We start from the raw sequence: 144,179 nt of genomic DNA on the forward strand, positions 1-144,179 counted from the left end.
GTTTCCGGTGAACTCGGCACCAAACACCTCTGTTTGCTGCTCAGATGAGGTGTCAGAAAACATTGCGAGTCACTGCTGGGGTTTCTCCAAGGCTTGGCCCTCTGAAGTGCTCAGGACTCAGGAGGACAAGGGCTTGCATCTTGCTTCCTTGTAACCCAGCAGCTTGAAGGCTGGGGTTTATCGAATCCATCGGCTCGTGGCTTTTTCATTATTATCAACAGGAAAGTGCCTTCTGCTTAGTATCTTAATTTAGCTGGTCAGTTTGAGCAAAACCGAAAACCGTTCCTCCCTTTAGCTGACTCCCTTCCGAGCAGGCCCTGCCGAGTCCAGGCTGACTGTGTTCCAGGCTGGCCGCCCGGTCTCGGACCCACGGGCCAGTCACCTGGGCCTCCCCAGAGGCCCAAGCTGGGGTCATAGCTGATGGCTGTAGCCACGGTCACCCCTCCCACGCACGCTGCCCAAGTCCTACACTGAAAAATAAAAGTCATAAAGCCTCATTATCTTCATTCGTTTCTCAGCTCCACCCAACAGCAGCAGAGTAAAGGGTTTGCAACGAACTTTCCCAGATCAACTGATTTCTCAGCAGCAAGGGAGGGCCCCATGACGAAGCCATTTGAAATCCCAGAAGCGATTTTCTACCTACGACCTCACTTTCTGTTGCGTTCTCTCCCTGCCCCTGCACGATGCCTTCTCTTGTGGAAAGTGATTCTCTCAGAGCGGCCTTCAGACCCACCCCCAGCCTGTGCACCTCCTGGGCCGACGCTGCTGTGCGGTCACCGGTGACGCAAGGCCAGCATTAAATACAGCAGCTCACGTCAGTTCCGCTCGCTGCATCGCTCGGACAAGCTAGCAAGCCCGTGGCGAGGGCAATTCCTGAAAGCTAGCCCGCCGTGGAGGCCCCTGCAGGCCAGAGGGTCCATGTGCCCCACTGAGCCCAGGGCCCCGGGCCAGAAGGAGTCCCAGGGACACCGCATTAGAAAGGCAATTTCTTATTTAGTGTCTCCTCTTTCTGTTCATCTGTTTTCCCACATGTTCTGTAATGAGCATATATTCATTTCCCACTGGGGGACAAAGACAAATTTAAGCAAAAAAAAAATGAAAATGAAACAACATGAGATTGGGGACTGGTCCATGAACGTCCGGAAGGGGCCAGCAGCACTCGCAGGACAGGCTAGCCAGGAGCCCGAGTTCGGTTCTAAGCGCCCTCTGGGAGCTGGCTGTCTCAGGGGCAGAGCTGGGCACCGGCAGGGGTCCGGGACACAGGAGGTCCAGCACCACTCCTCCCAAGGGCCAAGCCGGTCCTGTGTTGCCAAAGATAGAGGAAGACACACCGTTCTTGGGGGGTCCTCACCCAGCCCCAGTCTGCCAGCCTGGAGGGAAGGGGGTAAGATGGGAAAGAGTGGGCCGCCAGTCCAGCTCTGAGGCTGCAGTGACGGATGCCCCAGGGACGGATGGAGAGGTCCTGCACACTCCTCAGCCAGCTTCCGTCTCTCAGGAGAAGGACCTTCCACCTGCTTCTCAAAGAAAAGAGAAGCCAGCAGCCTAAGGAGCTACTTCAGCTCCACTCAGAGAAGCCAGAGTCCACAGCTGTACCTACCTTGGCCCCCTTCTCCCTGCCTTGTTCGCTCCCTCTGAGAGGTCCTCTTTGCATCTGTACTCAGGATCCCATTCTCCCTGCCCTTGCCAGGGGATCCAAACAAGTCCCAGCTGTGCCCCTAACTTCCCTCATGGTTACTCAGGCCAAGTCTTGGCTGCCCTCTCTGTGAAATGGAGCTCCATTCATTCATTCATTCATAAGTACCCATTGAGGCCTTTACCAGGTGTTCTAGGCACTGAGGATCCATGATGAACAAAACTAAGGTTACTTCTGGTGGGGGGACAGACTCCGCAAACAAGGGAACACAGACAGTGCAGGCAGTGGTGAGGGCTTTGGAGGGCACTGAGGCAGTGGTGTCAGGGGGCTGGGTACTGTGAGGGGAGGTCAGAGAAGTCCTCCCTGATGAGGTCAGGCAGAACAGAGATATGGATGGAGTGAGGGAGGGAAAAAGCCATTAACTGAGGAAGACGTCCAGGGAGAGGGGACAGCTAGCACTGAAGTCTTGAGTGAGCATCAGGACGAGGAGAGCAGAGGCCAAGGACAGGGGCAAGAGGGACAGGTGGTCAGGGCTCTGAGGGCAGGAAGACTTTGCTCTGGTGGGATGGGGTAACACAATCTGGCTTCCATTTAACAGAAGCACTCGGGCTGCTGTGTGAACAACAGAACGTGGGGACAAGGGATGGGAGCGGGACGACCAGTGAGGACACTCTTGTGGAAACCCAGGTGGGATAGGACAGGGGAAGAGTGGATGTGATCAGGTTCTGGAGATGTGTTATCTACATGACATACACTTATACATCATTTACATAAACACGTATGACATCTGAGATCATAAATAAGTGTATATTATATAATATATAAATGTTAAATATAGAACTTTTCTACCCATATAAGTCTTAAAACGCCTTTATCAGGGGAAATTTCAAATGTATACAAAGTAACTCCCCAGTATCCACAGCCCAACTTTAAGTTAGCAACTCATGGCCAATCCAGTTCTGTCTCTATCCCCTCTGCCCCCTGCCCCCATCCATACGTCCAAGCCAGCATACCCTTCAGTGTGGATACAGTTCCAAGGCAGAGGCTTTGGTGCTGGACTGGATGTGGGCCCGGGAGGCATTTACCATGGTGTGAGCACCCTGAAGGATGGGGCTGCCATTTATTGAGCCAGGGAAGCCTGGGCTCAAGTGTGTCCCTGCTGACAAAGTACTGATCCCACAGGACCCCCCCTCACCCCCTCACAGCACACACCCCAGCAGAGTCTGCCATCCCATCGGGTGCCCCCCCCACACCGCACTCCAGAAGCTATCTCAGTGATGTCGCTGATTATCTCCTGTCACTAAACCCAGTGGAAACACTTCTGCCCTATCTCATCCGCCCCTGAAGAACATCTGATGCCAGTGACCACTCGCTTCTCCTCCAAGACTTTCTCGTGCCTGGGCTCCCTCCCAGCCCCCCTAGCTGCCTGCCTCCTCTCCCTCCTTCTCTCCCAGCAGCGCAGGAGTGCCGTGGTCATTTCTTGTCCCCTCTCTTCCAGAGGCCCTGGGCTGGTACCCTCCTTCCTCTGGGCTTCCTCACCATCTGTCTCTACAACCCTCAGCTCATGGTCCCTCTGTCTTCCCTTGGAAACTGCAGCTCCCAAGCCAGAAACCTGGGGCCTTCTGGGTCTGCTCGCTCTTTCTCACCGCCATATTCAGCACATCCCAAGTGAGATGATGATGGTGATGGTGATGGTGCTGGTTGGCATTCACCAGGCAACACACCAGACAGACACTGTATTTACTGCCTCAGATAATCTTCCCACACCCCTATTATTAGCCCAGTTTGACAGAGAAGCCTGGGCAGGGAAACTTCCCCAAAGTCACCCCAAGACTGAGTGGCAGAGCTGGGACTCATAGGTAACAGGGCACGTGGCCTTCAGGGACACTGCCCTGCTGGGAGTCACTCTCAGACCCGCTGCTCCAAGTGCCCCACGAAATCCGAGATCCGTGGTCCACACCCCGCCATCCCTGCCAGCTCCCAGTTCTGAGCTTGAGCTCGTACTGATGGTGACTGCAGTCTCCAGAAGGTTCCCCTCCCAGGCCTGGGGCTCGCTCAGTTTCTCCAGGCCCCAGAGAAGCCCTTCTGGCCTTCCACGAACTGTCCCCCTGCCCCCCCGGCTAAGGCCTACTTATTCCAATCTCTACGAAATATCCCTCCGTTGGAGGAGCCTTACTTTCTGTCATGAATAAGCCTGGGAGGAGCTGGGAAGGGCTCTTCTGTGTGTTGTCCCACTCAGCTGATGGAAGAGGAGGGAAGAGGACAAGTGTAGGGCGCAGGGCAGGATGGGGCCACGGGGACGGCTGGTGCGGCAAGACTCCGCAGCCAGGGCCAGGAACCTGGGCTGCTCTGCTCAACCCCCACCGGTCCCTGTTCTCCAGGGAGCTGTGGACGGTGGGAGGAGGCGGACGCCCCCTTCCTGTGCCCTTGGGCTTGGGGGGGGGGGCTGGGGTGTCCTCCTGGAGCACTGCTGGGGGTGTCTGGACACGGCTGGAGCAGGAGCTCTGAGACCCCTGGGCTGCAGTCTCAGCTGTGTGCTCTGGAACTCCAGATCAGCAGTGGGGGCCCCAGGGTCAGCGGCCCTTCCTGTGGGTTCTTTCTTTGGGTCCTGGGCCCAGCCTGCTCCTCCACCCTCCCAACATTTTCATAAACACCTGCTTTTCTGCACGGAGTGCTCTCTGCATAAGGTGCCCAGGGCTATCTATGTCCTGCGGTGACTCCAGAGACCTAAGTATGAGGGCCGCCGGGCAGCAACTAACGGTGACTCTTCCAAACAAGGATAAGGCCTCAACGACTAAGGAGACACATCCAGGAGGGACATGTGTGGGGTAGTGTCCCAGGGGCAAAACCTCCACTGGCCCTGTCCAGACTCGGCTTGGCCTAACAGATTGAGTATCACAGTCACGTGACCAAGCAAAGTTATGATTAATAACAATGACAGTAATAATAACAACAATGCTGTCACTGACAGAGCACTCACTACGTGCCAGGCACTATTCTGACAACTTAGAAACACCAACTTATTTGTTCCTCACAACAACCACATGAAGCAGGTTGCCGCCATTGCCCCCACTTTACGGAGGAGGCTGAGAAAGGCGAGGAGCCAGCCCCGTCGGGAGGCCCGGCCTGCCGTGCGCTGAGGCAGCCTCCAGCAGTAGCCACACAGAACCTCTCACGCACTTCTCGCAGGAATCTTAGGAGGGGCAGCCACATTATTCCCATGGCACAGCTGAGGAGACTGAGACCCAGAGAGAGTTAGTGAGCTGCTCATGGTCATAGAGTTGACAAGTGGTTTGTTTGCTGGACCCCAAAACCCAGCGTTCAAAACTGTTACGTTCTAGGGTCTGAAGGGAAAGCTCTGAGGCCACACAGGAGTCGGGGCTGGTGCTTGGCGCTCATGCAGGCCGAAGGGAAAGGAGTCTATGGCTGACACAGCCAGAACCCCGCAGAGCGGTCACCTTCTCCCTGGGCTTTGGTGCCTGCCCGCCTGCCTTGTGTAATCACTACGCGCAAGTCCTGAAGGCTGGGAGAGGCGAGTGGTGGCTGTCCTCCTCCCGGATGAGCAGGCCCCATTTCCCGGGCCTCTGTCGAGCCAGCCACAGGCGCAGCTGCCATGGGCCACATTGCAGGGACAATGGGTCCTTTCCTCCTACCCCATAAGGGGGCCTTCTGGTCACTCCTTGATGTTCTGGGAAGTTTACCCTTCTTTCCCTGGCCTTATCTAACCATTGAAACAAAACAAAACAAAGCAGCTTTATTCTGTTTCTGAGCTACTGCCTCTTGTATTACATACTTCTTCGGATTTACATCTGTGCCCCCACAGCCTTAAACCTGGGTGTAGCCCTCAGTGAAGGCATGCACTCACAAAAGCAACTGCTGAATACACGGACAGCTTTGAATCCTGCTGACCTCCCCTCCTGTCCAGCTCTCCCTCAACCCCAAAGCTCTAAGACATGTGCTCTGCACACTGGACTTCCCTCTGGGATGTCTGCACTTCAAGGTTTTAAATTCCTCGAAAACTTGGACCTTCCCTCAGAAAGAGAGTATGCACCATTTACTTCAAATAATAGTTAATCTGGATTTGAAGTCTGTACCTATTCTGGAAGGAACTCTGTCTCCCCATCTCTGTAGTGAAGACCTCACTTACCCTAGCAAAGAAACAAATAACCCAATTAAAAAATGAGCAAAGGACCTAAATAGCCATTTTTTCAAAGAAGATATGTGAACGGCCAATAGATGCATGAAAAGATGCTCATCATCATTAATCATCAGGGAAATGCAAATCAAAACCACAATGAGATACCCCTTCACCCCTGTTAGAATGATTATTATCAAAAAGGCAAGAAGCAACAAGTGTTGATGAAGACGTGGAGAAAAAGGAACCCTCATGCACTGTTGGTGGGAATGCAAACTGGTGCAGCCACTGTGGAAAACAGCATGAAAAATCCTCAAAAAATTAAAAATACAAGTGCCACATGATCCAATAATTCTACTTCTGGAAATACAGCCAAAGGATATGAAAACACTCCATCGAAGATATATATGAACTCCTATGTTCATAGCAGGTTTATTTACAATAGGTCAAGACATGGAAAGATCCTAAGTGTCCACGGATGGATGAATGGACAACTTGTACACACACACACACACACAGGCACACACACACACACACAGCAATATTATTTGGCCATAAAAAGAAGGAAATCTTGCCATGTGTGAAAACATGAATAAGTCTTGAAGGCATTATGCTAAGTAAAATGTTAGAGAAAGACAATACTGTATGATCTCACTTATATGTGGAATCTATAACACACACACACAAAAAACCAAACTCATAGAAAAAGAGATGATTTGTGGTCACCATAGGGGGTAGAGGAAGGGGGGATTGGCTGACAGTGGTCAAAAGGTACAAACTTCCAGTTATAAGATGAGTAAGTACAGGGGATGTAATACACAACATGATAACTGTAACTAACACTGCTGTATGGCATATTTGAAAATTGTTAGAGTAAGTCCTAAGACTTCTCATCACAAGGGAAAAAGCATTTTTTGTTGTTGTTGTATATAAATGAGATGATGGATGTTAACTAAACTTATTATGGTAATCATTCCATGATCTATGTAAGTTAAATCATTATGCCATATACCTTAGACCCATACAGTGCTTATTGTCAATAATATCTCAATAAAACTGGGGTGCCTGGGTGGCTCAGTTGGTTAAGCGACTGCCTTCGGTTCAGGTCATGATCCTGGAGTCCCGGGATCGAGTCCCGCATCGGGCTCCCTGCTCAGCGGGGAGTCTGCTTCTCCCTCTGACCTCCCCCCTCTCATGTGCTCTCTCTCATTCTCTCTCAAATAAATAAATAAAATCTTTAAAAAAAAAAATCTCAATAAAACTGAGGGGAAAAAAAGAAATACCTATTCACAAATTAAAAAAAAAACAACAACAACACTGGGGTGCCTGGGTGGCTCAGTCGGTTAAATGTCTGCCTTCAGCTCAGGTCATAATCCCAGGGTCCTGGAATTGAGCCTCGCATCGGGCTCCCGGCTCGGCAAGAAGTCTGCTTCTCCCTCTCCCTCTGCATCTCTCCCTGCTCGTGTTCTCCCTCTCTCCCTCTCTTACCGCCTCAAATGAATAAATAAATCAATCTTAAAAAAAAAAAAAAATCTTGGGCGCCTGGGTGGCTCAGTTGGTTAAGCGACTGCCTTCGGCTCAGGTCATGATCCTGGAGTCCCGGGATCGAGTCCTGCATCGGGCTCCCTCCTCAGCAGGGAGTCTGCTTCTCCCTCTGACCCTCCCCCTTCTCACGTGCTCTCTCTCATTCTCTCTCTCAAATAAATAAATAAAATCTTTAAAAAAAAAAAAAAATCTTACGGGCACCTGGGTGGCTCAGTTGGTTAAGTGTCCAACTCTTGATCTCAGGGTCATGAGATCGAGCTCTCCTTGGGCTCTGCACTGGGTATGGAGCCTGCTTAAGATTCTCTCTCTCCCTGTGTCTATCCCTCCTTCCACCACATGCTCTAATAAAACAAAACAAAACAAAACAAAAAACTTACCCAGAGAGATCTGGCCTTTGTCCCAGCTCTTGGGAGGTAACTTCTAAAACCCTAGAATAAAGAATTTGGTTGGCCTTTGTTGCCAGTTCCTGGGAAGGAGCCCAAAATCCTTGGGACTTCCCAAGTCATAAGAGTGTCCAGGCCCTGAGAGTTTATGCTAATTAGGTAACTCAGGGTGGGGACCAGGAGCCCATAGTGGTAATCAAGCGCGGGGCCAATGATCCATCAATTGCACCTACAGAACAACACGCCAGTGAAACTCTGGACACCGAAGTTCAGGTGAGCTGCCCTGCTTGGGAGTCCCCTGCGCATTGTCACACATCGAGGTGCTGGGGAGGCAGCACGTTCTGACTCGATGGGGAGAAAACAGAGGAAGCTTCACGTTTGGGACCCTCCTAGCCCTCACCCGCTGTCTGTTCTGTTGGCTTGGTGGTACTGGTATCCTTTTGCTGTAACACAGCTATGACCTTATGTATAGTGCTTTCCTGAGTTCTGTGGGTCACTCTGGCGAACTACAGAATCTGAGAAGGTAGTGTGAACTTTAGACTTTATAGCCAATTGGCCAAAAGTGAGGGCAGACTGGGAATCCTCGAAATTTGCAGCCAGTGTCTTAAGTGAGGGCAGTCTCGTGGAGGCCATGCCCTTAACCTGGGAAGTATAGCGTAACTCCGCAGAGTCTGTGTCAGAAGTCATTGCTCTGAGTTTGGCAAACTCGTGCCACGGTCCAGCAAAGGATCCAAAATATGATTGCAGGGCCTTCCTCATACACTTATCTGGATCCTGTCCTTCACAGAGCGCAAGGCACTGTAAAAAGATCCAAGGCGCAGGAACAACTTAGCAGTACTCTTTTCTACGTGACCTGAGAAAATCAGTAGGGAGAGGAAGGTCAGAGAGCAGGGGAAGGGAGTGGGTGGGATAGAGAAGCCAAGTCTCGGGAGGAAAAAGCCGAGCGGTGCTGGGGCACAGGAATCCTGCTCCACCTGCGTGAGCAGTGGGGCTGTGAGGACCACACCGGGACCCGGGAATTAGACTAAGGCAGCAGGGCAGGTTGGGGGGCATTGACAAAGACAACTGGTTTGTAAACCAGGAAGATTATAGTTCTTTTTCCTCCTTAGCTGAGGATGTATTCAAGTTCCATTTACAAAGTGGTCATTCCTGAAACCTCGAGATAGACAGGGTTTGCCGAGGGCCCCTGCATTGCTAAGGACGTGTGGACCTGATGTGACCCAGACCAAGCCCCACCTGGTGACACCAGTCTTTTGCCCAAGTCCTAAACCTGAAGGAATGTGGCATGCCTGAGGGCTGGGACAGGAGAGGGTCTGTGCCCATTACTTTCCTTCTACCTAAAGAAAGAGCCCCAGATCAGCTTTTCCACAAGAGGAGAGTTTCCAAGATGCCACCCATACTTGGAAGACGCCAGGCTGAAACACTATTCAAGTCAAACTTTCTTGTTATTACTCTATCTTTCCCCAGGAGGACTGCACTAAAACAAATTCGGACACCTGTGGCCTCTTCCTTCTGTGCAAACAAAAAGCCAGCAGCAACCCCAAGCTGATAAGATTAATCTAAAGAGCAAATTATGGTGTAATTTCCTATGCTGATACTTTGTAGTTAATTTTAAAAAAAGGTTTCATTTTCCTATTGGTATGATTTCACAGGAACATTTTACCTGTTTCTGTGAGGTATTTTTTCTCCTGGAAGAGAGGTGCTGATTGGCCCCAAATAACTGACAACCTGGTGTAACGAAAATTTCCAATTTCCCTCATTTTCCCTCAGTTTCAGCAATTTTAAAATCTATATATAGAGTTATCTTTGTCAGAATTGCATTGTGAGCCTCTCCTAGTAAACTGATTTGTCTCATATTGTCACTGCAAAGAGAGATCTATTAATGGGTCTCACCTCCCAACTGATTCCGACTCTGGTCTGCTTACTAGCACTCACCAGCACCTTCGTCCACGGACATAACTTCAGTATTGCCATTAAAGAGATCATCAGAACGTTGAACATCCTCACAGCGAGAAACGTGAGTAAGCTATCAGGCACCATCTCTCCAGATGTTCTGGAGATGCCGTGGGTACTTCTTAGACTATGAGAAGAACATCACAACTTCCAGAGAAGTTGGTGGTTGGTGGTTGGTGACAGACAGGGGAGCAGAGCAGAGATTTCTCTGCAGGAGCTTTTTTGTCCTGAGGGCAGTTTGCTTGGTTGGAGGGAGCGACAGCTGCCCGGCAAGGGCCCCCCTGTACAGTTGGAAGTGACTCTGTCTCTTGCCCTCTCGTTCTGGGCCAGGACTCGTGCATGGAGCTGACCGTCACAGACGTCTTCGCTGCCCCAAAGGTAAGAACTGTCCCGGGGTCTGCTTTGGCACATGAGTGACTTGGGAGAGGAAAGCCATCCACAGGTGTTTGAACAAGAAACATTTTTTTTAACAGAAAGTGAACAGACCCAAATTAACTACAAGGTGTTAGATGTTTTTAAGAATGAAAATTCTGATCTTTACTCTCAAGCATGTTTTAGTGTTTCTGGTTTCACTTGATTTAGAAGATGTATAATGGAAAGCTTGGATTTTTGTGATCCTAATTCCAAATGCTGGTCAAGGAACAGTTCCTTCTTTTCCTCCTATATCCCAGCCTAGTACCTGGAATACAGGAGGCGCTCAATAAATGCTTGTTGAAGGAGAGTTTTTCTAGCCCGCACATTTCTGAAAAACCAAATAGTGTCACAAAAAGAGATATGGAGATTACAGGTCGAGGGAGCTTTCATTTTGTCTAAGAGACTTCCTATAGCAACAGAAAAGGTATCGCCAGAGCCCCTCCTTTTCCGCAGCCTGGTCACCTAACAGCCCACTGGCTCCGGGGGTGGCTCTCCAGAGACCTTCCGCTGCAATGTCCTGCCAAGCCCCTTCCAGCCCAGTCCGGAACTGCCCTGCCACACGGGGGTCCCACACATCCCTGGCCCTGGTTGCTTGGGCATCTCGCCTTTCTGCCTCCAGCACCGTTTCACCCCCGCCCCTCTATCTTTAGTGGGAGGAGACAGATTTGACAGCTGATAGTGCATTTTCTCTGACAAACATACGACTACAGCCATGTCAATAGGTTTGGGCACATCAGTTCCTGTTTTCATGGAAACACAAGACTGAGAATGAAAAACCCAAAGCTTCAATTTGCCAATGGTCTCCTAACCGCCTGCTTTCCACGCGGCCTAGAGGGGACGGGGTGGCCGGGAGGGTAGCTGCGCAGGTTAGCACAGCGACACCCCAAAGGCCGGGCCACAGAACACCCCCGTCCTGCTTTGTGAGGAAAACTGCTCCTCGGGCTTTGTCTGGACCATCTCATCTCATTACACATTAGTTCAGGAATCTGATAGACAATACTACATAATATCGTAACATAATCAATATATATGATGTAATATTAATGCATAATGTATCATATTCTTTAATACTATATATCACGTAATTTTGTCCTTTAGAATCTCATCCTGTTTCAGACTCTGTCCATCAGGAGGCTGGAAGGACTTGGAGATCTTATATACACATAGAAGTATATAATATATAAATATCATCTATTAACATTTTATATACATAAGAAACAGCCAGGAGTCCCACCTGGGCTGTGCCCTGGGTTCCCCAGATGGCGCCACGCTGCCGAGAGGGTTCCATCAAAGCCAAGGGCTGGGCCCCAAAGTGCCGAGCGTCTCGAAGTGACACAGCCTGTAGCATTAGCCACGGTTTTACCGTTAACTAGCGATGTGGCCTTTGGCCACTGTCCATATCTCCTTGTGCCTCGGTTTCCACATGTGAAGATATGAAAGTGATTTTGAAAGTTGGTTGGAATCCAATTCTTGACTTAGTGGAAAGTGTTACTGTAAAATGATATAACTCTTGGTTAAAGGCAAAAACTGGTTACAGAGGAGCAGTAATTCTAAGAAGGAGGGGCCGGTAGCTGGAAAAGATCCAACTCTCTGTGATTCCAGTCTGGGCCAGCTCTAGATGACCAGGCCAGTCTCATCCTTGCCGAGGCGCAGGCCGGGTCGCACCACCTTTCTGCTGTTCGTGGCCATTCTCTTCATCAGTTATCACACGGCCCCTCACCTGGGTAGACGTCTGCTGAAGCGAGTCCCCACCATCTTCCCTCACTCCTGCCTGTCTCACAGGCCTTCCTCCAACTGCTTCTATTCCTCCTGGATTACACCAATCTCCTTCTTCCATTTTTTCTTTTCCTCCAAGATATTACAGATATTACAGAATAAGCAAAGATATTACAGAATAAGGAATATTACAGATATTACAGGATAAGGAAAGGCTGTTATTTTAAAAACCCACCAAGGTGGTATGTGGCAGGAAAAGTTACTTCTTTGTGTCCCCAAAGAAGGACACCTTTCCAAAATCCAAGACTTTGGTTATCAATTTTCTTTCTTTGGGGGATCAAGAATTCTATTATCTCCAAGTCGGGTGGGATCCTGTTCTTGGCGGTTGCTGGAAGGACAGTGCGGATCTGAGTCCTGGACTTCACAGGCAATGCCTGCCCAGTATCTCTGAAACTAAGGTGGTCTGAGAAAGAGCAAAGTGGAAAACAAGCAAGCTGGCTGGTCCGTGATGGATTTCTTGGGTAGACCATTAGTGGGAAGTATTTCCTCCTTTCCAAAGAGAGCTCAAGTCCATGATTCCTCAGAGTTCTACACCAACTCTCAAATCCTTTTTTTTTTTTTTTAAGTAGAACTAAAAGACTTTCTCATGTATAGCACTGGCTCACTAAATTTGGGCCGAGTTGGGGATAATGAGTACAAGACAACGAGGACTAGATGTTTAGGGCCCAATATGAAGCTAGTCAAGAACCATGTTAGAAATCGAACAGCGTCTCCGCCACAGAAGCAGCCCTAGATGGTGTTCCACCCTTTGCCGATGTTCCCATGAGTGCTGGGCTTCTTTCTAGCATAGGCCTAAGCTCCCCTTTTCAGTCTCTTTTCCTGAGCAGTCCTAAACTGCAAGGTCCACTAGGCTGTCGGAGTGTGCCCCCTGAGCTACGCACGACACCCTCACGCGGCAAAACCTGGACAAGCAGACGCCAGCCGTCGGTACGGGGTAGGATCCTGTAGCTGCAATTCCAATAGAACTAAAACTTTAAGGTCTTCATGAAAACTGCCTCGAGAATTAGTTCTTTTGAAGTTTCTCCATTTGATTCAAACTCTTTTCAATTCCTATTTTATCCTAACTGCCTTTAGAAAACGCTTTCAAGAATCTATCTAGAGGGTGTTTTCCTGTATTACAAGCCATATACTCAAAACTGAGGCGGTTTAATTTCTAGGCTCCAAGCTAAAGTTTTAGAAAAGTCTCACGAGATTGTGATGAAAAAAGATAAGCGAAGGGGCTCTTCTCTTTTTGGTCTTCTTGAACCTCACTGTTCTCTCCCCAGCGGCACAGCTGTCTGCCTAGATGTACACACACAGCTAACGTGTGCCTTCCCCTTGGCTTCCCCGCCTCTGCTTCCCCACTAAGCCTCCAGAGATACGGAGACTGATGGGGGTTTCTTGACTCTCACAGCCCAGAGATACTGGTGTTGCTCTCAAATTTCCAACTACAGTCAGAGCCCAGGAGGGCTCTTGGCCGGTTCATTAAGTGCATGTCCTTCCAAAGAAAGGCCTTGCCAACGGGCCATCAAGGCCCACAGGGCAACGGGGAAGCTTTTGTAGCCTAGGGTTCTAGTACCTGAGTCTGGGTCTAGATCTTCCTGGAAAAACCCTAAAATATGAAATGCACTTTTAGAATTCAGCCTAAAGAAATAAGAGATGAACACAAAGATTTACACAGATGACTCAATGCCACTTTATTTTACAGAAGCAAAAAACTGCAATGGTAGGGTATTACCCGATTATGGTACAAATATGCTGTAGGCTTCCATGCAGCTCTCAACCCCATGTTCTTATATACTACTGAATGACTTAACGCTTGTACTATGTATTGTGTAAAAAGGCTACAAAACAGTATCAACAGTTGGTCCCCATTTTTTAAAAAGTATTTTTAAAAATGGGAAGATATTTATCAAGATATCCACAGTTATCTCTGGCTGGTGGGATTGAGTGAATGCATTTTTGCTGAATATATATTACCTTTACAGTAAACATGTATTACCTTAATAATCAGAAAAAATATGCAAGAACTTTAAAAACTGCCCTGACAGTACTTCTCATCTAAATCCCCTGGTGGTTTACATTAATGTACATTGTGATTCAGGATTTCTGGGGGCAGGCATGCGGTTCTGCATTTCTAACAAGCTCCCAGGTGATGTCCATGCTGCTGCTTCCTGGACCACACTTTGGGTGGCAAGGGACTAACGCATGTCCTCGCAAAGGCTGGAGACAGCTTGATCTGAGCTGGATCAGGCTCAAGCTAAGACTGCTCTCCACACTCCATGCTTTCATTCTTCACTGCAAAGTGAGAAGACATACCAGGCCTGATTCAGACAGAGTCACGATCCCTCTGCCAGGTTCCCAAAAAGAGCTATTTTCCCACCTGTGCATTCCCTCATCTAAGGCCCACACGTCCCCAGGAAGAGCCATGTGGCCAGACCCGCATTTGGGCTGCAGCATTCCCCGGAGATTCTGGCGCTTCACCTCCTAGGCCAACGGCCTCTTCCAGAAGCTGTGTCCACAGCCCAGCTCAATTGCACCCTCTCCCAGAAGCTCCCTCTGATCTCTCGCCTAGCGGTGATCTTGGCACACCTCTCCAGCTACATGGGCAGATGTCTCATCTCCTCACATGGACCCTGAGCTTTGCACACACTGCCATCTCTCAGGGGGTGGGCTAAATGGAGAGTGCGGCCCAAAGCACCAGTGTCCCGGCCACAGGATAGGCAGTCATTTATTCAACAAGCTTGTAGGATTTCCAGGGAAACCTGGACTTTAAAATCTTACAGCAATGAGACAGAGCACAATCTGACGACAAGCTCATGTAGGCTTGCATGGTGGAGAGAAACGGACATAGATCACGGGTAGAGACAGATGGCTCTAGACTCAAATCCCCACTCTGTCATTTACTTAGCTGAGTGTCTTTACTCAGGTAGCCTTTCAGCAAAATTATCCAAGGGAAAAGAGAAGTTTGCTGCATTTGTAGGTAATTGGCAGAGGTTGTTTATTGGGACCAGCAGCCTTCATTCACATGAAAGGAATATCTGAATACCTGATCCAGAGTTGAGCAAACTCACTTTCTCCACTTGTCCTCCTGAAAAGAAGCAATCACAAGGAAAACTGTCTCTCCCATGTTCAAAACAGAGGTAGCGCATGGCTAACTGTGGCATTTCTCTTTCTAGAACACAACTGAAAAAGAAATCTGCAGAGCCACAACTGTGCTTCAGCAGCTCTCTACGCACAATTGCTCCAACAGACTCCTCAGAGGACTTCACAGGAACCTCAGGAAAATGGCAAACATGGTAAGCTGGATCATGCCGACCACTTGGCTCCTGACGGATAGCAACCTGACTCCTAACCATTCCTCCTTAAGAGTCGTAATACCCTTGATTAATCAACCCATTCATTCACTTAGCAAATATTTGTTGAGGCTCTATGAGTGCAAGGTGCTGTTCTAGGCACTGGGGATACAGTGCCTGCTCTCACAGAATGCTCTAGTGGGGGAGTCAGAAAAGCAAACAAACATGTAATATTATGTCCAGTAGTGATAAGTGCTATGAAGAAAAATAAAGGAATAAAGAATATAGGGGTCATGAGGGAAAGGGCTGATAGTTGGTGACATCATCTGAGCAAATATTTGAATTAAGTGAAGGAGCAGGCTATATGACTAACTGGGGAAAGAACATTCCAGGCAGAGGAAATAGCTGTGCAAAGGCCCTGAGGTAGAAATGAGGTTCACGTGTTCAAAGATCAGTAGGAAAGCCAGGGTGGCTGGATCAGATTGAGCAAAGGGGATTTTTAGTAGATCACACATGGTCTCTGGATTCTACCCCAAGTATGGCAGGATTCACCCACAGGGTTTTGAGCGGAACAGAGACTACATGATTTAAAATGATCACTCTGGCTGCTGTGTGGTAAATAAACTGACGAGGGCTAAGCAGGGAAACAAGCTGCCCTACTGGGAGGCCATCACAGTAATCCAGGTTGGAGGTAATAGTGGTTTCAACAGACTGGGAGCAATAGAGGTTGTTAGATTTGGGATATAACTAAAAATAGAGCCAGAAGACCCACTGTGAGGGATGAGGGAATGAGTAAAAGATGGCCTCTTGGTTCCTAGCCTGAGTCTTTTGGGAGATGGTTGGTGCCTAGAAAACTGGGCACAAAGCAAGGCTGGAGGTTGAGCACATGATTAAGAGTTCCATTTATCAATACTAAATTTGAGGTACCTCTTGGATAGCCAAGTGGAGATGCTGAAATTGTAGGAAAAGTCTGAGGCTTTGCAAAGGGAGAGGTCAGAACTCGTGATATAAAATGAAGAGTCCTCAGAAAGATGTTATTGAAAGTCCTAGATCTGAATGACATAGAGAGATCCAAGGACTGAGCCCAGAAGCACTCTCACAGAGGTCAGGAAAAGAGGTCCAGCAAAAGAGACTGAGAAGTAGCCAGTGAAGTAGGAGGAAACCAAAGAATGTGTGGTGCCCCAGATAGCAAGTGAAGAAACTCTTAATAAGGAGAGATCCAATGTGTCAAACGTACCGGAAGGTCAAGTCAGATGAAGATGAGAATGGCCACTGGATCTGGAATGAGAGCCTGACTGGAGTGGGTTCCACAGAGAATGCCGGAGGGCAGTGAGTACAGGAAACTCTTTTGAGGTGTTTTGCTATTAGACTGCAGAGAAATGGAACAAGAGACGAAGGGTACAAGTGAGTAAGGGAAGTTCTTTTGAGGTGGGGCATATATCCAGTATGTTAATACACCAGCAGGAATGATCCAGCGGAGAGGGGAGAATTGATAGTGTGGGAAAGAGGAAGAGCCCAGAATAGATGTTATCTAGTGTCAAGTGGAGGAACTGGGGACAGTCATCCCCTTGCTGGGCATGTCACCTGATTTTTAAGGGAAGGTAAAGGAATAAGGGAGCTGACACTACACTTGTTCTCTGTTTTAATCCTTTTAATTATCCTATAAAGCAGGCACAATTGTCCCCATTTATCAAGGGAGGAAACTGTAGCTTTTATAAATGAAGCAGTTTGTCCTAAGCAATGTAATTAATAAGTTGACAGAGCTGAGGTCCAGACTGAAGCAGTGACCTGGGGTAGGTACCTGAAATTCTTTCCACCCGAGGTGCTGTCAAGCTGGGGGGTTGCTGTTTGTGGGCAGGGGGTGAATGGAACGAACCTCTCTCTCCGCAGTCCAGGTGGCCACGCAGAAGGCCCAGTATGGCAGCAGGCAGGTCTGAGCCTCCCCCGCATGTTACACCCCTAAGCGGCACCTAGCTATGGCACACCTCTCCAGAGTCTGCGGCTCCCCCCGGAGGTACACAGTTAGTAACCATTTCTAGGAGTTTATTAGCATGCACAGAAGACCAGCAAACCGTGCTGGCCTCGTGGCAGAGACAGACTCCCAATCAGACTAGACCGGAGGCCCTGTTTGGAAAGAACTGTTCAGGTGGCGTGTGCCAGAGGAGGCCTGACTCAAGTGGGCAGGCATGAAAGACAGACTCAGTGACTCAGCAATGCAAGCTAATGAAATATGTCTTTTGCAGACCTGTTCGGTGAATGAAGTCAAGAAGAGTACACTGAAAGACTTCTTGGAAAGGCTAAAAGCGATCATGCAAAGGAAATACTACAGGCATTGAAGCTGAATATTTTAATTTATGAGTTTTTAATAGCTTTATTTTAAAAATATTTATATATTTATAACATTATAAAATAAAGTATATGCAGAATCTAACAGCATGGTGTCACTTCAATAGCACTGGCTATATTTACTGGACAACTTTTAGGGAAACCAATTTAATTTACTAAGAGACTAAAATTGGTACAGAAGTAAAAGAAGAAAAACGGTTCCCCTCTCAAGGAGGTCCCTTCCAGAGGGGGATGTAAGGCACAAAATGATTAAAGAATACAAGGCCCACGCAAGATGTACATGATAGGAGAGCGTGCAGAGTGGGTCCATGAGTACTACTAACCACCAACTAATCCTGAATAAAAAAAGGTGTTAACTGGATGCTTAGACAATCCTCCCCCTGGCCCACAGCTGTCACACTGAGTCGGGTAGGGGGCGCCGGGGGGGGGGGTTGGAACTCCAGCACACTACATGGCTCTGCCCTGAACAATATTTAAAGTCCTGATAATGTAAATTCCCTTGATGTTCAAGTCTTAGAACCAACCAACCAACAAAGCACGCACGACTTAGTTGTAATTAGAGAACAGACTGTGAGTGCTACCAACCTGACGATACAAAAGGTAGAGCTGCCTCTTCCGGGGACGGGGCCCGTAAGCGTCCAGAACGGTCCAGCGTTTGACAGGCCAGCCTCGGCTGTCCCGCAGTACAGCCTCTACCAAAACTAGGCTGTCCCGAACCCCTGGTAATTGAATCGTTTACCTTTATACCAAGAAGGTTGGGAAAGCACCAACATCCGCATGCGGTGTGGGCCCAGGCCAACTTTGAGGAGCTTGAGCGGTGAGACCTAAAGTCCCCATGAGATTGTCTGAAATGAAATAAGCACGTCAGCAGGGCCTATGGTGGTTCCATGGGTGTTGATCAAGTGTGCTTTACTTATCGAGGAGCAGAAAATCGTTGTCAAAGTGAGGAAGGCACAAGCACAGAGTCAGAAAGCTAAATTAAAACAATAAAGCGGGATGCCTGGGTGGCTCAGTCGGTTAAGCGGCTGCCTTCGGCCCAGGTCATGATCCCAGGGTCCTGGGATCAAGTCCCACATCGGGCTCCCTGCTCAGCAGGGAGTCTGCTTCTCCCTCTCTCCCCGTCTGCTTGTGCTCTCTCTGTCAAATAAATAAAATCTTTTAAAAATAAATAAATAAATAAAGCTTTTTTGGGTAATAAAAAAAAATCAAAAGGCTTAAAAAAAAAAAAGTACAGCTGAAAATGGTTGAGAGATAAAAGCAGAAGGGAAGAAAGGTAGGGCACTAATACCCCCAGCTCACTTGGGGAAGGGATTAGTTGACTAATACTGTCTAAGGATGATGGAATAAGAACGAGAGATTTAAGTATTCAAAACTACACAGGTAATACAAGGCCTACAAATAATTTACTATAAAAAAATTTGGAAGGGGTAGGATAAATGAGGTAAACCCTCACTTTTCAATAGGGAAATTAACACATACTATCCAACGCTGGAGAATCAAAAACTAGTTGGCAAGAGTGGTCATTAGATGATGCTGTAGCTGGGGATGGGAACATGGGAGCTAACTGTCCTACTCTGCTTTTATGCACGTTTTTAAGTTTTCATTTAAAAAGTGGGGGGAAAGGGCGCCTGGGTGGCTCAGATGGTTAAGCGTCTGCCTTCAGCTCAGGTCATGATCCCAGGGTCCTGGGATCGAGTCCCACACCGGGCTCCCGGCTCAGCGGGGAGCCTGCTTCTCCCTCTGACCCTCTCCCCTCTCATGCTGTTTCTCTCTCGCTTGCTCTCTAAAAAATAAATAAAATCTTTAAAAAAAATTAAAATTAAAAAAAATTAAAAAGTGGGGGGAAAAACCCATAGTGAGTGAATTGAGAAATCTTTTTTTTTTTTAAAAGATTTTTATTTATTTATTCATGAGAGACAGAGAGAGAGGCAGAGGGAGAAGCAGGCTCCCAAGGAGCAGGGAGCCCGATGTGGGACTCGATCCCAGGACCCTGGGATCATGACCTGAGCCGAAGGCAGACGCTTAACCATCTGAGCCACCCAGGCGCCCGTGAATTGAGAAATCTTTGTTTTGGAATTATGCTAGTAGCCACCATAAAAACTAGAAACAAAAAAGGGAAGGTGGTTTGTTGGGAATAGGACTTGGAATAAGGACCGGTGAAAGCAAGACAGAAGACTGTTGGCTTTCCATGTTAAGTCTGTGACCATGTGCATAAATGAGAAAATGTTTTTAAAAACTAAAGAACTAAAGTTAAAAAGACAGACAATAACAAATATTGGCAAAGATGTGGAAAAATTGGAACTCTCATATATCGCCAGTGTGATAGGGAAATGGTACAACCACTTCAGAAAACAGTGGGACAGTTTCTCAAAAGGTTAAACACAGTTACTATACGACCCAGCAATTTTAATCCTAGGTATCTACCCAAGAAAACTGAAACATGTCCACACAAAAATCTCTACACCAACGCTCATCACAGCATTATCCATAATAGCAAAAAAGTAGAAACAACCCAAATGTCAATCAACTGATCAAAGAATAAACAAACTACGGTATTCCTGTGCAACAAAATACTACTTGGCAGTAAAAAGAAAGGAAGTACTGATATACACTACAGTATGGATGAATCTTGCAAACACTAGGCTAAGTGAAAGAAGTCAGACACAGAAGACTATATACGGGGGCGCCTGGGTGGCTCAGTCATTACGCGTCTGCCTTCAGCTCAGGTCATGATCCCGGGGTCCTGGGATCGAGCCCCACATCGGGTTCCCTGCTCAGCAGGAAGCCTGCTTCTCCCTCTCCCACTCCCCCTGCTTGTGTTCCCTCTCTCGCTGTGTCTGTCAATTAAATAAACAAATATTTTTTTAAAAAGGCTATATATGGTATGATTCCATTTATATGAAATGTCCAGAAGAGGTAAATCAACAGAGGGCAAAAGTGGATCGACAGTAGCCAAGCTATGGGAAAAGCCCAGTTTCCATCGACTGATGAATGGATAAAGATGGTGTGTGTGTGTGTGTGTGTGTGTGTAATGGAATATTACTCAGCCATCAAAAAGAATGAAATCTTGCCATTTGCAATGATGTGGTTGGAGCTAGAGTGTATTATGCTAAGCAAAGTAAGTCAGTCAGAGAAAGAAAAATACCATACGATTTTACTCATATGTGGAATTTAGGAAACAAAACAGATGAACATAAGGGAAGGGAAAAAAAGAGGGAAGCAACTCATAAGAGACTCTTAACTACAGAGAACAAACTGAGGGTTGATGGAGGGGCTGGGAGTGGGGAGTGGACCAGATGGGTGATGGGCATTGAGGAGGGCACTCGTTGTGATGAGCACCGCGTGCTGTAAGTGATGAATCACTAAGCTGTACTCCTGGAACCATATTACACTATATGCTAACTGTAATTTAAATAAAAATTTGGAGGAAAAACAACACAGGTAAAAAGTAGAATACTGGTTGCCAGGGGCTGGGGGGCTGGAGCAATAGGGAGCGACTCCTAATGAACACAGGGCTTCTTTTAGGAGAGAGGAAAATGTTCTCATAGTAGACAGTGGTAACAGCTGTGTAACTCTGTGCATATACTAAAAACTACTGAATTGTATACTTGAGAAAGATGAATTTGATAGTATATGAATATACTTACAGTATGTATCTTAATAAAGCTGTTATTTTTTTCAATTAAAAGGGTAAACAAAAACAGTGGCAAGTTGTTGAAACTTGCCTTTTGAAGCCATGCTCTCTGCAAGAATATGGATCTAGTAACAGTGAATGAGCACTCGCGTTTCATCCTCGCTTACACGTATGTGACAAAAATTAATACTAGTACTAAAATTATACCAAAACATGTAACATCTTTTTAACCCTTTCAAAATAAGGGAACAAATCAAAAGCTTAAAGTCTCACCCTGACCACAGCCAGTTTCACCCTGCCCACATAAAATACCAGCATGCCAAGGGCAGCAAGTAACTAAGAGAGTCATGGAGCCTTCTAAGGCCGTGCTGAAAACTTTAGTTTCCTTTCTTCTTTGATTGAGACTCATTTGCATTCAATGGCTAATGTGAGCTGTAGTCTGCCACAGGATATGAGTTGTGGGTTTTATTTGTGTACGAGGCCAGGATGGTAAGAGGAAAGATTGTTGGGAAGAAAGATTTAGAAGGGGCCATCGGAAGGACAGGTGGGCTCCAGGCAGGCCTGTCATAAACTTAGTTTCGATGGTTAAGATGCAACTAACATTTCTATTTACTTCCGGATGGGTGGTTCTGGGCTCTGCATGGAAACACCCAATAATGAGCCCTTGAGTTTACCCTGAGAGCGAGAGCATATGAGCTGAGGACACACATAAAAAGAATAAGTGAAGAAACGGGGATTAAGTGAAAGGTGAGACAGTTGTCATTTAAACTCATTCACTTAGGAAAGTGAGCAGCAGCCAACGCTTCAGGGGGAAGGGGACAGACGTGCCTCTGCCTGACCCGAGCGACACACGACAGAGTCTCAACCGCTCCCTCCCGGCCATCAGCCATCTACACCCTTTTGCCGATGAATGTATTGTTATCTCCGGCATTAGTAGCTAAGAAAACACTTACTGAATAAATGAACGAAAGAAAACATGTTTCACTCAAATCTATGGTTGAATGTCTTTTATTGAAGCATGGGGGGAGGGGCTCCTGTTGCTACTGGCTGGTCCACGCCAGTGACCCGCCCCCACATGTCATCTCGGTGGGCCTGTCGGGGTGCCCAAGTCACCTGAGAGTGGGCCACTGCAGCGCAGAGGGCAGCACGCACCACTCTCCCGCAGCGCAGCGCACCCCGGCCTAACAGCGCGCAGGCGGGGCCCCTCAGCTCCTACCGGCTTCCACGGAGAGCAAGGCACGCACGTGCTCTGCTCCTGGAGCTGATTCCTTGGTTCAATTCCTCAGCTCCAGCTGGAGTTCCAGGGCGCTGGGCTCCTGTGGCTCAGGACCGAGCGAGCCTCCGGGGCCCAGGTGTGCACGCCACCTGTTGTCCCAGCCCCCGGCTAGCTAGCCCTTCACCACCTTTCCACAGGTGCTTTCTCTGAAACACAAACGACGTGAGGGACCCACTTAAAATCCCTCTGTGGCTTCCCACTCCCTACTGGCCTATCGCTTTCCTTTTCAGGCTCATCGGTGCAGATGGCCTTCTGCCCTACGTCCAGCATCCTACCCGTGCCCCCGGCAGCCAGATCCGTATTACTCCTGCTGCCGGGGACGCTTTACCCGACTTGTTGTGACATCTTCAAAAGCACTTTCCCTGGGAAGAAGCCTCTTCTGACCTTGTGGTCAGGTAGGTATGTGCTAGATACCATCTCAGCTGCTCGGGAAGAACACCAGGACTGGCCGCTCACCATTTCCACTCCTGAATGACAGCCCTCGACATGCTGAGCTGCCATTCTCATTTCCAGGGTCACCTCTCCCTCCTGGGGGAGGCTGGAGCATCGCAAAGACCTTCCACACAGTACCGCGTGGGCACACAGTAAATACAGAAGACACCAGTGACGGAGTGGCACAGTTCGTGATGGAGTAGAAATCAAGGCCAACATAATATTTCTGTAATGACTCTGGTACTTTTAGGTTGGGTTAGGCAATATCCTCTCACTAAGATTAGCATCAACTCCGAGAAATATTTTATGCAATTGTAAAGTCCCAGTTAAATTCCTCTGTACCACTGGAGAAATAAAGCCTTTGATTAAAAACTAAAATTTCCCCAGCCCTCTGAAAAGGGGTGGGGGAGGGGAGCAGGTGTGGAAGAACGTGTGATCTGTCATATTCTTTAGTCAGAGCCATAAACGTGTTTGGGTAAGACAAAAAGTGATGTTCTGATAACGTTGATAAAAGTAACTTGAAGATTGGGTCACAGGAAGCCCAAGATAAATGCTGAGAGGAAACAGGTTCTTTTTGAAGTAGCCTCTTCATAATCATTTTCCCACACATTTGTTCAACTTCCGAAGGAGGACTGAAGACCTAATTTGTTTTGCAAATGAAACAGCCTAAGAATGAGACATTCAGCTACTGTTGTAACAAATGTGTTTAGAGGCTCCTCCAACTCACTTGAAGTTTAGGCTGTGGCTTCAGGACTGCTCTGGCAAGCCCTGGCTAACTGTGGTCCCCTAGGCTGGTCCTTGGCTATGTTTTTTGCTTTGTTTTGTTTTTGTACTTGGCTTTTTAAAAGAGATTTCTGGAGGGTCTTCCTTAGGACAGACAATGTCCTCAGCAGCATCCTGACAACATGGGCGGGCGGTAGCAGGTGCATCTTAGTGGTATGGCTTTGGTGAAAGCGTCGCAGCTCCAAAACTCAACTGGGGAAGATGGGCAGAGGATGCAAAGGCAGCACTATTCATTCTCTTGCTTAGACCATGGCAGGTCTTTCATCTTGTTTTAGTGTTCCACACACTGTAGGAGTGTGACCTAAGTTAGCAGTTGGGAAAAGGAAGAGAGCGAGCCCAGCAAGGGCCAGAGGAGTCTCCTTTGCACAAAGCACGTTTAAGTCCTCTGAGACTTGCTGACGAATCAAAACTTCTCATTGCCTGCCGTGACTTACGTAAGGCCACCCAGTGCAAAGCCTGCTAATTAATAAACGTCTGTTACAAGAACACATGATTAACAAGAATTCAAGCAATGTTTTGTCTTGCAGATTAAGCTCATTAAAAATTTTTTAAAGAGATCATGGTACCTTAGCACTAAGAAATGTCTTTTACCTTTTAGTCAGATACATTTTACATATGCACCTCTTGAAGATTCTGTTCTCAAATACCAAGTGAAAAAGGATAACAAAATTTGGATAAAAGTATTTTTGGTAAAAACAAGTTTGTTTGTTTGTTTTTAAGAGAGAAAGAGTGCAGGGTGGGGGGCGGGGCAGAGGAGAAGGAAAGAGAATTTTAAGCAGGCTTCACGCCCAGCACAGAGCCCAACAGGGCTCAATCTCACGACCTTGAGATTATGACCTGAGCCAAAATCAAGAGTGGGACACTTAATTGAATGAGCTACCCAGGAGCCCCCCCCCCAAATGTTATCAATTAGAAGCGCATTTTACCTTTTTATTTTTTAAAGATTTTATTTGTTTGAGAGACAGAGCCCTAGAGAGAGACAGAGAGAGAGAGAGCAAGCATGAGTGGAGGGCAGAGGGAGAGGGAGAAGCAGATTCCCCACTGATCCAGGACCCCAGGATCACGACCTGAGCTGAAGGCAGACGCTTAACCAACTGACCCACCCAGGTGCCCAGAATTTTATTTTATTTTATTTTATTTCATTTTTTTTTTTTTAAGATTTTATTTATTTTTCAACAGAGAGAGAGAGACAGCGAGAGAGGGAACACAAGCAGGGGGACTGGGAGAGGGAGAAGCAGGCTTCCTGCCGAGCAGGGAGCCCGATGGGGGGCTCAATCCCAGCACCCTGGGATCATGACCTGAGCCAAAGGCAGACGCTTAACGACTGAGCCACCCAGGCGCCCCAGAAGCACATTTTAAAACCTTTCTCCCAGGTTTATGTTTCATGATGATTTCTGTTTCAAGACTCACAACATGAAATATTTTGGGTGTAAAATGACACTGGGCTCTCTCAACTATACAAAATTGAGATGCCAAGCACAAAGACCATACCTACTAATATCAGGATGGACGTAAACACAAGACAGTTCGGGAAAGAAGCAGACCACCACTACAGGTATTAGGTAAAGATTTTTATTTCTAACTTAACCATGCTGCATGTATACATACAATATCAATATATACAACTTGAACAAATACAATTTATACATAAAATACAATGAAGGTGTGGCTTTTGAAATTAATGCAACAAACTCATTATAAGATTTGCAATTTTGGCCAGTATACAGTATTGTAGTAATCCTACTGAAGTTATTAATGATTTAAATTAATCAAACTACAGTATAAGTTCAAAGGCACTAGGAAGATCTATGTTTTCTTCTAGCATTTTAAGAACAAAGAATCACTAAAAAGGAAAACAAATGTATACATTAAGAAATTGGGCAGACACTAGCGTGCTTAAATGTAAACTCTACCCATTCCTTAATTCAGAGCCCTGTAGGAAAGAGGGACTTCCCTTAATATAAGAGTTAAGGGGAAAGATATTTTTAAAAGACTGAAAACAACAACCCAAAATCCATAATCATAACTTTTAAAAAAACATGTTACAGATGAAGTAGTACTGACCCCCTCCCCCAAAGTAACCTTAAATTTCTTGCTGCAAAAAAGGTCCCCTTCCCCCAGAAAAAAAGAGGACATACCTTGTCAAATGGACTCTACTTGCCAGATAAACACAAAGATGCAAGCCACCCCCCTATACCTTGGTTAAGCTTATATTTTACAAGAATCTAAACAAAAATGGGGGGGTACTACTATATTTTAATATCTTAATTATTAGTATATATAATTGAGATTTTAAAACAGGGTTTATTAAAGAACATACATTCTACCAAAGTATCTTTTAATAAATAAACACTTTTTTAAATTAAAGAGAAAATACTCGACAACCTATTTATATGTGACACTCATTTTAAGATTTTTTTTTTTTTTTTTAATTTGACATAGAGAGACACAGCAAGAGAGGGAACACAAGCAGGCGGAGTGGGAGAGAGAGAAGCAGGCTTCCTGCTGAGCAGGGAGCCCGATGTGGGGCTCGATCCCAGGACCCTGGGATCATGACCTGAGCCAAAGGCAGACGCTTAACAACTGAGCCACCCAGGCGCCCCTGTGACACTCATTTTAAATTTGCCTATTTATTTCAAATAATGAGGTTTCTTCATCTATATCCTTTCACGAAATTAACACTGAAGTTACAAAATATTTCATTTTATGGACAAAGACACAGTACACGTGAAGAAACCACAGAATTGCTATGATTAAAGCTAAATGAATAACTCTAAAGTCAGTATCCATGTTTTCATATGGATATTCAAGCCTGGCTTGAATATCTTATTTTGCTATTTCATAAAATGAATATCTAATGTACATCTGGTATAATCAGTTCTAATGTAAATGCTTTAAAAAAAATAATAACTACTAAAGTGGCCTGTTTTGTAAATTCCTCAATGTTTTGACTTTTTACAGATTTCTTTTTGTTACTGCAGCGAAAGTGGAATAGAAAAATAAATCTAACATACTGGCTTAAATGTCCTATGTTTTAAATAAGCTTAATGCTAAAGTTATTCCTTTCCCACAGCAAAGGGAATACAGTCAACGATATTTTAAGAGTGCTGCCTGGTGACAGATGGGGAGCTACACTTGTGGTGAGCACAGCGTAACAGAGCAGGTGAATCATGTTGTCCACCTGAAACTTATGGAACACGCACGGTGTCAACTCAAAAATAAAATAAAATAAATAAAAAATAAAGTTATTCCTTTCCTATTAACTGGATGGCTAAAGGCTAGAGATAAGGACTTTTAAAAAGAAGTCTGCATCTGTTTTTTTCTACTGGTAAAATGAAGACATTTCTAGAGCAAATACTAACAGTTAAATGTGCATCTACAATTGCCAAGATATTCTGTGCACACCAAGCTTTTACAAGACACAAATTTACCTCTAGTCTTCACAGTACCTAAACAATGCCCCACAGAAGTCATAAACTTCTAACTATCTTACACATTACAAAGAAAATGCTGCCAGTTAAATGCAATTCTTATTAACTAGAAAATATTCACTATACACAGGACATTTAGTACACCACCTTTGGAATGTACTTTAAATTTAGGGACACATTTTTACCACCACCTCACAAGTCCGCCACCTTCGCTCACCCCCACTCCATATACAGCTTTGTAACTACAAACCAATATTTAACCAAACTTATTAAAATACTGTTCACTTAGTAAATACTTATTTATGAAGTCTCAAACTTGCAACCAATGGACTTCAGGGCTGATTACATAATTTTAAAATCATAAAAGATAAAATATTAAGTGGTTCAGGAGTAGCTTGACTTACAAAAAATTTAAAATCTTGTAAGCAGCCAACATAAGAACAATTCTACTACAACTTATTTACTATAAAATAAAATGTCTTATTTTTAGAGGAATATGGTCTAACTGGGAGTTGTCAATAAAAGAAATTAAGGGAAAAATATTTTCTTTTTATAAAATATTAATAAAAGCAAAACAAAGTGTTTTAAAGCCAAAGAATTAAAAGACACATATTTTCTGCTTTGGTTGCATTTTGTGGAGAATGGAGACCTTTCTCAGTTGGGAGATACAGAGCAATTTCCATCACAATTAGAACTCAGACACAGGAAAGCAAGCATCCATTAGTCACACTTCAAAGTGAATTTTAGAAAATATACACATATGGGCAAAGATCAGTGATCAATACTAGCTTCTTAATTTTCTGCAACTGTGACTCCTTTCTATCTACATACAAATTCAATGCTTCAAGAGAACACAAAACCAGAACAAAAATAGTGCATTTGACTTGAAGTGGCAAAAAAGGTCGAGAGGTCCAGAAGAAACATATTTCCAACTTTTGTATTTTAAACATGTATACTTCTAAAGACTGTTGAATTATAAATTTTTCTAAAGATCAGTAACATGAGTTATCTTATACTTAAAACACAATGTTAGTATAAAAATTAGAACATTTTTAAACAGGCCACGCGGGTGTTAGGATCGAATGTCGTCTTCGATATGTAGCCCACACATTCATATATGACAGCACAACACAGGACAATGAGATCTGCTACTTTCTGTGTGCAAAACAGGACTTACGTTTTTCTTCTATTTTGACTATCTAGTTACCTAATCATTACAGCAGTTGAATAAATCACTAGCAGATTTACGTATACATTTAAACTGCGACTCTCTATAATATGAGCTGCTCCCCCAACTTCCCTTCACAGTATAAACTGGAGCGTAATATGACAATTTGAAGAACTACCAGTTGTACAATTTTAATATGACATTAATATTTATATTGACTAAGACTTATTAGGCAATTCATTAGTTCCAGTCTTACTCCACAACTTACAGCTTCCATTATTTGAAATTACAGAATAGTCTTCAGTGTTTTAAGTAAAGATTTTGTCCAGGCATGAGAATATCACTAATTTTTATTGTGACTTTAAGTCTGTAACATTTACTGAAGTAAAGAGTCAAGTACAGTTTCAGGCTTTGCAGAACGCTTTCTGTTTGGAGGAGAGAAAAAGAAAACATGAATGCTTTCCTAGAAGACTGAATGCAAACACTTTACATTAGGAAGCAGGTAATACAGGGTGGCCATAAGGTCTAGAAACAGGCCAACGTTTGACAGGTCTATGTTAAGAGATCAATTAAAGCCCACCTTTTTAGGCCAGGGGAAGCTGCCTCAAGTAGGAGCGAGAGCACGGCACTCCACGCCCCCAACCAGAATGTAAGGGGTTGAGTGGATGAAAACTTCTAAAGCTGGACTAAATAGGCTAGGCCACGTGGGCTGCATGCTTGTCAGACCTGAACCCCTTGATTATCTGTTCTGGGGCATGCTGAAGGTACAGGTTCACTCAGTGAAAAAAGGAGACACAAATCATCTGAAGCAACACCTTACAGACAATGGACCAATGGAAATGCTACACGAACGTACTGTGTTCACTGGAATTTTGCTTGGCACATTGACCTATGCATTTCTAATAAGGATATCCCATTGAACATTATCAGGTAAAGTAACGCAGTATCAATAAACCTTATGTTATGTATATTTACCTATGTTTATGGCCATCTATTATTTTCATAATACAGAAGGCTAATTTTGGTACACAGAGAATGTAGGCTCAAATGAACTTTTTTTATGTTAAACCACAAAATAAATATTTTTAAGTGAGTATTCTGAAAACTGTAACCACATACCTTATCAAATTGTTTGTTTTAGGTCCTTATGGTTAAAAAAAAAAAAAGTGACAAAAACTGTGAGATGTCGTGTAAATAATCTGGATTTTGGCTCCTCCTTTGAAACGAGAAGATCCAGCAGCAATGGGCCCTTTATTCCCCAAACTAACTAGGAACAGGGGTAGTAGCCACTTACTCCAGACAGACCACTCTCCACTTTGCCCCAGTCCCAGCCACTGTTTATTTTTCTCCTACACTGAGGCCAACTGCCTTACCGCTTATCATCACCCTTCACTATAATTTTTCTTATCAACTGCAGAGTTAAGAGGAAAATATCTCTATTAAAAAATGGAAAAACAAAAGATCTAATGGGATTTGTGTTTCTTTGACTTCTTCATTCACTAAATATTATGCACATGGCTTCTGTTGACATACAAAAAGTTTTTAACAACTGGAATCTAAATGCTAAAAAAGGTAAAAACTCGTATACTTTTAAAATGCTACTGATTCCTCCTGCGTTCAACTATACCAAATTTATAAATGTTAGGCTATATCTATGATATTATGTAACACAAAAATATTAAAACCATACAACTTTATCTTACATGTAACTCAGAAGTCTCTATACTCAAAGTAGGGAGAAAAATAAGCTTATTATTTCCTATCATTTCAGGAGCCCCAAGTATTACAATCGGTTTAAATAAGCAGAGTAGTACTTGATGTAGGGAAGGGAGAGAAGAAATAAGCTCCATCCTGATTTCCCTGGGCTTGTTATGATACATATAGACTACTCAACAGTCAAAACCAGTACTCAAAGGAGAGGGAAAGATGGTCAGACAAGTTTTCTTTAACTGGTGACTGAGAAAGTCAAGGTTGTTGGGGCAAAGTTTATGATAGAAAAGCAAGGCAGCAAATACAAGACCTTGGGAGTCGACCAGGCAAATGAATCAGCATCTCACTAGAAGAATTACTATTAAGAATTAAGGGATTAAGATAACAGATGACTTCTAATACATTTGGATAGAACAAAGTAAATTAAAAATAAACTCTGTTACTGAGGAGGGCTAAAGAGGTTGGAAGACTTAATTCTTTAGTTCTCACTTACTCAAATCATAACTACATAAGGGCTAATATTTACTTAAATACATCTAAAATGCATCTTTTTAATACAGCTAAAATACTTATTACAACTAAATTTCCTCTAAATGTGTCTAATTAGAATATCCTGCTGCCTTTATTTCCTAGTACTGAAAGGCAGTCCTTACCTTCGCCCTGTCTTAGGCCTTGCTTTCCCCTTCGAAGTCCGTGGCCTCTCTAATTTCATCAAGGACTGCCGGAGGCTCTCCTCAGTGTAGGCAAGATACACGTGGGAAAGGTCCACTTCAAAGGGCTAAGTAAAGGGAACAAACACAAGACACTCTTATAGGAAGGATTTAAACCAGATATTGAGGGAAGATGTAAAAAACTGAATAAACTCCTAGAAAAAACCTGCAGAACACAAAACCAAAGAAATGTCTAAGGATATCTTCTTCTAATGCCATTTGTCTCAGATATATTCACCAAGGGATGGTAAATAAGAAGCCCCAACACACTATAAATTCCTTTACAGGAAAGGGGGACTGCTGCTGTTTTCCCTGCAACTGCTGCTCTTGCTGACCCAAGTCTAGGTCTAGTTCGCGAAGTACAGACCCATTCTGGTCTCTATCCCCCCATAGCCTGGAGAGGGGGCAAAGAGTGCTCTGAAGAAGCCGCCATGCCCCTCGTGTCGTACAAAGCATAAGCCTGCCCTCATGACTGAGAACAGAAAGGTCCTCTATCACCCCTCCTGGGGCTTCTCTTCCCAAGAGATCTGCCTATTTTTCAGCAGAGCTGATTAATTTATATCATATTGATAACAGAATTTAGTAACCCAATTCCTAATAAAGGAACTGTAGTTACAAAAAAAAAAAAAAAACACTCTTACATCTTTCTCTTTTTTATCAGGAGCTGGAGTCTGCTTCCTCATGTTATTTCCTGTGTAGGCAACACATTTCTCAAAAAAGGAAAAAACGGGGAGGGAGGAAAAATGTCTTAATTAGCAATTAGTACTATAAATAAGGCAAATTACTATGAGATATACTGATGTTACACTCATAAAACATGCTCAAAATTTGAATGCTGAAAAAAAAAAAGGGATTTACAGATCATACAGTCCTATGAAGCCCCAAACTACACCATTTCCCCTGAAAAGTCTGTGTGCTATGATATAGTTAATTAGGAAAACATCTTATCCACCCTAGTGGATTCTCATCTGATTCATTCTCTGGACCATCTTTCTCCCCTCACAGCCAGCACAGATCCAGTCTATAGGAAACACTCCATAAGTATTTCATGGAAGGATGCAGATAATACTCACTAGCTGCCATTCTCCTATGTCTTCATTCCAATGGACATAGTTTTCAATCATTTCCTTTTAAGAATCAAAGATGGTCTACTTTTAATATTTAATAACATTTGAAATACTGGAAAATATTCACAAAACTAAAATCTTATTAAGTAAAAAAAAGATGCCTCAAAACATTATATACTGCATTATAACTTTTTTATATATTTAAAAATACAGACTTTGAAAGAATACATGTAAATGCAAGTAAACTATATTCTTCCATAAAAAGAAAGGAAAGAACATGAAAAACATGGGATTCAGGATGATGGTTACCTTGAGTTGGAAGAGGCAAAGGGATGGAAGAGGGAAGAGGAAAACCATTTGGTTAGAAGTAGGTTACTGTTGTGGTATTAGCTTTTGTTATTGATGACAAGTTCACTACAAAATAACCAAAACAAACAAACAAACAAAACTAACCCCAACTAAATAAAGGCAGGTCATCCAAAGACCAATAAGAAGAATGTACCATGAACCAATAATTAATTCTGTGCACCTGAGGTCCAAAGGAAAAAAATATTAAGGCCTATTTTCAGAAAAAAATCTTTATATACTCACATTTTTTGAAAAATCAGTATGTTAAGGTTTACTAAAATGTACTAGAAAAATAGAAATTTTGAGTAAAGAAAAAGAAAGGCTGAGATTTTAAAGTTATACTAGAATTAAGAATCAGCATCCACCTGGAGATGGATAGCAGGGATGATTGCAACATGCTGTGAATGTACTCAATGTCACTGAACTGTATTCTTTTTTTTTTTCCCTTTCAAAATTTATTTATTTTGGAGAGAGAGAAAAGAGAAAGGAGGGAAGGGCAGAGGGAGAAAGAGAATATCAAGCAGACTCCCCTCTAAGCACAGAGCTGGACGCAGGGCTCAAACTCACGACTCTGAGATCATGCCTGAGCTGAAATCAAGAGTCGGAGGCTTAACTGAGCCACCCAGGCACCCCTGAACTGTATTCTTAAAAATAGTTTAAAAAGGTAAATTTCATGTTATGTTTATTTTATCATATACACCACACTACGCCATACATACACACACACACACACACACACAGTTGGTATCCATAAGCAGGGAGAAAAATTAGCAAAGGAGTTCTGTTTATTCTATTTATAGGATTAATTATATTGAATGTATAACTAGGACCTATACCTTGATTCTGAATGCAATTATATAAATCTAGGTTCCGCCAAAGGGCTGAGAAATTCTTAGATACTTACATACTCACAGAATTATGTATTAAGAAAAGTTAACAGCTGAAGTGAAATGTGATGGCATTAGTTCAAGAAAATTTTACTGTCAATAACTGAAATGCAGATATTTACCATCAATTAAATTATAATTTACATTCCTTATTTCTTCACCCCAGCCAGTGATATAATATCTAGAACAGAGAACTTCCCTCTTACCTGATAATCTTGAGGTATGAAGTTATCAATGATAAGCATCTGAAGCCGGAGCTCCCGGCTAAGCTGTCGAATATTCTCCAGTAGGCCTTCAATTTCCCTCTGGTGCTCCTGTTGGAGATCAGCCATCTACCAAAAAATCAATAAAAATATTAAGGGCAAACAAGATTTTAAATATAAAACAATTTCAACTGATAAAGGCACTGGCCTAAGAAATCCTATAAGAGCTTACTCAATTCCTTCAACAAACAATGGACAGAATGACACTATCCATCACTATTTCCATGTTATTAAGGTTGGAAATATACAATACAGCTTAATAGCTAAAATTTGAAATTGCACACAAAGGAGAAAATGTTATTTCTTTAAAATTGTAAGCATACATTAAGATCTCTTTAGGATTCTTAATCATACTTACTCAAAGAATTTTTTTTTTTTTAATTCAGAGCTACCTTTGGAGGTAATTTCTAGGAGACCAACCTCTGATTTGGCAGCCATCAGCATAGTCCAAACTTTCTTCAATTTCTTGGTTTTTCCTTGTGCTTCCTCTTGCAAGCTGGTATATTTTTCTTCAATATCCAAGCGTTCTTGCTACAACAAAAATTGATAAACTTTGGAATAATTTTCTTCATTAAATCAAAAATTTAATTTTTTAACAAATGATAAAAATGTTTAGCAACTATTATCTTTCAAAGCAATTCACAGATCTGCTTTAAAATTTCATTAAGATTATAGATATAAGATAAACACCACACGATTTCACTTATATGTGCAATCTAAAAGACGAAACAAATGAACAAGCAGACAAACAAAAAGCAGAAACAGACCCATCACTACAGAAAACAAACTGATGGTTGGGCCTGGGAGGAGACAGGAAAATGGGTGAAGTGGAGTGGAGGTACAGGCCTTTGGTTACGGAATAAGTCATGGGGATGAAAGGTACAGCATAGGGAACATAGTCAATCGTACTGTAATAAGATTATACGGTGACAGAGGACAGCTACACTTGTGGTGAGCACAGAATAACATATAGAGAAGTTTAATCACTCTATGTTGTACATCTGAAACTAGTGTAACACTGTGTGTCCACTACACTTAATTAATTAAAGATGATAGATATAAAGCTTTTCACTAGAGGACTTAAATACTTAAGGCAAAGTGTCAACCAAAACCAGAAAGTCACATTACCTCTTTTTCTTCAAGTTCTCTGCGAAGTTGCTCTGCTCTTTTCCTCCGTTCTTCCAGTTCCATATTAGATTCTTCAAGAAGTTTCTCTTGTTCCTCAGCTTTTGCCAACAAATCAACACCACCCACAATTACCTTCTTCTCCAGTGCAGATAATTTCTCTAGCAAAGACTGATGTTCTTGTCTGTTGATTAAAAATGAGAATATCCAACAATTATCTACTATTCTACCAATATCATTTCCCAAAACTTTACAGGTATCTGGAGGCAAAATTTTAAAATTGGGATATAATTATGTAACACCTCTATCAAATTATATCACAGGGCAGTATAAATTAACTTATGATTTAATCTATAACATCCAAGTTCACTGATAATTTTTCCTCCTACATAGAGATGAAATAATAAAAACAGATGTAATTTTTGGATATAGAACACATACAACAAAACCCTCTATCAAAAAGCTATTTGAGAGACAAAAATCAAGCCTTTAACTACTATTCAATTTTCTTTCTTATATATCCTATGAAAAATACCAGAAATTTAAATCACGAATCCATCTCAATTAAGTAATACTCACTGGGCCTTAAGAAGATCTTTCTCCCGTTTCTCTAATTCAGCTCTAGCCTTGTTTCTTTCTTCTTCTTCCATATCAAGCTTTGTTTCAAGCGCTTTTCTCTCCTCATCAATTTTTGCTTGCATTTCAACCATCTTATCTGGGGATACTTTCTTTTTGCCTATATGAGTCATTTAATTCCAACAATCACTTTGGAGCCAATTTTTCAGATTTGTGTAAATTATCTTCAATTATAAAAGATACATTCCTCAATAATACAAAATACAACATTTTAAGGAAATCAAATAAATATTTTATTTCTATTTATTATGTTCCTAGAATAACTTTTTAACTAATTGCTAAACAAAATGTTGTGTAATTGTGCGATGATAACTAAGAACAAAAGTATGTGAAAGAGAAGCAAAACAGGTAAGTAGGAAAAAAAAAAGAGAAAGGTTAATAAAGGAAAGCCAAATAAATTTAAAAAACCAAAGGACCTATGGGTCCCCAAATAAGATATCTGTTCAAAAAAGCAGTATAATTATTTAGTTACTTTTTTCTGATAACTAGGTACAAAATCAAGTGGCCTCCCAAAATACCTCTCCAAAACTTACTAAAATAAATGAATAAACAGAAGTCACATATAGACATAAGTTGCACAGATAAAAGTGTCAGGCAAACAGCAAGTTTCTAATATGTATCTTCAGAGTTTTTCTAAAATTTATGTCTAATAATTTGGAAGTATTTCATCTCATACCTAGTATACCTTAAAGGATGAAGTTTTATCCTAATCATATAATGGTTATATTATAATTAACCAGGCATTTTACATAAAGTTGCTGAGCTACCATGATCTATCATCATATCTTAAATGAGCAACTAAAATAGCTCGTTACTATGTCAAACTCAGGATCCTAAACCTAAGCCATTTTAAATATGCCAAGTATCAAATATAAGTAGAAATACTACCAAATAATAAAGCTGGAAATACAGCTTCCAACTGATTATTTTGACTATAGTGCCCAGTAGAGTGTTTCATATACACACAACAGATGTTCAATAAAAGCTTATTAAATGAATTTGAAAATCATAAAATTAAAATGAGAAATCAAAAAGAGAAAATAAAAACTACGTTATTAAACTGGTTATGAAACTGAATCAAATAGAATTCATTTCTGGTAATACCATTTCTTTGAAACACACTTTCCTTTAGAAAAACAATCAAACTTTTCGTAGAACTGGTGTGAGGCTCTCCTGAAAGCTTTCTGTCATTCTTAACTTCCTTCCCAAAGGACCACAGAAGAATGTAAACCAGAGGAGTTTATAAACTGTTAATGCCTCCACCCAAAAGCTAGCCCCTCCTGCTAACAAGGAAAGAGAACTGAAAAATAATGATGATGCAGATATATATCTGAATATATACTTTCAGGAACTATGAGATGAAGAATTATTCATAGACTTCAAATCTTTAGGATACAATTATATTTAAAAAAAAAAAAACAAAATACCCAAGGGTTTAAAATACATTACCCTTCCCTTCTATAGAAATAAAAGTCCAAAGTGAACTTCAGCCACAAAACAAGTCAGTTAAATAAAAGAGTAAATAAGAGCACTGATCCAAATTCATGCTTTGGTGTGGTGTGATTCATTGCATTCCAAAAGTCAGGATGTAGACCTGAATATGTTGGCTTCTTTGGCACAGTCACCCATATTGAATGTTCTGATTTATGCTGTTAAAAAAATAATTTTAAAAAGTAATCTAATTCCTGTTCAGAGTGAACTCCTAGAAAGGATTCTACTCAGTAGTACTATTTCTGAGAAATTTGAGGGGGGAAAGTGTAGATTCAAGTATAAAGTTAAGTGCATGCAGAGGGTGCCTGGCTGCTGTAGCTGGTAGAGCATCCAACTCTTGATCTTGGGGTTGTGAGTTTGAACCCCACGTTGGGTATAGGGACTATGTAAAAATAAAATCTTTAAAAATAAATAAAGTGCATGCATTAAAAAATTATAACTTACTTTCTACCTCAGAATTACAAATATCTAAAGAAAAAACAGCAAGTATGTTAAGATAAAAAAACCTCTGAAGACATGGATACTAACAGTATAGTGGAAATGATCTGATAAACATATGCACATTAATTTTTAAGCATGTAGGGTTCTAATTGTTTGGTTAACTGTAAGTTAAAAACTTACAGTTTCCAACCCCATTAAGAGGCAGTAAATTAAAAAGATATTACATGTAGAAATACAAAAGCACAACCTGTTGATGAATTACTACTAGGCCTGAATTGCATTAGTTACTAAAAACCATTCAGGTAGTATTTTCCAACTTATGCTTTAGCAGCAAAAATCTTACTGTGCTCTTACAACATTCTCATAGAGATGACCATGCATTTATAGCTAGGTTCAGTTTCAAAAGTTTGATATTTAAGTAACATAATTTTTAGCCAATATTATTCAGATAAATCACTGTATTTCTCTCCAAATAATATATTAGGCTAAGTGTGAATATATTCCAACTTTCCTAACCAGGCACTTAAAATCATGACATCACTAAAAATCACTTTTAGATTGTTTTTTTTTTAAGATTTTCTAAAAATCTTAACCAAACCAACCAAAAATCCTTCTTCTAATACTGCATGATACAATTCAACACAAAATTTCAGGTAAACAAATCTTAAAAAAAAATGGTGATGTCATACAGTATTTAATTAAGCCAAACAGGAGTAGTAATACTTTTAGTTGCTCTTTGCCATGTGTTCCAACCAAAACTGCCAAAATGAACTTCGGCAAGATAAAGTGAAAGGGAAGAATTTTGGGAAGACTTAACTGAATTAATTTTATTTTCATTACATGAGCACCTATGGACATAAGTAACCAGGCATTTGACTCCTTGCTTTAAAAAAAAAAAAAAAAAAAGCTTGAAAGTGAAAATCATTTAAATTTGTATTACCAAAATTTGCTTTAACGGGTCTTTAAAAACTTAGGAAAAAAGATCATGTCATCTGGTTCTGGTGTTATATTTGTCTATTTTGTCAATTAGGTCTAGAGAATCCAGTATGGTTGTCACTGTCAATCTAATACTTCTGAATTGTTCTTCTAAAAACATAGTTTGGAAACAAGAATGTTCCTAATATCTTCCTGAACAAAAACTGAAATGAATTTTTTTTTTTAAGAGAAAAAGTTAAAAAAAAAAAAAAGAGCTTATGTTGAAAGATTTTTTGAAATACAAAAGACAGATACTTACCTTGAAAAAAACTATTAAATTTAAAAAATGTAATGTAGTTAAATAACAAAGTTCTTTATAGTTTAAATAATTGTACCATGTGGGGTGCAAATCAATCACACCAACCTGCTTGATCTTTCAGTAAGAGTAGTAAGCAAATCGTAGACAGGAAGCATATGCACAGAGATGAAGAGGAAAAAAAGAAAAACATTATTTCCTTTGTAAAACAAAGAAAAATGTTTAACAGCATTTATTTATAGTATAAATATAGAAATAAATCATCAAAACTGAAAAAGAGCAGCTTTATGTAAAAAGAAAAACATATTCAACACAATCAGAGATGTAATTAAAGCAAATAACATTTAGACTAAGATTACAATTCAAATCAATCTCAAGAGCTTACAATGACTCCCAGACTTCTGCAAATATAACAGTTCAGCCCCAAGAGGTTATACTAATATTAGGTACACATGGAATTGGGAAACTGCTAAGATCTGGGAAGTAACGTAAAAGGACAAAACAGAAAATTATGTCAATTTGAAAAATCAGTAAGTTAAAAGTAGCAAAATTTGCACTGTCAATTTCCAAAATTTCCCAATTCAATGTTCTAATATAAAGATCCCATACAGGTGTGCCTCCCCTTTAAGAAAATCCAACACAAAAACCTCAATCAACTAAAGAGATAAATTGGATTATAGTAATCTGCAGTGATAATTTGATTAACAAAAGGATTTAATAAAGAAATGTTAAGGACAGCAAGTTCTCCCAACAGATTTGATTTTCTAATGTGATTTATAAGCAATTTTTTCAGAAAAAAAATTAATTGCATAAAGTGAAGTACACCTGTATACTAACGAACTTGCATTCAATCCATTAGTAGATGGTTAAGGGTAATTATAATCCCATTGAGGTAAATGATCAACTGATGACTCAAGCAAAGAACACCTTAAAAAAAAGCCATTCATATTTTTAAAAGGGAAGGTACGTACAAGTTACACACAGCAACCACATGCTGGGAAAACCATTTTTCCACTTCACCAATATGCCCACATCACAACAGAAGAACTTAATGTTATGTGCTAGGTACACAAACAGTAACCAAAACTCCATGAATTGAACCAAGTACAACTCATTTCATAACATACTTTCATATAACTACTCTTCAAAGATTAAGGTAAATTTTAAAACCGAAACTTAAATTATAATGCTACTCAGGTATTTTCTCATATCTGACCATAATAATACCTCTATATGGTTTCTAAAGCAATTTCTTGTATTTCATAAATTGTCCTATAAAATTAATTGTTTTGGTAAAATGTACGAATTGTCAAGACAGAAAATGATTCCTAATATTCTTGGAATTCTTCCTCTAGAAAGCTAAATGCGTAAGAATAACCAAATGTGTTTGTTACTAGTTTTAGAAAAGTTAAGTACACAGATAATGCTTTAAAAGGCAGTAAGCTGCAATCTAGTAGAAAAAAAATCAATTCCCTTTTCTTCTAAAAATATAAATAAAATTAGTAATACTTTTCAACTGATTTAAGGTTTAAGAAAAAGCCTTTATGACTGAAATACGTCTAGACAGATCCTGCATTAACTTCTTGTGGATCTGAATTCTCTAATCATAGCTTAGAAAGTTTCTTAAAATCAAGCAGGTAGTTGAGAAACAGAGGAAAGTGGCCATTTGAAATAAAAGACTATCCAATGTATCTTTACGTGCTTCAAACTTTAGGAGCTTTCAATCTTAAGCTACCCCTAAGAGTAGGACACCGAAGCATAAAATCTTTATAACTTAAGACATGTTATAATGGGCATTGGTGTGTTGCCAAATGTAATTGGTACTTTTAGAAATTCAGGCTTCATTACTGCACGTCCCTTATACTGACTAGGATTGGAAGTTTATCCTGAAACATAAAAAGGAACCATAAGAATTATTCTTTCAGACAGCTTACTAGCTCTCTTTACATTATCTCAATTGCAAAAGCACGAATCTCTCTTCCATTGTCTCACACATAAGCGTTAAGCACACGTTTTAACAGTTACAGTTAACTGGAAGCAATGAGGAAGGGGGAAATCATCACATGCTTTGTTCTGCTAAGAAGTCCAACATGTACTCTTTAAGTAATGACGGGGAGCAGCGCAGCATTTCTGAAATGAAGCCCATGGGTGATGGGAAAGCCAAAGCTCCGTGAGAGAATGTAAGAGCTAGCACTCACTGGGCAAGGACTTATCCAGAGGCTTCTCTATGACAGAGCATGTAGAGTCTGAGCTACTGCCGCTGCTACTGCCTGGAAGACAAGGAAGTGAGCCCGACGGGAGCCAAAGGAAGAGGAGACAAGAAAATGAACACATACACACAGGAAAATTCAGTTCCACAGAGAGAATTTTAAAGAAAAATCACGCTTTGCATTAAAGAACCAAAATGTACTTTCCCTTAATACCAGTCTTTGTAGACTACCCAATGTTCTCTCGTTACAAAGCCAAACGGGGCAGTTAGAAACTGCATTCCTGGGGCGCCTGGGTGGCTCAGTTGGTTAAGCGACTGCCTTCGGCTCAGGTCATGATCTCAGGGTCCTGGGATCGAGCCCCGCATCGGGCTCCCTGCTCGGCAGGAAGCCTGCTTCTCCCTCTCCCACTCCCCCTGCTTGTGTTCCCTCTCTCACTGTCTCTCTCTCTGTCAAATAAATAAATAAAATCTTTAAAAAAAAGAAACTGGGTTCCTTTAAGCGTCTACGGTGGGCAAACCCCACTGCCCACTTACAACGCAGTAACTCAAGAGGCTTGGAATGACAGGAATAAAAAACAAGGCATTTGGTGACGTTTAAGTCTATTTAAACTATTTACCTGGTAAGCTACAGGAAGTGAGTTTTAAATTTAAAGTTATGCACAATTAAAACTATAGGAATGATGAGTTACCCTTCATCACAGATAGCTTGGCTTGTCTCCAATTTTACTCTCCACCAAAACATCAAGCAACTGGATATAATTACATATGTTTCAGGTTTCATGGCAAAACTGTGAAAGGCTCACTAAAAATTTTAAAATTTCTAAGCCTGGAAGGAAGGTAACCTACTAATAAATATTTTAACGTATTAAGCAATAGCTTTTTTTTCTATTTTAAATTTTATTTTTAACAAATCTATGATCTGCTTTAGCTATGAACAGTCTATGAAAAAATAGGTATGAACAGAAAACCATTTATCTAAATAAGGGGTCAGCAAGCATTTTCTGTTAAGGGACAGATAGTAAGTGCTTTAGGCTTTGTGGGCCATACAGCCTCATCGGAAAGCAGCTGTACACCATCTACAAACAAATGAGCATGGATGTTTAATAAAATTTTCTTTATAAAAACAGGTGGTGGGCCAGTAGACTATAGTTCTACTCTAAATCATGCTCTTCCTCTAAATCATGCTCTTCCTGTCTTTTGAAGTTACAGAACCTTTGGTTTTAAAATTTGGGACTCCTGGGTTTATTTTCAGCAAGATCATTTTAATAAGACAAGCAAAATATGCACCAGCTTGAAAACAATGATCCACACATTAATGATCCACGTTAATGGAAGAGAGTTCTGAAACAAATAAACATTAAGAGCAAAAACGTTTGAAAAGTGGGCCATTATAATATGTCTCTCTCTTTTGCCTGTTATCTATATCTTTATCACAATAAATACAAACTTACTTCACACTTGGCAACAAACGCCCCATAAAAGGGTAAGAATGAAAGTACATTTTATAAAGCAAAGTATTAAATTAAAAAAACTGAACCCTCATACAAATTCATCATTTAAAAATTCAGTGACTTCTATGGGGCGCCTGGGTGGCTCAGTTGGTTAAGCGACTGCCTTCGGCTCAGGTCATGATCCTGGAGTCCCTGGATCGAGTCCCGCATCGGGCTCCCTGCTCGGCGGGGAGTCTGCTTCTCCCTCTGACCCTCCTCCCTCTCATGCTCTCTGTATCTCATTCTCTCTGTCTCAAATAAATAAATAACAAAAAAAAAAATCTTAAAAAAAAAAAATAAATAAAAATTCAGTGACTTCTAAAGCCTAACCATGCTTGAGAAAAACGCCACATTATCCTGACTTCCTAAAAAAATTTTAGGTTCCCAACACAAATCCAAGTCCTCACATAAAATTAAGACCCTGAATGAAATCTTTACATGGTATAACCACTGTCACAGATTTTTACAATTCTAAACTGTAAAAGAACATATGGCATTATGATTCAACTGTAAGTAGGAGATCAGCATAGGAGACAAAAATAAGGCAAAGTTAATCATGTATATGGCATATTTCCTCTGTGTGAATTGCTACCATAACTAAAAATGGCAAAAGAAAAGGCATGCACTCAGATGAATGTTAAACCATATTTAGGTAGCAATCCCAGTTAATTTCTAGAACACTAAAAAGAACTTACCCCTTCTTTTTTTCCTTTTCTCTCCATCTTCTCCAACCTCGCCCTCTTCATCCTCCTCCTCCTCCGATCCACTGATATCGGAGCCTGATATCTCTTCCCCTTGAACAAAATTTTACAAAACAATTTATATTCTATGCCAGGTTATGGCCTGCCATTAAGTTTGTTGCCCTAAACAAAACATATTTTAATATTCCTAAACAGTATATCACATGCTAACCTCAGGAAAAGATATAATGTACACAGAGGCTTTATTTTAAAGTTCCTAAAGAGAAGTTAAATTCTGATCTACTTAAAGGGCGCCTGGGTGGCTCAGTCAGTTAAGCATCTGCCTTCAGCTCAGGTCATGATCCCAAGGTCCTGGGATGGAGCCCCACATCCAGCTGAGGAGAAAATGCAGAGCCTTGCTGCACCTACCTGCTCATACTCCCCTCCTGCTTGTGCTCCCCACTTCTTGTGCTCCCTCTCTTGCTCTCTCAAATAAGTAAAATCTTTCAAAAATAAATTCTGATCTACTTACAATTTCAAATCATTAGTTTAAATAAAGTTCTATGTATACATAAAAATTTCAAGTTAAAGTCATTATTTCAATTTTTTAAAAAAGTAATCACTTTGGGGGAGCATTTTCTCCTCAGTTTTCTGTATAAAATTTTATTTTTTAAATATTTTTTAAGTAATCTCTACACCCAACATCGGGCTCAAACTCACAACCCTGAGATCAAGAGTCCCATGCTCCATCAACTAGGCCAGCCAGGCACCCCTCTGTTGAAGATTTTTAAAAATTCATTCAACCTGCATATTTTTAAAAAACCATAAAACTCATCTAACACAGTGATCCCACTTTCAGGACTATATCAAAAGAAAAGAAGAAGGGCTTATTTGTACAAAGAGTATAATAACTTAAAAACAGGGACGCCTGGGCGCCTGGGTGGCTCAGATGGTTAAGCGTCTGCCTTCGGCTCAGGTCATGATCTCAGGGTCCTGGGATCGAGTCCCGCATCGGGCTCCCTGCTCCTTGGGAGCCTGCTTCTCCCTCTGCCTTTCTCTCTCACTCTGTCTCTCATGAATTAAAAAAAAAAAAAAAAAAACAGGGACGCCTGGGTGGCTCAGTCGGTTGAACGTCTGCCTTCGGCTCAGGTCATGATCCCAGGGTCCTGGGATCGAGCCCCACATCGGACTCCCTGCTCAGCGGGGAGCTTGCTTCTCCCTCTGCCTGCCACTCCCCCTGCTTGTGCTCTCACACTTTCTCTCTCTCTGGCAAATAAATAAAATCTTTAAAAAATAAATAAATAACTTAAAAACAAAAATCAAAGGGTATAATTAAACTAATAATGCAAATCAGTACTATATTACCTTCAAAATAGTTATTTAAAAATAACACTGTCCGTGTATGAAATGTGTAAAAAAACAGGTATTTGGGGAGAAAAATAAATATACAATAATCACAAATGATAATATCTAAACCAGTAAATAATGGATAGGAAGAAATAAGCATATTGGAAGAATTCATTAAAAATATTTTCTTTAGGCCTAGTAACAATGACACGCTGGTAGTAATGAATGCACCTAATGCCCAAGTCTTAGTTTCTAAATACCATTCTCCACTAAAAAGGAGCTAGGGAGAAATAGATGGTTTTATGCCAGGGTAGGGAACGTATAAAATGAGCCTAAGGGACGCCTGGGTGGCTCAGTTGGTTGAGCGTCTGCCTTCGGCTCAGGTTATGATCCCAAGGTCCTGGGATCAAGTTCCACATCTGGCTTCTTGCTCAGCAGGGAGCCTGCTTCTCCCTCTGCCTGCCTCTCCCCCTGCTTGTACACTTTCTCTCTCTGACAAATAAAATCTTTAAAAAAAAAAAAAAGAAGAAGAAGAAGAAGAAGAAAAGAAACATCTGTGGTGCTGGAAATAAAGAAGCACTCAAAACCAAAAATCAAAAAACTGATGGAAGTATGCTGAAAGGATATAGCAACTACCCCTGAATTCAGGAGCTCCTATGGCAAAAGCTCAATCTGAGCAATAAAACAAATAATGATATTATTGTATTATATAATGCACAGACTAAAATAAATATCCACGAGTCAATACTGACATAAACAAATAATTGAATAAACAAATGGGGGAGGAGGGACTACTCCCCCTTACAACAGAATTCCAAACATTAAACATTAGAAGGATGCTGAGAAGACAAAGTCACCAAGGAGCAAATGCCACAGAATTATTGTTGCTGGCAAGAACCCCTGACGGATGCTCAAATTAGTGGGAAAAAATATAAGAAACAGGACCTTTTAGTAGTTTCAAAGTATCTCACCACAAGACACACCTTAAGTTCAAAGGAAAATACAAAATTATAGAATTTAGAGTGGAGAAACCTTGCAGAATACTTATGAGAGAACTAGAGACGACCCAAATTGAGGAACATTCTACAAATATGTAACTTTTACTGTGTCAAGACCATGAAAGACAGAGAAAAGTGAGGAACTGGAGACTAGAGGAGACAACTAAATACAGTATGTGATGCTAGACTGCATCCTGGACTAGGGAAAAGGGCACTGGAGGGCAAACTCAACATCTGAATAAGATCGATAGATGAGTTAATAAGTCTGTATCAATGTAAAACTCCTGATTCCAATAACTGTAAGATGTTCAATGTAAGATGTTCTAGTCATATAAGATGTTAACATAAGGGGAAGCTGGGTGATCAGTATATAGGAACTCACTATACTTCCAAGTTTTCTAGAAGTCTATAAAAATTTTCAAAAATTACTCTTTTAATGTTTTTGCCTGATTTTTATTGTTTATATGATCAACTGTATTTACCATATCATAACACTCAACTGTAACTGGATTATAAAAACAAATGTCATTAAGCATCAGTGAAATGAAATGTCTTAAAAATAAAGTCAGCATTACCCCATGATGGATCAATTCCACTTCTGGGTATATACTCAAAGGAACTGAAAGCAAGAACTCAACACAGATCTGTACACCCACATTCATAGCCAGATTATTTACAGTAGTCAAAAGGCAGAAGCAACCCATGTGTCCACCAAAAGATGAATGGATAAACAAAATGTGGTATATACAAACAATGGGATATTATTCAGCCTTAAAAAGGAAGGAAATTCTGACGCATGCTATGATACGGATGAACCTTGAAGACATTATGCTAAGTAAATAAGCCAGACACAAAAGCACATGTACTATATGATTCTACCCATATGAGTTATCTAGAATAATCAAATTCAGAGACAGAATAGTGGTTACCAGGGGCTGAGGCAAAGAGGGGGATAGAGAGTTAATGTTTAATGGGTACAGAGCTTCATTTGAGGATGATTAAAAAGTTTTAGGGATGGATGACGGTAATGGTTACAGAACAATGTTAACATACTTAATGCCACAGAATAAAAAAAAGTAGTAAATTTTACGTTACATTTATTTTGCCACAATGAAAAAATGTAAAAAAATAAAGGCAGCAAAATAAAGGTGTGAACTGAACGTTAACAAATCTAAGAAATTTTAAATCTTTAAAACATATTGACTATAAATACCACCTAGTGGTCATATTTAAAATACCAAATTTCATTATCTAAGAGGCAGCTCAATTACTGCTTTTCCTCAAAAATCTTACTCAAGTTTATTGAATCAGTACCCTTTCCAAACATCTGTGATGGTGGCATCTCTGCAACTCACATCTGTTCTATCCAGTTTCCCCACAAACTGTAAAAAAAAAAAAAAACCATTCTGAAGCCTTTTGTTTACCTGGTATGAAAAGGAGCCCTATGCCAATCGGTTCTTAGCATGAAAGTGTAGAGTCACTGAGCACTTAAAGACAGTCTGTAAATTTCTCATCCTCATGAACAAGGTCTTCAGACTTTCTAACCTTCTAACATCTTGTTAGAAAAGGATTCCCCGGGGCGCCTGGGTGGCTCAGTCGTTAAGCGTCTGCCTTCGGCTCAGGTCATGATCCCGGGGCCCTGGGATCGAGCCCCGCATCAGGCGCCCTGCTCAGTGGGAAGCCTGCTTCTCCCTCTCCCACTCCCCCTGCTTGTGTTCCCTCTCTCGCTGTCTCTCTGTCAAATAAATAAATAAAATCTTAAAAAAAAAAAAAAAAAAAAGGATTCCCCAAACAGAATCTCATGTTCAAATTTAAGCATGAAAGTATATTTTCAAAGTCACACAATAAATTTTTACTTATAGTAAATTCTGTTTACCCATGACTCTGATAGATTTCTTTACTTTGAATATTAGTGACTGAAATCTTTCTCAAAGAACTCCGGGTCATTTTCACCTAAATACATATATGGTAAAACTTGCTGTTATACAAAGACAAAAAAAATTCATTATTTAGTAAGTGGTCAAATGAAATCTATAAAAGGAAATGGGGGCTGAGATGATTGAGATGGAGGTTTAAATTAAATGAATTTTTTTAAAATTACATACACAAATATTACATAATTATACTTAAACTTAATATGAAAATGCTAAAGTGTGTATGTATCAAGTTACTTTGCAGAAATATCGCTTTCAGTATCAAAGTTAGATGCTCAAAGAATTTTAATAAGTTGTTTTTATTAGAACACTTCGTGGTTAAGCAACATATTTTCAGCCAATATTCACATTAATATTTTGAGGAAAAGTTACCTTCTTCAAGCTTTTTTTTCAGTTCCTCTATTTCTTTCTGAAACTGGCGAAGCAAAGCATCCTTTGGGTCTTCATTAATTCTAGCTTTATTTTTAATATTCTTAGCACGGTTAGCATACCGTAATGTACTGATAGTTTCATCATAATTGTAATCTGCTGGCCCAATATTTGCACACTGTTGAATTAGGAATACAAAACATTTTACACTTGATGCAGTTAAAATTAATACTACCATTATGAATACATCAAAAAGAATTTTTGAAATATAGTTGTTCTCCTCTAGCTTTCTTGAACAAGAAAGCATCAACCACATGGATTTCCAAACACCATTATATGGATTAGCATACACAGCGTACTTGAAAAAGAATAACCACAAATCACAAGTGAAATAATCAATAGTTTTAAAAATGTTATGCAGAGCAATTACTGGCATAAACAGGTATCTGAAATTTTCCTGATGATAACTATTCTACAATTAAGTCTTACCATCATGGTTTTTGAATTTCCTCCTAAGGAATCCTGAAGAAGACGAGTCAATTTAGAGTTGCGATAAGGAACATGAGTGCTTTTTCCGTCAACCAAGGCAGAAATTACATTACCAAGGGTGGAAAGCGAAAGATTGATTTTTGTGGCTTCCTTTAGACGCTGTCCAGTAGCTCCAGTTTTTGCTTGTCTTTCTGAACCCTAGCAATAAACAGAGACAGAAATAAAGCTAAAATTAAAAATACAGAATATTCCTCTGAAAGTTTAAAACAAAATTTGACACTAAAAAATCTGCTATGGTATCTGGAATTTGCTTCAAAATAATACAGGCAGGGAAAAAGTGGCTGATGGTAGAAATGAAACAGAACTGGCCATGAATGGATTGAAGTTGGGTCACAGGTACATGGGAGACCATACTATTCTTAGTACTTTTGTAGACATTAGAAGTTAGAAATATTCCATAATAAATAATAAGTTAAAAACACATACACAAGTAAACAACTTAAAAACTGTATGTAAATCACACATTTTCACTTGAATTTTTATTCACTTATAAAATGCAAAAAATCACAAGAGTTATTCCTTGAGTAGCGTCTTGTTACTTACAGCAAGATCTACAAGATGGAGCTTCCCCATTCTGACATGCATGTTACCATCAACGCCTTTTTCACTGCATTCTATAGTAATTGTAAAGATGGCATGGGAACGGGAACTATGTTCATTCATATTAGTTGCACCAACAGAACCTTGAAGAAAGGAAGGAAATTCTTAAAAAGTTTAACAAGAGGGAGTATTTTTAAAAATAATTAAATATCCAGAATGGTTTAAAATACTTAATTTCATCATAGCGAAGAGCCAGAGAGCATGGCTAAACCAGAAAAGCATAGGTTTATTTAACATTAGAAATTTCTCTGACAATTCATGTTGATAACAAAAGAATGTGTAACGTTTCATACTACAAAGGTAATTTTAGGATAAAATACTTAATTTCAATCCCAAGTATTAGTGACTAAAAAAATAACTAACTTAGGTTAAAAAAAAAAAGTTAAATAATTTAAAAAATTATTGCTGTTTCAGCTGTCTCTAAAAAGTTATTACGTTCCGAGAATCTAAATCACAGAAATACTTGCATATATGCATGAGATGATACAGGATATTCAGTACAGCACTGTTTGCAATATCAAGAGATCAGAAACAACCAAAAGGACAGTGGTCAATCTATTATAGAACAGTCATGGGGCACCTGGGTGGCTTAGTCAGTTAAGCGTCTGACTCTTGATTTTGGCTCAGGTCATGAGATCGAACCCTCCCTCTTCCTCTCCCACCCCCACCCCCGCTTGCATGCTCTCTCTCTAAATAAATAAATAAATAAAATCTTAAGAAAAATAGTCATACTATGGACTACTAAACCGTCCTTTAAAAACACAAAATAGATCTGTATGTATGACGTGGAAAGATACCCATAACATATGAACTAAAAAAAAAAGAGAGAGAAAGGAATATATAGTATGACTCTATTTCTATTAAACAAAAGCACCCACTCAGAATATACCAAGTATTTATGTAAGTATAAATATTTTACATAAATATATTATGTAAATAAAGAAAAAGGTCTGTTTTGTTTTTTATAATAGGCATGTATTAGTTTTTTTAATTGCCAAGTATTTGAAAAGCATTTTGTTAATTTTAGCCAATGTCAAAATTATCTTCTTACTATATATTCATGCAGAACTTCTCCATGCAAGCTCTGATTTTATAATTTGAAGACTAAAAGGGTATTCTTTATTAGCATATGGTTATATTAGAAGTCAGATAATTAGAATGTAAACTGCAATCATAAAGGAAAGCCCAATGGAAGAAGATAAAACAAAAATTAGTGAAAGAAAATACAAGGATTTGTGACTCCACACAAATTTTCTTTTAAATCATATTACAAACTTACGTATTTTTTCCAAAAATACTTAAAAAATAAATCCAGGGGTGCCTGCCTGGCTCAATCAGTAGAGCATGTGACTCCTGATCTCAGGGTTTTAAGTTTGAGCCCACATTGGGTGCAGAGATTACTTAAAAATCTTTAAAAAAACAAAATAAAATCTAACACCACTTCATAACATCTGATCAGTAGTGATACACATACTGAGTATTATTTTATCTTCTGGCTTTTCCACTTAAGATTATCTCCTATATTTCCATGTCCTGGGATCATGACCTGAGCTGAATTCAGGCAGACGCTTAACGACTGAGCCACCCAGGCACCCCAAGACTTGTTTTTCTTTTTTCTTTTTTTTTTTTGAAGATTTGTATTTTTATTTATTTGAGAGAGAGCACATGAGAGGGGGGAGGGTCAGAGGGAGAAGCAGACTCCCCGCCGAGCAGGGAGCCTTATGCGGGACTCCATCCCGGGACTCCAGGATCATGACCTGAGCCAAAGGCAGTCGCTTAACCAACTGAGCCACCCAGGCGCCCCCAAGACTTGTTTTTTCAATGTATACTTTGGTGCCTTTTGAATTTTACAGCATGTGTATGGATTACCTATTCAAAAAGAAAATTTTTTAAAGAAAATGATAATGGTTTAATGGCTGAAAAACCCTGCTCTACAGAAATATTAGCCAATTTACAATGGTGCCCACAATGCGAATATAAGTGACTATTTTAAATTTGCATTTTAATTGCTAAGCAGGTCACCTATTTGTTCATGGGATGAAAGGCTTATTTTCTTAAGTGCGATATTAACTATTTCTATACTATGACCACCTGGACAAAACAGGAACTAATTTTATATTTGTACCAATTTTTCATCTATTTAAAATAGCGGCTTTTACTGTCACATTTCCTCCCTCTGCTATTTTCCCCTGAATAGTTATTTTACTCTATTTCAATATGATAAAATTAGTATTTTTATGTTAGAACTTTTCTACTCGGGTATCTGTAATATCTTGGATATTTTCTACTTGAATATTTGTAATATTGTAAATGTCTAATTCTTAGACTCAATCTATTAAATAAGAGTATTTTCCTCTGCTCTCTTAGGTCTTCAAACGCCTTTGTATTCATTTCATTTCATTTTATTTCATTAGAATTGTTTAGTTTTCGGGGCACCTGGGTGGCTCAGTTGGTTAAGCAACTGCCTTCGGCTCAGGTCATGATCCTGGAGTCCCGGGATCGAGTCCCGCATCTGGCTCCCTGCTCAGCAGGGAGTCTGCTTCTCCCTCTCCCGCTCCCCCCTCTTGTGCTCTGTCTCTAAAATAAATAAATAAAATCTTAAAAAAAAAAAAAAAAAAAGAATTGTTTAGTTTTCCTTGAATGAATCTCACATACCAAATTAAACTTTCAGTTGTTAATGGAAGGTTTTTTGTGGGGTTTTTTGTTGTTGTTGTTGTTGTTGTTGTTTTTAAAGATTTTATTTATTTGACAGAGAGAGAGACAGCGAGAGAGGGAACACAAGTAGGGGGAGAGGGAGAGGGAGAAGCAGGCTTCCCGCCAAGCAGGGAGCCCGATGCAATGCGGGGCTCAATCCCAGGACTCTGGGATCATGACCTGAGCCGAAGGCAGATGCATAAGGACTGAGCTACCCAGGTGCCCCCGTTTTGTTTTGTTTTTAAGGGGTGGTTTTGATCACTACTGTGAACAGAATCATAAGTCAAAATTTTTTTTTACTGAATAAGCAATACATGTATATACTCCTGGTATAAAAAAAATTCAGAAATACAGACATACAAAAACATAAAGTAAAAGCTCCATATATCCCTGTTCTCCAATCTTACCTCCCCTTACCTAAAGGTAACCACTATTAAATGTCCTTTCACTAGTGTTTAACAAACACGCAAGTTGATAAACACATACACACACACTGCCCAAATACATAGCTGTTCAACAATTTGGCTTCTTTCCACATCTATAAATGCGATGATGCAGTACATACTATTCTGTAATTTGCTTTCTTTTCACTTAACGATGTATCTTGAAAATCTTTCAAGTCTCTACATGTAGATTTAACTCCTTTTTTTTATAGCTTCATTACGGTCCATAGTATTTCTGTGCCATAATTTATATAACCAATGTTTTACTGATAGTTAGACTGCATCGAACTTTTTGCTATTATAAATAATGTTTCAATAAGGCATTGTTTATGTCTAAAGATACTTTTCTAGATATTTACCAATATAGATATATAGATATGTATCTAAATACATATTAAAATTAGAAACCCTGGGTCAAAAGAAATGCATTTTAAAAATTTCAGCAGATACTGTTACACTCCCCTTCAAAAAGGCTGAAGCACTTGACATTCCCATCACCAGTGCCCATCTCTTCAGAGCTTTATGAACCTGGATATCCCTCCATCCGAAACAACCGGTAAAATATCTCCCACTGTTGTTTTAATACCCATGTTCCCAATTACTTGTCAAATTGAATATCCTGTGGTATGCTTGTTGATGTGTATAGTTCTGGGAATAACATATTCATGTACATCTTTTGCTCATTTTTCTGTTACAATTTGGCCTTTACTACTTGGTTTATAAAAATGCAACTCATTTTTTAATTTTTTCTTTAATTTCCTCGAGTTTGCTAGATTTATAGTCTAGCCAAAAAACACTTTTAAAAAAATGCTTACTTTCTATGTTCTTGTTCTTTACCTCTGATCTCTAATTGCTGCTAGCAACATCACTAGTATTAGGCCTGGGGCATTTTGTGTATTAAATAGCACTGCAACTTTTTATTCTTTAGACAAAACTTCAAACCCTTATTAAAAAGAATATCATTTAGGGGCGCCTGGGTGGCTCAGTCGTTAAGTGTCTGCCTTCGGCTCAGGTCATGATGCCGGGGTCCTGGGATCGAGCCCTACATCAGGCTCCTTGCTTGGCCAGGAGGCCTGCTTCTCCCTCTCCCACTCGCCCAGCTTGTGTTCCTGCTCTCGCTGTCTCTCTCTCGCTGTCAAATAAATAAATAAATAAATAATCTTTTAAAAATAAAAAAAACAAAAAGAATGTCATTTAATTTTGGTTTGCTTTTCTTGTCAACAAAAGAGAGGCAGTAAAGTGCTCAGTTAATGATGACCAATGGCCTAGGTTCAGATACTCACTCTGCCACTTACTAAGTAGTACATAACCTGGGACAAGTTACTTAGACTAAGTCTCGGTTTCGTCAGTCACAAAACAGGAATTTAGTACATTCGTAGTTCAGTTTGAGAATTTTAAAAAGATCATTCTTATGAAGAAAGCACTTAGCACAAGCACTTACCACACAGTAAGTGTTCAATAAATGTAACCAATATTATTATAGCTAAAAAGAGACAACTAGCTGTATGAGTTTCAAATATATAGCAGTATTACCAAGAAACAAAATTTTGGTCAGCACAGAAGGCAATGTGTGATCTCTTTCATTCATGTATGTTCTCTACATAGTAAATAATCAAGGAGAAAGGGCTGTCAAGAAACTTTAAAAATCCAGTCTCTGTGGGGCAAAGTGCCATAACCAGTTTTGCTTCTAAAAGCCTACTCAATACACAAACGTTCAATCACAATTCTGTACTACACTTACGATTTTTGTGGCCTAGTGTCATAATTCTATCCATATCATCAGCATTATTTACCACGTAAGCTGATAAATCTTTGATGTAAACTCCCACATCAGGTCTTTCTTTAACCTAAAAAAGAAAAAAGAAAAGAAAAAATGACCCTAAGATTTTATGCACATACCGTAATTCCACCACAGTTATCAAACATGTACTATGTGTTGGACACTCTGCTAAAAAGTGAGGATACAGTGATGGACAAGGTAGACGTGGTTTCTACACCTGCACAGGTGACAACCTACAATGAGAACGTACAAATGAGTAACACCACACACTAATTATTTCAACTGGGATAATGTCACGAAGGAAAAAGACACAGGACACTATTGAGAATACACCATAGAGAGACTAAGCTAGTAAAGTAGGGACATACAGTTTCCCCAAGATGATGTGTATTATTTTTTTTAAAGATTCCATTCATTTATTTATTTTTATTTTTATTTTTTTTAAGATTTTATTTATTTGCGAGAGAGAGAATGAGAGACAGAGAGCATGAGAGGGGGGAGGGTCAGAGGGAGAAGCAGACTCCCTGCTGAGCAGGGAGCCCGATGCGGGACTCGATCCCGGGACTCCAGGATCATGACCTGAGCCGAAGGCAGTCGCTTAACCAACTGAGCCACCCAGGCGCCCCCATTCATTTATTTCTGAGAGAGAGAGAGAATGAGCACACGTACAGGCAGGGGGAGCGGCAGAGGGAGCGGCAGAGGGAGCGGCAGAGGGAGAAGCAGACACCCCGCGGAGCAGGGAGCCCGACTTGGGACTCAATCCCAAGACCCCGGGACCATGACCCGAGCCGAAGGCAGACGCCTAACTGACCGAGCCACCCAGGTGTCCCCCAAGATGACGTTTAAGCTAAGACTTGATGAAATAAGAGGTAGCCAATCGGGTTTGGGTAGCAGGAAAAGATTATGTGCTAGGATCCTGAAATGGGCCAAAACCAGGCACTTAAAAAAAAAGCCAAGTTGGCTGGGAAGAGTAGGAAGCACAGGTAAAATAGGTGGGATATCTGGCGAGAGAGGTACCCAGAGGTAAGACTAAGCATAGTTATTGGTCTTTATCTTAACAGCAACTTGAAGATCATGGAGGATTTCAAACAAATGAGTGAAATAAACAGATCTATGACATCTATGTAAAAATGTTACCTTTCTGTGAGTAACTTTATTTACCAAATATGAAGGATATATAAATACAGTGTCAGAAATATAAAATTCACTTTGTAAGGCCCTAGAAGTCACCGCCACAAGTAACAAAATACATGTATCCTCAAGAGCTACTGTAGGTTGGGTTGCAGACCACCACAATAAAGCGAATACTCAAACCATGTCAAACGAATTTCTTGGTTTCCCACTCCATATACAATTACGTTTACATTACACTGTAATCTTTTAAGTGTATGATAGCATTATGTCTAAAAAACAGTAATATATAACTTAATTAAGAAATATTTTATTGCTAGGGGTGCCTGGGTGGCTCAGTCGTTAAGCGTCTGCCCTCAGCTCAGGTCATGATCCCAGGGTCCTGGGATCGAGCCCCACGTCGGACTCCCTGCTCCGCGGGAAGCCTGCTTCTCCCTCTCCCACTCCCCCTCCTTGTGTTCCCTCCCTCGATGTGTCTCTCTCTGTCAAATAAATAAATAAAATCTTTAAAAAAAATATTTTATTGCTAAAAATGCTAACCATCATCTGAGCTTTCAGCCAGTTGACACTTTTTTACTGGTGGAGGGTCTTATCTCAATGCTGACGGCTGCTGACTGGTCAGGGCGAGGAAGCTGAAGGCTGGGGTGGCTGTGGCAGTTTCCTAAAATGATACAACAAAGCTTGCGGCAATGACTGACTCTTCCTTTCAAGAATGATCTCTCCATAGAACGTGATGCTGTTTGCTAGCATTTTACCCACAGCAGAACTTCTTTCAAAATTGGAGCCACTCCTCTCAAACCCTGCCACTGCTCTATCAACAAAGTTTATGAAATATTCCAAACCCTTTGATGCCATTTCAACAGTCTTCACAGCATCTTCACCAGGAGTAGATTCCATCTCAAAAAACCACTTTCTTTGTTCATCCGTAGGAAGTAACTCCTCATCCATTAGGTTTTATCATGAGATTGTAGCAATTCAGCCACATCTTCAGGCTCCACTTCTCAACCTAGTTCTCTTGCTGTTTCCATCACATCTGCAGTGACTTCCTCCACTGAAGTCTTGAACTCCTCCCAGTCATCCATGAGGGTTGGAACTGACTTCTTCCAAACTCTTGTTAATGCTGATATTGTGATTGCTTCTCATGAGTCATGAATGTTCTTAATGGCATCTAGAAGTGTGAATCCTTTCCAGAAGATTTTCAATTTACTTTGCCCAGATCCCTTAGAGGAATAACTCTCTATGGCAGCTATAGCCTTAGGAAATGTATTTCTTCAATAACAAGACTTGATCCATGGGCTGTAGAATGGACGTCATGTTAGCAGGCATGAAAACAACACTCATCTCATTGTACATCTTCATCAGTGCTCTTAGGTGACCCGGTGCAGTCAATAAGTAGTAATATTCTGACAGAAATCTTTTTCTCTGAGGTCTCAACAGTGGACTTAAAATATTCAGTGACCCAGGTTGTGGACAGACGTGCTGTCATCCGGCCTTGTTGTGCCATTTACAGATGAAAGACAAAGTATATTTAGCATAATTCTTAAGGGCCCTAGGAGTTTTCAGAGTGTTAAATGAGCACTGGCTTCAACTTACAGTCACCAGCTGCATTAGCTTGTAATAAGAGAGTCAGTGTGTCCTTTGAAGCTTTGAAGCCAGGCACTGACTTCACTTCTCTAGTTATCAAAGTCCTAGACAGCATCTTCTTCCAATAGAAAGCTGTGTGATCTGCATTGAAAATCTGCTGTTTAGTGTAGCCGCCTTCATGAGTTATCTTAGCTGGAACTCCTGGTTAACTTGCTACAGCTCCTACATCAGCAGGTGCTACTTCATCTTGCACTTTCATGTTATGGAGATGGCTTCCTTAAACCTCATGAACTAACCCTTGCTAGTTTCAGACTTTTCTCGTACAGCCTCCTTACCTCTCTTGACCTTCACAGAATTGAAGAGAGTTAGGGCCTTGCCCTGGATTAGGCTTTGGCTAGGAGAATGTTGTGGCTAGTATGACCTTTTGTCCAAACCACTAAAACTTTCTCCACATCAGTAATAAGTCTGTTTGCTTCCTTATCATGTGTGTGTACACTAGAGTAGTGCTTTTAATTTCCTTCAGGAACTCTTCTTTTACAGTCAAAAGTTGCTAACTATTTGGTGCAGGAGGCCTAACTTCCAGCCTATCTTGGCTTTCCACATGCCTTTCTCACTAAACTTAATCATTTCTAGCTTCTGATTTAAGGAGACGTGCGACTCTACCTTTCACTTGCACACTTACAGGCCACTGTGCGGTTAACTGGCCTAATTTCAGTATTGCTGTCTGTCAGGGAATAGAGAGTCCCAAGGAGAGAAAGAGAAATGGGGAAAGGGCAGTCAGCGGAGCGGTCAGAACACACACATTTATTAAGTCTGCTGTTTTATTTGGGCATGGTTTGTGGCACACCACAAACAATTACAATGGTAACACCAAAGATCACTGATCACAGATCACTGTAATACAGTAACAATGAAAAAGTTTGAAATACTGCAATAATTACCACAACGTGACACAGAGACATGAAATGAGCAACTGCTGTTTGAAAAACGGTGCCAATAGGTTGCTGGACACAGGGTAAAAAATGCGGTATCTGGAAAGCGCAATAAAGCGAAGCACTGTAAGACGAGGTATGCCTGTAAAGTGAAGCTGAGGCTGAGGTCGATGGCTGCCAGTGGAGTGACCACAGGTAGTAGGACCTCACAAAGATGACAAACGAAAGTTTAAAAAACAATCCCAAGACAAAAATCACAAGGGCAGACGCTCCAAGTTCCAGGTGTTGACTTGAGACCTAGTTGGGGGTTTGGGAGTTTTTTGTTCTTTTTTGGATAACAATTTATAAGATATATTTATATATTAGGAAAAACTACTCTTTTTCTGTCATGGGATATAAATATGCCCTAATTTATTAGTAGTAAAGGAGTAGGCTGGCCTCTATAAACCAGTGGGGGTCGAAATGTGCCGTGAGAACCCCATGGTGGCCCTGCAGAGGCTGCTGTAGGAGTTTGGGTGTCCTCAGACTGAGACAAATTCTAAAGAGAGCTTCACTTTCGTGTGTTTTGACACTGTGCTTCCATGTAAAGGTCTGGTTTGATGAATGTATTTAAATGCTTTAAAACTTTTAAATGTTTGAAAATTACTGGTCTGTATCAATGCTTCTCAGAAAATCTATGGTAAAGAACAATGTGTGTATTTCTAATCTGCCAAACTGCTATTTCTGAAAAATACAAAAATCATGCATCTGATGTCATGGCAATGTCAAATTGCTATAAGCGTTTACTCTCACATTCTGCACTGTCACCGCAGACTGGAAACACGCTTCTAACAGGCATTAGTCTGCAAAATCTAAGGTCATTTCCAATCACAATATGACATTAATTCAAAATTCAATTAATAAGTGTAAATAAACTGATTAGATATGAAAGATGAAGAAATCAAATGTGATTCTAAATTTGTGAAAGTTTTTTTTTTTTTTTTAAAGATTTTATTTATTTGACAGAGAGAGAGATAGCAATAGCAGGAACACAAGCAGGGGGAATGGGAGAGGGAGAAGCAGGCTTCTTGCCTAGCAGGGAGCCCGATGTGGGACTCGATCCCAGGACCCTGGGATCATGACCTGAGCCGAAGGCAGACGCTTAACGACTGAGCCACCCAGGCGCCCTGTGAAAGTTTTTTTTAAATTGGGTAATGCTTCAAATAATTTTTGTCAGGGGCACCTGGCTGGCTTAGTCGGTTAAGCATCTGCCTTCGGCTCGGGTCATGATCCCAGGGTCCTGGGATCAAGTCCCGCATCAGGTTCCCTGCTCAGCGGGGAATCTGCTTCTCCCTCTGCTGCTCCCCCTGCTCATGGGCACGGGCTCTCTCTCTTTCTCTCACATGAATAAATAAAATCTTTAAAAATAGTAATTTTTGTCATAAAAATATAGAAATTTAACTTCTGTAACAAATACTGTTTATAACACTAGAAGAACAGATCTCAAAGGAGCAGTTACTCCCAACCTAGAATGCTTCAGAGATTTATAGGGGGAGTTTCTGGTTCATTTGAGGGCACTAGTGGCATTCATAGGCAGGAGCAACGGACACTAAACATCCTGAAATGGGTGGGATGGTCTGCCAATAAAGAAATGCCCCCACAATTTTGAATGTCTTAGCATATATTCACATGGGTGAAAAAAATTCCTTATGATTACCTGTGTCTAGACCCTGACTCTGTTTTATATATATAAACAAAGTGCTTTTCCACAATAATAATAAAGGAATAGAAATACAGAAAACTGAAGAAAGAACTACTACTTTATTTTGTTCAGAACCCTACCAAGAACTTGTCACTATTTTAAAAAACCATTCATTGACAGTAACACCACTCAAGGTATTTAGATCACCAAGACAGCATATCTATAACAGTCTGCATTTATAGCTGTTGCATTCATAATGATTACTTATGCCTCTGACTACTTCGTTATGTCATTGAGTGTTGTCACATCTAAGCATTTATATAATGAAATACTAGCATTTTATTTTTTCAGAACTTTGTTCTCATTTCTATTATAATTGGTCACTATATAAATACTTGAAAAATTACGTGTGTAGGTAGATTTTATTATCTATGAATTTTATTTCAGAATAGTTAAAGGGACATTACAAAATATATGTTATAAAAATGGGGCCCTGGGTCTAATACAGTTGAGAATCATTGACGAGAATGTTCCTGAGAATAAATCTGATCTGTAATTACTGATACAAATGGAAATGTTTTTTCTAAATGATTTTTATTCTAATAATTTCTGCAATAAGAAACTTTTAAAAGGTGAAAGTATAGAATTAAAGTATCCATCAAAACTGACGTCAAAGATGACAACTAGAAAAAAAGAAACTTACCTTGACATTTCCTATGTATACATCATCATTACAGAATGAGCCTTCATTAAGGTCCAACAAATAATACCTAAGCCTGTAATACACTGCTCCAAAAGCTCAGCTTATATAGTAAACTTAAAAAGGGTAGGGGCTCCTGGATGGCTCAGATGGTTAATCATTCGACTCTTGATTTCAGCTCAGGTCATGATCTCAGGGTCCTGAGATCAAGCCTCGTGTCGGGCTCTGCACTGGGCATGGAGCCTGCTTAAGATTCTCTCTCTCTCTCCCTCTCCTTTCCCTCTAAGGGGGGAAAAAAAAAAGGGTAACATTTATTTAATACTATCTTACGTGTCAAGCCTTGATTTAAACACTTTGTATTAATTTGTTAATGCTGGCAATAATCCTATGAAGTAGATACTGTTATTACTTCCATTTGCATGTGGCAAAACTAAGGCTCATATAGGTTAAATAACTTGCTCAAGATATCATAGCCAGAACGCAAGCTATGATGGAAGGACTCCAAAAACCATCCCTGTAATTCTAGATGATACCACCATTCGCCTGCTACATGACTGTCAGGAAACCCCTCTAGGTTTTGGTTTTCACAGCAACAAAACTGAACTGCTAGGAAGATTAAATGAAATAAACTATGTACTACTACCACAATTTACTGCACTGAATGCCTACTATCACATTACAAGAGCTTAATAATAGTAGCTGCTCTTATTCTACATGTATTCTACACCATTCTACAAAGGTGGCTACTGTTATTCTGTATTCTATTCAGCTACTATATGCACACTATTCTTTAATTATTTTACTGACAATGGAATTCTAAACAAAATTCCAGTATTAACATTTTAAAGGCTAACCCTCTTTTGTCTCACATCCTAAAATATTTGGCAATATTTACCAATGGTTCACCACCTGACCCAGCAATCCAGCTTCAGGAATTTATCCTCAGATATGCCTGCACATGTATGAAGTCATATATATACAACACGACTTACTACAGAATTGTTTGTAACAGCAAAAGATTAGAAACAATCCAAGTGTTCATCAAGAGAGGGCTGGCTAAATACATTTTAATTATGTCCCTATAAAGAACAGTATGCAGCTTTTTTTTTTTAAGATTTTATTTATTTATTTATTTGAGAGAGAGAAAGAGCACAGAGGGAGAGTGAGAGGGAGAAGCAGACTCCCCACCGAGCAGAGAGCCTGACGCTGGGCTCCATCCCAGGACCCTGAGATCATGACCTGATATCTCTGACAACTGGATATCCACATGCACAATAATGAAGTTGGTCCTCTACCTCAACCATATACAAAAATTAACTCAAAATGGATCAAAGATCTAAATATAAAAGCTATAACTATAAAACTCTTCGAATAAAACAAAAGCATAAATCTTCATTCAATTCTGGAGTACTCTTAGCCTTTATACCAGAAAATGAAAACTTACATTCATGTAAAAATCTGTGTGCAAATGTTCATAGATGCTTGATTCATAACAGCCAAAAACTATAAACTGCCTAGATGTCCTTCAACAGGTGAACGGTGGAACTTTACATGTATACACCATGCAGTGCCACTCAGCAATAAAAAGTAAATGAACTATCAATACATGCAACAACTTGGATAAATCTCAGGGGGGTTATGCCAAGTGAAAAAGGCTGATCCCAAAAGGTTACATATTGTACGGTTCTATTTACGTGACATTTTTGAAAAGACAAAATTCTAGAACTTGAAAGCAGATTAGGGATTGTCAGGGGTGAGGGATGGTGACAGAGCAATGCAGTCTGGCTAGACGTGGACATGGTCATAAAAGGGTAACAGGAGGCATCTCTGTGATACGACTGTTTAGTACCTTAACGTGGTAGTGGATCTGTCAATCTAAACACAAAGAGGACAAGAAAAGCTGGAGCACTGTGAGTACAATCTGTAGACTGTATCAACGACAGTATCATGGTTGTGATACTCTACTACAGCTCTGTAAAATGTTACCACTGGGGAAAACTGTGTAAAAGGTACATCTATGTAAAGGGAACTCTCTCCATATTCTTTCTTACAGCCACATGACTCTACGCTTATCTGAATAAGAATTTTAATTTAAAAAAAAAGTGCAGATCAGGGGCACCTGGGTGGCTCAGATGGTTAAGCATCTGCCTTCGGCTTAGGTCATGATCCCAGGGTCCTGGGATCAAGTCCTGCATCGGGCTCCCTGCTCAGCGGGGAGCCTGCTTCTCCCTCTGCCTCTACCACTCCCCCTGCTTGTGCTCTCTCTCTCTCTCTCTGTGTCAAATAAACAAATAAAATCTTTTAAAAAAAAATTCTTTTTTAATAAAAAAAGTGCAGATCAAGGTACATGTATAACTACTTATGGAGTAGAAGTAAAATTATATTTGTTGATACTTACATAAAGGAACAATGAAGGAATACTGAAAGCGGTTATCTTAGGGTAAAAGTGGGCAGATGGGGTAGGAACAACTTTTCAAAGCATTAATTTTCACAGTATTTTAAATTTTGAATCATGATCATATTACCAGGTCAAAAAAATAAGTAAAATATTAAAAATACCTTTGGACAAAAAGAACCTTAATTTTTTTAAAAAAAAGAACCTTAATTTAGTAAACTTCTACTACTTTGGAAAGTACCCCAATTTCAGTTATCCTTACCTCTAACCTCTGTGTCTGATCCTTGCCCAAAAGGTCACGGACTTCTTCATTATATATTTCCAAATAAGACACTCGAACCAAAAATCTATAAATAAAACATCATTTTAGGAAGCATAAAGAGCAGAGAAATACTTATAAGAGTAGTTTTCAAATGTGTTTATAAGCTTTATACCTATATGCCTTTCTTGGGTTTGTACTTCTCAATATTAGAAAACAAAAGAATTCTCTTTTACCTTGTATCACCCTCTGCTTTTGCAATATGACCAAATATGTGAGCAAATGAATTTGGAATGATTCCTCTAAGTTCAGGAACGGCTCGAACACCTTCCATGGTAAAAGTTTTGCCTGTTCCAGTTTGTCCATATGCAAAAATAGTTCCTGAAAATGATGAAGAGAATCAAATCACTTTTTAGAGTCTAATGCTACAGAACAATAACTCTTAAAAGTAATTTCTTTGACACTGTGATGCAATTTCTTCCCTGGATTTAAAATTTATTCAAGTACAAATTTCTTTTTTTTTTAAAGATTTTATTTATTTGACAGACAGAGACATAGCAAGAGAGGGAACACAAGCAGGAGGAGTTGGAGAGGGAGAAGCAGGCTTCCCGCTGAGTAGGGAGCCCAATGTGGGGCTCAATCCCAGGACCCTGGGACCATGACCTGAGCCAAAGGCAGACACTTAATGACTGAGCCTCCCAGGCAACCCCTACAAATTTCACTTATATTATCAACAATAACAATATGTACTCTGTGCCACATGAGCCAAGCACTGTTAAAGTTCTCAAGTCAATGAGATATTCCTAATTATTAATGAAAAGTATTCCAAGCCCTAAAAGCAAAATTTTACATTATGGCTAATTATAAGAAATTTACTATAATGTGTATGTTAATTACTTAATGTGGACATTAAATTGGAGAAGGTAGTGTAATTGCAGCAACAAAAGAATACAGGTTCTATAACGGAAAGACCTCAGTGTGAATCCACACATCTGCCACTTTTGGCCACCTGAGCTTAGACAAGAGATTGTCTCTCAGACTCAGAGATTGTCTCCTCAGTGGTAAAACGAGGATAAGAATAACTACCCAACATGAACAGTAAGAACCAAATGAAACAGTTTACTCCACATGACCAGCATGATGCCTGGTAGAGTACAAGCAAATGGCAGGTTTTTTTCTTCTTAATCCTAAAATAAATTCATTTTAAAAATAAGTATTTTTTAAGTAAAATCTGTAAGGAATGGGGGAGTTAAAAAATGTGACAATTATTATAGGTAATTATAGATACAATTTGAACTTTCTAAATACCTAAATTCATTAATTCAGCAACTACTTAGCACACACCTGAGTATGGCATATGCTAGGCACCAGGGACACAGTGACAAACAAGACAAACAGAATCCTTAATTTTATGGTGTGCATCATCTTGGAGAGGGGATACTGGTCAAATATTTACAAGCAGGATGAGTGTTGGGAATAAGAAACGGAGTTCTAGCTGAGAGTAAAGGGATACAATCTAGGCAGGAGAAATGACACAAGGGGAAAGTGGAGGGAAGTCAAGAAAGGCGTTCCAGAAAAGGTAAGGTTCAAGATACAATCTGAAATATAAGTAAGAATTAGAGAGCAACAGAGTGGACAGCAAGAAGAAAGAAAGAAAACAGAGGTTTTGAGGAAATGAAATGAGATCAGAATGGAAGAAGCAGAGATGGAAAATGAAGGCAGATGGACACAGAGGTAAAGACACCACAAGGGCCTAATTGCACACCGCCATGAAGGCCACGCTAAGGTTTTAAGAACTAATCCTAAAAGCAAAGTGAAGCCATAGAATGATTTTGCAGTTAGAAGTGACATCAGGATCACTATGGCTACACTGTGTACAAAGAACTGGAACAAAGCAAGAGGAGATGTGAAGAAGCCAGTCAAAGAGCTGGAGTGGTTAGCCAAATGAGACACAGTGTTGACAACAGAAGAGAGTGAGAAAAGGTGGAAGGATTTCAGAGCCATGTAACCGTTAGAAGCAACAGCACCTGGGAAATAACTAGCCAGGGGATCACTGAAAAGGAGGAATCCAGGATGACTTTTCAAATTTCTGGCTTGAACAAGGGATGTATGGCTGGTGAACACCACCAGAAGAAATGACGGTTAGAAGGGAAAGACTGAATTCAGTTGAGCGCATACTGAGCTCTAAGTGCCCATGACAACCCAAATGCATGTGGCAAGCAGGCAGGTGGAGGGATGAGATGTATGTGCCCAGTGAAGCCCTGGGAGCGGGTGCAATTTCTGCAGGAGACAGCGCAGTGTGAGAAGACAGCACAACCGACATGGCTTTTCAACCACTTCCACCCCATGCAAGTAACCTCTTATGTCACCATCATTTTCAGACTTTCCGTGACAATCATCACAATACTTAATCACGGCAGAAGCCATTTTTTATACATGGGAATTAAAAAAATCTTGATTTTTTCTAACTCGCTAAATATTTCAAACTATGCCATTAAGAACGTAATGTATTGCCTTCAAGAGAGCTGAAAATATTATGAACTCACAGACCGCATGTGAGAGCCGACACAATGGCTATCATTTACTGATCATCTACTATGTGCTAGGTCACGTACTTTACACACATCCTCACTGAATTTTCACCCCAATCCTAAGAGCAAGGCACTATTTATTTTCCCATGCTTTAGCTAAGGAAACAAAGGCTTAGAGAGGTTGAGTTACTTGTTCAATGTCATAGTAAGTGGTAGAAACAAGATGTGAACACAGTCCATTTGGCTCTAGAGCCCTTATTTTTTAAAAGTATGTAATGGCCAAAACTTTAATTCAAAATTAATGTCCAATAAAATTTCTATGAATTCATTAAATAATGAAGATTACGGATTCAAAAAGGATATTGATCTGTAATTTTAAAGCTGAGAAATGAGGACCAGGAATCCCCTAGAATAAAAGAATCTCATCTCATTTTCAGAGATGAGATTCCAAATTTCTAGTTTTTGTATGTCCAACTTAACAAATCTAATGCTAGCATTTCCTTAAGATGAACTTCTCTTAAAACTTTACTTTTTAGGAGCACCTGGGTGGCTCAGTCGTTAAGTGTCTGCCTTCAGCTCAGGTCATGATCCCAGGGTCCTGAGATCGAGTCCCACATAGGGCTCCCTGCTCCGCAGGAAGCCTGTTCTCCCTCTCCCACTCCCCTTGCTTGTGTTCCCTCTCTCACTGTGTCTCTCTGTCAAAAAATAAATAAATAAAATCTTAAAAAAAAAAAAAACTTTACTTTTTAAAAACTAAAAATGACCTGAAATTTTACCCAACCTCCCCATTTCATGACTACATCTTAAAAATGGTAGAAAGCCTACAAAAAATCTACATATGGATGTTTACAGCAGTGCATATTCATAACTACCAAAATTTGGAAGCAAACAAGATGTCCTTCCATATGTAAGTGAACTGATAAATAAACTGTGGTACATCCAGACAATAGATTATTATCAGTGCAAAAAAAGATACAAGCTATCAAGCCATGAAAAGACATGGAGAAAACTTCAGTGCATATTACTAAGTGAAAGAAGCCAAACTGAAAGGTTACATATTATACAATTGTAACTGTATGACATTCTAGAATAGGTGAAACTACGGAGACAGTAAAAAGATTAGTGGTTGGTAGGCTTAGCCGGGGAAGGAAGGATAAACAAGCAGAGCAGAGGTGAAATTATCTTTTATGATATTATAATAGTGGATACACATCATTATATTTTTGTCAAAACCCATAGGATGTACAACCCCAAAAGTGAACCCTAATGTAAACTATGGACTTTGGATGATACTGATGTGTCAATGTATGTTCATCACTGTAACAAATGTACCACTGTGGTGAAAGATGTTGATAGTGGGGAACTTTGTATATGTTTGGACATAAGGGATATGTGGGAAATCTCTGTACTTTCCTTAATTTTGCTATAACCTAAAGCTGTTCTAAAAAAGCTTATTAATTAAAAAAAAAGTTTTAAATGGTGGAAGGATTATGTACTTGCCATTGCACATTTGAATAATGCCAAGTAAACACTCTATTTAATAGCATTCCTGATTTTTGTCCTTTTTAAACATATTGTTCTATGTTATCATCAACAATTTTCAGTCAGAATAGGTGGAAAATAGGTGAAAAGTCCCTTGACATCTACATACTACTCCGTACAACATTTATTTTTTAAAATACACAATTCTGTTATTTCAAAATTAAATGAGTGACACTTCTGCTTCCAACAAAGAGTAACAAGGACCAGATTTACCCTCTTGACTGAAACAAAAAGCAGACAAAATATATGAAGCAACAGTTTTCAAGACAATGAACCTCAGTCAATAAAGGGCTGTGATCCCCAAAGTTGGCAAACGGGTAAGTCAGGCCCTATGACTGCCCAGCTTCCTGCCTTGGGAGAGAATCAACCACAGAGCAGGAAGGGGAATCCAAGGAGTGATGAGCAGATTCTCTGAGTCAAGAAGGAGCCCAGAGTCCAGAGAGACCAACGCAGCTAGAATTTGTAGGACACAGTAGCGGAGAGGATAACACCGTGCAGAAAGCTGCAGATTCCAGAGGTCTGCAGGTCTTCCTCAAATATTCAGCTGAGTACTAAGCATCTCAAGAGTATGAGGAAACTATCTAAATGGGGGTGGGGGGTGGGAATCATTTGGAAGGAAGAGTCCTCAATGCTCACAAAGGCCAGAAACAGTATCTGTTTACACCAGCCAGACTGGAAAACCTCATGAAGCACAGGAAATTAGGTACAGTAAACAAAAGGGTCTTGCCTCTGAATTAGGGGAATAACCTTAGACCGATCACTACTCCAGTCCTAACTAAAGATCTTAAAAAGATCTGAAAGAGCCAGAGAAAGACAAATACCATATGACTTCATTCATATGTGGAATTTAAGAAACAAAACCGATGAACATAGGGGAAGGGAAGGAAAAATAAGATGAAATTTGAGAGGGAGGCAAACCATAAGAGATGCTAAACTCTAGGAAACAAACTGAGGGTTGCTGGAGGGGAGATGGGGGGATGGGCACTTCAAGTAATGAGCACTGATGAATCACTAAATTCTACCTCTGCAACTAATTAAAAAAAAAAAAGATCTGAAAGAATCAAACCATTTTCAGATAACTGCAACTGAGAACAAAGCTCATGAACACTTATAGGAATTAAAAAAATCCAAGAGCCAAGGTAAAATTCAGTGTCTGGCATCCAACCAAAATTTGCCAAGCTTGCAAAAAAGCAAAAAGATACAACTCATAATAAAGAAATCCATCAATCAGTCAAAACCAATTCAGGACTGACACAAATGTTAGAATTAGCACACAAAGACATTAAAACAGTTATAAAAACCATACTCTACATGTTAAAAAGTTAACTGGAAACTTTGGACGGAAGTTTGGAAGAACTTGGATGGAAGATACAACAAAGACCCAAATCAAACTTCTAAGGATGAAAACTACAATGTGTGAAATGAAAAATATGATAGATAAGATAAAGGTAGATTAGACACTGCAGAATAAAAGATCAGTTAACTTTAACACATACCAACAGAAATAATAAAAAATGTAATACAGAGAAAAAATAGAAAAAAGAAAAACAGCATCAATGAGCTGTGGGACAATTTCAAGCAGCTTAATATACATGTCACTGCAGTCCCCCAAGGAGAGAATGGGGACAGGAAAAATATTTGAAGGAATACGGCTGAAAATTTTCCAAATTCGATGAAAACTACAAACTCACAGATACAAAAAGCTTAATGAACTGTAAGCACAGAAACAAAGAAAAATAAACCATGGCACATCATAATCAAAATGCTCAAAACCAGTGATATAGAAGAAAATCTTAAAAGCAACCAGAGCAAGACATGTTATATAAAGAAGAACCAAAATAAGGAAAGCAGAATGCCAGTAGGACAAAAGGCAAATGAGATGACAGTAGAGGAATATCCTTCAAGTACTAAAAGAAAAAACTATCAACCTAGAATCCTACATCTCATAAAAATTTCTTTCAAAAACAAAGGCAAAGGGCACCTGGGTGGCTCAGTCGTTAAGTGTCTGCCTTCAGCTCAGGTCATGATCCCAGAGTCCTGGGATGGAGTCCCGCATTGGGCTCCCTGCTTCGCGGGGAACCTGCTTCTCCCTCTCCCACTCCCCCTGCTTGTGTTCCCTCTCTCACTGTGTCTCTGTGTGTCAAATAAATCTTTAAAAAAAAAAACACACAAATAAACAACAACCAAAAAAGGCAAAAAAATACTTTTTAGACTACAAAATCTGAAAGAATTAATCATCAGTAGATTTGCACTCTAAGAAACATTTGAGGAAGTTATCCAATGCAGAAACAGTGATACTAGATGGGAAATATGGATCTACATGAAGGAATAAAGAGTCCCAAAAATGGTGACTACATAAGTAAGAAAACAAAATAAATAGTTTTTTTCCTATTATTTAAATCTCTTTAAAAGACAACTAATGGTTTAAACAAAAATAACAACAATATGGTTTGGAGTTTATAACAGGTAGAAGTAAATGTACGACAACACCACCACAAAACTTGGGAGGAGACAACTAGAAGTATAGTTTAAAAAATTTTTTTTACTATACAAAAAGTAGCATAGTATCACCTGATGATAAAGTGTGATATATTAAAGATTTATACTATAAACCTTAAAGCAACCACTAAAATAAAACAAACATGTATTGCTATAAGCCAATAGAGAAGACAGAACGGAATAATAGAAATAATACAAAGGAAGGCATAAAAAGGAAAAGAGGACAAAGAGAAAACCAACAGCAAGACATAAATGGTTTTGATAACCCAATTAAGAAGCAGAGACAGCAAGATTGGGTTTAAAAAACAACAACAACAAACACTACCAACTATACAATGCCGTGCAGATGAGAGCTAACAACAGATGTGAGGCTACTATTCTTTGAGAGGCCTGCTTTCAAGTTTGGCTTTTGACTAGCATCTGGTAATTTGGATTCAGGGAGGGTTCTCGCCAATCCCTAACAAGTAGAGTAGCTCATTATGCCTAAACTGTATAAACAAGGTAGTTTATACTAAACACCTGCTTTCCCTCTTCTATGGGTGGGGGATCTTGGCAAGTGCAAGGCTGAGGGTGCCTACATGAGCAGGCTCCGACAAAAACCTGGGACACTGTGTCTCTTACAGAGCTTCTCTGACAGACAAGATTTCACAAGTATTGTCACATTAAATGGTGGAAGAATTAAGCACATCCTGTGTGCCCACTAGGAGAGGACTCTTGGAAGTTTGTTACCTGTTTCCTCCACACTTGATTCCGTGCACCTTTTCCCCTTGCTGTTTTTTGTTTTCTTTTTTCGGTATCTTTTTTGCTCTAATAAACCAAAGCTGTAAGTACAATTATATCCTGAGACCCTTGACTTCTCCTACCAAGCTCTGAATTTGGGGTAATCTTAATGACCTCCAGTATAGGAGGTTCTGGAAATGCACTTTCAATATAAAAACACAAATATGTTAAAAGTACAAAAGAGGAACAAAGATATACCATGTTAATACTAAAACAAAAGAAAGTTAAAATGTCTATATTAATATCAAAGAGGTTTCAGAGTAAAGAACATTACTACGGATAGAGTAATTTCATAATGAAAATGAGGTTAATGTATGAAGGGGACTTGAAACTCCTAGGCATTTATGCACCTACTCAAAGGGTTTCAAAATACATCAAGTAAAAAGTGATAGAACTGAAAGGAAGAGGCAAATACAAAAATATTGTAAGAGAATTCAATACCCGTGTCAGTAATCGATAGACCAAGTAGAAAATAATTAAGTAGAAAATTTGAATGATACTATCAAGCAAATTGATGTAAAACATTTATAGATAGAATGCTCTATCCAACAACAGCAAAATACATATTCTTTTCAAGAATGTACAAACAGGGCGCCTGGGTGGCTCAGTTGGTTAAGCGACTGCCTTCGGCTCAGGTAATGATCCTGGAGTCCTGGGATCGAGTCCCGCATCGGGCTCCCTGCTCGGCAGGGAGTCTGCTTCTCCCTCTGACCCTCCCCCCTCTCATGTACTCGCTCTCTCTCAGTCTCTCTCTCTCAAATAAATAAATAAAATCTTTAAAAAAAAAAAAGAATGTACAAACATTTAATAATAAACTTATTCTGGGTCATATAACAAGTCTCTAATTTCAAAAGATTCAAGTTTTACACAGTATGTTCTCTGACTAAAACAGGATTAAACTAGACATCAGTAACAGAAAGATTTCTGGAAAATCTCAAATTATCTGGAAACTAACACATTTCTAAATAACCCAAGGATCAAAGAAGAAATCAAGAGGGAAGGGAGAAAGTACCTTGCACTGCCTGAAAATGAAAACACAGTATGTCAAAATCTGTACAACGCCACTAAAGCAGTACTTAAGGGGTAATTCATAGAATTAAATCTCCATATTCGAAAGTTAGGAAGGTCTCAAAACAATGACCTCAGCTTCCACCACAAGCAGAAAAAGAGGAAGTAGGAGAACCTACTCCTACTTTATTAGTCCTCTGCCAGACTAATCACAAGAAAAAGAGATGACACAAATACCATATACCAATATCAGAGAAAGATTACATCACCACATTCTAACACAAGAAAAATGGAGGATATAAACAACTTTTTGCCAATATTCAAAAACTTAGATGAAAGAGACAAATTGGATGAGAGTAAATTTCCAGAGCTCACTAAAAGAAAAACAAGTAACTCAAAAAACCCTATATTATTAAAGACATTGAATCTTTAAAAACCTCACAAAAAAATACTCCAGGCCCAGTTGGCTTCACTGGTAAATTCTACCAAACACTTAGGGAACATATAATACTAATTCTGGACAAATTTTTCCATATGATTAAAAAGGAGGGAATACTTTCCAACTCATTCTATGAAATTAGCATTATCCTGATACCAAAACCAGACAAAGACATTACAAGAAAACTACTACTATATCTCTCCTGAACATAGACAAAAAAGTTTAAACAAAATTTTAGCATATCAAATCTAACAACATACAAACGGATAATATACCATAACCAAGTAGTATGACTGGTTTCACATTTACAATCAATGTAACTGAAAATATTAACTAAAAAAAAAAAAGATGATTTCGGTTGCCTGGGTGGCTCAGTTGGTTGAGCGACTGACTTCGGCTCAGGTCATGATCCTGGAGTCCTGGGATCGAGTCCCGCATCGGGCTCCCTGCTCAGCAGGGAGCCTGTTTCTCCCTCTGACCCTCCTCCCTCTCATGCTCTCTCAATAAATAAATAAAAATTATTAAAAAAAAAAAAAAAAAGATGATTTCAGGGCGCCTGGGTGGCTCAGTTGGTTAAGCGACTGCCTTCGGCTCAGGTCATGATCCTGGAGTCCCGGGATCGAGTCCCGCATCGGGCTCCCTGCTCAGCGGGGGGTCTGCTTCTCCCTCTGCCCTCTTCCCTCTCGTGCTCTCTGTCTCTCATTCTCTCTCAAATAAATAAATAAAATCTTTAAAAAAAAAAAAAAGATGATTTCAATAGGTGCAGAAAAAAATGCATTTGACAAGATCCAAAATCCATTCCTACGGGGGGGGGGGGGGAAAAAACCAAGAACACAGGGGAACTTAATCAGATAAAAATCTATAGAGAACATCATACTTCCTGGTAAAACAGTGAATGCTTTCTCCCTAAGATCTGGAACAAAACAAAAATGTCCATTCTCACCACTCGTATTCAACACTGTACTGGAGGTTCTAGCCAGTGCAATTCAGGTAGCAAAAAGTTGGGAAAGAAAGAAATTGTACTATCTTTATTTGAAGGTAACACACTCTTGTATATAGGAAGTCCTAGGGGCGCCTGGGTGGCTCAGTCATTAGGCATCTGCCTTCGGCTCCAGTCATGGTCCCAGAGTCCTGAGATCAAGCCGCACATCGGGCTCCCTGCTCGGCGGGGGGGGCCTGCTTCTCCCTCTCCCACTCCCCCTGCTTGGTTCCCTTTCTCGCTGTCTCTCTGTCAAATAAATAAATAAAATCTTTAAAAAAAAAAAAAGAAAGAAAGAAAATCCTAGGGAACTTACCAATAAATAAATAAAAGCCTACCAGAAATAATAAGCAAGTTTAACAAGGTTGCAGGGTACAAGGTCAATATACAAAAATCAATTGCAAAACACAATGAGATATCACTTCATAGCCACTATGATGCCTGTAACCAAAAAGACAAACAAGTTTTGGCAAAGATGTGAAGAAATTGGAAACCTCATACACCGCTAGTGGGAAGGTAAAAATGATGCAGCTGCTATGGAAAACAAAAAACAATATGGCAGTTAACCTTTTGACCCAGCAACTCCACTCCTAGATATTTACCTAAGCAAAGGGAAAACATACATTTACACAAAAACACATACAAAAATATTCACAGCAACATTATTCATAATAGCCAAAAAATGGCAACAACACAAATGTTCACCAACGGATGAATGGATAAATAAAATATAGCATATCCATTCGATGGAGTATTAATTGACCATTAAAAGATGCGGTCCTGGGGCGCCTGGGTGGCTCAGTCGGTTAAGCGTCTGCCTTCGGCTGGGGTCATGATCCCGGGGTCCTGTGATGGAGCCCCACATCAGGCTCCCTGCTGAGCAGGGCCTCTGCTTCTCCCTCTCCCTCTGCTCCTCTCCCCTGCTTGTGCTCTCTCTCTCTCAAATAAAATCTTAAAAAAAAAAAAATGCAGTCCTGACACATACTATAATGTAAAAGAACACTGAAAACATTAGACCAAGTAAAAAAAGCCATACATAAAAGACTGTATAGCATATGATTCTATTAAATGAAATGTCCAGAACAGGCAAACTCATACACATAGAAAGTAAATACATAGTTGCCAGGGTAGGAGGGAGCAAAACTGGGAGTAACTGCTAATAGATACATAGTTTCTTTGGGGGGTGATGGAGATGTTCTGGAAACAACAGTGACAGTTACACAACACTAGGAAGGTACTAAAACCCCTGACTTGTATACTGTAAAATGGTTAAAGTAGTGAATTCTATGTTATTTGAATTTTATGTTGATAAAAAAAAAACTACTAAAATAATCAACTGCATTTCTATGTATCAAAAATATACAATTCTAAGAATGAAATTATAATAATTGTATTCACAAAAGCATAAAAAATACCTAGGAATACACTGTATGTTAACTAGAATTTAAATTTAAAAAAGGAAGAGGTAGGGCACCTGGGTGGCTCAGTTGGTTAAGCGTCTGCCTTCGGCTCAGGTCATGATCCCAGGGTCCTGGGATCAAGCCCTCCATCAGGCTCCCTGCTCAGCAGGGGAGTCTGCTTCTCCCTCTCCTTCTGCCCCTCCCCCTGCTTGTGTGTGCATGCGTGCTCTCTCCCTCTCTCTCTAACAAATAAATAAAAATCTTTAGAGAAAAGGGAGGGTGCCTGGGTGGCTCAGTTAGTTAAGCATCTGCCTTTGGCTCAGGTCATGATCCCAGGGTCCTGGGATTGAGTCCCACATCGGGCTCCCTGCTCTGCGGGGAGCCTGCTTCTCCCTCTGCCTCTCTCTCTCTGTCTCTCTCATGAATGAGTAAATAAAATCTTAAAAAAAAAAAAAAGTAAACAGGTAAAAAAAATACTTAGGAATAAATTTATCAAAATAAGTACAAGACCTGTACATTAAAACTACAACAAAATGCTGATGAGAGAAATTAAACAAGACATAAATAAGAGAGATACCATGTTCTGGATTAGAAGACTCAATATTGTCAGAATAACAATTCAACACAATCCCTACCAAAATCCCAGTAGGTTTTTTGTTTTTGTTTTTTTTTGTGGAAATTGACAAAGTAATTCTAAAATTTATGTGAAAATGCAAAGGATCCAGAAAAGCCAAAACAATTTTGAAAAAGAATAATAAAGCTAGAGAACATACATTACCTAATTCCAACACATAAACCTACAGTAATAAAAACAGGATAGACATGGAACAGAATAGGGAATCCAGAAATAAACCCACACAACTGTAGTCTGTTGATTTTTGAAAAGAGCACCAAGTTAATTCAATAGGGAAAGGATAGTCTTAACAAATGGTGCTGCAACAACTGGATATCCATAGGTCAGAAGGGGAAAAACAAAAAAAGGCAAAGAACTTACACCCTTAATAAAAATTAACTCAAAATGAATCACAGACCTAAATGTAAGACATACAATGTTTACAACTTCTGGATAAAAACATAAGAGAAAATCTTTTTGGTCTTGGGTTCTGCAAATATTACCTGCCTACGTCAATGAAAGCATGATGATAAAAGAAAAAAAAAATGATAAACTGGACTTAATCAAAACTCAAAATCTTTTCTCTTCAAGAGACACCATTTTAAAAATGAAAATACAAGCCACATACTGGAAGAAAATATTTCCAAATCACTTATCTGATCAAAAGATTTGAATCCAGAATGTATAAAAAGCATGACTCAATAATAACATAGGCAATGAAACTGAAAAGAGGGTAAAATATTTTTTTTAAGACTTTATTTATTTGATAGAGAAAGAAACAGTGAAAGAGGGAACACAAGCAGGGGGAGTGGGAGAGGGAGAAGCAGGCTTCCCACTGAGCAGGAAGCCCGATGCAGGGCTCAATCCCAGCACCCTGGGATCATGACCTGAGCGAGAGGCAGACGCTTAATGACTGAGCCACCCAGGCGCCCCAGAGGGTAAAATATTTTAAAAGATACACAAAGAGCTAATACGTACGTGATTAAATGCTCAACATTGTTATAGGAATGTAAGTTAAAACAATGAGATACTATTACAGATCCTCTAGAACGGCTATAATTAAAAAGACCGACAATCTAAATGTTGGTGAGAATGTGAAGAAACTAAAAGAACCCTCATAACACGCTGGTGGGGAAAAAAATTAATAGTCACCACTTGGGAAAATAGTTTGGCAATTTCTTCAAAAGATAAATATACAGTAACCATATGACCCACCAATTCTACTTCTAGGTATCTACCCAAGAGAAACTTCAAAACTTATCTGCACAAAGAACTTTCTATAAAAGAATGTTCATAGCAGGACTATATATAATTGCCCAAAAATTGGAACAATCCAGATTTTCACTGAAGATCGTAAAAGGTGGTATATTCATATAATGCAATACAATTCAGCATTAAAAAGGAACAAAGTACTGATACATACAACAGCACGGTTGACCCTCAACAACATTATACAACTGAAAGAAAACAGGTTAGAAAGATGAGATAGGGTATGATTTGATTTATATGAAATTTCGAGCAAAGACAGAACTATAGATAAAAGCAGGTCAATGGATGCCTGGAGGTGGGACTGCAAAGGGACATATAGGAACTTTGAAGGGTCATAAAACGAGATTGTGGTGATGGTTTCACAACTGTATGTATTTACTACAACTCATCAAAGTGTACAATTACAATGGATGAATTTATAGGGTATTAATACCTTGATAAAGTTAAGAAAAAGTGAACAATATACTCACCATTGTAGCCTTCAAGAACAGAATCAATAATAGGTCTTGCAGTTAAGTTATAAACATCAAGTTGTTTACTCTCTGGTCCAAAAACAGTATCAAAAGTAAATGTCTTTGGAGGTTCGTTGGAAGAATCAGTCTTATGTACAGTAATAGTTCCCCTCATCTCATCCACACTGACAGCCTGTTTATAGCACATTGATTTCTCTCTCTCGTTGAGGGGCCGGCACCTAACAACCACCTTCACATTATCACAGCTTTCAGGCTTCTCTGATTTATTGATCTGGTGGAGAAAATATTCACAAATAATGGAAAGAACATTTACTTTTACCTTCAGCAAATTAAATTTCAAATTTGAAAAAGGCTACTGTGCCATCCCAGTGCCTTGCACGTATTAAGCACTCCACAAATATTTGTTAAATGCAATTAAAGATCTTACAGCTATATGGAAAAAGCTTATTAAGTGATATGAAAAGGCAAATAGTTTCTTTTACAATACAAATGAGGAGAAAGAAAGCCTAATTTACATTTATAGTAAATAAATGCTGTTCAAGCAGAAAATGAATCAGTATACTACGGACTGTCTTTCTCCACAAAAGTCCCTGACTTCCTCTGAGTTTCCTGCCTGAAGGAAAACACATGTGAACATGGTTAACAACTTTAATCAAGAATATAGTAGTACGTCCTGTGTTCCCCTGAGACTTTGAGTTTTATTTTCTACAATGCATCAGTAAAATGTTTCTTACCATGTAACATATGTAGTCTATCTTCTCTATAGAAGACAACATGAAACACAGCAAATAAAGTCCAATGGCAGAGAGAAATGTTTTAATATCCCTCTAACCTTATGAACATCTATATACGTAGTTTCAATTTTTGAAATTTTATGATTAACCATCTATGTTAAAATATAACCCTAAGCAAAGACACTCACATGTGGAATCTAAAAAACAAAACAGAGGAACAAGCCAAAGTCACAGGGAACAGACTGGTGGTTGCCAGAGGGCAGTGGGGTACAGAGGTGGACAAAATGGGTGAAAGAGATCAAAGGTACAAATCTCCAGTTATAGAATAAGTAAGTCATGTATAAATAATATACAGTATGGTGACTATAGTCAATAGTACACCGCCGCATATTTGGAAGTTGCTAAAAGAATATATCTTGAAATTGTTCATCATAAGAAAAAAAATTTTGTAACTCTTAATGGTGATAGATGGTCACTAGACTCACTGTAGGGATTATTTCACATGGTACACAAATATCAAACCATGTTGTACAAGTGAAATTATTGTGTTATATGTCAATTATACTTCAATTAAAAAAATACAATCCTGTTACTGAAGTGAAGTTCAATAGTTTAGTTGAACAGTATCAATATAACACACTTCTCCCCATCTCTGCTTTCACCACCTAAGTCTAGGTCACCATGATCCCACCCTAAACTGGACACCGGCATCTAGTTAGGTTCTCTTACAGTCTGTTCTCTACAGAGCAGTCAGCTACAACACAAATTTAATCATGTTGCTCCCTTACTTAAAACTCCTCAATGGTTTCCCACAGATCTCAGGATAAAAATCACAATCCTTAAGGTGGTCTGTAAGACCTGGCTCTGGCCCATGTCTACTTGTCCAGCCTTATTTCACAAGCTACCCTGCTTGGCTTTCTTAGCCACAGCCACATTAGCTTTTTTTAAGCCTTTTCTTGTCACCATGCCCTTTCTCACCACAGGCCTTTCCCTGTGCTGTTCCTCCGGCCTAGAACATTCCTCACTCTCCCCTTCACTTATTCTCAGGCCTCAGCAAAACAGCCAGTTCACTTGGGAAGACTTCCCTAACTAGGTCAAATTCTGGTATAGGCCCTGAGAGCACCCTTCTCCCTCGATCATCTACCACCAGTTTCAATTCTACTTTTGTTTGCTCCTTACTTGATTAATGTCTGTCCTATCCGTCTACACCAAAGGTTGCCAACTGGTTGTCAGGGGCTGAATTCAGCCCACATATATCTTTTGTTTGGCTCATAGCACTTAACAATATTTTTGAATTAGTTGTTAAAATTTTTTAAAAATGGAGAAATTTCATAAAAATAACAATTTCTATATTCTCTTGAAAAAAAAAAAAAAAGATGATCTGACATCTGTAGGCCAGCATTCCTCCTACATGGGAACACTTCACAATTGACCAGAATCTACTTTCTATTACATGCCACCCATTCGCTTCATGAATGATAAGCATCTTGTCTCTATCAACATGACTTTCACCTCTGGCCATGAAGGCAAGCTTCTGTCTTCCCAAGTTCAAGAACCTGGCTGGTTTTGCTCAGTATTTTGCCTCCAGTGCCTAACATGTGGTTGATGCCGGATATCTGCTGAATGAACTAGTAACGTGAAAGCAACGACACGGAACAAATATTGAGCACTTAATGCTAAATGTCAAGCACTGTCCTTCAATTCCGCTGTGCATTACCTTATTTCATCCTGATAAAATCCCATGAGAAACAGTTTAATTATGTGGGAACTAAGAACCCAGAAAGATTAAATAATTGTCCCAGGTCTCGCAACCAGGAGAAAACCGACCAAAGCCCAAGTGTTCTCCATGACCCTATATTGGACTTAGGACGCCCCCTATTAAGTGTACGGTAACACTCTGTGAAATCCTACAAGACAAACATACCAACCCCACCCCCCCCACACACACACACACACAAAGACACCTACGGGTTACATTCTGCACTGTAAGCTAAAGCACCACGAAAGAAATGACAGCTCGAGTCAAGGGCTGGAGTAAAAGCAAGCAGCTCTCGTCGCTACCATCCAAGGGTCGGCTCCGCGGCGTACAGACCCCACCAGGTGCGGAGCATCCAAAGCCTACCCCCCGCGGCCGCTCCCAGACGTCCCACTCAGCTAGCAGGGCTGGGAGCGAGAGCGCATCCTCTGGCGCTGTGCCTTTATGTCAAGCAGCGCAGGCCCTGCGGGATGCAGCACCGGCGAAGGCGGCAGGGCCTGGCCGGGGCCCCTCCCAGGACCGGCTGGAACCTCGCGGGCCACGGAGCCCACCCGCCAGGCTCCCCAACCGCTCCGGCCCGCAGAGCCGGACCCTGCCCCGCCCCACCCCGGCCGCCTGCCTGATCCGCGCCTCCATGGCAACGGCCGCGCCCCCGAGCCAGGCCGCTGGGATGAGGAACCCCAGCCACTGAGCGACTCTCCTCACCGGCATCGTGGCTCCCTCCTGTGCCCGGCGGAGGTCCCCGCCCTGGGCGCAGTCCAACGGCGCCGGGTTCGCGGGAGAGGTCTGCCAGAGACTACCGAAACACCGCCTTGGCGCTCTCGAGACTGCGGCTCGTCGGGCGAGAGCAGGCAGTGCGCAAGCGCACTCCGAGCTGCCCCGCCCCGTCCCCGGGCCTCACGCTCCCTCGGCCTCCTGAATTACGCCTGCGCCGAGGCTTTCGGAGTCGTCGCCTAGGACGCCAGACTGAGGCCGCGCCTGCGCAATGCTGCCGGTCGGCTGCGCTAGAAATCTGGCCCGCATTGGGGCGGGGATACCTGGCTGCCACTGGTCGGGAGGGAGGTATTCCTAGGTCGCGCCGCTAGTCTTCTGGCTCTTGGAGTACTCCAAATATTGAAAACAACCATAGCAAATAAACAAACAAATAAATACACAAATAAATACAAGCAATTGTACACCGTGTCCATCTCATTAATGCGCTTGATTGCTGACTTGTTTATAAAACCCGTACCTTCATTACAGATGTAGTCAGGAGGAGCTTTGTCTGTATTCTCACAAGTATCTCCAGAGCCTAGAATAGGACTTAGAATAGGACCTAGCACAGGACAGGTTTTCAGTAATTATTTGTGAAAGAACCAATGATCTATCCTCTTTCCTGTCCGAACCTCTGCTCTGAACACCAACTACTGTGCTTGGATGTGCAATAGACATTTCAAGATTATCATGTCCAAAACTGAAAGGTTGATTCCCGCCCCCGCCCACACACACTATATTACTCACTATATTACTGCCCATCCCCACCTCGCCCCACCTGCAAACGTTAAAAAAAAAAAAAAAGTGCCTTCTCATACTTCCCTCAGCATAATAAATCTAAACTGAATTCTGACAATTGCTTAGGTCACAGTACAGTCTCTTTCCCTCATACCCAATGTCCAATCTTTCAGTAGAGCTTGTTTCCATCTTTAAAGTAGAACCAGAATCTGACCACTTCTCACTATCACCACCACCTCACATCTGTATTACCACAATAGCTCAAAACCGGTTTCCTTGAGTGCATCCTTGTCCCCTTTTAGTAAGTTTTCAACACAGGAGCCAGAGTGATGGTGTTAAAACATGAATCAGATAGTGTCTTTTCTGTATTCAAAACCTGCCAATGATTACCTATCTCACAGACTAAAAGTCACAGGCCCTCTCCCCATTTCCTACAATCTTCCCTCTTGCTCATTATTCTGCACCAGCTCCACTTGGCCTCCTTGATTCAACAGACATTCTGGGCATGGTTCCATCTTAGAAGGCAAGGGCTTTTGCACTTGCAGTAGGAGCTAATAAAAACAACTATAAAGCATTTGACTTAGTGTCAGTGTACTGTTCTAAGTGCTTTACTTTCTTTTTTATTATTAATTTAATCCATATAATAGCCTTCTGAAATAGGTACTATTAGTCATTTTACTAGAAAATAGGAACAACTATTTTACAGATAAGAAACCCAGGCTCAGAGCCATTACGTAACTTGTCCAAGGTCAGATATTTGGGCAGTGACAAAGCCCAGATCCAAACCCAGGCCCTGGAAAGCTCTCCCCCTAGATATCCACCTGACTCCCTCACCCTTTTCAGAATGTCTTTGTTCACACATCACCTTCTCAATGAGCCCTACCATGATCTCTCTACTTAAAATTTCAACTTTTAGCCCCAGTCTTATCTCTTCTCCATATTTTGTATTTCTCCATAGTACTTATCACCATCTGATATACTGTATATATGATATATATATTATGTATATACGTATACCCTGTCTTATTGAGATATAATCACACATACAATTCACCGATTTAAATGTAAACTTAAATGGTTTTTATTATATACACAGACCACAACCACAATCAAAACATTTTCATCACCCCAAAAAGAAATTCTATAATCATAGCAGTCACTCCCATTACTCGTTTTCAAGCTTCAACCCTATTGTGGTATATACCAGTAATTCTTTACTTTGAATGGCTGAGTAATATTCCATTGTGTGGATATGCCACATTTTTATACATTTGTCAGTTGACAGACATTTGGGTTGTTTCTACTTCTTGACCATTATGAGTATTGCTGCTGTGTAAGTTTTTGTGTGAACACGTTTCATTTCTCTTGGGTCTAATATGCCTACAAGTGGAATTGCCGGGTCATTCAGTCACTCTAATGTTTAACATTTTGAGGAACTGCTGAGCTGTTTTCTACAGTGGCCACACCACCAGCAATTTTATATTCTCATCAGCAATATATGAGGTTCACAATTCCTCCACATCCTCCCCAACTCCTGTTTTCTTGTCTTTTGACTACAGCCCTCCTACTGGTGTAAAATAGCATCTCATGATGGTTTGGATTTACACTTCCTTGATAACTAATGATGCACCTTTTTCCATGTGCTTACTGATCATTTGAACGTCTTCTTTGGAGAAATGTCCATTCAAATCTTTGCCCATTTTATTTGTCTTTTCATTATTAAGTTGCAAGAGTTCTTTCTAAATCCTAAATACAAGTCTCTTTTCAGAAATACAACATGCATAAATTTTTCTCCCATTCTGTGGGTTGTCTTTTTAATTTCTGGAGCGTGTTCTTTGAAGCTCAAAAGTTTTTAATTTAGATCAAACCCAATTTATGTATTTTTCTTCTTTTTGTTGTTGTTTCTTTCATTGTACTTTTGGTACATATCTAACAAACCATTTCCTAACCCAAGGTCATGAAGACTTATTTTTGTCAGAGTTTTATAGTTTTAGCTTTTACATTTAGATCTATGATATATTTTAAATTATTTTTGTATATGATATAAGGATCCAGCCTCATTTTTCTGTTTATGAATATCCTGCTGTCCCATCACCATTTGCTGAAAAGCCTATTCTTTCCTCCACTGTACTGTGGCACCCTTGTCAAAAATCAATTGATCATGAATGTGACTGTTGAATCCTAGACTCTCCATTCAATTCCATTGGTCTAAATGACTAACCTAATGCCAGTACTATATTATCTTGATTGCTATAGGTTTGTGGTAAGTTTTGAAGTCATATAGTTTGAGGCCTCCATCTTTGTTCTGCTTTTTCAAGATTGTTGTGGCTATTCTGATACCCTTGCATTTCCACTGAAGTTTTGGAAGGACCTTGTAAATTTCCACCAAAGGGCAGCTGGAAACTTAACAGATTGTGTTGAATCTACAGATCAATTTGGGAAGTATAGCCATTTTAACAACGTAAGTCTTTTAATCTATGAACATGGAATGTCTTTCCATTTACTTAGGTCTTCTTTAATTTCTTTCAGTGATGTTTTGTAGTTTTCAATGTATAAATGCTGCACTTTTTTTGTTATATTCTTAACTATTTTATTCTTTTTTATACTACTGAAATGGAGTTATTTTCTTAATTTTATTTTCAGATTGTTCATTGGTGTTGTATAAAAATAAAATTGATTTTTTTTCTAGTACATTGACCTTGTGCTCTGAACCTTCATGAACTTATTACTTCTAAGACTTTTTTAGTGGATTCCGCAGGTTCCTGGTCATACAAGATCTTTATTTCTCCAGCACTTTTTTTTTTTTAAAGATTTTATTTATTTATTTGAGAGAGACAGAGAATGAGAGACAGAGAGCACGAGAGGGAAGAGGGCAGAGGGGGAAGAGGGCAGAGGGGGAAGCAGACCCCCCGCTGAGCAGGGAGCCCGATGTGGGACTCGATCCCAGGACTCCAGGATCATGACCTGAGCTGAAGGCAGTCGCTTAACCAACTGAGCCACCCAGGCGCCCTTTCTCCAGCACTTTTGAAAGATAATTTTATTAGATACAGAATTCCATGTTGATAGTTTTTTTCTCTCAACACTTTAAATATTTCAGTCCACTTTCTTCTTGCTTGCATGATCTCTGAAGAGAAATGCAATGTAATTCTTTGCTCTTTTATAAAGAAAGTTTCTTTCTCCCACTCTGGCTTCTTTCAAAATTTTTTCTTTACCTTTGGTTTTCTGTACTTCGAATACAACATGCCTAGGTATCATTTTGGGGCACTTACCCTGCTCGGTGCTCTCTGGGCTTCCTGGTTCTGTGGTTTGGTGTCTGATATTACCTGGGGAAATTCTCAGTCATTACCACTTGAAATATTTCTTCTATTCCTTTTCCTCTTTCTTCTCCTTCTGACAATCCCATATATTTTAATGTAAATTTAATGTAAAGTACATTTTTAATGAAGTATATCTTAAATAAAGAAAAGTGCAATAATCATAAATGCACAGCTTGGTCAGTTTTCACAAAGTGATCCCATGTGTGCAATCAGCATCTAAATCAAGAAACAGAACATTACCATCCCCCTAGAAGGTCCTTGCGATCCTTCCCAGTTACCATCCACTGCCCCCTAACGGTAACCACTATCTTAACTCTTAACGTTATAGATTTTTTTCTTGTTCTTACACTTTATAATAATGGAATCATCCAGTATGACGTCTTTTGTACCTGTCCCTCTACATTCAGTATTATGTTTCTGAGATTCTTTCTTGTTGGGTGTAGCATGCGTCCATTCTTTTTCAGTGTGGTGTAGTATTCGATTGTGTGAACATACAACAATTTGTTTATCTCATTCAATTGCTGATGACATTTGGGGCTATTACAAAGACCGCTGACCTGAACATTATGTAGGTGTCTTTTTGGTGCACATATATGAATTTCTGTTGAGCATATACTTAGAAGTGAAATCGCTGGGATTCTACTCATGTTTATTATCTATCTTTCCTGGCTAGAACGTAAATTCCATGTCTATTTTATTCACTGTCATGTCCTAACACATTGTAGGCCTTCCACTGAATGACTGCTGATCGGGGAAAAAAATGTACGCATGAAGGAACTACTTTGTGAGGAAGATATTGTCGCTTTTTAAGGGACGAAGTAACCGAGGCTGAGAGCTCAAGTCACCTACAGGAGATCACACAGAGTCAGAATCCCATCTCAAGCTTGTCTGAGTGAGGGGCACTCTTGACGCTTCTCTACCCGGTGCTGTGTGCCCCCAAAAACGTACTGTGAGGTAAGACGCAGGGTCGGCGGCCGGGTGTCCTTCTCCCGGGCCGGCGTGGTCACCAGCTGCCCCGTCCCGAGTTCGGGACTCCGGTCCCGGGGCGCGGGCTCCGGGCGGGGAAGAAGCTCACAGTGGGCGGCGGGGGGCGGGGATCGCGGGGAGAGGGGATCCCTCGCCCCCCTGCGCGCTCTCCGGGCGCCGCGTCCCGGGAGCCAGGGCCGAAGCCCGGCGGGCTGGGCGCGCCAGGGGCAGCTGCGGGCCGGGGCTGGGCCGGATCCCGAGAGCCTGCCCCGCCCGGCTCCCGCGTGGCCCCGGCTGCAAGTCCCGGGCGGCGGGTTATAAAAGGCCGGCTATGGCGGGTCTCACACCCGGGACGCGGCGCTCGCCATGGCTTCGGGAGGGCGGCTCCCCGCGCCGGCCGGGAGAGGACCCCGAGCTGCGGCCCCCGCCCTCCGCGCCGCTCCGGGTCCGCGCACCCCGCGTACCCCCGTCGGGCTCGCGCCCTGGCCGGTGCCCTGGGACAGGGGAGGCCCTCTGGACGAGCGCCGGCTGGTCGCCCACCTGCAACTGGCGCTGGGTCGCGAGGCGCGCCTGTGGCGGGGCGGCCAACCCCAGGTAGCGGGCCCCGGGCCGGGGCCTCCCGGGAGCACGTTCACCCCCTTCCCCGCGCGCGCCCCGCGGCCGGGGTCCACCTGCGCCCGCGCCCAGGTGAGCCGCCCCCGGGGCGCCGGGACCTGCCCCAGGTGCGCGCGGGGCACGAGGCACGAGGCGGGAATCGCGGGCCGCTCTCGCCGAGGAGGAGGGCCTTCTCAATCCCTGAGCCGCTGGGCAACAGAGAAGCACGTAGGCCCACCGCAACTGAAGGTGCAGGGACTCCTCACAGCCCCTCCGGTCACCTTCGGCAGACCGGCGCCACGGGAGGACCGAGACTGGCCACCCACGACCTTCCCGGCCCTCCCCTACCCCCTCTTTCTGGCAGGTCGAGATCTGCCACAAGGTCCGGGACCTCGTGTTGTGGCTCCTGGAGCTTAAGAACATTTTTGACTTCTCCCAGACCACTTTTAACCTGGCTCTCACTACCTTCGGCCGCCTCCTGGTTTCATTGAAGGTAGGGAGGCCTGTGAGGATGGTAATGGGGTGGGAGAGGAAACCGACCTCTGCTATCCCAGATGCTCAGAGGCTCGTAAACTAAGGGACTTGCTCGAAACTGTAATGGGAATCTCTTTACATCGCGCTCGCCTGCCTGTCTGGCTCAGTGTGGTGTGGCCTTCCAAGAGGACTTGGTGGGGAGAGGACTTACCGTGAGATAAGGTGTGCTTGTCTGGACGGGCCCAGTGCAGCCTGAGGCCAGGATGGGACTGTGTGTTCCCTGAGATGGTGCTGCATTTCCCATCATTCATTCCCCTAACAAAGGACTATTGACTAGTCCCTTGTGGTTCTGAAATCAGGAGCATATTCACTGGTCAAGTCTAAAAATGGCACTAACTTGTGGAGGAATACAATCAATCTTTTTGAAAAAAGGAAAAAATGTAATTTCCTAGAGAAACCCACCAGTGCTTTACCATTTGTTTCTGGCATTCATGTTCTGCTCAAATGTGTTTGTTGCATACTGCAGATAAGAGAGAGAATACTCCAATGTGCCATGATTACTTCCTTGAGACTCGCTGCCAAAGTTAACGAAGAAGAGGAGGTAGGCGTCCGTGGCAGTCGGCCCTGGGCTGCTTTTGAGGTAGAGGAGTGTAACACGGGAGCACTCAGACTTCCTGAAAAGGCTGTGTCCTTAGGAATGTTGGGCATGTTGGAAAATTCATTAACTTCCCAGGATCTCTGCAGTCCCTTCTCTAGCCTTATTGCACCCCAGACACCCACAAATGGGCACTTAGAACAGCTGAATTCTCCTGGTCCAGCAGACCCAGAGGCCTGACCTCCTAGCAGATGGATCTTACCTCCTTGGTTGATGTTCGATGCCGCCTCCCACTGGACAGAAGCCTCTGCTGTTGAGCTAGGAGAAAGGCCTCCCAAACCAGGTGGCCTAACGTCCACCCCTAGAAACTACATCTGAGAAATCTGTTTGAGATTTAAGGACTTGTCTGTGTCAATGAAGCTGGCCCTCAGGGACTCCAGGACCCTTCTCTGAGAGGGGCAGGAGGGCCATGCACTGGGGGTAGAGGAGATGCCCCCTCACAAGTGCTTCAGGCTTGCTTGGACTTTGCAGTTTCACTGTGGTTTCTGTTCAGAAGATTCTCTCTGAATACCCTTCCCAGAACCCCCCTCCTTCCCTCTCTACAACCTGTCCCCCTTTGGGGATAGTGAAGTCTCTGTCATTTCCACAGGGTCCCCCTTGGCTGAGCTCAGAGTCTGAGGGGTCAGAAAAAAAATCTCTTGTGTGTCCAGTTCCAAACCTTCCATAAAAATGCTTTTAACCAGGGCGCCTGGGTGGCTCAGTCATTGGGCGTCTGCCTTCGGCTCAGGTCGTGATCCCAGGGTCCTGGGATCGAGCCCCACATCGGGCTCCCTGCTCAGCGGGAAGCCTGCTTCTCCCTCTCCAACTCCTCCTGCTTGTGTTCCCTCTCTCGCTGTGTCTCTCTCTGTCAAATAAATAAAATCTTAAAAAAAAAAATGCTTTTAATCCCTGTTCTTTAGAATATAATCTGTGCTCCCCCAAAGTTGCTTCTGTCCAACTAAAAATCAAATGACCCTTAAAAGAAGCATTTGCGGAAGCTATGGTAATACTTTGTTTACCTAGAAAAGGAGATAGTCTTTGAAGCACCTGTACTTGAACGTGTACCCATGGATAAGCCTTACTAGTCCTTCTGGGAAAAAGTCATCATTTTTCCAGAAATGAACTGCCTTAAATCAAGGTTGAAGGAAATGTGGTTGCAGCCATGGTGTTGCCAAAACCATGGGAGGATTTGTGAATGAGCCTGTCTGGTGTAGACCAGGAAGCTCAAAGGCATACTTTTTCTCTCTGGGACAAGTAATCATGGTAGGGATCAGGAACAGGAATGATAGGAACGAAAACCGTGGGTGAGTTCATGCAGCTGAATAGGGCAGACGGCACAGCCCCACCCTCAAAATCACCTTTGGTATGAGCTGGCGTGTATTTGGGGATCAAGACCTGTTTGCAGTAGATCACTATATTATACATCTGAAATTAATATAACACTGTATGTTAACTCCACTGGAATGAACATTAAAACCTGCTTGCAGAGGGTGAGCATGTGACACTCACTACATGTTGTCCTAACTACCTGGGGACTTGACATGCTGCCACGATCTGACTTGGTTTTTCTTTCTGAAGCATTTTCTGTGGCAGGTCACCAGAAGACAACTCTATGAGGGTCATGGATTCCCAGTTCCCATGGATAAGAAAACAAGTTACCATTAACATGATACAGGGCTTTGGCCTCTTTATTTTCTTTTTACAGTTAATTCCACGCGTAAAAGACTTCTTAAAGCACTATGGCTCTGGCTATACCCCAAATGAGCTGCTGAGGATGGAGCTGGCTATTTTGGACAGACTGCACTGGGACCTCTATATTGCGACGCCGCTGGACTTCTTGACCATAGTAAGTACGAGGGGTTGGCAGAGTCTACCCTAGACTCATTTGTACCTTTGGAACAGCTGTACACAACGTAGGACGGCCAAGCACAGGCAGGCACACGCCCTTGAGCATGCACCACGGGGAGGTGACCCACAAGGCTCACGACATACGTAAGAGTGAAAATGTATCTTAAATCCAACACAGTTCCACCAGACTCCCACTTCTAAAAGACATTAAATTAACTTTATAAAGATTTTTAAACGGCACTATTGTGGCGAGTTTCTCTTTTAAATACACACTGCAAAAATATTTAGCTTTCCATTCTATGAATACTGTACATAAAAAGCTGTCTGCTTTTGCTACACTTTACACACATTCACTTAGCTGTCTTTATTCACCTACACACAATCCTTATTGAGGCTTTAGACCATATTGATCTGGCACTTAAAAAATGTCGTATTAGTTGGTATTTTTTTAGTTCGGGAATGATGGTCATCCTTAAAGATATGATTCTGTTAGTAAGGCAAAATTATGCAATGTGGAAATGTCATGGGGTTTGGGTCTATTATGAAGCATGAAGATTAAATCACTAAGGGCTGTTTCATTATGGAAACTGGCCACTGTTGCCAAGTTGCAGTTTCTTCTCATGTCAAACAGATACAAGTAACTTTTCTGCTACCTTAATCTTGAATAGTATGCTTCTGTTTTTCAGCATAGAAACATTGTAATCTAGGTACTTTAAGCTCATAATGACCATGTCAGGAAGCAGATTGTCTTTTCTCTCCAAGGTTGAAGCTCAGCTTGGCCACAGAATGAGTATTAAGCCTCAAGTCCCTTGGGGGGCCATGGATGGGAATGAAAAGGGTGGGGCAACTTTTGATGTTCCCTGATGGAAATTGAAATTGTTTGCACTTTTGGTCATTTATCTATGAAAGGTAGGGGGGTTTGTGTTCTAACATTAAAAACCACGGTCTCTAGTTCCACGCCCTGGTGGTCGTGGGCTGGCCCCACGTGGTGGAGCTGCTGCCTCAGAGGAATCCTTCCCTCCACGTCGCGTCCCTGACCAGGCAGCTGCAGCACTGTATGGCGGGCCACCAGCTGCTGCAGTTCAAGGGCTCCACACTGGCCTTGGTCATCATCACCTTAGAGTTGGAGAGGCTCATGCCCGACTGGTGTACTCCTATATCTGATCTGCTAAAGAAAGCACAGGTAGACATCAACTTGGCCCCAGACCAGGCTCTCCACTTTGCCCCTTTAGCTGACGCACTCTGCCCCCAAAATGGTACGCATCACCGTTGTGGGCTCCAGAAGATGCTCTGGCCACAGTGACTCTGTGAAGAGTCTCCCCTAAGGGCTAGGCTTTGTACACTTGGCATGCCCTCTGGATGAGTATGGGATACATGTTGCCTTTACTGGACCAATTGGTGGGTTTCTCTGACAGTAAGAAGAGATTTATCTCAGTGGCTGCCCTTGTAGTCAAGAGGATGGGGTGAGGTCAGTGGGACATGCACAGCTCAGGAGGAGGCAACCCTGAGCTTAATATGGAAGAGGTTAAATTTCAGACCCCTCACGCTTTATAGGACTCTATGGTACCAGGTACTGGGGTACCATGAGGCAGGTATGGAAGGGTCGGAATCCCTGAGGACGGACAGGGTAAGATGGAATGCATAGTTAGACTAACAACAGCTTTGCTGAGTTTGGAGATGGATGTCCCTGAGATGGTGGGGTTAATGCTCTGAAGTCAAGTGGTTAGACCTTCCTGAAATTGCTCTATGCTAACAATTTAGCACTCAAACTTTGACTTAGGATGTAAAATGGTTCTGCTTCAAGGATGACCACTCTATTTTAATTACAGGTCAGTACTGAGCAGTTGAGCCACTGCAAGGGACTGGTAAAGCAGCATCTGAGAAGTTTGTAGTCCTCCTGCTCAGACAACTTTCTGTCCCACCTCCCGGCCTCTGTGCCCCTATCCCTAGTACCCTTTCGAGCATAATGGCAACCCCTCCTTGCTGGGACTCCTCTGAATTCTAGGCTTTACTGATCCTGTAACAAGGACGGGAAAAGGCACTGGAAAGCAACTGAGAAAAAGTTCCTGGGTCGTTAGAAGGCAATAAAGAGGAAAAAAGGCAGGTCAGGGTCACTGGTGGGAAGGACAGTCTGAAAAATCAAGACCCTGCTTTCCTCTCTCCCATGGGTCTGAGACCAGGGTGAAGGAATGAATAGTCATACTGTAGCTTGGTTTTCCTTCTGCAGCAAGGGCTGGTATGGGTCCCTCAGGGAGCTGGAGTCAAGCCAGCGGTGGGTCTTGCTCAGGTCCGAAGGGCCGGGCTGGTTCTGACTGACCAGTTCTCGCTGCTCCACTGGCCAGAGCTGGCCAGGTTCTTCCAACTTCCCAGGCTTATACCAAGCACAAACCTAGCACTTCAAGTCCCGGTGACCCTGCCCATCATTGCAAAAATGGGACCATCTCTCCAGGTGCATTTCCCCTGACTTGGTCCTGACTTAGGTCTTCTCTTACAAAAACTGGATCATAAAGTATGCTTTGTTTAATGTACAGCAAGTTGATCAAGCTTAAAACATGTTTTTTCCTTTGTTACTCTTAATCAAAGTAGTCTCTGAGCTTAGAGGAATTTTGTGCTAAAGAGTGATCTTAGCAGCCGACCCCCACTGGGGGAAACACAGCTCTGAGAGCTGTGGGTTGAAATGAGCAGGTCCTGGGGCTGAGCCTGCTCCAGCCACGGTGCTGCTAGAAGGCGCTTACCAGCATGGCTGTGAGGGAGAAGCCCGCTCTCTGACACCGCAACACCGCAGAGCCATTCCCCAGCCAGCCACGTCCGCCAGTTGTGTGGCGGATAGGAATGACTGCAGCACTGTTTACCGGTGCTTGGTGAAGTCTTGCCACTGTGAGCAGTTTTTGTAAGTGCGCTAAGCCTTGGGGGCGGCTAGTGGGTGCAGAGCAGTCGGAGACCAGATAAACTATACCAGTGTCTGTACAGATCTCTACCTCCTCTCCACACAAATCTGCTCATTGGAGCTTTTGTAAAAATAAACTTGAATTCCTTTCAACCTTGTCAGAATCTTATTTTCAGTGTATCAGATACCATGGATGTAGACTTGATAGTCCAGTATTCTTGGAATATCCTGTCCTGGGTCCCAGCAACAACTGTCTCCCGTCCAGCACAGAGGGAGAAGCTGAGGGGCAGCACACTGCTCAGGGCAACTCCCACTGGGGGCCACGACTGCCTTCTGCCTCCTTCCTTGCACTTGGAGTGGGCGCCACAGTGGGCGAAATATGGGCTCACAGTGAGGGCCCACCCAGGGCAGGCTGTCTCTGACTTTGGAGAACTGCAAAGTCCCTTAATCAGGTAGCTCTGGGTGTAAACTGGGTCCTCAGAGCTAATCTCTCAATCAGAGCAAATGAGTAAAAGGAGAAGGCAGACCTGTGAGCCCTGTACTGGGATAAGGTACAGCCCTGTTGTTCCATCTTTCAGTAAACCATATTCCTCTTCTTCGGGAAAGCAAACTTGTGCATTGCCAAAGTACCACTTGTGAGTTTAAGAAAAGTTGTTATGCTGTTCAAGTGTGCCTTGGGATTCCAGGTCCCATCCTACTCTCCTTTTTTTCTTCAGGAACTCCTTTCCCACCTCAGATCAGAGATCGGGGACCACTGTGGTGGGAGAAATATGGACACAATCTGTCTTGCTCTTGTCCCCATCTCCAGAAGGGCAGGGGCTGGTGAAGGACTGTGGCTGCAGAAAATGGAGATGTGTGGAGACTCGGGCAGATGGGCTGAGAGCAGGATAGGTGAGTAGCATGGGCCTTTTTACTTCTTATCCAAATACTACTTCCCCCAAATGGGTGAGCTGAGTTGTACAGTGCTGTTCCCTCCACCAATGAGGCCCTTCTCTCCTCTGGTTTCCTGGAGAGTCTCTGTCCTTCAGAGCTCGAGGAAGACTTTGCTTCCCTGGTACCTGCCTCCCTGCAGGCAGAGCTGAGCGGTACTTTCATGAGAGAAGTCTGCAACACAAGGCTCCCTGCTGGGCTGTCAGCTCCCTGATCTTAGTCTCCCTCTCCTCATTTTGGTCTTCCCAGAGATTAATCTAGTACCCAACAGAGAAAGCGCCTCAACAAGTGGATCCACGAGCTTCTCATCACTTCCCTCAACCGCCCGTCTGCCCTTCTTCCACCAAATATTCACCCAACAGGGCATCCCATCTCTACCAAACCATCTCAGGTCCACCAACCCACACTGTCAGACTGCACACTTGAATTTGGGCTACATTTTCACTGTTCTTCTGTGATCCCATTGGGTTGCCACGGAGGAGCTATAGCTCAGGAGTTAAGGGACACAGACTACCAACATGCAAATCCCAATTCCCCTAGTTACTAGCTGTGTGACCTTGGGTAGTGACTTTACCTCTCTGTGCCTTACCTACGAAATGGGGAAAACAGTACCTAATCATAGGATTATTATGAGGATGAGAGGAATTAATGCACGTAATGCAACTTAGAGCAATGGCTGATATACCACAAGAACTCAAGTATTAGATGTCCTATGTCAAGCCTACTCCACAAGGATGTAAACTCTTAAAAGGCAGTGTTTACCCTCTCCTGGTCCCGCACCCAGTCCCCCACTGAAGATGCCTGGACCATAGGCTGTGACTTCTCTTCCCTAACTTTTTCCTCCATCCCACACCCCTTCCAGAGCCTTTCACAGATGCCCAGAGCAGAAGTCGCTGTTAAAACATAACTCCTATAGAAGCTGGTCAACCCCACAAAGTTCACGGAAAAGACAAGCTGTATTTTACTAGAGTTGTAGCAGATTAATAGGCTAGGAAACGGGTTAAATCAGAAAAGCTATTGCCCAAAAAAGACACCACAAAAACTCAAAATAAATGCAAAATTTAATGGGAAAAAAAAAGAGTACAAAGTGAATGGAAAAGAACAAAAACAGTCAATGTATGAAGGAATAAATGAATTAACAAGTGAAGCAGTTTTAGAAAAGCTTGTTAACATAACGGAGGAGCAAGCCACACTTCCCTCGGGCCTCTTATCCAGTAATACGAGCCCCACTTAACAAGCACCCACACAGAGACACACAGAAACATATATTCAGTCAGTCTGTACAGTTACAAACCACCTAGACTCAGGTTACCCATCACCAGGGTGACCATACATCCCGGTCTGCCTGAGATCATTCCAGCTTACACCTGTTGATCTGGCATAATTACTAAGAGGACCTCCTTTTACTCTGAAAAGTCTCAGTTTGGACAATAAATTACATGATTCTACCCAAAATCAACTTGGCTTATGAAAGACATGCTAGAAATGCCCTGCGTAGCCCCGCTGACAGCCCTGATAATGCCAAAAGGTGATTCTGCAAAGGAGTGGCACATCAGATACCGCCGGTAGGCCTCCCGTCCCGGGCGGGGGAGCTTGTTCAATAATGGCCCGGTTTAAGCTCACCTCGTGCACCCAGGACTAATTTGGTCTCAGCTAACGATGATAAACTTCCAAACACAAGCAGCACAGACAGAGAAGTGCAGTGAGGCTCACTAAGGCCAACGGGACCTGCGGAAGCAGCTCAGACCCCAGAAAATGTAACAGTGCCGGCTCTCCCCAGAGATGCTGGGAAGCGTTGCACCCACAGGCAGGTAACCAGCCACAAGTCTGGCATTCCAGTATGCCTGGGGTGCAGCCCACAGGCTGTGGTGGGTGGATGGCAGAATATATCCACTCCAGAGTCCCCAGATTGGCCCATGAACCAGGAGTCTCCATTTCTTAAATAACCAGTGAATCCGCGGGGTTGCGGTGCCTCATCTTCAGAAATATGAGAGTGAAGACACTCTCAGGCATATAATCCCCCTAAAGCCAAGTCACTTGAGGCCCACGTGGGCCTTAGGTATATGCCCATTTGCCTTTTGAATGCCCACACTGAAGCCCCTCACAATCTGGATCCACCCCTGGTCACGGCGGGACACTTGGCAGAGTTTCACTCTGGGCATCCTCCCCACTCTGAATGGAGCCCCATCGCGGAAGCACAGCATGAAGCCAGGACTCGGTCCTGGAAATCAGTAAAGCCAAGGGGCCAAGGCAGAAAGGGAGAAACAGTGATGGGAAGGAGGATGGAGGACAAGTAAAAACAAACGACCAATGCAACAATAAATTAGTGCAGCTTCCCAAGGCTTCTGACGAGGGAGTGTTCTAGACCGTGAGCTCCTTGAGGGTAGGGCTGCATGTTATTCCGGGGAGTCTGTGCCCAGCACAGTGCCCCATCAACATTAAATGAGCTCCTTCCTTTGAGCTACTCATTTTTCATCTCCTATTGTATCACACCATATCCTCAGCCCTGACACTCCCACTGGCTCGCAAACCCACAGGAACGGAGAAGAATCAATGCCACTAGTTCTTTCTTAAAATGATCCCCTGAAGAACGCAGTGGAGAGGGGAAGGCTCCCTCGCTGGTAGCGTTTTCTGAAATTGTCCACACGCATCAGACACCTTCATCTCTTTTCCTTGTGACTCAGCCAGGAAAACAGAAAACAGTGACCTTGAGATAAAAAACCTTTTCCCGGCTGAGTCCTCTGCATTTGGGAATATGCAGGCTTGGTTTGGGGGTCTTAGTTGGAATCAGACACTTAACACACACGTGGAGTTGGTCCCTGTTTATAGGCAGCACCTCTGGAGCCCACAGACAACGGCTTTGGGCTACTTTCCATCTACATTCGCATTAAAAACATTGGACGTGGTCCTTGTTCATGACCCACTTTCATCCGTAAAGAAATTCCGAACACTGTCCTCACAGGATGTTTATTGCCCACCTCTCCCTAAATATTATAGGGATGCTTGATACATAAGAAAAATTTAGAGATATTTTTAGTTCTTAAAAATCAGGGAATCTGGGTTACTTATGAAAATAACGGGAGAGGGTATTATCTGTCTTCACGCTTGTGCCAAAATAAAAATTTAGAAGTCTCCTAAAAGTTATTATTGAAATTAAGCTCTAGGTTAGAAAAATTAAAATGAAAGGGAATCGGGTAAATTTTGCAGCATGTATACCAGACCACGCGGCTGCACCTAGGGCACCGCGTGAGTTGCCATCTTGACGCTGAACAATTAGGCCAAGCATCGCCGGCTGGGGCCTTCGCGAGAGTGGCACATAACTGCTCCGTCAAGGAATAGTGACACTGTAAATGGAAGACCAGCCACTGGCTCTGAAAAAAATAAACCTTGTCAGTTTTGGATTCCAGCATTCATGGCTTTGACGTGTTTGCATAGAGAAGGGTGGCCCGCCAGGCCCAGGGCAGCCTGGGGGTGGGGGCGGGGGACAAAGCAAGGCTGTAAACACTGGAGTCTGTACCAGCTCCCAGTCCGTCCTCACACCATGTTATGGGAGAAGAAGGGTCACAAGGTGTAACTCAAGCAACTTAACACATGAAAGTCTAAAGTCCGCTCTTGACATGTAAGTCTGTGCGTGCGTTAACTGAAAAATAAAAATAAAACAAACAAAACAAAAACAGACACATTAAAAGATACGCAGACGACCAAATCAAACAGAAACAAAAGACAGCGAGTTGGACGCTGGGAAAGGGCAGTCAGTTTGGCATTTGTGACGAGCAAAGCAGAGAATTCGCTTCAGTTTGTGGCATCCCAGGCTGAGGGTCAAGATCTGATTGGGAAGTAATTTTGCAAAAATGGATTAAAATTTGAAGACCAAGTATAACCCATCAAAGCAATTCAACTAAAGGTCATGAAAAACAACCCCCCACCACCACCATCACCTCGAATGCACTCCACACTGACCCCCTTCCCAGGACGGGAGGAAGGAGCGCTCCCAGCCACCTTGCCTAGCCCACTCCTGGCGCCCCCCCCCCCCCAAGGCCAGCACGGGAGCATAGGGTCTCTCCTGGTGGCCAAACTGACTGAAGCTTTCTGGCATGTCCAGCAAGCTGAGAACACCTGTCTCCCAGACTCGGGCCACATGGGAAAAGCAGGGAGCCCTGACACCGGGGACGGACTCCCACCCTGAGGGCTGTACCCGGGCAGCCAGCCAGCCTGCTCTCCACCCCCCGGCCCTGACCTGGCCACCCGGTCCTCGTCTTCCGCTTCTGAGGGGTTTTCCATAACTTACTTCCTAACGGACTCTCCTTTTCTGAAACCAGATGGCCTGGGCACCATAGGCAAGGAGCAGGGCAAAGTCTTGTTAGGTGCCAGCACCTGGGACACAGACCCACACATCTCTTTCCAGGAGAAACCAGATTTCTGAGCCACTCGCTTAAAACCCACATGGGTTCCAATTTACAGAGTCCCCAGGCTCACCAAGCCAAGAGCTGGACATGGGGCCGGGGCTGGAAACAAATGCAAAGCAGAGAGCAAATTCACATGGCGGAGGGTGGATTTGGGGCTAGCGTCTTCCCTGGGGACAGGCAGGGGATCATCTCTGCCAGCAGTGCCAGCAGATGGGGGGGGGGTCACCAGTGAGCAGGATGAAAGAGGCTATAGAAAGGAGGAGGGTCTGTCCCAAAGCAGAGGGCAGGCCTTAGGCATAAGAATTAGCATTCAATTCCTAAATGCCTGGCTTTGTCCCCCTGGCCTCCCCCAGGGAGCAGCTCATGAAGTTTCTTTTCCGTACATGTGTCTACGCTGCTGTGCTTATGCGTCTTGGGGGCTGTGTGTGCTGGTAGATATGTGCCTGAGTGTCTGCATGTGACGGGGCTGGAGTGACAGTAAGACAGACCATGTCTGTGTAGGTGAGCGGGGGGGCGCTTGTCGGGGAACGCAGTATTGGGGGTGGGGAGGGTGCTGACGCACAAGGAGCATCGCAGAGCCGACAGCTTCCTATGCCCTGGATGGCCTTAACCACAGGGCAAGGAAAGGAGGACCCGGACACACACATTCCCAAACATTCCAGGAAGAAATGGGAGTCCAAGGAGCCCAAGGATGAGGGCAAAAATGGAATCACCCGCCTAGTTCCTCAGCTGACAAGAGAAAGAGGGTACCTGACACAGGCCAGGGGCAGGGGAAGCAGGGATGGACGAGATCCCACAGTGGGATGTGGTACGGGACACTGAATGAAGTGAGGTGGAGGAGGGAGAGCCCCAGGAGCCAGGGCATCTGGACTCCAGCTGAGAGTGTGGAAAGAGCCTCTGAAAAAAGCCAAGGAGAAATGATTCAGAGTTGCCCCCACCTGGCCAAGAAGCTGACTGCACGCCTGGAGGCTGGGAAAAGCCTCCTTGCCCTCCCCAGTCCTCTCTCCTCCAACTCTAACTTGAAGGGCAGCCCATCTATGGGGCAGAACCCCCAGAGCCCCCTACGGGGAGCTGCTGTCCTTCCTTCCACCAGGCAGTGAGCCTACTGCCCAAGGGGTCAGTGCTGCCTGGGCTCAAGCGTCTGCTCCCTCCATCACCACCTGCCAGCCAATGCGGGTCCCCCATCCGCTGTCTCAGAGACTGAGAGGGATGCACCACAGCTGCCCAAGCAGAAACCACAGGAGCTTTTGGAATCTGGAAATGCTCACATTCCCAGGCCCTGCCCCTCTCTGGGCCTGAAAGACCTTCGCTGAGACCTCTACACCCTCTCAGGGCCCACACCCTGCCTATATATATGGCCCAGTCTTCACCACCCCAGCTCTGAAGGGGCTGCAGGAGGGGGGAGAGAGAGAGGAGAGAAAGAGAGAAGAGGGAAAGGTGGGGGGGTAGCAAAGGTCACTTGTGCAAGACAGAGAGTGCACAAATACCTTGTATCCTGAGATATCAAGCTCACCAGTGAGAGGGAAGGAAAGGTGGGCAAGAATGAGATGGGAACGCAGGTGGGAATGAGAGCAAAACGGTGAACAGGTGCGCGTGGGCGAGAACCGAAGTAAACTGAGTGGCACCCAGAGGGAAAAAGAGCCAGTGTGGACAGGGGGCCCACCACCTACTTCTTCTTGTCCTTGTCCTTCCTCAGAGGCTGCTGCGAGGTGGCATGCAAGGCCTGGGACTGCAGGGCCTCCACCGCGGCCTTCCTGCGGTTGAAGGCATTGGTCTCCTCCTCCAGCTCCCGGCGCTTCTCCTCCACCTTGCGCTTCTCCTCCTGGTGGACCCGCTTGAGGTGCTCAAACTTCTCGTGGAGCTGGGAGCAGAAGTGGGGGAGCTCTGGCTTCGTGGGGACCCCGCCAGGCCCCGGCCTCCCTCGCCTGGCCTCACCACAAACCCGAGCCCGCACACACCTCTCTCTCCTTCTCCTTCAGCTCCAGCTCTGTCTCCTTCACTTTGTTGACAAACATCTGCCTCATCTCTTCCTCCTTCCTCTGCAGCTCACTCAGGAACTCCTTGCGCTTGGCCTCGTAGGTCTCCTGCAAGCTGTGGAGGCCGAGAGAGAAGAGGCCAAGGGTAGGACGGCGGCGGGCCGGGGTGGGGCAGAGCCAGAGAAGGGGGATGGCGATGCTGGGGCCCCCACGGCCTCTCTCCCGGGCTCACGAGCCCCCAGGCACAGATGCCAGCGTGGCTGTGGAGACAGGCGGTCACCTGAAGGGCTGGCTGTCGCCGTCGCTGTCCTGGAAGCCCATCTCCTCCAGCTTGCAGCGCCGGTACAGCTCGTAATGCCGGCTGTGGGTCTGCTCCCGGAGGTCCTCCATGTTCACCCGGATCAGCATCTCCCGCAGCTTCACGAAGTCGCAGTGGTTCTCGTTCTCCACTGAAAGCGCAGGGCACGTGGGTCATCAGGCGGGCACGCAGACGGGCACCGGGAGGAGAGGACACAGGACAGCGGCCAAAGTGTTACGGGCAGACTCCGGAGGCGGGACGGGCAAGGGACGGTCCCAGGGAGGACACGGGACAGAGGCTGCGGGCAGCCAGGAAGGACAGGATGCTCCATCTGGGCCGACTCATGCTCCCGACTGCGGACACGCTCTCCCCACCGCACTTACCCTGCACCACGCCCCAAGGGTACTGCCGTGCCCGGACCAGCTTGTTCCCCACCTTCACCTCCTCAGTGCTGCCCACCACAGCGAAGGGCAAATGTGCCTAGAAAGGAGCCCAAGGATGGCTGAGCAGGGGGCTGACAGACCAGTGGACAGACCCTGTCCTGGGCCCCAGGGAGGGGTGGCCAGACCTGAACAAGGCCTGACCAGGGCTCACTTCCTGGCTCTCTTTTGGAGAAGTATCCTAGAGCCTCCAAACAGGGGAGCAGGCTGAACCTGCACCCCGTCTTCCTCATGTTCGAGGGGTCCTTTCAGCCCTTGGGCTCCCCAGGGGCCAGTAGAGGCTCCCTCACAGGACTTGCAAGCCTGGCTTTCTTCCAAGTTCCCAAGCCCTGGCATCTGGCCTGCTTACTCCTCCAGGTTTCAGTTCCTGCCCAGAATCCTTATCTTGTGAAACTTAAACTCAGGGAAGGCCCAGCACCAGCCCAATACCCGATTCCTCCCAGCTCCTGGCCATAGGACATAGGGCCGGCTGGCTCCCAGATGCCCACCCGTCTTTCCTGGAGAAGCTAAGGCTGGGATCCTGGGAAACCAGAGTCTCTGGAGCTATGTGTCACAGATCTGTGCTGGCTCCAAGCCCTCTGGCCCCAAGGCCAGTGCCCCATGCTCACATTCATGACTGCGTTAATCTCGGCAACAGCCTCGTCATCAGTGGGAAACTGGTAGATCTGAACCCCATTGCTGACCAGCTCGCCCATGATCTTGATCTTGAACTTGTGGAGCTCACTCTTGGAGATGGTGTCAGCCTTGGCAATGATGGGAATGATGTTCACCTGCCAAGATCAGGGGAGTAGGCAGCAGGTTAGTTCTCTCTGACTATGGACAGCCCTGCCCAGGCCACATGCCTGGGCAGACGGGCAGGAGGCCAGAGAGATGGAACTGCTTCCATGGGCAGTCCCGGCTTGAACCCAGCCACTGGGGCCTTTCTAATGGGTGGTGCTTCTTATAGCCCTGGTTCCCCCAAACCACATTCAGCCCCAAAATTAGTCCTCTGGGCAAACCCAGCTTTGACCTGAAAATAAGAATCAATTCAGCTAAAAGGAAGGCACTCAGGACCAGACCCATGAGACAGAGCTCTAGAGAAAGAGCCCAGAGTGAGGGGAGCCCACTGGAGCAGGAGGGACAAATGCAAGAGAAGACAGAGAGAGGACCAACCTACGGGCCTATCTGCAGGGCCCAAAGCGGCAGAGCCCCTGTCAGGGACCACAGTGGGCAGTCACACCACAGCCCCCAACTCAGGGGAGGACCATGAAGCCCAGGGAACAAGTCTGGGGGGTGCACACCTTGCTGTCTAGCTTCTTCATGGTCACCAGATCCAGGGACTTGAGGGAGTGCCCCGTGGGCGTGATAAAATACAGGCAGACGTGGATCCTCGTGTCGTGGTAGTCAAAGAGGGAACGGCGGATCTTCAGTTCCTCCTGCAGGTAGTTTTCAAACTGCGCGTCGATGTAGTCGACTATGGGCCTGTAACTACAGACAGCTCCATCACCCAGGAGGCGGGCACTGAGCCTCAGGGCGTGGGGCTGCCCACCAGCCTTCCCTCTGTGGGGACAAGCGGCTTCTGCCTGGGGGGGGTCCCTGTCTGGGGACAGGTGGCCGACCCTGTCTCCTAACCTCCAAAGAGGTCCTCAGGAGGTATTCCCTGAGAGGCCTTCCTCTGGCCCCTGTGAGGTATGAGGCCGGCTGATTCATATGGGGGCAGCTTGGAATGAAGAGTGTCAGGGCAGGGTGAACCAAGGCCGCCACGGGGGAAGGGAGGGAGGGAAGTGGAATGAGACTAGGCGGGCCACCCTTCCCGCCTCTTGCCTCTCATCCTTATTGATCTGATCCCCGAAGCCCACAGCATCCACAATGGTCAGCTTGAGGTGCACATTGCTCTCTTGGAGGTCATAGGTCTGGGGCCGCAGGCGCACACACTCCTCATGGTGACTGGCTTCCTCAGTCTCGAAGGTCGTGTTGAAGAGCGTGTTCATCAGCGTGGACTTGCCAATGCCAGTCTCCCCTGGGAGCAAGGAGTGGAGGAGAGAGGATGTCAAAGGCTGGAGCCGGGGCTGTCCCTGGCTGCTGGCTAGGATGGGTGGGGCTCAGGCACCCTCAGCCTCCACACAAGAGAGACGGGCAGGCCTTTAACTCCATCCCTCGCTGTTCCCCTCCCCAGAAATCATCCTTCTCGGTGGCCTCAAAAATAATGTGTGGAAGCAAGGGCCAGAAGGCTGACTTGGACATAAGCCATGGCTATGTGGGCAGTTATGAGATCCACTGGACAGTAGCCTCTGCTGGCCTCAGTGGGACCCAGTCACCTGCTCTGCACACCATCCTTCCTGGGCCCAGGCTGGTCATGGGCCCAGCAGGGCCAGGGTGTGAAGCCACCAGTGGCCTCTTGATCCATCTAGCTTTATCTGGCTCAGGATAGGCTGCTCCCTGAGGCGCACCCACAGCCCAGCAGATGCCAGGGCGTAGACACCTGGAGGGGGTGGTCTGACAGAGCTCTTTGTGCCCTCTGGGAGCATTGAGGCACATGGAACCTCCCAGAGTCTCCCTGTTTGGGGCTCTGTTTGTTCAGATGTGTGCTGGAGCTCACATGATACTATAATAGAAGGGGAGTCTTGTTTACCATAGTGTCCTTGACACACAGTAGGAACAACAGTAAATGTTTTTAACACAAACACACAAATCTAAAAACCTCTGTGATAAACACTCTCAGTTTACAAAGCATGTTCACAGGTCTAATTTTGTTCACTCTTCAAGGCCCCTGGAGTCAGGCCCCCCAGCTCCGTCCTTAACCCTGGCAAAGACACCAGTCAAAGTGTCGCCCTGACCCCCCCCAAAGAGTCTGCCTGGGAGGTCCCTGGTAGCTCAACAGGTGGACAGGGCAGCAGCACCCCATCTCCTGGATGGCTCCTGTCCCCCACCCCACCCCCCCCGGTCTGAGACCACCCCCAGCCAGACCATGACACATACCCACACAGAGGATGTTAAAGCTGAAGCCCTGTGTGACCGACTTGCTGACCAGCTGGTCCGGGAGGCTGTCGAAGCCCACGTGGCCCCCAAGGGAGAGGCTCCGAGGCTCTGGCTCTGCATTCTGCCAAGAGAGAAACGGAGGAAGCAGTGAGCCCACTGGGGAAGGGGGGCCACGTGGGGAGAGGCCAAACCCCAATGTCCCGCCCCCCTTCCCTTGTCTGAATTCTCAGCAAATCTCAGGACACAGTGTGAGCGCACCAGAGCTCCAACTCCAGGAGGAGCTTCTAGAGAGGAAGCCCGGGGCATGTCAGGGCGCCTGATTCCATCCCAGAAAAGGGCTATCACCCATGCCTCTTCTCTACTGGGGCGTCTCCTGGCACGGATGGCCTAGGAAACCATCTATCCTAGTTGCTACCCCTGAGGGCTCACCTGTCCTCCTGCCCAAGAGGGGGCCCCAGACGGTCCCCAGATCTTAAATAGAGATTTCAAGAGGCCAAGATTGGATAGCGTGTATGTTCCGGCAGCTCCCTCCCAGACCTCACAGACACTCCTACTGAAGCAGGACTCAAGCAGAGACAGGTCTGGCCTGACCCCTTCACACTAGTTCTCCATCAGAAGGCCTCCCCGCCACCAGTGGGCCGGGCTCACAGTTCTCCACATGCACCCCTTGCTCCCCATGCACCCAAGCATGGAGAGCACAAATGGGCCCTGCTCACGGGGCCGGTGCTCCCTCGCACCCGCCACTGGGTCTCAGGGCTAGTCTCTGAGGCACTGTGACTGAGGCCTCATCCCTCCTGCCTCCGTGGTGCTCTCTAGGGACTCCCAGGCTCTGGCTCATGCCACCTTCCCACACCCACTCCAGCCTGGTCGTTTAGACAGAGGATTCTGGATGAGAACGTGGAGTCCTGGCCTCAGGAGAGAGGCAGGCAGCAGGTCCCGAGTGAGCTGGGGCCACTGGAGCTGATCCACAGCACTATAAAAAGAAACCACCAGGACCCGAAGCAGAGGGTCAAAGTCAGACTCCAATTTGTGCGGATGATTTCTCCACTTCCCTGGGAATGGGGATAAAATGCTGTCCTCCCAAGGGAAGGTTCCCAGGCTCAGCCTTTCCAGCTTCGGCCCTCGTGAGGGCAGGCCTCTGACAGCTTCATGTTGGGCAGAAACACATCTGCTCTATTCTTGAGCCCCTCGGCCCTGGCTGCCCACTAGAAAGAGCAAGGCCAGGGAAGGGCAAAGGTGTGAGCCCCATCCTGCCGTCCTGTCCACAGCGCCAGAGGGGGAGGAAACAGGCCCAAATGAAGGCAGCCCTAGGAGCTACTGATCAGTAGGACGGTGGCAGTTCTCACGCCAATGTGGATACCAGTGGGCCGGGCCCTGGCTGCCTGCCCTCCTGCAGAGGGATCTGCTCAGCACCTCAGCCTTCCCTAACTCCTTAGTAGCCACAGCCTGTTGGCTCAGCCTGAACCCCTCTAACCATTCTCTCCTCCCAACCACAGCCCCCTGGCACATACACTCAACCTTCCCTTCTTGACCAATGATGCCCATCCCTCTCCCCGCACCCCCCACCCTGGCTCAGTCACTGCAGACTTCAACTGATGATAGCCAGGTGTGTGTGTTGGTAGCCTGGACTCCACGTGGACCCTCTGGGCACTGGTACCATCTCCTCAAACAAGTCAGGGTTACCCCTACACCTGCTCTCTGATGACCCTCTCACCACAGAGCCTCTGTTCTTACAGCTGACCCTTTCTCCATCTCCTCTATCCCCAGGGGATCATGTTACAACCTCCCCACTCAAGCCCAGGCTCCCCCCAGGACTGCAAACATGACCCAACAGAGAGGCCCTAAAGGCAGCTTCCTCTCACTGGTGCCCACATTAGAAACAGTAAAGACAGCATAGGATGTCCTGGGCCAGGTCCAAACCCCCAGCATGGCATTCTGGGCCCTTGATGGTCTGAGGCCTTCCTCAAAGACCCAGCCAGTTTAACTCTGAATTCATTCTTCCAACCGGTCCCTTTTTCCAGACTCCACAGCTCACTCTCCCTTTTCCCTGGCACCTGCTTCGACCTGGCCCTACATACTTACATTCCACACCCCTCCCTTGGCTGTGACCCCATTTCTTTGCACTATGCGTTGTCCTTTTTTTATATATCCTGGTTTTCCAACTCTTTGTAAGTTCCTCGAGGCTGCTGCAGGCTGGGAGAGGTCGGGCTTTCTGCTCTTCCCACCCTCCCACCAGTATGCCCAACAAGCCACACAACGCCGCCATTTATAAGCCACTGAACACTGCCTTCAATCGCTACGGCATCGGGGGCATCTGCCCACCTCACACAGAGCTGCATTATGTAGTCTCGGTTCCACCTGCTCATCGAAGCCTAAGGATCAAATGGAGGACAGAACGGTTAGTCTAGAGCGTTTTTTTTTTTTCAGGCGAGACTGAAAATCTCCAAAATTTAAGGCGTGCTGTGCTTGCAGAGCAGGCTCTGTGTTTATTCATCATCTTCTTCCAAGGGTGACACAGTCAGGATGCAATCCAACATCCTGTAGCCTGCCGCCAAAACCCACCCAGTCAGCTGCGTCTGGAAACCACGCGCGCGCACTCAGCTGCAGAGTGCTTGCCCAGGAACGGAGACCATCCCCTTTCTGAGTCTCCCACTCTGTCACAGTTCCAGGCTCCTAAGGCTAAGAGCAGCACTAGGGTGGGGGGTCCTCACGTAAGTCCACCTATCCTCCCTCGCTCAGCTAGCCCTGGCTGCCTGCACCCACACAACTCCCAGGCTCTCTCTAGAGAAGTGTGTGGAGTCCAGGGAGGTGTTTATCTCCAGACTGTTGCCCAGGCTGCACTCTGTCACTCCAGGGACCACAAACCTGGGGCAGTCGACGCCTGCTCAGGAGCTTCAGGGCCCATGGGAATGTCAATCTCCAGGGCATGCGTGCACACACACAGAAGAACGGCCACTGGTCCTGAGGAGGACAGACTGGTCCTCCTTCCCTGGTCTGGGGAGACTGATCTGACTTCCTGGCTCTACTGCGGTGTGACTCTCACTAACGCCAACCTCTCTGATCCTATATTTGGCATCAACAACATATGATCCAAGGTGCACTGCTCACTCCAAGGTGCCTGACCCAGGTGTCTCAGCTGACCCAGGCTTGGAGGAGCTAGCAGCCCCCGAAGCATCACCGGCACGTCTCGGCTAACGCAACTCAGAAAGAAATTTCAGATCTCCCAATGGCTACCTGGTGACGCTGCAAAATGCCCTGCAATTTGCAGGTAAAACTTCAGCTCCCACTCTAAGGGTAGGTCCTAATAGCCCTGACCCCATCAGCATGATCCCATGGCTGGCTCGGGGACAGGCAGGTGACCCAGGCTAAACCTGGATGACCATCTCGTAACCATGAGGGGAGCTAGCATCAGGCTGCAGGCCACTCAGAGGACGGCAGTGCCAAGAAAACCACGGAAGAGAGAAAGCCAGTTTCTACTCTACCTCCGGGCTTTTCCCTTTACCCCCTGGCCACACCTCCCCTTTACTGCCTCAACTAGTTGAGTGGGCCTATCCAGCACTCACAACTGAGAACATCCTGACTGCTAGGGTTTCCAAAGTGACACTCTGAATGCAGAGGAACAGAGAGAAAGCGAGGAAAGTAAGGACAGGGAAGGAAAGAGTGCACAAAGTAAAACATCTCAGTGTTTGCAACCAAAGAAAGGAACAGATGTCAAATGAATGACCCAACAACTCACTGAGGACCGCTCTGTGTAAACCAAGCTAAGTGGCTTACAGGCTCCTACACAGTCCCTCCCCACCCTGTGTGGCAGACACCATTATTATCCCCATTTTATAGGTAAGGAAACTGAGGAGTACGGACACTTAGAGAACAAATCGGGGCAGAGCTAGGATTTGAGAGTAGCCAAGCCCTGGCCCCAAACCACCAGGCCATACTGCCTTCCCTGTTCTTACAAGGTTCCTGACCCCTTCATTCAGTCACTTGGCACACACGCGCAGGACCCATCCGCTGCATGTGCCAGGCACTGGGATGGCTGCCAAGGAAAAAATGAGGACACCGGATCCTCGACCTCAGGGGCTCAGTCGAACACAGTTTAAATTCAAAGGCCTAGAGAGGCCAGGCAGGTAATGTCAATGGGTGAAGAGGAAAAAGTAGAGTCATAACAAGGACAACAATACCTAACAGCTATGGAGTGCTTACCACGTACAGCTCTGAGTGTCATTTTGTCCACGCATCAGTCCTGTGAGCTAGGCAGTCATATCACCTCCATCAAACAGATGAGACAATCGAGGCTCCAAGAGATTAAGTAATTTGCACTGCTCAGGCGGGTGAAGCCAGGATCTGAATGGAGACAGGATGACTGCAAAGCCCAAGCTTCCAGCTACATCACTGCACGGCTTGCTGGCTGTGAGACCTGCTGACTTGGCTGAGTGTGGGGTCCCCCAGGGAGAGGTGGGAACGCCAGGGAATTGCAGAGCCTGTGCTCGGTCCACAACCACCATGGTGCGGCAACTCCAGCCAACTGTGGGAACGTAGGCCCGGTGCTGACCGATCCAGCAATGTTTGAAGAGCATCCACAAATCTAGATCATCATATGCAATCCCCTAATTTTTAAAGGTTGGCACCCAATACAAATTGGGAATGCCATGGGGCCCAACATAACCTGTCTGGGCGTTGTACCCGGTCTGTGGCCTGACAATCCGCAACACGGCGTCTGGTAGGAGAGTGAGCTGGAAGGACAACCCACCCGTGTCTCCACTCTTGGGGCACGGAGGCCAGCGGGAGAGCGCTCCACAGGAGGAGTCTTCAGCAAGACAATTCAGGTCAGCCCCTGGTGAGGAACGGGCCCAGCTTCTGGCCCTGTGCACACGCCCAGGTCCCTGAGGTGCTGGCTCAGGGGCTCCAACTGTCCTCAGAGCTCCAGACCAGAGAGTCAGCAGCTCTGAGCTCTACACACATAGGGCCATTATCCCCTCTCTAATCCCTAACAAGCTTTTCGCTCCTGAGCCAGGCCCCGGGCTTCTGTGACATCATTTCTTGGGCACATCAAAGTCAACGACCAAAATAACCACTCAGGCCAGCCATGTTCCTCCATGTTCCTCCGTGCTCGGCCATGCAGAACAAAGTAGAGAATGGCATTCTCTTATGCAGCCCGGTGGATAACGAGGATGTGGATAACAAGGACGTCGTTTTCCTGACCAGGAAATGCTCTATCTCAGCTTTCAGGAGCATCCCTAATTGCCAGCCCAGAGGAGCTACTCCTCTCACCAAGAAGAGAGGTGGGCTTTGGAGAGAAACCATGTCTGAGAGCTCGCCCACACAAAAACATGATTTTATCCTGAAGAAATTAGAAATCTGCTGAATGCCTGAACCAACAGAGCCAAAGAAGGTGTGGATGAATAGAGAACTCTGAGGTCAAACCTCCCAAACTCGGTTGGTCATTGGGATGGAAGCAGAAATGGTACCCCACTGTACGGGTATTTGGCACCTGAATCCTGGACAAAGAGCAACGCCCCACCCGAGGCCTTCCAAAGAGTTCTCCGGGGCCTTGGTCTTCAGACAACTCTTTTCCCCCAGGCTCCCAGGCCTAGAACCCATTGGCCTGAGCACCTGCCAGGCAAACAGGAAGCCCACTCCCCAGGAAAGCCCCAGCCCTAGGGAAGCCCTGTTAATCTTGAGCAAGGGACCAAGGAGTCATTGCCCCACTGGGAGCCTTCCTCACCCATGTTCCTGGCATAAACCACACCACCCCCAGCTCTAGCTACTCTAAGCAGCCTGGGCCTTAAATAGCCAGAGCAGAGGCCACTGGCCAGAACCCATGGTCATAGCGCAACTGTCCTTGAGTCTGAGAGGAATCCTAGGAATTTTCCCAGGAAAGGCTTAGGCTCATATCCCAGGATTCCACAGCAAGCCTCTAAGCCCAGGTCAAAGGTTACGGGAAATAACCAAAGGGATGTGTGCGGGAGGGAGCAGGGGAGAATGTTGCTCTCCTGGGCCAGAAGGGGAGGACAGAGGCAGGATTCACCTATCTGTAATCAAGGAGACACCTGTGAACAAAAGTGTCTCTCTCCTAATGCAGCATCAAAAAAACCAAAAACCTGGGGGGAAGACATGAGCAGGGATCAACCTGCACGGTGCCACCATGGTGGACATAATGACAGACACCAGCTAGGCCCCAGGAGGAGGCCACCATCACTCTAGAAAGGCCAGTCATCTCTTTCTCCCTCCTGGGAAGTGAAGGAGCTTTAGGAGCAAAACCACCCCCCAGGAGCCTAAGGCCACCCCACGCCCTGACCCCTATACTCCATTCTCTCTGCTTCCCTGTCTCACTAGCAGGCACTTTCCTCCCTTTTCGTGCACACAGAAAACCAGGGCTGCCGTTTAGCAACATAGGATAGTTTGTTTCACACTTCTCAAGTCAAAATAAGGTTTCTAAGAAGTCAAGCGCAGTTACTGGTCTCTAGGTCCAACCAGCTTGCCCCAAGCCTAGGACGCAACAACTTCTTGGGCTTTATGGTGCTGTCCGAGAAGGAGTGGTCCTTTCCACCATGGAGGAGAAGAGAAAGACGCTCTGGGCCTCAGAAGGTACTGGAAACTCATGTGTTCATACTTTCCCACTTGGCTCAGGGACTCCGGCGACAGCCCCCACTGCTTTGCAGCAGGGAAAGCCGTAAGTAGTCTGGACATCACCGGAAGGAAACAGACTGTGTTCCACAGTGAATGAGACCCTACCCTTGGAAGGGGGGATGTGGACATTGAAGGTGACCCTCCCCCTCTCCAATCCCAGGATGGATGCCGGCACTGAGAAGGGGTGGAGAAGTGCAAGGGCACCAACATGGGCCAGTGCAGGCTCAGGGCTACAGTACTATAGTTTTGCTGCTTTCCCCATTCACCCCAGCCCCAGGCAAAGTATCAGATTCGCACCCTGGCCCCACAACCAGGTCCGGAAAGTGGACTTGGGTTCACGTCCAAAGCCTCTCCAGAACCCTGGGCCCCAGGTGGCCCAAGCCCCAGAGGCCTCCCATAGAGTAGCTGGCACCTGCAATCTGAAATAGGTCCTTATTCCCTCCTCCCCTGACTCTATCCCTCCAACATGGCTTCCAGGATAGGGACCAAGAACTGCCTAGAAGCCAGGTGTTCTGAGGAGGAGAATATCTAATTTGCACCAAGACCACTCAAGGCAATTCAAGTATAGATACAACTGAGATGCCCCTTGCCCTGTCTTCCACCACCTCTTCCCAGCCACGGTTCCTCATATAAGTCCTGAGGATACAGAAGTCTCCAGCAAAGAACACTCCGACTCTAGCATGAGGGCACGCTGCCCTTGGAAAATATCCCTTCCCCGGTCAGATGGGTCTCCCTCCTGCCTGCACAGCTCCAGGTCTGGCTGTCTGGGAAAGCTTGTGCCTTGGGGGCCATGCCTGGGGATCCCGAGACCCATGCAGGCAGCACAGGGGCAGAACGGTTGGAGAGGCTGCAGGGGATACACAGAGGCTGGCCAGCCCTCAGGCCCTTTGCTCTGTCATCCTGCAGCTGCTCTCTTCTGGTAGCTGGACCCAAGCCACAGAGATGTTCATGGTAGTTAATGCCCCAAATACACACCTCCACCTCGCCCATCTTAGAGCCCAAAACTCAGAGGGCTTCACCCCTTTGTCATCGCAAGGGTTACTTGGGCGCTGGGGTTGGGTCTCAGGCCTAAACTGACCAATGACCAGCGTCTGCAGCCTCACCCAACTGCGGGCTGCCGGCCTCAACAACCTGATGGGCACAAAACATCCAGAGCCCTCCCTGATATCCAAAGCTTTCGACAAAAGTCAGGCCTGGGGTCCCAGCCTCCATCCATTCTCCCATCTTGCTGGCATTGTAATTAGGCTCCTTCTTGCGACCTTCTCTCTTTCTACCCTGGTAAGTCCCTTATCATGTGTTCCCTTGGATCGCCAGTGGCTTCCCAGCAGCCTCCCTGCTCTGACCCGTTCCAAGCAAGGTCCCAGGCAGACCTTCCTAAAGTTGGCACCCATAGCAAGGCACGATGTCCGTGAGGGAGGTGGGGCAGAGCTGCAGCCTTGCAGGTGGTGCTCACTTATGACCTCTCAACACCACCAGGCACTGAGAGCTTCACAGATGTCCCTTGCTGAGCTCTCTTCTCTCTCTCAGAACGGCTCAGCAGGAGGTGCCTGGCCATTTTTACAAGACAGGGAGGTACCACTCCATGACAGAGCCCTGTTGCACGAGAGAGTTGCCTCCCACACACCCCTTCCCACCAGTTTTTGCTTTAGGGAGGGAATAGGCACTCCCTGGATAGCTTGCTTCTTGGGGAAGTGTCAAGATTACAGGGTGACAACGGAAGTGACAGATGGTGCCGGGGATAAAGCGGAGATGGCGGGGGGGGGGGGTGCGGGGAGGAGGTGACTGGCTAGGAGGAATGCCAGGCGTGAGGCTGCCATGCTGCACGCTTCTTCCCTCTCCCCCTCATAGCCGCACTTTCTCCTGGCTCTAAAGCCTCCCTCACCTTGGAGGGAGATTCTGACAGAAGAAACACAGGAGATGGCCCTGGAGGCAGGAAACTCCCGGACCCAGTAAGTGGGGGGGGGTGGGGGGGAGCGTCCTAGTAAGGAGGAGGAGCACAGCAAGAGTGCACAGGAGTCTGGCTGCTCAAGGAAGACAAGAGGCACCAGAAACTCCCCAGAAGGCTGTCCCAGACACACACATCCAGGAGATGTCAACCCTAACCCCACGGCTGACCTAGGGTTGAGCAGAGGCTAGCCCGGATGTAAAGGCTACTAAGAATACTTATATCATGCTATGTGGGGACTAGGAACCCAGCACTGACCTCGAGGTACAACTCTGTATGCTCATCTGAGCTCCAGGATGGGACAGTTTCCAGGCCAGCCAGGGCTGAGCTGACCACCAAGCCAGCCTGGGGGGGGTGGAGGGGGGTGCAGGGAGTGTAGACCTACAAAAGCTCCATCAAATCATACCCTCATGGCCAATGCTTAACACCAAAGTCAACCCTGAGGCTGGAGAGACAGCTAACCATATCTCTAAACATGCCATAGACTGCAATTAACCTTCCACAAACTCTTTGAAGAATATTAGTATGGTTGGGCCCATTTTATAGCAAGATAGAAAAAGAAATGATTTTCCCAGGATGACAAGCCAGGAGAAGAGAACAGAGTCCAGACTCCTAAATTCAGGCCAAACCCCACCCAAGGTCTCCACCCAAATTCAACCCTATGCAAGTCCTCCCAGGAGGCTGACAGCTCAGAGCGTGGAGGGTGTGGAAGGCGTCCATCCAGCCAGCTTAACCTGGCACAGTAACCAAGGCCCCTGAGCTCGGGCCGTACAACCATACCTGAGTCAGTCCCCTGTCTGTGCCTTGACCCAGCAAGGAGATGATACCCGAACTCCTCACAGAAATGCCGACACGGGAATCTGAGGGGAAGGGCCTTGCCAGCCCACCTCCCAGCAGTGCTATCAGGCCTCTCAGCTCAGGGTCTGAGGACCATCTCTGGGCGTGCGGTGACAGGAGCCCCAGGGAGGGCACCGAATAACGGAGCAAACTCCTTTTCCGCTGCCTTCTTACACAAAGGGCCACTGTCCACATCCACCCGGACACTAGGTATCACATGTCATTTGCTGAATCCTTACCACGTGCCAGACACTGTTCTAAGTACCTCACCTGGATTTTCCTACTGAATCCACCCAATAACCCTAGGAGTAAGGTAATATTTTTATCCCAATACACAGAGAAGAACACTGAGGGGTTAACTAACGTGCTCAAGGTCACATGGCCAATAAGTAGGAGTCCAGGATTCATATTGGGCAGTCTGATTCTGGTTACTCTACATACCATTCCCACCAGCAAGACCAACTGTTAGAGCAACCTCTGGCCACAGACAAGACTCAGACATAACTTTCTGGTCAGCTGGGCACAGAAAATGTACACAGACACGCACGCACAGATGCGCAAACACTCCCAGATCTCTTGGCCTCCAGCTAATCAGCAGGTCTCTTAGGATTCAGGGACTGCCCTCCTTGGGTACATAAATTCCAATTTACAGTGCAGGGGTGAGGTAAATCTCTGATTCACCCAACCTCTGAGTCGGCTCCTCCTGTTATTTAAACTTACTTGACTGACACAGAGCCCCCTCCTCAGTGGGAATAAAACACCTCAGAAATTACAAAACCAAAAGCTCCTGCTTCAGTTATGCATATTTCCAAAGTAGACCAACAAATGTATTTTCAGATTAAAGGGTAAATTTACATACATAAATTCAGATGATAGTATTTATAGCATTAATTACATAAGTCCTAGCTCCTTAATTTAGCCCCAGAACCAATTCCTTATCAGTCACATATTCAACATTTTCCCCCTCCCCCACCCCGCTACAGCCCCGGGCCCTCCCTCCCCCTTCCCGCCCGACCAGGGCCTCACATGCTGGCAAGAGGACACAGCTCCCTTTACTGTCACAGCCCAGCCTCCCAGACACACCCAGATCCAGCCTTAGACACCAGGGGACAGGCAGACACAATCCCCAAAAGGCCCCCCTCCCCCAGGTGAATTATAAACATCTTCAGGAAGTTGGCTATTGCCGGGCTCAGCCCCACAGACACCCCCGCAGGGACCACCGGAGCCGGTAGCCCTGCAGAAGGCAAACTCAGACTGGGGCCCAAACAAACATCCACTTGGCTGAATCTAGAATCGCTCGTTCCCGGGAGAATGGCTGCCTCAGACCGGACCACTGAGGCGGGACCTGCCTGGAATCGCCCCCAGGATCTGGGCGCTTAGGTAGGGAGTGAGGTTGGGAGACGAGCGGAGAGGGGGGAAGGCAAAGCAGGCCCAAGGTCTTCAGGATCCCAGTCTGCAACTACCCTGAGCTCATGTGAAGAACTCCCTCGGATCCTTCTGGGATTCATTCTCACAGGCTGTGCCCATCCAACAGCACCTGCGCGGCTAGGAATCTCCCCAGGGAGGTGTGGGGGTCGGGAGGATCCTGGATTCCCCCCTACCCCCACCCCGCGCCTTCCTCCGGCTCCTGGCGCCCCAGTCTGTCCTCGCACCTGGCCCGAACCAGGCAGGGTATTTATTTGCTCCTTCCCGCGAAAGAGGTCTGCCTCTCGTGTGCCCAAGGGGGGCGCCCCCGCCCGACGCCCCGGGACCCCAAGCTAGCGCTGCCAAGAGCCCGCTCTGGGGTCCCCACGCCGGCCCCGCGTCGAGGCCCGGCCGCGCGGAGCTGACAGCCCGCCCGGCGCCCCCGGCCAGCTGCAGGGCGGCCCCCTCCCCGCGCCTCCCGCGCGCGCCGCGGCCCGGCAGGGCCCTCACCGAGAAGCGTTCCAGGTCAGTGGCCGCCATGGCGAGCTCGCACCGCGCGGGCGGGCCGGGGCGAGCACCCGGGCCGCGAAGGGGACCAGCCGGCTGCGGGACGCGCTCCGCCCGGGCGGCTGCGGCTGAATGGATCCAATATGGCCACTTCCTGGAAACTCCCCTTGGCTGCGGCGGCGGGAGAAGTCGCGGAGCCGCCCCCGCCCCCGCCCGCGGGACCGGCCTCCCCGCCCGGCCCCGCCACGAGCTCAGCCGGAGCCCCGCTTGGACGGCCGGGGGTCTCCGCTGCGAGGCGGGAGGTGCAAGCTGCAGGGGCTGCTGGGACTTGTAGTCCGCGAGTTGGGGGGCCGGGAGGGCAGTGCCTGGGGGGCCAAGGGCCGATGCGCGTCTCTCTGGGAGGCTGGGGCCGAGCCCGGGTGGTTTTGACAGGGCCCCGCGCGCTAGGAAGCCACTTCCTTGGCGAAGAGAGTGGGGTGGTGCGAGCGCCTAGGGGTGTCCCCCACCAAGCCGCCTGCACCCTGTCGGAGCCTGCAAATGCCCTGGGACCACCGGCCAGAGTGTCCACGGGCTACTTGCCGCCCGTCCGGGCCAGGAGAGGCCCCCTGAGCCTCGTATGCCCGTGCCCTGGGCCCCACCTGATGCTCTGATCGGAGCCAGGGCGGGAGCCGGGGAGGGACCCGCGAGTCCGGCCGGGCGGCCTTCCCGGGAAGGGACTAGCCTTCCGCTCCTGCAAGTTGACTCCTTGCGCAACGAATGCGCAGGATGCTCATTTCACCTCGACGGTCAAGGCACCAGATTGCAAGTTGTCATCACCCTGCCCCAGGGACTTGGGGCGACGTCGTGATGCAATCTGGGCCCTGTGCAAAGAGAATCACAGATCCCAATGCATGCACATTCTCTCTGCTAACCTTACTACTCAAAATGTGCACAAATCTCTGAAAAAGAACACTTCTGCCCAAGCCGATGGCTTCAGCGAGCTGTGGTCCTTTTCCCTGACTACCAGTACAAAATCTAGCTCCAAATCTAAAAACCTCCTTTTTTCTTACCCTTCCTTCTGCCTTTCTGCTCTCAGGAAATAGGGCAGGGTGGCCTTCTGCTCCTCCACTGGCCTCATCTCCCCACATTCCACCCTCCATCCCTCCCCCTCATCACTCCCAATATCTTCCTGAGAAAAAACCCCCTGTCCCTCCTACTCAGAAACTTGTGCTGGCTAGAGGTGCCCAAAGACCATATCTGGACTTGGCACATCCTGATTTAAGAGATGCCCCCTTCCTGCCCCTTCCACTGGCTTACAGGCAGGTAGGTGACCTTGTTACCCTGAAATGGCTTTCTCCTCGTCTCTCCCAGGCAAATTGTAGCTTGTCACTAAAGTGAACTGACTCAGGGCGCCTGGGTGGCTCAGTCGGTTAAGCGTCTGCCTTCGGCTCAGGTCATGATCCCCGGGTCCTGCGATCCAGCGCTGCATCGGGCTCCCTGCTCAGCGGGGAGCCTGCTTCTCCCTCTCCCTCTGCCTACCTCTCTGCCTACTTGTGCTCTTTCTCTCTCTGTCAAATAAATAAATAAAATCTTAAAAAAAAAATAAACTGACTCCACTGGTCCTTTTGGACTCAATGTGTTCACTTTGTTCCTCTCTATCATGGTGTTTCATATGCTATATAGTAGTTACCTATAAGAAATAGGCAGAGCAGTGGTAAAGTGAGTTGGACCAACAGCAAACCTCCTGGGTTGGAATCCTGCCTCCAATCCCATGCTAACTTTTTAATCTTACGCAATTAACTGTCTTTTTCCTCATCCTAAAAATAAGAATTAGAGTACCTCTGTCACAAGATTAAATGAGACAAAATAAGTAAAGGGCTTTAAACTGTACTTGAAATAAAATGCTTAATAAAATCTCTCTCTCTAGACTATAAAGGCTTTGGGGCACCTGGCTGGATCAATCAGTGGAGCCTGAGACTCCTGATCTCCAGGTTGTGGGTTTGAGCCCCACATTACAGGTAGAGATGAGTTAGAAATAAAATCTTAGGGGTGCCTGGGTGGCTCAGTCAGTTAAGCATCTGCCTTTAGCTCAGGTCATGATCCCCAGGGTCCTGGGATCGAGCCCCGCATCGAGTTCCCTGCTCAGTGGGAAGTCTACTTCTCCCTCTGCCTGCCACTCTCCCCACTTGTGCTCTCTCTCTCTGTGTCAAATAAATAAATAAAATCTTTAAAAAAAAATTAAATCTTAAAAAAAATAAAAAGACTATAAAGCCCTTAATGTCAGAACAGAGAGACAGACACAGAGACAGAGAGACAGAGACAGAGATCAATGCTGAACTGACCACCCTAGACCATACCTGCTCTTTCCTTTTTTCCTCCATAAGAAAGAAATCTGTCACCAATGCCATTTTCCCTGCGTTACAACTCTCTGAGATCTGCCCTAAATTATTTTTTTTAAGATTATTTATTTATTTGAGAGAGAGAGAACAAGCCATGGGCAGAGGGAGAGAGTGAAAGAAGCAGACTCCCTGCTGAGCAGGAAGCCTGGTGCAGGGCTTGATCCCAGGACCCAGAGATCATGAGCTGAGCCGAAGGTGAACACTGAACCGACTGAGCCACCCAGGTGCCCCCTAAATTATCTTTAAAATGATCTTTTTTTCCCTAGTTGGGCATGTTTCAAAATGTCTGCTTCTAGTAGTCCCAGCTGATGGCTGTGAGAAGGAACAACACAAATTACAACTGACTTCCTTCTCTTGGGATGTGTTCACTTCACTAGGGGAATTTACACCTACTCCCCAAGCCCCAAATTTCTTTTTCTTTCCTCTTCTTCTTCCCCTGCCCCTTCTTCATCTTCTTCCTCTTCTCTCTTCCTCTCTCCTCCTCCTCCTCCTCCTTCTCCACCCTCTCTACTTCCTTCCCCTTCCCTCCAGTGCTACTATGGTCAAAACTACTGAAGGAGTAAGAGTTACCTGTGGGGACACAAAGCTGAATGCAACCACCATTTCTCACGTGAAGCAAAGTGTTATTTCTCATGGCAGCATTTTCATGTCTTCCTTATACATGCAGGAGAAGTTCATATATGTTACACACACACACACACACAGTGATCCCACAGTTAAATAAATAAAATAACTGTATGAATGCTGAGTTCCACACAGGGAAAAAAATGATTTCTGTAGAAGGTCTCAGATCTTTTGATAAGCTAATATGCATTGTCACCATCTGAGAGGTAAAGGGAATGAATATGCAGCTCTCCTCAAATTTAGGTGACCACCCCTCTGTTCCCACCCCACGTACACATCCGGCACCACACTGAACTTGAACATGACAGACTTCACTATTGCTTGTCTTTTACATTTGTTTATAGTTTCTTTTGCCATGCAAAAGTTTAAAATGTTGGTGTTGTAAGGTTTACCTATTGTTTCCTTTATGGTTTTCACCATAAAACCTCTTTTTAAAAAATCCTTCCCTCTCTCAAATTCATAAATATATTCCCTTTGTATTTTCTTACAAAGTGTTTTTAAAATTTTTGTCACATTTAGGGCCATCAGTGATTTGTTCACAGTCTGGATTTCTATATGCATATGTGTAGGTAAGTGCATCAGTTAGGATTTGGTTCTGTTGTTTCCTCAAGATAGAAGTTTCTTTTTTTTTTTAAGATTTTATTTATTTATTTGTCAGAGAGAGAGAGAGAGAGAGAGCGTGCACAAGCAGGGGGAGTGGCAGGCAGAGGGAGAAGCAGGTTCCCCACTGAGCAGGGAGCCTGATGTGAGACTCGATCCCAGGATCCCCGGACCACGACCCGAGCCGAAGACAGACACTTAACTGACTGAGCCACACAGGCGTCACAAGATAAAAGTTTCTTTCTTGTTCACGTTATCCACAAAGGCAGTCTAAGTGATGTGACATTCTATACGCACCTTCTGTGTCCCTTTGCTTTGAAAGGTCTTGACCTCATGCTCCCATATAGAGATATCTGCATTCCAGGCAGCAGGAAGGGATGAAGGTGATAAAAAGAAAATGAGCAAGTACTCTCCAACGAGGCACAAGCTGCCTCATGGTACGTCTGCTTACATCCTATCAGCCAGAACCCCAGCTGGGAAGTGGGGTCTATATTCTGGCCACCATGTATACGCTAAAAATTCCATAAAATGTTAAGAGAGTAGACACTGGGAAATAGCAGTCCTCTCTGCCACGTCTGTTTTTTCGACTATTTATTCTGTTCCAGTGAGGTGCCTGAGAAAATTTTGTTTCTAATATTTAAATTTTTTTATTCATAGATGTATCGGAAAATTAAAATGTTAAAAAGTGACAAGCAAGAAAATAATCAGCTGTATACAACCTTTCAGAACTGACCACAGAAATGACCATTACATCACATTATTCCAGAAAGCTTTCTGTGCATAGTTAAAGATAGGAGGAAAGGTCACAGAGATACTTCATAAGAATTGGACCATAATACAGATGCTATTTTTTTTAAAAGATTTATTTATTTGAGAGAGCGAGAATGAGAAAGAGAGAGAGCACATGAGAGGGGGGAGGGTCAGAGGGAGAAGCAGACTCCCTGCCGAGCAGGGAGCCCGATGCGGGACTCGATCCAGGGACTCCAGGATCATGACCTGAGCCGAAGGCAGTCGCTCAACCAACTGAGCCACCCAGGCGCCCTACAGATGCTATTTTAATTCAAAGTATTTTACTTGAAATTGAAGGAAGAGTTGACCTTCAAGTAATGTTTCTTGACCACAAGAGACATTAGTTGTTGAAAGGTACCTCTGAGGGTAAACAAAAATGGTGAAAAACATTAAGATATTCAGTCTTTTTTTTAAAATGATACATTTGAATTGTGTGTGTGTGTGTGTGCAGACGTGTGCGGGCACTCGAAGGCATCTTAGCTCTCATGATTCTTTTGGTTTTTCCATCTCCCTTGACCCTGTCTCCTGTTTGTCATTTATTGTCATTACATTGTACAGGTTTATGAGAAACATATTCTGTTCTGTAAAAACATAATTGCATAGTTACTTGGTATACATTCTAGATTTAAATGAATTCTAAGCCTTTTATCAAGGCTTCTCCATTTGCAAACTCTTCATTTCAATTCAGCTCTTCATGGACTGAGTTTCATCATTATGCTGTTTTATCAAGAAGGGTTTTGAATGTTTAAGAATGTCTGTCTGTTGTCTTTACACTGGAACCAGATCTTGGCTGGTTCTGGCCTGTAAAATATTCTTGGGTCTCACCTTCTTTCCCATAGAATACGGTAGGTGTTTCCTTTTATTCTCTGGAAGAAATCTGAGACAAGTCTGAATTTTCCCCCTTGTAGGTGACCCCTTTTTCCTGCTTGCATGCCTAGAGAAGTCACTTTCCATCATTTTTTTTTTTTTAGTTCAATAATTTAACTAAGACATGTCTTGGTATTAAACATTCTGAATCAAGCTTTTCTGGATCATAATGGGTCTTTCAATCAGCAGTTTACATTTTTTCTGCATTTGACATTCTCTTTTGGCTCTATTTTTGATTTTCCTTCTTCAGGAATACCAATTAATCCTTATATTGGATCATCTTTGTATGTATTCCATTTCTATTAATTCTAATTTCTCAAATCTCTTTACTTAGTTTAGCTGCCCAATTCAGTAATGTGAGTTCAGTGTGGTTAGTTGCTCTCTCTCTCTCTCTCAAATAAATAAATACATCTTTAAAACAAAACCATAAAACAGTGTTAGCTATCACTGGCTTTCTTGTTAGTTCTAAGTTATTTCTTCGTTCTATCATGATGCTGTTTTTGTCCTCAGTTTGTTTCTTTGCTATCGATTCTCCTTTTATCATCCCATCTTTGAGCCTTCGATTATTAAATTCATGTTCTAATTAAGTTGTTTTCTATGTGAAGCAATTGAAAGCAATTTTCTTTGACCGGGGGCGGGGGGTGGTGTGGGGTGAGGAGCCTTTGTCTTTTGCCTACGGTTTTCCCTCTACTTATCATTAATTATGTGCTGCCATGTGTTTGCATCCATTTCTTTTCATCTTGATTTGGTGGCTCTGTCCAGACCTACTTTATGCTGCTGTAACATGATGGCAGGAGAGAGGAGCTCATTGACTATCTCCTCACTATTTGACATCAGTCTGTTTTTCCCTCTGAGCTAAGTGAGAGGCGGGGTATTTGGACTTTGTACACTTTTTGGTAGTCAGATGTGGAGGAAGGGAAAGAGGAGAGCTCAACCAAAGCAGAGTGCTGCAGCCTTTGTTGGAATGCATGTGTTTGCTCCCGTCCTGAGGTTCTGATTAATGTCCTGTACAAGGCTCAGGTCACCTGATTGGGGATGGAGAGGAGGATACTATACACCTTTTGCAAGGAAAGGGGAGAACCCGGGCTTTGCATCAATTTCCGAAGTGGGAGTGTTGTTCTAGGGGTTTTCTTTCTATCAACTGAGTCAGCTCCACGGGTCCTGTCCTTGCTTCCCCTATTTCTCCTCAGCACACTTTTTAATATGGTTCATTCAAAAGAGGAAGAATATAAGGGCATGAGTCACATCTGTTTCCTTTCAGATTCAGGAGCACTAAGGAGAATGTTCAGGATTTTGTCCATTTCTGGGCGTTCAAGACAGGGGAGGCAGCAGAGATGTGCTATGCCATGCCATGTCATTCCAGAATCTTCTGTATCTTTCTTTGGATGCCAAATTTGAAGTTTATTGTATTGGTTGCTGATAGTAAATTTCCCCTGTGGTTTTGTCTACTTTCTTTTGTTAGGAGTTGAGAAAGAGAAATGCTATGAGGAAGCTTTAATCCACTATCTATATCTAGAAGTGTCTGCACACATTTTTAAAAACAGTGTTTGCTGGGCACCTGGGTGGCTCAGTCAGTTAAGCATCTGACTCTTGGCTTTGGCTCAGGTCATGATCTCAGGGTCATGACATTGAGTCCTGCATCCGGGCTCCATGCTCAGTGGGGAGTCTGCTTAGGATGCTCTCCCTCTCCCTCTGCCCCTCCGCCTGTTTGTGCGCGCTCTCTCTCTCTCTCTTTCTCAAATAAATAAATACATCTTTAAAACAAAACCATACAACAGCGTTAGCTGTCACTGGCTTTTCTACATCTGACCGAATTAATGGCTGCGAAACAATGTGAAGCCAAGAGCAGATCCAAGAAGCTGACTGGGTCCTAGGCAGTGAGCTCACAAGTCCCGAGATGTCCCAGGCAGGCAAATGCTCCCATTTCATAAGACATGACTCTTAAAAGGAGATTTAAGAACTGTAGTCAAGCACCAGGACTGCCAGGTTGAAACCTAGACCAGGAGTCCCAGCCTGATGGAAAAGCCATCCTGGAGAGAAGGGACCATGTCAACTCCTCCTTCCAGAAAGATTGGCCAAAGTTTGCATCAAAGCTGGATGTAGGAGCCGTGCGGCACAAGGGGAGCACCCAGCAGAAAGCAGCCCTTCCCTAGCCTCCTGGGTTTCCACGGTGGGAACTGCATGCTGCAGACAGGACAAGAAGCATTTCAAAACTTGGGCCTCCCTGCCTTCTGCCAGAACATCTGTCACGGACGTCCCGTACACAAAGTACTCCAAATACCTTGAAAAGCCTTGGAGATGAGCATCTTTGCCTCCCCTAGAGGCTCCCCTAGAGCACGGGTCCCTGGGTCCCCTGGGAGAGCCCCGAGACTGTGGTTTGCAGGGACACATCCAGGTTTTAGAAGGCCTGAAGCTTCTAGAATTTGGAAGGCTTTCTTCAAGGAAGAGAATACACAATTATAAATACAAGATTAGGTATGGAAATAATTATTTCTTTAGAATGAGAAAAGAATGGAACTTGGAAAAGACCCACGTAAGTGAGAGGCCTGGAAATTTAAGTTTCGTGTGTTTCAGGGGGTCCAGGATGCCCTCAGTAAATGGGCCACAGGGACACCCACAGGTCCCCAGTCCCAGTCTGTAGGGACTCCTGAAGCAATCCCTGTGGTCCAGAGCTGCCCGCTGGGGAGGAGAGCCCACTCCAAACCTGGCTCAGAGGGCCTGAGGACAGGGCTTGATACCAACTTTACAAAGGGCTTCATGGGACTTGTCAGAAGATCCTGCTCACAGCTCTGCCCACACCCTCATCTCCTAACAGTCTCAGGGAATCCCAGCCTCCCTGAGATGGAAGCATTTCTGCTCCCCCAAGGTAGTTGTGACCAAAGAGGATCCTCTGGAAAAAAATACATCAGTTGTCCAATAACCAGAGAGCTATGGCCTGTAGACATGAAGGACTTATAATGCTCACATGGGGGAGAAACCAGGTGATGGGCAGCAGGCTGGCCAGCCTTTTTCAGCATGGCCTCCATCCCTGAAGGCTGAACAGGTGAGATGCAAGCGGGTGAGAGGAAGCCCCATCTGGGGACACACTAGACAGGGATGAGAAGTTGAAATGTTGTGCTTGTTTGGGAAAATGTGACCTTAAAAGAGCATGAGGGAAATGGAGAGAAGACAAATGCTTCCTGCTGGCCAAGGGACTCAAGGAAGCAAGCCATGAGGAAAGGAGACAGTTAACTGGGGAGAAGCAAATCAGCATACCGAGGGATGGTTTTCAACCTGGGCCCAAGCATGGGGAGGGGCAGGGGCCCATTGGAGGGGCTGGACCGTCCCCCCACCGCAGACCACTCCATTCCACCTGCCCTACATAGTGGGCTTTCACTTCAACGAAGGGTTCCTCTGCAATGGAAAATAAGCCTGAAAGCCACACCTGTGGGGGGAATCCATTCAGACAGACAAACTGGGTCTGGAAGGGCTGCTGCTAGAAGGAACCCTGAGAAACCGGTGAGTCTGAGTCAAGATAGCTGAGAGGCAAGGTTTTCCCTGGAACCAAAGGGTTGGCCAGGGAGACTGGAGGAATGATTTCAAGGGACCTGAGAGAAATTACTCTAACTTGAATTCAAAATAGAAATAAAAACAGGGCTCCTGGGTGGCTCAGTCGGTTAAGCGACTGCCTTTGGCTCAGGTCATGATCCTGGAGTCCCGGGATCAAGTCCCACATCGGGCTCCCTGCTTGGCGGGGAGTCTGCTTCTCCCTCTCCCCCTCCCCCTGCTTGTGTTCCCTCTCTCGCTATGTCTCTCTCTGTCAAATAAATAAATAAAATCTTTAAAAAAAAAAAAAAACAGATTAGCAATAAGGAACATACACACAAGGATGAGGCCAGCCGACTGAGGAATGAAGACAGAACCTGGTCAACGTACAGAACACAATCTAGATGAACTGATGGACCAGAGGCCAAGGCCCCATAATTCACCTGCTTGGTTCATATTACTGCTTTACTAAGTATTCCTCCCCTGCTTGGACAAGACAGAAGCTCTTGGGAAAGCAGACAAAAGTTTGAGGGGACACTCCTCCATTCCTTCGTGTGTGATAGAACTTCTGCTACAGGACTCAGGGCCCATGGGTCCAGGCCCTGCACGGGTAGGATGGTGGCATAATCAGAATAATGACCGCCCCAAAGACAGCCCTGCCCTAATCCCACAACCTGTGAATATGTTCCCCTACAAGGCAAAAGGGATTTTGCAAATGTGATTAAGTTAAGGACCTTGAGACAAAGAAATTATCTTGGATTATCCAGATGGGCCCAATGTAATCATGAGTCTTGCAAGAGGGATCAGGAGCATCAGAGAAGATGTAGCAATGGAAGCAGAGCTCAGAATGATGCAGCCACAAGGCAAGGAATTCGGGCAGCTTCTAGAACTGGGAAAGGCTGGGAGATATGCTCCACCCGATAGCCTGCAAAAGGACCACACACAGCCCTGCCAGCACCTTAACGTTAGCCCAGGAAGACTGTGCTGGCCTGCTGACCTCTCGAACTGTACGACAGATAATTTGCTAGTTGTGTAATGTCCCATGTGGTAATTTTACAGTGGCAGTAGGAAACTTACATGGATGGCGTTGTGTCCAAGTGTGTGTACTCTGAGCTCAAGGTGTCTAGATTCCACTTCCAAGGCCACCAACTGCTGGCTGAGTGAGCTCAGGGAACTTGCCTTGCATTCTGTGACTCCGCGTCTTCATGGGCAAAACAAGGGTAGTAGTCGTTTTGTGGTTACCATGTGCTTAGGACCATTCCTGACCCAGTAAACTTTCAATAAATGTAAGCTGTAGTTAATTTATTATTGTTATTATTGATATTATTATTATTATTATTAAATGATCGTCACAAGATTTCTTTTCACTACCCTGCTTCCACCTTCCCAACCCTGGATTTAGGAATGAAGCTTGATCAGAAGACAAAGCATGATTTTGGAGTCACAGATATGAAGGCTGTTCATTCACTCATTCAACCAACTGTTTGTTGAGGTTCTGTTATGTGCCAGCCACTGTTTGTTTTCTGAAGACACATGGAGGGAGGAAAGAAGACAAAAGATTTCTTCCCTACATTGCTTTTGCCTTTTGTCAGGGAAGAAAATCTTTCCCAGATGCCCCCTAAACATTCCCCCTGGAGTCTCATTGACCAGAGATGAGCCACATGCCCGCTCAGAAGCTCTGGGATTGCCAAAGACTGGCTCAGACAAATATAATGTGTATTGGCTGAATTACTGAGAATATTGAAGTCTGCTATAGAAGGCAAGAAAAATAAAAGATGGGCAAAATTCATAAAATGTGTTAAGTATAGACAGTAGTTGGTAACTTGCAAGACGTGCTAGACATAGAATAAATGAAACATATGGACGTTGAACACAGATTAAAAAGATACAAGAACGTAAGAATGTTACTTATATACAGAAAGGGATGGAAAAACCAAGTTATAAGGTTAGGATCATGCTAATTCCAGATTGACAGGGGTCATCCCCAGCTGGGGATGACCCCCCACCCCCTTGATGGCCCTCATTATGATCCCATTCTGGCCCCTTGTGTGCTCTTCCCTAGCTGCCCATGGGGTCATCCTCATGCTGTGATTGTAGTCAAGGGTACTTGCCCCATGTGTCTTTGATAGAGCATGTGGTGGCTCCAGGAACCTTCTGTTTGCTGAGCGCCTTTGTTCAACCTCAACTCTGGTTCTCATGCCCACACTGTCAGTGGGGAAAGATGGTGGGAGGGAGAGAGAGGTGGGTGGAGAATGTGAACACCAGGGACCACAGGATTCAGGCCGTGGGCTCCTTGCACCATGCATACACCTTACCCCAAGTGGGTTCTCCTGCACCAACTCTTTTCCCTTGCTGCTCGTTGCAAGCTTTAATTTGAATCCTTAAACTGAGTTATTCAACCATCTTAAATCGGTCTATAAGTCCTTCTGTTCATGACCTCTGAACAGCTTGCCTGATGGAGTACCTAGAAGCTGCATCACATCGAGATAATTTCCCACATGACAAACACTAATGATTTGTCCCTTAGGGCTGGAAGCATTGCTATCTGAACAAAATTGGAGTCCTGTCAGAAAGAAGGGGAGAATGGCTATCGGGAAGGTGCCTGAAGTCACAAGAGTTAGTCTGTCCTAAACTGATGGTTGCCAGAGGGGTGGGGGGGTAGGGTGGAGGCCGAAACATGGGTGAAAGGTGGTGGGAGATACAGGCTCCTGGTTACGGAATGAAGAAGTCACAGGGATGAAAGGTATAGCACAGGGAATATAGTCAATGGTATTGAAATAGCGTTGTATGGTGACTGATGCTAGTAACATTTGCGGTGAGCACAGCGTAACACACCGGGTTGTCAGCTCACTATGTTGTACGCCTGAAACTACTGTAACACTGTATGTCAGCTACACTTTATTGGAAAAAATAAAATAAAATAAAATAAGTCTGTTCTGACTCCAGGCCAAAGATTCGTTTGAGATCAAAGAGTCCATTTTTCTGATAACTTGCAGATACGGGACTTTCCGAATTTGTTCTCATCTGTGAAGTCCTTCGTGGGGTGAAGGGGATGGACTGGCTGGCTTCTCAGGGTCCTGCTGGCCCACGCTAGTATGATTATAGAAGGTTTGGGGCAGACTGAGGTCATTTGGTCCTTCGCAGAGCAAAGATTTACTGAGCACGCTCTGTGTGCCGGGGGCATGAGCATAAGGCATGGTTACTGGGCATGAAAACATAAACATTATTAATTAGAACAATATATGGCCAAACTTGGCCACCCCTTTAAGGATCTGCCCTCAGCAAAGCAAAATGTGTTGGGAGTCCAATCAAAAGGTACAGCAGCAGCATTATTAAGCCCAAATCCTGAGCCACCTTGTGCCAGCAACCTGCTGTGGTCTGTCCCCGCCAACCTCCGCCTTGTCCCCTGATACCTGTCTCACTCTCCTCACCTGCCTGTGCTGGGTTCTCCATTGGCCTCCAGAACCTGGGGGTCCTGGGTCCCAGCTAACACCGCGGTTCCTTCTCTCTGCGACTCTGCAATCCTGCGGAAAGCCTGCTGGCGAGTACCTGATGTCCCAACCCGGCTCTCGCCCTCCCAGTGTGTGCTCCACGCTGGCTGACCTGCCCGGGCCAGGCTTCCCAGGGGGACTCACAGAACCCGGGCCGGGGAAGCCAGAGGAGGAGGCAAGGAGGGAGAGGGAAGGAGAAGGCTTCCCTGGGGATGACATTTGGGCTGAGGCTTACACACTAATTTGCTCTGGTCACAGCGGCTACAAACACAAAGGATAAGCCCACCCAAGGCAGAAACACTCTCTAGGAATGAAGCCAGGGCCTCCGGGAGTGACATTAACTCTTCCAGGCCTCCACTGAGAGAATGACAGCAGGTCAACTCACATTACAAAAAACCCATCTGCTTTCTCGGCATGCTCCTGCACCTCCTGGAGTTGCATGAGAGAAAAAAAAAGTATCACAGCCATGCTGCATGACAGCACCACCTCCCGATGTTTCCATGCTCAGCAGACCTCCCAGAGTTGCTTAGAAATTCTAAGCTTGCTCCTAGCCACTGCCCTGGCCCATTTCCCATGCCACTGCTCCAAATATTTGTCACTCTCCCCACTCCCCGCCCCGTCTCCATCCCCTCCACGCTCAGCTGAGGACTTGACCTCTTTTCTACAAAGAAAATCCATGTATTCAGTCAACAAACATCAACTAAGGGCCTACTGTGTGCTGCAGCCACAGGGATAAAGCAGGAGTGGTTCTTGCCCTCACAGGAGAGTCAGAGAAATCCAGACGGAAATCCAGACAGGCAAGACGCAGAGGCCAACAGGCTGTGTTGAAACTGAAGTGGTGGGGCGCCTGGGTGGCTCAGTTGTTAAGCGTCTGCCTTCGGCTCAGGTCATGATCCCTGGGTCCTGGGATCGAGCCCCGCATCGGGCTCCCTGCTCGGCGGGAAGCCTGCTTCTCCCTCTCCCACTCCTCCTGCTTGTGTTCCCTCTCTTGCTGTGTCTCTCTCTGTCAAATAAATAAATAAATAAAATCTTAAAAAAAAAAATTTAAAAAAATTAAAAAAAAGAAAGAAACTGAAGTGGCTAGGTGTGGGCCAACTTCGAGAGCCCTGAGCCCTGAGCCGTAGCCGCACTCGCCACCGCTCACCGAGCCCAACGCCGGTCGTCGGTGCTCAGCAGCACCACCTGGACCTCCGACCCTCTGGGCTCCAGGATGTCGTGCCCCAGCTCTTCCTCTGGGCATTCCCTGTTAGCGTGTCTGTTGTTCCTTCCTTTCCCCACAGCTTAAATCTCTCATTCCCCTCCTCCTTCCACCCTCTCATGGAGGCTCCTTGAAGATAGCAAGCCTTGTCTTCACCCGCTGCCCCCTCACAGCCCTTTCTTGTCTCTCTCCTCCCCTTTCCTGTCCAACCTCTTGGAAGAGCAGTCTACTTTTCAACTCATGTGTCTGTGTCTTTTGTCAGCCTGTCCTTTGTCTCCAGAAATCCAGGAAACTGTTCTTGTTGAGGCCACCGATGACCTCTCATTGGCCAAACCCAGTGGCTTCTTTTCCATTCTGGTCCTACTCCGCCCACACGGCTTTCTCTCTTGTGGTCTACATACTCATTGAGCGGAAGAGCCAAATACATCCAAAGTTTAGAAAAAGGGAAGACTGGGAGACCCGTGTCCCAGCCTGGCACTCCACTCCCATGCATGTCTTTCCAGATATTTGTCCACACATAAACAAAAGTAGAATTTATATACTGGGTTAAGAGATTGGATTTTAAAAAAAAGAGGGACACCTGGGTGGCTCAGTCGGTTAAGCATCTGCCTTCAGCTCAGGTCATGATCTCAGGGTTCTAGGATCGAGTCCTGCATCGGGCTCCCTGCTCAGCGGGGAGCCTGCTTCTCCCTCTCCCTCTGCCTGCACCTCCCCCGGCTTCCGTGCTCTCTGTCAAATAAATAAATAAAACTGTTAAAAATAAAAATAAAATTAAAAAAAAGAAAAACATGAAAAACTATACATCCCCTTATACACGCTCCACCGCAGCACCTGATTTCCAGCAACAAGGCTTGTGGGGAATGTGTTTAGCCCCTGGCACCCCACAAGAGCCGCGCTCCTGGATATCTCCCCTGCATCAGGACTGTGAGCCTATCAGGACTGTGGCTGGAGTCTCTGGAGTGATGAAGTTTCTGGTCCACAGAAATGTTTGTCTTGCTTGAGTGCACCTCCAACTCTTGAATTTTCTCCTTCTACACTCTACGTACTGTTGCCTCGGGGCTTCCAAGCATGAACTTCCAATCCCAGTTCTCTTGCTCAGTGAGCGATTCTGTTGAAGCACAAGTTAGATCCTGTCACTTCCACGCTCCTAAACCTGCAATGGCTCCCACCTCCCTCACAGTAAAGCCTCGGTCTTTATCGTGGCTGGCAAGGCGGTACATGATATAAGCCCCCGTTGCTCCTCTGAACCCTTCTCTTGTTCCTTCCACTCTAGCCCTTGGAGCACTCCCAACACACAGTCCTCTTCCTACCTGGTATGTTCTTCCCCAGATATCCACATGGCTCACTCCCTCAATCTCTGAGTTTTTTCTCAAAAGTCACCTTCTCCGTGAGGTGGCCATCCCTGGCCACCTTATGTGACATCACAACACTCCCTACATTTCCTATCCCTCCCCCCTGCTTTATGTTTCCCCCTTAGCCCTTGCCAATTATGCTTGCTACGCTAGCGTTTGCTTCTAACATACTGGCTATTTCATTTTTCTTATTTGTCATCTGTCTTCCCCACCATCGTGAGCCCCACAAGGATAGGGATTTGGGGCTGCTTTGCTCACTCATGAATCCCCAGGGCCTGGACACTCAGTAGGCCCTCAATAAATTTTGGTTGAATAAAATTGCTGGGTTCATTTAGCAAAAATCATGCATGCACTTGACTCCTCATCAGTATATATAGCTCTCCTTTCTTCATGGTCCAAGGAGATGGCCATGCCACAATTTAGTCCTCTCCCTACGTCCTTAGCTCTTGAAACTCTTTCCTCCTTTGGCTTTTGTGACTCTCCTCCTAGCTCTGTGTCCATTCCTTCCTCTTCCCCTCCATGAGCTGTTCCTTCACCCACCCCTGCAGGACTGAGATTCCCCAGGGATCTACCTGCTCCCTCCCACTCTCCCACACCTTCTCCCTGGAGAGGCTCGCCCACATCCTCAAGTCATGCATCATCTAGAAGCTCATGACTCCCACAGCCCCAGTCCAGATACCTCTCTTGAGCTCCAAGTCCTCATTTGCAGCTACTTCCCAGGTGACCCCCAAATACCCCGTAACATAAAAATTCAACTTGTACAAACTCAACTTGCACCTTCGCCTTCTTTAACCTTTCTGATCTCAGGAAACAGCAACACTGTTTTCCTCTTCTTGCAAGACAGAAACTGTGGAGTCATCTTTGAATGCTCCCATTCCCTCACCTCTGTAGGAAGTGCCACCAAATCCTGCACCCTCGGAAACTTCTCCACAGCCAGGCTCTCTTCTCCATCCCTCCTGCCTCTGCCCTAGTCCAGGGCTTTTCCAGCTCCGGATCAGTCTCCCTGACATGACTCCCACCAGCTCATCACCCACACCACCACCTGATAGCTTCCTCAAAAACATGCTGGCCACACATTGGCTCCTGGCTGCCCACAGAGAACATCTTTGAAGCAGGAGTATAATGCTACATGAGGAGGCAGATGAGACACTGCTTTCAAGGGGCTCAGAGTCTGAAGACAGCCACTGGGCACGTAATGAGAGTAGATGGAGATGTGTGACAGTGGGGAAAGCAGGGAATGTGAGCGGAGCACAAGTTGGGGGGACCAGATCTACTGAAGGAGCAAGGGGATCACCTTGAGGAATGGGCACAGACTAGAAGATGAGCAGGAGTTACCAGGCACAAAGTCTGTGTGGGGTGCAGGTGGGGAAGGAGAAATATTCTGGGGTGAAGGAATAGAATTCAGAGAAAGCAAGACCCCTTGCAGGACAAAGAACAGCCCGAGGTCAGGAAAGAATGCTGAGGGACGAGGCCAGCACTCCCAGTTCATGTCCATCTCCACGCTTTCCAAGAGCCCGTGATAATAACTACAAGTAAAAGATGTAAAGTATATTCTTTTCTTCCTCAGTACAGAAAAGAAGAGGAGGAGACAGCTGCAAGATTTCAACAAATTTCTATAAGGCAGCAAGTGGAAGGATGCGTGCTCAGGGATGAAGCAGAGTGGGTGAAGACCAGAACCCTCACAGAGGGGGTTGCATCCACCTGTTTACACAGCCTCCCAGCCTCTGTACTCAGAGACCAATGATGTCACAGAAAGCAGGCATCAGAAGAGAAGCTAAAAGCCAGAGGTTAACTGGCCACCTGCATATCGAATACTTCTCCCTATCCACCTCCCCAAGCAAGTGTGGATCAGGGTTAATTTTAAAAGACCTGCACCTAGACATATCATAGTGATATGTCAGAGCTGTAAGGATAAAGAAAATATACTAAAAGCTCCCTTAAATGAAAAAAAAAAAAAGTAAGGCCCTATACAAGAAAATGTCAGAATGGCATTAGACTTCTCAATAGCAACATTGGTTGCTTGGACGAAAATGGAGCATGTCTTCAAAATTCTCATGGAAAACTATTTTCAACCCAGAATTCTATACCACGCGAACCTGTCAATTCGGCATAAGGGAGAATAAAGAAATGTTCAGACATTTCAAAAGGTAAAAGGCTTACTTCATATTGGGTGTGGGAAGAAAGAGATATAAGAAGTTAAGTAAAAATCCTTAGTCTTCAATTTGATTTAGAAGTTTGGGTATGGGGGCGTCTGGGTGGCTCAGTTGGTTGGGCGACTGCCTTCGGCTCAGGTCATGATCCTGGAGTCCCGGGATCGAGTCCCGCATCAGGTTCCCTGCTCATCGGGGAGCCTCCTTCTCCCTCTGACCCTCCCTCCTCTCGTGCTCTCTCTCTCATTCTCTCTCTCTCTCAAATAAATAAATAAAATCTTAAAAAAAAAAAAAAAAAGCTTCGGTGTGAAGTCATGATGTATTTTCTCTTTCTACAGGTGCATTTCTAGGGGCTCCTGGGTGGCTCAGTCAGTTAAGCATCTGCCTTTGGCTCAGGTCATGATCTCAGGGTCCTGGGATCGAGTCCTGCAGCAGGCTCCCTGCTCAGTGGGAAGTCTGCTCATCCCTCTCCCTCTGCCGCTCCCCATCCCCTCCACTCGCGCTCTTTCTCACTCTCTCTTGCTCTCTCTCTCTTTCAAATAAATAAATAAAATCTTAAAAAAAATAAAAATTCATTTCTAGCCCTATCTACTGAAAAGGCCACTATCTACTGAAAAGGCCTAGAAATATGACGACCAACCCAGGAACAATGAGATATAGTTCATTCCATGTCGAGGACAGGGAATATATAAGATGAAACCAGAACATCTATCATCTCAGATACCAAGGAAGAAAAAACGCAAGAGTCTCAGGAGCCAACTGAACAGTCTGCAGTGGCAAATAAAGGGATGATGTGAGCATCAGTAATGACAACAACTGTAATGAATTGAAACACATCAAACATGCTGAAGTCATGACTAAAATTTTAAAAGTTTACAAGTTGCCTTTGGAAGATGCTAGGGACTCATTATTTTGTAAAATGGTAAATAAAGGGAATGTATCCGACCCTTCCTTAGGAACCTCAGGGTAACTAAATAGTAAATGAGGGGAAGTTTCTCTCTAATACAGAAGTCTTCCAGTTAGTAAGCGAAGGAGTGACAGAATATCACCATGTTGCAACCCGCAATAAAATAATGCATCTAGGCAAGGATCTTCAATGGTGGTTCACATCATAACGGAGAGACAAGTAGACATGATGTGCATCCTTTTGGGAATGCACGATACTACCTATGAAAGTGACCCCCACATAATCAAACTTGAATCTGACCAAGAACCTAGATTTAATTACTAACTCACACAAGTACAGGAGATAAAGGACCATGTCAAAAGTCACAACAGGAATGCAATCAGCAAAATCCAGATTGTGGGAAATTTTACAAGAAAAGCAAAACCAAAAAAAAACCAATTCTTTTTTCAACAAATAAACTAGAAGGAAAAAAAGAGACGAGGGAACTATGGATTAAAAGAGACTCCAGAGACACATCAAACAACTGCATTTGGATCCAATTCAAACAAGCAAATATTTATATACATCAGGGAAATCTGAACACTGACTGGTTATTTGATAATACTCAGAAATTATAGCTATTTTTTCGGTGTGTTAATAGTATAGTGATTATGTTTTTTTTAAAAAACCCATGGGGCACTTGGGTGGCTCAGTCGTTAAGCGTCTGCCCTCGGCTCAGGTCGTGATCCCAGGGTCCTGGGATCGAGCCCCGCATCGGGCTCCCTGCTCAGCAGGAAGCCTGCCTCTGCCCACGACTCATGCTCTCTCTCTCTCAAATAAGTAAATAAAATCTTAAGGAAAAAATAAGACAGAGTCAAATATGAAGCAAACTAAAACATAGCATAGACATGAGCTGCACTGAACAGTTTTTGTGGTTATTATAAACAAACAACTTTTTTTGCTTTTTATTTATTTATTTTTAAGATTTTGTTTATTTATTTGAGAGAGAGAACACAAGTGGAGAGGGGCAGAGGCAGAGGGTGAGGCAGGCTCCCCACTGAGTGGGAAGTCAGACACGGCACTCGATCCCAGGACTCCAGGATCACGACCCAAGCCAAAGGCAGACGCTCAACTGATTGAGCCACCCAGGTACCACATTTTTGGCTTTTTAGAATCCACTTGGAAAAAACGTATGGAAGATTTCACTATGGTTAAATGGGAAAAAAAAAGATCATAAAAATGTGTAATGCGTAACACACAGAATGGTTGGGGCAGGGAAGGTAGATGGTAGGCTGGGAGCTCTAATGTTCCCATCTTACAAGGGGTTAAGTTAGTGGTAAACTTGTTCAAGATGGATGAAGCAAGAAGTTAAGATTTAAGTATACTTTTTGAGGTTTCAAAACAAGCCTGAGGAGGAACCACCAATAGTCTGGTGATGGAGAAGAGAGACAAAGATAATAGAAGTCAACAAAACCTTACATATACCTTACTACACCAGGATATTCAAGATTGATAAATCAAGAAACTTCAGTACAAGCATACAATCTGGGGATATGGAGGTAACCACCAGAAGTACAAGACCCAGAACTGCTGAAAATTTCTGTAGGAAGGATGGGGAAGGCTATGTTGGAGCACGGCTGCTTTCCATGATCAGCTCCTCTGAGCACCTGTTGCTTTGATCCACAGCTGTATTATAGAGGGTCTTGTGAGCCATTTAAAAGAGTTAAGAGTTTTACACAGACAACCAGGTGCTATGACTAGATCTGTGTTCTAAATGCATCGCTCTGGCTGCAGGAAGAGAATGGAATGGAAGCAAGCCAGAATGGCAGCGAGGAGGTGGGGGTGGGAGGGGTGGGGGTGGGGCAGGGCAGGAGGCCAGCTGCAGATGTCCAGGCTGATGGTGGCCTGGCACAGGAACGGAGAGAGCTGGATGGATTCAAGAGGTACTAAAGACATTTGGAAGAATCATGTCCGATGCCCAGGTCTCTGCCAGCTGAGTGAGGGATGGCCCCTTTTACGAGCTGGAGAACACTGGGGGTGGGACAGGAGGGTTCGAGAAGAAGATAACCAGTTCAGTTTGGACACGTTCAGTTTGAGTCATCAAGGATGTGTGAGGCCTTTAATAGTCTGGCACCAACCACCCTCCCCAACCTGTTTCTGCACTCACCACCACCACCACCACCACCATCCCCCTGCCCCCGGCCATGCTTACCTCTGTTCTCTTGTCACACTAAGCTTCTTGCTGTTCCACAAGCATACTATATGTCTTTCCTCTGCTCATGCTTCTGCTGAGAATGCCTTCCCTCTCCCTTCTCAGCCTGCAGAGTTTCCGGTCATCACTCGGCTCAAATCTCTGGTCTTCTCAGAGCACTTGTCCCAAGAAGTGCTCCATCCTCTGGGTGCCCCAGTATGCTAACAGATCTCTGTCTAGCTCTGAGCACATTCTCCCATAGATCTCTTTTTATATGTCCACTTTCCCTACCAGGCAATTGTTTTATAGAGGATAGGAACTGTCACCTATTATCCTTCATGCTAGAAGTATGAAGGTATTTCATCTAGTCTGTCAACTCTCTCAGCTTGGTGATGACTACCCAGAATGCCACATTGTAGATGATTCTGGATAGATGCAAGGTCAGTGCAAGGTGGTGGTGGGGAGAAACCACCTGAGAAAATGAAAGTCTGTCATGGGAGAAACACCTCTCCCAGGGCGCCTGGGTGGCTCAGAGGGTTAAGCGTCTGACTCTTGATTTTGGCTCAGGTCATGATCTCAGCGTTGTGGGATCGAGCCCCACGCTCAGCAGAGAATCTGCTTGAGATTCTCTCTCTCCCTTTCCCACTGCCCCTGTCCCCACTCTCTCTAAATAAAATAAATGAAATGTAAAAAAAAAAAAGAAGAAGAAAAAGAAAAAGAAACGCCCTTCCCAAGTGGAGTAAAAGAGCCTTCTGGCCTGCCATCTCATCACTTAAAATGCCTCACAGACTGAGGGGCCTGCCTTGGGGTCTGGATACCTGTATACTATCAGGGAATTTTTGCTCCCAACATTTGACCTGCACACACTAGGACTCTCCAACATGCAGCCACACCATGGATTTTAGTTGAGACATGCCTGGGCCAGATCTCTTCACAGCCCTGGGTCATCTGAGCCCTACTGACCTGAAGAAAGCCATTTCAGGATGGAATCTTCCAGTCCAGCAAGATTTGGATAAATCCCCCATTTTATTCTAAACTTCTATATTAGTTTCCTGTAGCTGCCATAACAAATTATCATGAATAGGGTGGCTTAAAACAGAAATTTGTTTTCTCGGGCGCCTGGGTGGCTCAGTTGGTTAAGCAACTGCCTTCGGCTCAGGTCATGATCCTGGAGTCCCGGGATCGAGTCCCGCATCGGGCTCCCTGCTCGGCAGGGAGTCTGCTTCTCCCTCTGACCCTCCTCCCTCTCACGCTCTCTGTCTCTCATTCTCTCTGTCTCAAATAAATAATAAATAAAAAAAAAATCTTAAAAAAAAAAAAAAGAAATTTGTTTTCTCATAGTTCTGGAGACCAGAAATCTAAGACCAAGGCATCAGCAGGCTGCACTCCCCCAAAGTCACCAGGGGAGAATCCTTCCTTGCCTCTTCCAGCTTCTATTGGCTCTAGGCATTCCTTGACTTCCTTGACTGCATTGTTCCCATCTCTGGCTCTGTCTTCACATGGCCTTCTCCTTTTCTCTATCTTCTCCTCTTCTGTCTCTTATAAGGACACCTGTCACTGGATTTAACACCCAATGGATAATCCAATTAAACCCTCAGTTTTTAATTATATCTGTGATAACCCTTTTTCCAAATATGGTCACTTTCACAGGTTCTGGGACATAGACAAATCTTTTTAGGGGGCCACCATTCAACCCCCTACACCTTCTGAATGGAAAATGACCAATAAGACACAGGATTTGTTCACTTTCAGACATGAACAATTTCTCTTAATGGGGACAGACACAGTGTTCTTTAAAAATGTAGACAGAATAGTGAAAAACTATCACAAAGCAGCAGCAGCAAAAAAAGCCCAGTCCTAACCAACAACATTAACGTGGTTGTTTTTGTCTTCACTGTCATAGTCACACAGAAGGCTCTGTGCAGACTGTGGTCTTATTGTCTCTCCCCTGGAAAGCTTCTAAGGCCCAGTATGTTGAGCTCTGAGGACAGTAGAACATTGTGACATTCTGCCAAAAAGTTCCAGTTTAAAAAGAAAGGATTATTTTGCCCAGGAAATTCTATCATCATTGCTAAAAAAGAGAAAGATCGGGAAAGGAAGGAGAGAGGAAGGAACACAGCGCCGAGCTGCAGGCTTCAGCTTCTTTCTGAGAGAAACCCCCAGTTGTCTGTGTTTTCAAGACTGGATGGCAGAGTGGAACCCCTCCTCCTGCCGAATGCCACCAAGCACTTCTGTATTCTTGTCCCTTGCTCTTGTTCCAGCCATTCCATCTGGAACTGAAGCCTGCAGGGTTAGCGTGGCTTGTGTTGCTAGCCTGCCTATGCTCACTTCCGTTCAATCCATATCCGAGAAGATAACCAGAAGTTTGTATTCAGAAAAGTCCAAAAAAAGCAGACCTCTCCCGGCCTCACTCCTCGCTTCAGCAATAACGGGCCTCTTGACCCAAGCTAACCCACGGTAACATGATCAAGCTGGTTACCCCCAGGTGAGAGCCAGCTATGTGGACAGTAACTCTGCCCCATTTTGTAAAAGGAACAATCAAAGTGATGAGAGTCACTGTCATGTGACAAGTTACTACTGTTTCACCATTATCAATAATTATTGAACATATTGAATAACCACTGAGTAGTTATTGAGGACAGTGTCCTCTGACCCCACTCTGAAACAGAGAAATCAAGCAATGAAAGTCACTATTATGTGACAGATTGTTGCCATTCCATCACGACCAATATTTACGGGATACTTAGAGTCATATCCCAACTGGTGAGATGCAGCACCTCGCTCCCGGGAGCCTGAACCATGTCGGGAGTAGGAATACGGGACATGATACAGGACAAGGACCTGTATTATCTTTGTTCCCATTTAGCACTACTTGTGTCTCAATGATGCTCAGTCCGATAAGTAAAACCCATACTGTTAATGACCTCTTGTCCAAACCACACAGCCTCAGAGGCAGGGTTCATCTTCCTGTTTCTTGCCCATTGTTCAATGTCACCAATTATTACTCTGAGGGCTGTTAATAAAACTGTTCAATATTTACTTAGCTGATAGTCTTGAAGCAGCAAGCAAGCAGATCTGGCTGAGGACGTGGAACTAGCCCTTTGCCTGCCTGCCCACCCCACCCCCCAACCCGGAACCAGACCCAAGGATCTCAGCTTGATTCCTCCCCCAATACGTCCCCTCTAGAAGGGAGGGTCTCAGTCAACGCATAGCTTTTGGGCTTTGTATAACTTACTTCAAATTAGTTGATTTAGAGCTCTCTGTTAATGAGCTCTTGGAACCACTGACTGGGAAGTTGGATAAGTTGGTATCTAAGAATCTTTTCTATCTTTAGCCATGTTGCTACATGAAAGGCAAGTTAAGCATAATATACTACATAGGATACTTAGTGGTATACATAGTACTAGAGTTCAGAGAAGATTTGGACAGTTGCTACCTGCCCATCTTTAAAGCCAGATGCTGTCGGTGGATTTCACATGCCCATATACTTGGCGTTGTCTTCTCTAAGCCCGTGTGATGGGGAGTCCACAGTGGAATGGCCTCTGGGTTGCTGCTTGGCTCACCTGGACCCAAGAAGGGACTCCACTTTACAATTCAGGAAATGGTTAAAATAGCACTTTGCAGGCCTCTCAAACTACGCTCTCCTAATTTAGACCCTGACTCCCTTGAAAATAAAAAGGAGCCCCAAAATATCCCTCTGGGGGGTAAACCTTTTTGAGTCAAAACTCATCTATGAGAATAAAACAGGCCAAGAAGGGATGACTAAAGGCAGCAAAGCACCACATCTACTCATGATTCGCCTAGCCAGGACAGTTTTCCCAGTCTCTGAGGACTAGGCCTACAGGTAACTTACCACCCGACAGAGCAAGTCTGTGGAATCTGATAAGCAGCCTGAAAAATGAATTACAGATACAAAACACAGTTTACAATGAGGGATCTGACCTTCATCACTAAGATTTAGCAATAAAGAAAGTCCCTTGACCTCAAAGAAGAGGGAGCTTCACAAGTCATGGGCATGAGAAAGAGGCCCTTCTTGCTCCCCCCTGGGCTGTTAAGCAAGAACAAAACATGATTTGTTCCGGAAGTTGCGACTGGAAAAGCTTGCTTTCTGGGCAAAGTCCCTTTACAGCCACTCTGGGCAGCCCATCTCCCTCATATCCTTGGAGCTCCCGCTGACTGGGGCTCCAGACACTCTTCTTGACTGATGATGCATTGGTGAGACACCAGGAGGTGGAGGAACCAGACTATGGTGGACGAAGCCTAATGGAAGGGGCCTATTCTTGTCCCAGGACAGGGACAAGACAGTCACAAACATGAAACATCCACTCTTGGTCTCTGCAGAGCCCAGGCATAGGATTCAAAAGATACTGTGTTTTGGTATAAGCAATACAATATAACATTACAAAACAATGTAATACAACATGATATAACATAGAGCGTGGAGGATTTTAAATTTTACATTTATTTTTAAAGGTGGCTTTAAAAAATACAAAGGGCCTCCTATCCTGACCTTCAAATTTGAGAAACTGAGATAGAAACAAACGTTTGAGAGAGATGAGAAATGAGAGAAATGAGATAGAAAACAAATTTCTATTGCTTTCTCCCATGTTCAAGACACATTATAAAATTGTACCCTTGCTATAAATGTACATTCTATATTTGATTTTCCTAATATTTACAAGCAAACTACTGGGTTACTGGAAGAATTGATTCAGTGACCTATCTGTCAGCAGGGCACCAAAATTAAAAAGCAGCCTGGGGAACTAGATGTCATTGGCATCCTCGCTCTAATGTTTGCCCAAATTTTAAGGAATCACTTAAAACATTAAGGCTGAGGGGCGCCTGGGTGGCTCAGTCGTTAGGTGCCTGCCTTCGGCTCAGGTCATGATCCCAGGGTCCTGGGATCAAGCCCCGCATCGGGCTCCCTGCTCGGCGGGGAGTCTGCCTCTCCCCCCTCCACTCCCCCTGCCTGTGCTCCTCTCTCAGTGTCTCTCTCTGTCAAATAAAAAAATAAAATCTTTAAAAAAAACAAACAAAACATTAAGGCTGAGTATGTTCAGATGCACAAGTGTAAAGGTTTAAGCTACATTTTTACTTGAGATTTTCCCCTTTACTTAAAAACATTCAGAACATTGTTTTTAAGTAATTGGTGCTCTAATTTTATTTATTTATTTAGATTTTATTTATTTATTTGACACAGAGAGACACTCTGTGGTGTGGGGAAGGGATGGAGGAGGGGTGCTGCTGGGGCTGGTGGCGGGTCCCTGGTGGAGATGGTGCGGGGCACCGAGCTAGGGCAGGAGGGCAGAAAGACAGGCATGGATGCCCAAGCTGTTTCAGAAGCAGAATTTGCGTTCTGCTGCCTGTTTTCATTTTTAGTCACATTCCCTCCGTTGTGATTTTCATTTCCATAGCTACTTTTCATATGACAAATTGCTGGGTGCCTTGGAAAGATCATTCTATGATCTCATAGGAAGTGAAGCCTCCATCAAGTTGGAATTTTGTTACTGCCCCCTCTCTCCAAGAGGGGCGGGAGAAGAACCCCCTGTTAAAGATCGTAACTGATTTATGTGGTTTGAACTCATTCTGACTATGATCCCCAAGAATAGACTAGGGATTACATACTGATTGAAAAGGAGTTCCTGGTACAAGAAAGTTATTGACAGCGCTTAACAGGCTTCAGGCTCTGAGCTATACAAAGCAAAGAGCTCAAGGTCAGAGCTTATAATTGGCTGAGCCCAACACTAATTTGTACTCATTTACCATTTAAAATTAGAGCACCGGGGCGCCTGGGTGGCTCAGTCGTTAAGCGTCTGCCTTCGGCTCAGGTCATGATCCCAGGGTCCTGGGACTGAGCCCTGCATCGGTCTCCCTGCTCTGCTGGAAGCCTGCTTCTCCCTCTCCCACTCCCCCTGCTTGTGTTCCTGCTCTTGCTAACTCTCTCTCTGTCAAATAAATAAATAAAATCTTTAAAAAAAAAAAAGAAAGAAAGAAAAGAAAAGAATTGAAGCTACTTTTTTTTTTTTAAAGATTTATTTACTTATTTGAGAGAGTGAGAATGAGAGAGAGTACATGAGAGGGGGGAGGGTCAGAGGGAGAAGCAGGCTCCTCGCTGAGCAGGGAGCCTGATGCGGGACTCGATCCCGGGACTCCAGGATCATGACCTGAGCCGAAGGCAGTCGCTTAACCAACTGAGCCACCCAGGTGCCCCTGAAGCTACTTTTTAAAGAGAAAAAAGAAAGCAAGCATTCCATGGTAATCTACTGCAAACAAGATAAAGTCCAAACTAGAATTTAAGGTCCTCTATCCATGACCCCAGATTACTTCTCCGACATTTTCTTCTGTACCTCTGACACATACCCTAAATGGAAAACACACTAGACTGTATACCCTGAATTCAGTCTTCACCATCCAACTTGCAAGCCCTTGCCCATCCTGTGCATACAGCCTGCCTCCTGAAGACTTCCTCAAGTACCTTTTAGAAGCTACCCGCTGGTAAGCCCAGAGAGCATTGATTTCATCTGGATATAATTTTAATTGTGTTTTTCCTCTATTCCACTAAGCAGTAAGCTCTCCAAAGGCAGGTTGTGCCTTTTCCTCTGAGTACCTGGCTCACTGCTTTGCACCCAAAATAGTCAGTAAGTGTTTGCTGAAATAGACGATAGAAAGGAGGAGGATGCCCCTGGGGCAGTTGCAGAAGACTTTACAGGGGTGGGATTTGAGCTGGGTTTAAAGAAAAGGTAATATTTAGACAGAAATGATAGCTGATTACAGTTGTCACTGTATGTCAAAAACACAAGGACTTCCTCAAGGGCATTGTTATCATTCTGATGTAGACTGCTTAATATTACAGAGTAAATTGATCCCAAAAGTTCTCCTTTATTTTTTTAAAGATTTTATTTATTTATTTGACAGAGAGAGAGAGAGAGTACAAGCAGGGGGAGCAGCAGGGAGAGGGAGAAGCAGGCTCCATCCCAGGACCTGAGCTGAAGGCAGACGCTCAACCGACTGAGCCACCCAGGCGCCCCTAAAAGTTCTCCTTTAAATGGGAGATGTACCTTCTTATTTTGCACTAACATTCTTAAGCTACAAGGATACAATATTTACAATTAAAAACTAGTTGTCATTAATAAAATTAAAAGGCAAATGGCAAATTGGGAAAATCTTGACAACATATATAGTAAAAGGTTAATAACTACGTATCGACAAGAAAATATGAATGGGTAAAGGGGGAAAAGGCAATTCACAAAAGAACAAATCCAAGTGGACAATAAATAAGTGGGGAAAAGTTTAACATCCTTAGTGATAAAATAAATGGAAACTAGAGTGAGCTACAACTTTTCACCTTCCAAACTGACAAATTAAAAGATGCTACTCCATATCATTGAGGGAAAGACAAAGTACTTTCATGGGGCTGTAACTTTTCTGGAAAACAATCTGAAAATAAGTTTCAAGAGTTTTGAAAATAAATCCCTTTGACCTAGTAATTATACTTGTAGGATTCTATCCTAAGGAATTAATCAGCAATGTGCACAGTTTTATATAAGAGCACCACCATTCATAAGAATTAAAAACTGGAAACAATATAGACTACCAACTATAAGAAAACAAAGGGTAATACTACATTTATTTGATGCTATAGTAAAAATCACATATTTTTAAAGGATATTGTCATCGAGGAAAATACTCACAATATAAAGTGGAAGAAAAAAGATTTAATCATATGCATTCTGGAAATTGCCTTGGGAAATGGGATTGGGGAAAGGATGGTCTTTCACATTTTACTGTTCTCTTTTTTCTTTGGGTCAGTAATAATGGTATAGTAGTTGCTATACAACCAATAACAATGTGAATGTTTACTGTGGGCCAAGCATTGTTTTAAGTCTCTTGTGTTTATTTTCTCATTTAATCCTCCCAACAACCTGTGAGGTAAGCATTATTATTATCATCCCCACATTACAGGTAAGAAAACTGAGGCACAGAGAGGTCAGTCAAGTAGTCCAAGGTAGAGCTATGATTCAAAGGTGCAATTTTGGCTCCAGGCTTGTTCTCTTTAACTGTGAAGAAATGGTACCTCTGGTTCTATACTTGTAGTTTGGCGTTTGTAAATTAAGAAACTGATCCCATGTTTTTGCCCTGGTGGTTTACTCAGCCAAAAAGCTTCTTCTCCTACCTAGCTGTATAAGGACCTGATCTCTTCAAGTCCTTGTATGATTGTATTGTATCATTTGTATTGTATATAATTGTATTGTGTAATTGTATAATCAAGTCCTTCAAATGAGTCGTACCCTGAACACAGGGTGCAAAATTGCAATCTGCCCCTCCTGTTTTTTCTCCATAGTATTGATCTAGCTTATTATACAATTTTCAGTTTCACCATATTATTTCTGTCCCCCTCCGATCCCCCCCCCAGCCATGTGGTCTCCACTAGGTTAGGGGTTTTTATCTGTCTTGCTAAGTGGTGTATTACAGCCTGAAAAGGTACTGGTACAAACTAGGCAGTCAACAAATACTTATGGATTAAATGAAGTTTTTAAAATACAGCATGATTACAATTTCGCTTTCTCATTTTAAAACAAAAACATGTATACACGTGTGTGGGGGAGAAGAAAAATATTTTGAAATGTTAATGGTGACTTCAAGTGATATTTCTCCTTCTTTGTGTTTTTCTGTGGTTTTATTTTCAAAATTCCATGTGAAAATGTACTATTTTATCATGACACAATTGCCTTTTAAAATATTCTTCTAGGGGAGCCTGGGTGGCTCAGCTGGTTAAGCGACTGCCTTTGGCTCAAGTCATGATCCTGGAGTCCCAGGATCGAGTCCCTCATCGGGCTCCTTGCTCAGCGAGGAGTCTGCTTCTCCCTCTGACCCTCCCCGCCTCGTGCTCTCTCGCTCATTCTCTCTCTCAGATAAATAAAATCTTTAAAAAATTTAAAAATTTAAAAAAAAAACATCTCTTCTAAACCTTGGGTAACCTACATTGCCGTGCGCAGCGAGTTGTCTTTGCTGCAAATTGCAAGAAGCCGTTTTCCTTGTGAAGCGCAGTCGACAAAGGGAAAGGTATTGATGGTCTTCAAATAAATGAATGATTGCTTTTAAATAATCTCCCGATACTCTGTGGTGGTGAACTATTCCTTAAGGAAATAAAAATTTTTGCCTCTCCCGGTCGTCCGCGGCATGCCTGGGGAACACACCCACCTAGCAACCGGGAGCCAGCTGAAGTATGGCACTGCGCCTTTAATTCCCGGGGTGGGGGGAGGGGGGATAATTTCCGCTTCCCCATTCCCTCCGCGGCCCTGGTGGCAGCTGTCACCTGTAAGGCGAGCACTGAGCACGGGGGATGGAGCCTGGCGCCCATTGGACACAATACAAAGGCAGAAACCTACCCCGAAGGCTGGGGGCCCGGCGGGGCGGAGGCGGTGGGCACGCAATGCGGCCCCCCGCACCTTCCTCCGGGAGACACCCGGGCTCCACGGCGCGGGCGTGACCAAGGTCCAGCTTCAGGGACACGCCCGTTCCGCCTCGGTGAAAACGTTCAGGTGAGCCTGGCCGAGGAGGAACCTCGCTCCCGGAACCCCCCGCTCCGCTCGTCCCAGCGGGCGCGGAGACGTGCACCTGCCCCGGCAGCCGGGAACCGAGGGCGGGTGGGGAGGCCTCGGCTCCCCTGCCGGGCGGGACTGACCATGGCGCTGGCCGCCGCGGCCGCCGCCGCCGCCGCCGGGGTGAGCCAGGCGGCGGTGCTGGGCTTCCTGCAGGAGCACGGCGGCAAGGTGCGCAACTCGGATCTGCTGAGCCGCTTCAAGCCCCTGCTGGATGCGGGCGACCCACACGGCCGCGCCGCCCGCAGGCACCGCTTCAAGCAGTTTGTCAACGACGTGGCGGTGGTGAAGGAGCTCGACGGCGTCAAGTTCGTGGTGCTGAAGAAGCAGCTGCGGCCCGGGGAGGCACCAGAGCCCCTGCCCTCGTGCGTCCCCGGCACGCCCGGGGCACCAGCGCTGCCGTCGAAGATCACCTCCATCTCACCGGGAGAACCGGCTGGCCCGGGGGCTCCATCCCTGGCCGCGGCGCAGCAGCCGGTGGAACCACGGGAGGACCCGGCCCGGCCGTTGGAGCCACAGGACACGCCCGGGGCTCCGGCGCCTGAGCCCACTCAGCCGACCGGGAAGCTGTTGTCAGGTCCGGCCTTACAGTCAGGGGGGCCCTCCGACCCCCAGATTCCAGCCTTTGAGCTAGCCCTGCCCCCCGAGCGACTCTCGGCAGACGTGGCCCCGCCGTCCAGGTCGCCGTCGGTGGAGGCCTTGCCCCAGGCAGAGGCGCCAGCCCCGGAACCTGGGCGTGGGGCGACCAAAGAAGCGCCTCCATCCCCTCGGCAAGCGCCGCCGCCGAAGCCCTGCATGCTGCCCGTGCGCTGCGTCCCGGGCCCCGCCGCGCTCCGGCTCCGGGCCGAGGAGCAGGGCCTGCGCCGGCAGCTGTCGGAAGAGCCCAGCCCGCGGAGCTCCCCGGTGATGCTGCGGCGGCTGTCGGTGGAAGAGTCTGGCCTGGGCCTCAGCCTGGGCCCCAGCCTGGGCCCGGGCCGCTCCCCGCACCTGAGGCGCCTGTCGCGCGCAGGCCCGCGCCTGCTGAGTCCGGACGCGGAGGAAGTGCCCGCCGCGCCGCCGCCGTCCGCCGTGCCCCTGGAGCCGACCGAGCACGAGTGGCTGGTGCGGGCGGCTGGGGGCTGCTGGACGCACCAGCTGCACGGGCTGCTGCTGCGCGACAGCGGCCTGGCGGCCAAGCGCGACTTCATGTCTGGCTTCACGGCCCTGCACTGGGCCGCCAAGAGCGGCGACCGCGAGATGGCGCTGCAGCTGGTGGAGGTCGCGCGGCGCGGGGGCGCGCCGGTGGACGTGAACGCGCGCTCGCACGGCGGCTACACGCCGCTACACCTGGCGGCTCTGCACGGCCACGAGGACGCCGCCGTGCTGCTGGTGGTGAGCCTGGGCGCGCAGGTGCACGTGCGTGACCACAGCGGGCGGCGCGCCTACCAGTACCTGCCGCCCCGCGCCTCGTACGCGCTTCGCCGCCTCCTCGGCGACCCCTGCCTTCGAGGCTCTCCCGAGGCCGACGCCACCGGGGCTGGTGGGGGCACTTTTGCGGCCCGGCGCCCAGTACAGGTGGCCGCCACCATCCTCAGTTCCACCACCAGCGCGTTCCTGGGTGTCCTGGCCGACGACCTGATGCTCCAAGACCTGGCTCGAGGCATGAGGAAGTCGGGCTCCTTTAGCAAGTTCTTGGGTGCCTCGCCCATGGCTCCACGTAAAAAGACTAAGACCCGCAGTGGCCTGCCGGCTTTTTCAGAGGTCTCTCGTCGACCTACTCCGGGGCCCTTGGCTGGTCTGGTGCCCAGCCTGCCCCCTACAACCTGACGGCCCCTTGAAGCCCAGCTTGGTTGATGTAACCCGGCCTGCCCCTCACAGTCTAAGCCTGCCCAAAACAGCGGTTCAACACCTCTGGCCCCATCCTGTTTCCAGCTTTGTCCACTGAAGCCCACTGACTTACAGTTTCAGAAAGTCTTGCCTGCCCCGGTGGGCCTACGCCTCTGGCTTTCTAGCTTCTGCCTGAAGCTTGACCTGTCTCTGGAGATGGGAGTCAAGATCTCAGTGAGAACGTCTACGAAGAACTCCAGAAATCAGGCTTGAACATTGGAGACTCGAAT

The 144,179-nt window shown here is 44.7% G+C and overlaps 4 protein-coding genes and 1 pseudogene across 7 annotated transcripts; 3 read left to right on the forward strand and 2 right to left on the reverse strand.

Moving 5' to 3' along the window:
- The first annotated feature begins 9,512 nt into the window (after positions 1–9,512).
- IL4 (interleukin 4) lies at positions 9,513–17,545 on the forward strand. Its single transcript, XM_021701867.1, has 4 exons — positions 9,513–9,713; positions 9,980–10,027; positions 14,998–15,117; positions 17,358–17,545. Exons 1-4 carry the CDS (start codon positions 9,579–9,581, stop codon positions 17,448–17,450), a joined length of 396 nt encoding a protein of 131 aa, XP_021557542.1. The 5' UTR covers positions 9,513–9,578; the 3' UTR covers positions 17,451–17,545.
- A 189-nt stretch (positions 17,546–17,734) lies between these two features.
- LOC110591205 lies at positions 17,735–18,450 on the forward strand (annotated as a pseudogene).
- A 9,993-nt stretch (positions 18,451–28,443) lies between these two features.
- On the reverse strand, positions 28,444–78,782 carry KIF3A (kinesin family member 3A). The gene is made up of 19 exons (XM_021701853.1): positions 78,597–78,782; positions 75,399–75,672; positions 62,105–62,249; positions 61,872–61,956; positions 53,148–53,253; positions 48,213–48,352; positions 47,610–47,807; positions 47,124–47,298; positions 42,488–42,586; positions 40,292–40,363; positions 38,202–38,210; positions 34,874–35,030; positions 34,298–34,478; positions 33,590–33,700; positions 33,113–33,238; positions 31,678–31,731; positions 31,246–31,314; positions 30,548–30,672; positions 28,444–28,609 (listed from the first exon to the last, which is right to left on the reverse strand). Exons 1-19 carry the CDS (start codon positions 78,600–78,602, stop codon positions 28,561–28,563), a joined length of 2,181 nt encoding a protein of 726 aa, XP_021557528.1. The 5' UTR covers positions 78,603–78,782; the 3' UTR covers positions 28,444–28,560.
- Positions 78,783–87,034: 8,252 nt separating this feature from the next.
- SEPTIN8 (septin 8) lies at positions 87,035–112,563 on the reverse strand. 4 transcript variants are annotated; one of them, XM_021702134.1, is made up of 10 exons: positions 112,434–112,563; positions 101,111–101,231; positions 99,956–100,151; positions 99,433–99,613; positions 98,761–98,922; positions 98,096–98,192; positions 97,695–97,863; positions 97,397–97,529; positions 97,109–97,299; positions 87,035–88,383 (listed from the first exon to the last, which is right to left on the reverse strand). In XM_021702134.1, exons 1-10 carry the CDS (start codon positions 112,461–112,463, stop codon positions 88,218–88,220), a joined length of 1,446 nt encoding a protein of 481 aa, XP_021557809.1. In that variant the 5' UTR covers positions 112,464–112,563; the 3' UTR covers positions 87,035–88,217. The 4 variants fall into 4 exon arrangements, with proteins under 4 accessions (XP_021557809.1, XP_021557808.1, XP_021557812.1 ...); XM_021702133.1 differs by having other exon boundaries at positions 99,433–99,619; XM_021702137.1 differs by lacking the exon at positions 87,035–88,383 and adding an exon at positions 92,082–94,672 and having other exon boundaries at positions 99,433–99,619.
- A 29,604-nt stretch (positions 112,564–142,167) lies between these two features.
- Positions 142,168–144,064, forward strand: SOWAHA (sosondowah ankyrin repeat domain family member A). The gene has a single exon (XM_021702023.2). It carries the CDS (start codon positions 142,168–142,170, stop codon positions 143,887–143,889), a length of 1,722 nt encoding a protein of 573 aa, XP_021557698.1. The 3' UTR covers positions 143,890–144,064.
- The last annotated feature ends 115 nt before the right edge of the window (positions 144,065–144,179 follow it).

Source organism: Neomonachus schauinslandi, chromosome 7 (assembly GCF_002201575.2).
Source record: "Neomonachus schauinslandi chromosome 7, ASM220157v2, whole genome shotgun sequence".
Classification (NCBI taxonomy): Eukaryota; Metazoa; Chordata; class Mammalia; order Carnivora; family Phocidae; genus Neomonachus; species Neomonachus schauinslandi.

Excerpts from the sequence above, each read along its gene's own strand:
- SOWAHA (XM_021702023.2), top strand. The coding sequence starts at position 142,168 with ATGGCGCTGGCCGCCGCGGCCGCCGCCGCCGCCGCCGGGGTGAGCCAG.
- IL4 (XM_021701867.1), top strand. The coding sequence starts at position 9,579 with ATGGGTCTCACCTCCCAACTGATTCCGACTCTGGTCTGCTTACTAGCA. Across the intron at positions 10,028-14,997 it reads ACGTCTTCGCTGCCCCAAAG|AACACAACTGAAAAAGAAAT; the intron begins GTAAGAACTGTC and ends TTCTCTTTCTAG. Across the intron at positions 15,118-17,357 it reads TCAGGAAAATGGCAAACATG|ACCTGTTCGGTGAATGAAGT; the intron begins GTAAGCTGGATC and ends TGTCTTTTGCAG.
- SEPTIN8 (XM_021702133.1), bottom strand. The coding sequence starts at position 112,463 with ATGGCGGCCACTGACCTGGAACGCTTCTCG. Across the intron at positions 101,232-112,433 it reads CTGACCTGGAACGCTTCTCG|AATGCAGAGCCAGAGCCTCG; the intron begins GTGAGGGCCCTG and ends CTCTCTTGGCAG. Across the intron at positions 100,152-101,110 it reads CTTTAACATCCTCTGTGTGG|GGGAGACTGGCATTGGCAAG; the intron begins GTATGTGTCATG and ends CCTTGCTCCCAG.
- KIF3A (XM_021701853.1), bottom strand. Across the intron at positions 62,250-75,398 it reads TGTTCTTGAAGGCTACAATG|GAACTATTTTTGCATATGGA; the intron begins GTGAGTATATTG and ends CATCATTTTCAG. Across the intron at positions 47,808-48,212 it reads TCCATCTTGTAGATCTTGCT|GGTTCAGAAAGACAAGCAAA; the intron begins GTAAGTAACAAG and ends GTTTATTGCTAG.